Source organism: Sus scrofa, chromosome 17 (genome assembly GCF_054392235.1).
Source record: "Sus scrofa isolate SSC_HxYL_T2T_F1_AM1 chromosome 17, Sscrofa_HxYL_maternal_Yorkshire_Landrace_v2.0, whole genome shotgun sequence".
In the NCBI taxonomy this organism is placed as follows: domain Eukaryota; kingdom Metazoa; phylum Chordata; class Mammalia; order Artiodactyla; family Suidae; genus Sus; species Sus scrofa.
Window position 1 is genome coordinate 22501152 of NC_139399.1, and position 144179 is coordinate 22645330.

The window sequence follows — 144179 nt, forward strand, 5'->3', positions numbered from 1 at the left end:
GCATGCTTGATTTGTCAATCTCTTATGATGTGAAAGGCTTCCACTTTGTGGTGTGCCAATTGTTCTTCATCTTTTCAACATATTGGTTTCATGTTTCAAAATGATGTCTTTACTTAAGAATTCATGGATATTTTATCTCCTTGATAATTTTATTAGCATTTAGCTTTATCATTCCCAATTAATGTTACTTTTGCCATTGATTTTATTTTGTTGGCTATTTAATTTGCTTGATGTATTTTTTTGTTTGGTTTGGTTTTCCTGGCTGCATTTTTGGCATGTGGAGGTTCCTGGAGCAGGGATTGAATCCTTGCTATAGCTGTAACCAGAGCCACAGCAGTGACAATGCTGGATTCATAACCCACTGAACCATGAGGGAACTCTTTTCTTGATATATGTTTGTTCATCACTTTCTTTTCCTATTTCCCTTCAATACATTAGGTATGTTGAAAGGATGAAAATGCAACCTAACCCTCCCAGAACCAGGAAGTTAATAAAAAGCTCTAAATGCCCCCGAATTCCAGACCCTGCTCGCTGCCAGTAAATAGGTAGAAGGTCACACTTCTTATTGTTCCAGGGCCTGCTATCCTGGCCTAAGTAAGATAACAGGAAATGAATTGACTAATCGCTTATCTGGATTCTGTAAAACTGACTGGCACCATAGAAGAATTGATTACACATTGAAAGCCCTAGTGACCTATCTCAACTGCAATCTGTCACTCTGCCCAGGAGCCCACGCAGATGCGGACCTCCGGAACTGTTTTAAAATGATTGGTCCACAGAACGCGGGCTCTCGATATTTTAAAATGATTGGTCCACAGAACGCGGGCTCTCGATATTTTAAAATGATTGGTCCACGGAGCGCGAGCTCTCGATATTTTAAAATGATTGGTTTGCGACGCACAGGCTTTGTTGTGAACCCCATAAAACCTGTCCCGATTCCGAACTAGGGGCCGCAGTCCTCTACCCCTGCGTGGCGTAGGACTGTGAGCCCCAGCGCGCTTGGAATAAAAATCCTCTTGCTGTTTGCATCAAGACCGCTTCTCGTGAGTGATTTGGGGTGTCACCTCTTCCAAGCCCGGACGAGGGGGATTGTTCTTTTACTGGCCTTTCAATGTCTCATAAGAGCTTATAGTAGGTAGATATTCCATGGTTTTGTTAGTTTTGAATCTCATTTGTAAGTCTCTATTTTTAACAGCAGAAATTAGCTATTCATATTCATTGTAATTTTTGAAACATTCAAAGTGCCATGTTATTTTGCATTTACTAGATTTAAATTTTTATAGTTTCATTCTTCCCCGACTCTTTATAGGACTGCAAACATTTTTTTTTTGCTCATTCTTTTTTAAACCATTAGTTATTTTTTGGAAATAATACATCTGAAACAGCTTAAAAATCTGTCTTCAAGTTCTGTGACATTTTTGCAGTAAGATGTAGAGTCTGAATCCTCTTCTCTTGAATATGAGCCAGCCGTTAATGATGAACTTAGAGCAAATAGAGTGTGGTGAAGTGATATAGGCATTGTAGCTTCTGTCTGGTGAGCGCTCTCTCTCTTTCAGCTTCCCTCTTTCTCTCAGGATGATTGCCATTGGAACCCAGATACCACACTACGAGGAAGCTCAATGTGCATGGTGCGGCCACTTGCAGGTAATGGCAGGCGTTTTGAGTAATAATAGCTCCAGCTGAGGTCCCAGCAGAGACTCAGCTTCAACTGACACATGTGTGGGTGGGGAACCTTCATGCCTAGTTGTGCTCAGTCATCCCCCAAACCATGAGGGAGAGAAAAAGAAATGATTATTATTGTTTTAAGTCAGAGATGCTGAAACAGTGATAGAGAACTAAAGAAGCATCTTATTTTTATGTTTCTATTTGTTAGTTTTACATTTATACTGATGAGTAGAAGATCAAGGACTAATTTGTATTTATAACTTAGCACCTGAATGAGGCAAGATCTTTAGCAAATTTATTCTTAATATGTTCCTCCCTTTTGGTTTATTGGAAATAAATCTGAGATTGTTTCATGTCTTACATTATGTCTTTGCTATTTAAGATATTTTATTATCAATACTATTTTGGGTGCCTTATGCGTATTACTAGAAGTTATTTAGATTCAATTGTCAGTTTCACGGTTTTCTTGTGTATCTTACTATTTTGGATGTTCCATGTCTTTCTCTTTCTTGGATTCATTTTCTTCATTTCATTGGGATATATCCTTGAGTAATTTGTCAGAGAGGATACATTATTTTGATTCCTTATGTTTTTAAAGCCTTAATTTTGTCCTCACACATGATTGATTTTTTGGTTGGGAATAGAATTCTCAGTTCTAAAAGATTTTCCTTCAGAAATCTGAAAACAATGCTCCATTGTTTACTAGCACTCACTGTTGATGAGAAATCAGATGCCAATTTAGTATTTGTTTTTTGTTTGTAAGGTACATTTTTGCTTTGGGGATTTTCCATTTATCCTTTTTTTTTTCAAATTTATTTTGTATTCATTTATACCAGAAAATCTTATTGGCTATCATGATGGTCCCCCATATGCAAAAGACAGTAAAAGGCATGTAAAATAATTATATACATAAATTATACATATATTGCCGAGACCAGCTTAGCAGGATGGGGCTGAAGAACGGGTGCTATGGAACTTAAGGAAAAAAATTAACATAAAACAAGACACAGAGACATTTATCTTAAGTAAAGGTGGGAACCAGGAGACTCAAGGTCTCAGGGACCAAGAGCCCTGCCTCAAGAAATCACACTGCTTTTATTGTGCTCTTGAGGATTACATCAAGCGAAAAGGGGGTTGTGGGTGCAGGATAGAGGTTTTTTTTAATTATCTTAAAAGTCACTTAGCTGGTAAATGGTTAAACTTTTTACTCTAAACTATAGGCATTTAAGAATCATTAGCATTTGAGTTAGCTATCTATGCATAGCATTTCAGAGAATCCTCACTGTGCTTCTGCAAGTGGCATGCCTGTTTGTGGCAACCCTGTGTGCCTAGGTTTGCACCTTGGTTCTCTTTTCTAATGCATATTCTGTTAACGACCACTCCTAAACCACTTGGTCCTGAGGTTCCTCTTTCTCTTATTCTTTAGAGGACATATCATGCTTGTGCAAATGGCGTGCCAATCTGCACAGGTCAGCGCGCCTAGACCAATGTATTATGTCCTCATTCAGCTGACCCTGGGAATAACCCATGCCCTTAGGTCTTTGTTCTTAAGCTTAAGTCATTTACCGTCACCGTGACTGCTTCTTAAGCAGGAAGACGGGACAAAGTAAGGAAGGATAAGATGGAGTTTTCAGCAAAGAGGCTAAGAAAATATTATAAAAACATGTCTTGCAACAATATATAAATTAATTTGTAAAATATTCTCCTCTGTGGGATTTTTTTTTGCCTGTTCGCCTCCTTTATTTTTATTTTTTGTAATACTTTTATTTTTCTATTATAGTTGATTCACAATGTTTTGTGAATTTCTGCTGTACAACAAAGTGACCCAGTCACACGCACACACATATATACATATACATATACATATATATATATACACACATTCTTTTTCTTTTGTTATCTTCCATCATGTTCCATCACACCATTTATCTTTAAATGTAGATGTTTTACCAATCTGTACCTCTACATATGACTTAAAATTATTTCTGCTTATTCTTCGATGGCCCACTTCGGCCAACTGACTCAAGTCAGTTGATTTTTTTTCCCTCTCTTATTATTTCTTTCCTTTTTCTTTCTTTCTTCCTTTCTCTCTTTCTTTCTTTCTTTTTGGCCATACCCATGGCATATATGGAAATTCCCAGACTAGGGTTTGAATCGGATCTGCAGATGCTGGCTTTCACCCCAGCCACAGCAACGCAGGATCCGACGAGCTGAGTTTGTGACCTACACCACAGCTCGAGGCAATGCTGGATCCTTAACCCACTGAGCGAGGCCAGGGATCAAACCCACATCCCCATGGATACTAGTTGGATTCATTTCTGCTGCACCACAATGGGAACTCCTCTCATTATTTCTTTGATTATTCCTTCTCTTCCCCATTCTGGTTCTTCTTTCTTGAATTCCTTCCTTCTTTTTATTTCTTTGTCTTTCTGTCTCTTTCTTTTTGTGCTATATCAAGAGATTTATCATCTAGCACACTACTTTAGCCATATCCATTCTATCATTTAGCCCTTCTGTTCCATCTATTATTTTGGAAATCATTTTTTTCTTTCTTTTTTTCCTTTTTAGGGCCACACCTGTGGCATATGGAAGTTGCTGGGCCAGGGGTTGAATCAGAGCCACGGTTGCTGGCCTACACCACAGCCAGGGCAACGTCAGATCTGACCTTCATCTGTGACCTACACTGTAGCTCATGGCAACGCTGGATCCTTAACCCACTGAGTGAGGCCAGGGATCAAACACACATCCTCATGGACACTAGGTCAGCTTCTTAGCATACTGAGCCACAACAGGAATTCCTGGAAAACATGTTTTTAATGTTAAAGAGCTCTTTTTTTCTCTCTCTCTCTTTTTTTTCCTGTTTCTCTTTCTTAGTAGCTTGTTTTTAGGTTATGGGCTCATTACCTTCCCATAATTAGAACTTAAAAAAATTCTCATCCATTTCTTGTATTATTGATTTCTGCTTATATAATTTGTACTTTCATATCTTCAAATATGTTGGTGATTATGACCATATATTCATAAAAAGAGGACTAGATTGTTTCTTAAAGGGGCACAGGTTCCATCTGGAGGCCTCTTTACACAATAGGCACATTTCTTTCTTTCCTTCCTTCCTTCCTTCTTTCTTTTCTTTTCTTTTTAGGGCCACACCCATGGCATATGGAAGTTCTTAGAGCTAGAGGTCGAATCGAAGCTGCAGCTGCCAGCCTATGCCATGGCCACAGAAATACCAGATCCGAGCTGCATCTGTGAGCTTCGCTGCACCTTGGGGCAACACCAGATCCTTAACCCACTGAAAGAGTCCAGGGATCAAACCAGTATCCTCATGGGTTCTTTTTTTTGTTGTTGTTGTTGTTGTTGTTGCTATTTCTTGGGCCGCTCCCGCGGCATATGGAGGTTCCCAGGCTAGGGGTTGAATCGGAGCTGTAGCCACCGGCCTACGCCAGAGCCACAGCAACGTGGGATCCAAGCCGAGTCTGCAACCTACACCACAGCTCACGGCAACGCCGGATCCTTAACCCACTGAGTAAGGGCAGGAACCGAACCCGCAACCTCATGGTTCCTAGTCGGATTTGTTAACCACTGCGCCACGACGGGAACTCCCCTCATGGGTTCTTAACCTGGTGAGCCACAATAGGAACTCCTGGCACATTTCTCTTTTAACTTCCATGAACAGGAAGCAGTTGTGAGAGAGAAATCTGGATGGACTTTGCATCTAATTTCCTTTTGATAGTTTAGCAAAGAGCTGACTCAGCATGTCCGACTTAGCTCAGCAGGCTGTTAGTAGGCACTCAACTTCTGAGACCATGCACCCCTACCAAGGCCTCTTCCCTGGCCAGAAGTTTCTAAAGTAACATATTCTCTTAGCCATTCCCTTTTCCTGGCCCTATAAAAATGTAGACTATTATGGGTTAGAGTCCCATGCAATTGGAATGTTGGCCAAGTTCAAATAATTTATACATGCATGGCCTAAATATGGGTTAATGAGAGATTCTGAGATTGTATGCAGTCTACTGTTTCTCTGCTTATAATTGTTTTTTCACTTGATAAACTATTTGGAATCTGTACAGCATGGTATATTGTGGATCTATGACTCATTTGTATGGCAAGCAGACTTGGGGAGCCCTAAGTTATCCGAAGCTGAGATGGCTTTGCTGTAGGCATGGATGATGTTTTTAGTTTCTCTGCATTGCTGCCCGTTGCTTTTCTCTTCACATATGTTGTGGAGTTATGGACTTCTCTCTTTGGACCCAGTTTCTACATTGAAGCCTTCCCCCCCATACTTTGTTGAGAAGACATTTATTGTGACTAACTTAGAGGAAAAAGCAATAGCAAGCAATTTTGCACACAGGAGGTCAGGATATATGTACATTTTTAAAAATCTTTTTAGGGCTGCACCTGTTGCATACAGAAGTTCCTGGGCTAGGGGTCGAATAGGAGCTGCAGTTTCAGGCCTCTGTCACAGCCACAGCAACACTGGATCTGAGCTGCATCTGTGACCTACATCATAGCTTGTGGCAATGCCGGATCCTTAACCTTACATTGAGCGAGGCCAGGGATGGAACCCACATCCTCACAGAGACAACATTGAGCCTTCAACCCGTGGATTCATCACGGGAACTCCTGTACAACGTACACTCTTTTTTTGGCTTTTTAGGGCCACACCCGTGGCATATGGAGGTTCCCAGGCTAGGGGTCAAATCGAAGCTATAGCTGCCGGCCTACACTACAGCTCACGGCAATGTTGGATCCTTAACCCACTGATCAAGGTCAGGGATCGAAACTGCAACCTCAGGGTTCCTAGATGGATTCGTTTCTGCTGTGCCATGGTGGGAAATCCACAAATGTACACTCTTAATGTATGTCACAAACCATCTGGTGTTCAAGTGAAGAGCTAGTCTCCGTGGTGATTGAAGATACTTTCAAGGCAATAATGACTCCAGGCAATTTCTGCCTTACACAATGACCTTAAATCAACCTCCTTGAGGGCCTGACCAACCCACATGGACTGGGCTTGATTTAAACCCTAGGAAGATAGTTCTATAACCAGTTCACACATCCTGCTGTGTTATCTCAGAGTTTGGTGATTCTTTGGGACTCTATCAGAAAGACATTATTTAACCTATACACTCCTTTGCAGGTTCTATTTTAGGTTGGAATATTTCTTTGTTCACTTCTGTGACCTACACCACAGCTCACAGCAACGCCGGATCCTTAACCCACTGAGCAGGGCCAGGGATCGAACCCACAACCTCTTGGTTCCTAGTCGGATTTGTTAACCACTGCGCCACGACGGGAACTCCAAGCCACGAGTTTTTAAAAAATAAATTTTATTGGAATATAGTTGACTTAGAAAGTTGTGTTAGTTTCAGATGTACAGCATATACATATATGTTCATATACAGTTATACATATACATATATCCATTTCTTTTCAGATTCTTTCGCCATGTAGGTATTACATAGTATTGAGTAGGATACCCTGTGTTATACAGTAGGTTCTTGTTACCTATCTATTTTATATATAGTAGTGTGTATATGTCTATCCCAAACCCCTAATGTATCCCTCCTGCCCCACATTTCCTCTTTGGCAACCATAAATTTGGCTTCAAAATCTTTGAGTCTCTTTCTGTTTTGTAAGTTCATTTGTATCATTTTGGGGGGTTATATTCCACATATTAGCCATCTTATATGATATTTATCTTTCTCTGTGTGGCTTACTTAGCTTAATTTCTGGATCCATCCAAGTTGCTGCAAATGGTGTTAGTTCATTCTTTTTTATGGCTGAGTAATACTCCATTGCGTATATGTACCACATCTTCTTTATCCATTCCTCTGTCAATGGTCACTTAGGTTGCTTCCGTGCCTTGGCTATTGTGACTAGTGCTGCAAAGAACATTGGGGGGCATGCATGGTTTGGAATTATGATTTTCTCCAGATATATGCACAGGAGTGGGATTGCTGAATCATATGGTAGTTCTATTTTCAGTTTTTTAAGGAGCCTCCATACTGTTCTCCATAGTGGTTGCATGAGCCACTGAATTTTGGAGCAGCCTCTTATGCAGAAGAAGGTTAACTGGAATAGGCTGTCTTATGCAGCTGCTGGATGATGTGGTGTGGAGTTGGGTATAAGTGCCTTTACTTCTCAAGGTGGCCTCTCACTCCAGAGTGGGATCCAGCCCTCCTTTATGTGGCAGCTCAGGGCTCCAAAAGGGAGAGAGTGGAAAATTCCAGACCTTTTTAATGTCCCAAGTTGGAAGTCCCAGAGTGTCACTTCATCCACATTTCATTGGTCAAAGCAGGCATAGGAACAGTCCAAGTTTCTGGGAAGGAGACATACACCTCAACTGCTGATGAGAGGAACAGCAGTGCATACAAGAGAGGAGGGAATTGATGTTGTCATCTTTGGAACCAGCTGCCACACTGTCCCTCATTAGAATACTAGGTCCATACGGACCTTAGCTTTGACTTTCTTGTTTACCACTGGCTCCCCAGCACCAATTGTTGTATCTGGCACATGCAACCTATGAAAATGTTTGTTGCAAACAGGACAATAGTGCCAAGGCGAAGTGTGTGACTTTTGGATGAGACCATTTCCTTTGACCAGAACACTTCCTCCTCTTTTCCTGGCTGACTAACTCTCACGCCTCCTCAAACTCAGTTTAAGTGCTGTTTCCTCTGTGGCCCCAGGCAGGGTTGGTTACTCTCTCATCTCCCTTGGTCAATTGCTCATGTCTCACTCTTGTCTTGGGCACTTCTTGGTTTCCTTTTGGGAAGATCTCAGGGGTCAAAAACCATATCTTAGTCATATCTTTCAATGGCTTCCAGTGTCTGCCAGGTTGTATACTCAGAAGCAGAGCCATGGCTTAGAACAGACAAACGCTCAGAAACAGAACCAATTATCTCTAATTCTAGGATCCATCACTCAGCAGAGAAATACAAAATTCTGAAGTACATTTTAAGGGGAGGTCATGACTCAAGGCCTTGGGATGGGGGTGGGGCAAGCAAAGACAGAGATCAAGAAAAGGGAAGTTATTTCCAAAGAAAAACACAGACATTACTGAAAGGTTGAAAATAATGACATGAACTTTTGACAATAAGAATATCTAACCTTCTAGACTTCACCTGTACAGTGGGGGTAATAATCCCGACTTTCTTATAAAAATTTAAAGTGGATGTGAAGACTAAATGAAATAAAATATGCATGGGGCTTGGACCAGTGCCTGGAGCATAGTAAGTGTTCAATAAATACTAACTGTAGGGCTTCCTGTCGTGGTGCAGCAGAAACGAATCCCGACTAGGAACCATGAGGTTGCCGGTTTGATCCCTGGCCTCACTCAGTGGGTTAAGGATCTGACGTTGCTGTGAGCTGTGGTGTAGGTTGAAGATGCGGCTCGGATCTGGCGTTGCTGTGGCTGTGGTGTAAGCTGGCAGCTGTAGCTCCGATTGGATCCTCAACCTTGGGAACCTCCATATGCTGTGAATGTGGCCCTAAAAAGAAAAATACATACATAAATAAATACTAACTGTAGTAACAAAAACTCCAAAATATTTTCCATTTATTGGCTGACCACTTTGTGCCAGGAACTGATCACAGGAATAGTATGGATGCTAAACACTGGCTGCTCTTTACTGAAGTAACTCAAAATGACTCAAGAAAAGAAGGGTAGCCTTGCCAGAAACATCAACAAGATTGGGGCTCTTGAAGAAGCTCTTCCTTGTTGTTTTTCAGCAGCACTTTTAGTGGCTAGAATCTTCTCCAGTTCAGGAGGGAAGAGCAGGTGAGCCTGGGATTGGCAGTTTCTGCACCGTGGTGAACAGGTAGAACAGCCTGGTACAGGTGCTCCTCTCACTTAGAAGAAGAGAGAGAAATCTCTGGGCGTAAGTTTTCTAGCTGTTGGGAATTTGAAGCTTGTTTTATGTAGTAGTTCCTTTCCATCCAGTTACAGAGGAAAAAATAAGGCTGCTATATTAAAACTAGTCTTCCTATGAGAGTTATTCTGAATAGAGAAATGACACAGGTCTCACCCACCTGATGATGGACCCAGAGATGTTTCTGGGGCAGGCTCCCACGCATACAACTCAGCAACACCCCCAAGGTTTCTTGAAGAATCCATCATCAGCTGAAATTGCTTGTCTGATACCTTAAATGACCTGTTCAAGGGCAGACAGCCCAGACTGGGCTCTTTCTAGCCGCCAGCTAATTAATTTACTTCCAAAATGCAAAAGAAGGCCCACTTTTCTCATTGTTTTTTCCTCTTGTCTCTCACCACTGTTTTTTTTTTTTTTCTTTTTAAAAATAAGTCCTGTTTTTATCTTTGTTTACTCACACCAGTCCAATGGCCTTAATTACAAACAAGTGAATTAACTTGTATGTAAAGGAGATGCAGATAATTAACTCCTTGTCTCTGAGTCATTCTTTGACATATGTCATCGTGGAGATTTACTGTCATCTTATATGCAGTCCCTTACAATATTAGTAAATTTTCTGTGCTGATTTCTTTTTCAATGTAAGTGCTACTTTTGGAGCCTGAGTTTATAATACAGAAATGAGATGCCTTATTGAAATAGGATGGTTCATTTTACAAATGGCCCTTGCACACTGATGGATCCAGACACCACAAATACTGAAAATACCTGGAGATATGTTGGTTGAAGATTAAATTAAGTGTTTTAACCAGAATTGTCCAGACAATATATAAGTGAAAGAAAGTTAATTATCTTCTGAGACCTCTAGGGCAGTGGTCTTCAGTTAGCAGATGGTTTTGCCCTCCAGGGAGCACTGTCTGAGACACTTTTGGTTGTCATGATGGGGGCGGCATGGTGGAGGGAGTAGAGTGCCCCTGGCACCTGGTGGGTAGAGGTCCTGGGGTGCTGCTAACTATCCTAAAATGCACAGCTCCTCACACAAGAATTGTCTGGCCGTGGAGTTCCCACTGTGGCTCAGTGGAAATGAATCTGACTAGTATCCATGAAGATGCAGGTTTAGTCCCTGGCCTCGCTCAGTGGGTTAAGGATCTGGCGTTGCAGTGAGCTGTGGTGTAGCTCAGATCCTGCTGTAGCTACAGCTTTGATTTGATCCCTGGCCTGGGAACCTCCATATGCTGCGGGTGTGGCCCTAAAAAAACAAACAACAAACAAACAAACAAAAAGGAATTGTCTGGCCCCCAGTGTCAACAGGGCCAAGGTTGGAAATCTTGCTCTAGGGCTACAGATCCCATTGACAGCCACGCTAGTTAGCACCCATTGAGTTAAACGTTCCTTTTCTTCCCTCCCCTACCCCTGCTTTTGCTGTTTTAGAGTCTAAGCCAATGTCAAACACGAGGCCCGGCATCTCTTGGACTCTCCAAACATTTCTTGTGACTTCCGTGACTTTGGTGAACATTTGCTAAATGAGTGAAGGGTGTAACCCTACCAGCTACCTGCAGTATTTGTGCTTTTCAAACATTATGTTGTGCTTTTCAAACATTATGAGCTTTCTGTTTTCTTACCTTAGACATTTTTCCTCTGTGTTCATCGGGACTCAGACTTGCAATTTCCCAAGATAGGAATTTTGCAGAGATTTGGAAAGCTTTTAAGGAAGCAGGGAAGATAATAATGAAGTAAGGTAACAGGGAGATAAATAACTAATCTTTCTCTGTTTTGATACTGAGATCACTAGGTCCTTTGGATAATGGTGAATTTACATTTATACATAAATTACATTTATTGAAAAAATACACAGGGGAGTTCCCTGGTGGCTCAGTGGGTTAAGGATCTGGCATTGTTGCTGCTGTTGTTCTGGTTACAGCTGTGGTGCAGGTTAGACCCTGGCCCAGGAACTTCTGAATGCCACGGGTGTGGCAAAAACAAAAACAAAATAAAAAAACTCACAGGAATTAACTAATCTCCACAATGTTACTGTAGCAGATTTTTAAAAAGTTAATCTTTATAGCCATGAATATTTATTAAGTGCCTTTTGCGTACCAAGACCTGATTCTTTCCCCAAACTTTGATGAGACCAAGAGAGTTGATATTATTAGCTGGTGAGTCTTTCCAAAAGTGTTGGCTTATTCATGACCAGAGAGTTCCATCTCTTTTGTGGCCTTGGCCAGATTTTATAAAGTGTAGCCTCTTGTTTATTTATAATGGACTTTGAGATCCTTGGACGAGATGTATTACATATGTGTGAAGGATTAGAGGGCAGTTTTAAATAACAACAGGAATAATGCTTCTTTGTACTGCTAAACTGTAGATCTTTTCTTCCAGATTTAAAGGCCATTATAGACATAATTTGATTGTTGCTCTATTGCAACAATGTTTTTCCTTCTCTCTCTGTCCAGTCAGATTTTTTCTTTATTAAAGATGGCACGAATACTTTCTCATGTTATGACCTCTTTGATAAACAGCTCAGGATGTTATAAAAGCAAAGCAGGAGATGTCTCAAATAATTAACGACAGAAGGCTTGCTGATGCTCTGGTGTTAATGTTGCCAGAAAACTCAGCTATTTGTGGGTTGCTCAATACGTTTTTGTACAGATGTGTGTGAGGTTGAGTTTCAGCCATACGCCTGTAACAGCATCAGGAAACATTTTGTCATGCTACTTCCTTGGGTGATCTTTTATGACCAAAAGAAAAAAAAAGTCATATTTCTGTCTTGTGAAATTGAGCTCGAATTCTGGGTAGTTTAGCAGCAATCAGTATATGCCTGAATCACAGCTTCACGGGATGGTTTGTATTATAGACCAATGGCAACTACTGCTCTAAATATGGAAATTAAATACTTTAGGTTCAAGCTGATTCAAATCTGTGGGTAGGAAACGTCTGATCTTTCCCAAGATAAGTTTAAAAGTGTATGGAGGTTTCTCTAGGGCTACAAATCCTGTTCACATTCACATGTATTTTTTGGGGGACAGTCCCTTGAGGTCTCTTGGCAGTCACCTTCTTTAATATGGGGGAGAGACTGAGGTCCATAGGAATGCCAAAAAAAAAAAAAAAAAAGGAAAAATCAAAATGTCTTCAGAAGATTACCAGAGTGTGGTTGATCTAGAAACCAAATCTGACAGTTCCAAGCCTCGAAAGATGAGTATCAAACAATACTTGGCTTCCCTCCCTCCACGCATGAGGCATCTGCTTTTACCCAGAATCAGTTCATAATTTGGAAGCTTCTTATGTTACTGACATTCTCAAGTCTTGCACGAAATTTTTCATCCACTTTCCTAATCATCAGTAGTTATGTACAGTATTATAGTTGTAGTCTCGATAGGTTTATTATCAGTCCAGAATTCTGGATGTATTTCTCATAGCCTCTGTGGTCATGGCACAATACTCTAATAAATGTGAGATGACCAGATGGGGCTCACCTAGTAAGCTTTCTTAACGTGGTTCAATTAGTTTATATTACAGCTCAACTTAAAATTTTTTTTTTTTCTTTTTACAGCTTCACCTGCAGCATATGGAAGTTCCTGGGCTAGGGGTTGAATTGGAGCTGCAGCCACGCCACAGCCACAGTAACACAGGATCCAAGCTGTGTCTATGACCTACGACACAGCTGGTGGCGATGCCAGTTCCTTAACCCACTGAGCAAGGCCAGAGATCAAACCTGAATCCTCAGAGAGATAGCTTCAGATTCCTAGCCCACTGAGACATGATGGGAATTCCTCACTTAAAATTTTAAGGGGTGAAATTGATGTGATATCTCAGATATTATTTACTATTGTCTTGCTAGATAGTCTGAATCTTTGACCGTTTAGATACCTGGCTGATTGTGCAGCACTCTGCCTTTATCCTCTCCACCCACCCTGAAGGTCACATGCAACTTTGTGGACACTTTCTGTCACACTAAAAACTTCTTATCTCAAGCACTTTTTTTTTTTTTTTTTTTTTTTTTTGCTGTGTATGGGGGGCTTTCCTCTGATCTTAGGGCTCACTCATCCTGGCTTGGGCAGGATTGATGATGAGAGTTGGTGGATATGAACCCAGGCTTCCTCTCCCCTCCTGCCATCAGTCCTGAGCTGTATCTGCATAGTATTTAAGAGGACACCTGTGAGATTGAGCCCTAGAGCGCCTATCAGTCTGCTACTCAGTAACACAATCCCTCCTAATTCCTTCTCTCATCTGGCCTAGTCCCTCCCTTGGGATTCCTGCTTTCACTTCCCAAATAAAGTATCTGCACCCAAATTCTGGCGTTGGGATCTGGGATCTGTCATTGAGGTAATCCAAACTAAGACAGCACCTAGTACAGAAACGCCCCAGCAAGCCCCCTCTTCTCCTCACCTTACATTCAGTGGGCCACTCAGTGCTTTGGATCTACTTCCTACATAACCCTTGAATCGCCTCCTTCTCTACTTTGTAGAATTTAGTTCAAATCCATCGTATCTCACTTAGTTGATTACAGTGGCATTCCACAGATTGTCTCCATTTTAATCTATCTGCCATACCCAGTCTCCACAGTGTGACAGAGAGAACTTTCCACGAGGCACACCTGGTCCTTTTAATTTCCAGCTTCAAACTTTCCAGTGACTCAGGCCATTCATCACCCAGCCCCTGCTTACCCTTCTTGCACCCCATACTGCTGCCCATGATCTGTGGCTGTAGTGTGAGGTCTGTACTCCACTCTGCTCCACCTGTGAACTTCAGCACAATTTAAGGAGAAAACAAACCTCACCTTTGCTTGGAACGGTCGTCTGCGGACTACCCTCAATGGCCTTCTTCATCCCATCTCTTTACCTTGTGCACATCTCCACGAGTGCCTTTATCTCTATTTATTGGTGTGTGAATATATCAGTCTTTACCACTCAACTGTGAGTTCCTCAAGAGAACTCACTATCTGTAATTCCCCGCTTCTGGCTTAGCACTGGGCAGGAAATCAATACTTGATCCTGACATGGACAAGTTGGCTGTTTAATTTGTCCTTTGGAAGTTTGCTTTGGAAAATATGGTAGGGCTGAAGGCTGGGAGAGGGCTCTCTATATTTTCCAAACCCATTAGAACTGCTTAATGAAGACTGATGAATTGATGATGATGGATGTGTATCCTAGTGCTTAAAATAATCACTAAGCACTTTATATCTGAAAAGTGCTGCTCTGGTGCTTCATTGTTAAACCTACTTATTTTTCCACATCTAATTTCTTTTTTCTTTCTTTTTCTTTTTACAGCCACACTTGCAATATATGGAAGTCCCTGGACCAGAGGTCAAATGGGAGCTGTGGTTGTGGCCTATGCCACAGCCACTGCAACCCCAGATCTGAGTTGCGTCTGCCAACTATACTGCGGCTTGCAGCAACACCATATCCTTAACCCACTGAGTGAGGCCAGGGATCCAACCTGCATCCTCACTGAGACAACATTGGGTCCTTAACAGGCTGAGGTCCTGCCATGTTTAATTTCTTTTCTTTTCTCCCTTCTTTTTCCTCCCTCCCTTTCTTTTTCTTTTCAGGGCTGCACCTGTGGCGTATGGAAGTCCCCAGGCTGGAGGTGAATCAGAGCTGCAGCTGCTGGCCTATGCCACAGCCACAGCAACACAGGATCCGAGCCATGTCTGTGACCTAAACTACAGCTCATGGCAACACTGGATCCTTAACCCACCAAGTGAGGCCAAGGATCGAACCCGTGTCCTCATGGATAATAGTCAGGTTTGTTACTGCTGAGCCACAAAAGGAACTCCTTTAATTTCTTTTCAATGGATACATTTCTTCACCCTGCTCCTTTGTTGAACATGTAGGAAGAAACAGAGGTAAATTTGCAGAAAACTCCAGTTCTCTGGGATTTATTTTGTCCCTATCCCCAGATTTGTTTAATTAAGACTTGGAGTCAATGAAGTCAAGTGGAAGAAAAATTATTAAGTAAAATAAAAATGTTTAGTTTTGCCTGATCTTGACTTGGAAGTTACCTGGATTTCTGTTGGTTAGTTGTACCTCTGTGGGGGAATATGATGGGGTCAGACAGTTTTGCCCAGTTCTGTTCTCTGATGGAGACCTTGCAGGACGGGTCCTATTTTCCTGGTGCTGTGCCTTGGAAACTGCCCTATGGAAACTTCTCCATTTTGGAAGCCTGATTCCCATCTACTGTTTTGGGGAAGGGGTGGAGCAGGCAAATTTCACCATAGTTTATACATGGTCAAGCCTAGGGGCTGATAGCAGTTTTTTGAAATTGTTCTCCTTAACTTCAGAACTTTCTAGCACTGGGGCAATGTGGTGGAATGGAGAAAGCATGACCCTCCATGGCTGTCTCCAGGGAGGCTCCAAGGGTGTCTATGAAAGCTGGGAAGGAGCAGAGTTGTTATGCAGGGTTGAGGTGGACTGAGCTCACCACAGCCACCTCCTAGCTGCATCAGAACACACAGCCACGCTCATGGTGGTGGCTGGGACGTGGCTCCTGGGCAGGATGGGAAGCTAGGTGTTCCCAGCCTGGCAAGGGGCTGGGAACTTCTTTTTAATTGGGTAGAGCCCTGAGGCCTGTGCAAAGGGATATAGGCGTACCCTGCAATACAAAGAAAGCCACAGGTGTGGGTCTACCCCGAGGAATGGAGACAGGAGACACTGGCCAAGAGCAAGCAGGGAGAAGGCTGGGAAGCTGCTGCCTGTGAGCAGGGTGCAGGGGTCCAGTTCCCACGCCCAGTGAGTGGCCTTGTCTCCTGCCTGAGTTCCTGGTACAGCAGCCCTCACCAACCCGGCCTGGGGTTTCGCTTTCTGGTTTTGGTTTCCTCACTCTTTCCATGGGGAGCCTGTTGTGCTGTGTTACCTGTGTTCTTTCTTACCCTGCCTGGGCCCATCTGAGCTTGAAAGGTGGTGACTCCTGAGTTCCAGGCCGAGGTCTTGCCCTCAACGTCTATGTTCTCTCTCTGCTCTCAAAGTCAGTATTTTAAAACACAAAAGCAAAGACTAAAAACAAACAAACAACAAAACAAAACAAACAAAATTCCATCAATGATATCAATACTCCTGGTTATTTTGTTCTATTTTGGAAAGTATCGAAGAATCAGATCTTTCCATTTTAACAAAAATAATTAGAAGAGTTTACATTTTTAGAATGTCTTCCATGTGCCTTGGTCCTATGTTAAGCACTTTGTTTCCATAGTTCTGTTAAATCTTCCTGACAGTTCTCTAAGGAACGTATCTGTGAACTCTATTTTATAGGCAAGGAAACAGAAGAACGGAGAAATTAAGTAACTTCCCCAAGGTCACATAGTAAAAGTGGAAAAGCTGGGTTGGCATTATTCACTCCATGCTTAATAAATGCAAGCCATACAGACTCAGGCTTCTGTAGCACTGGGGAGGTGGAATAAGCAGTGTTGCTGGGGTCACATTCTATTCCTTGCAAAGGGCAATGGACGCAGGTGTCCATATTTTTAATGGGCCACTTCCATTCTTATCCACGTTTGTCTCTCTCCCTGGGATGTTCTCATGCCCATTTTCTCCCACTTTATATTTCCAAGAAAATTGTTTTAACAACGATCTGCCTGCCCAGCTAAGCAGCTTGCTTTTCCTCCCACACTTCTACCGGTCCCCTATTTCCTTTCGCACATGACACCTTCTGTCATAATGACACTGCTACCTGTAAGGAATCCTTGGTTGTCTGTTCCATGGGAAAGAATACCCACACTTGGAGCTAATAAGCAATTACTCTCTTCTAAACCTGTAGTTCCCATCATGGCAGCCACCATGTGGCCGCTGAGACCGGAACTCAGGGGGAGTTGAAATTGAGATGGGCTGTGAGTGTATACTGCACACACCAGAATTTGAAGACTTAGCAGGGGGTGGGGTGGGGAGAAGAATGTAAGATATCTTGTCAGTAATTTGTCAAATATTGACTACAGGTTGAAATGATGGCTTAGGGAAAATACATTTCTAAACTTCATTTTGCTTGTTTCTTTTAATTCTTCTAATGAAGTTACTAGAAAATTGAAAATTGCCTCTGTAGCTTGCGTTACATTTTCAATTGGATTGCGCTGCTCTGGACGCTCGGCTCACTCTTCAGGGTGGAGAAGGGAGGGAGGTGCAGCCCCACCCTGAGGGATCCCGCAGGTGTGGGGTGTCTGGTGCTTATGAGGGATGCAGACCCTGTCTGTGGGTGCGGGGGCGGTGGGGTCCCTGTGATCAGCGTCTGCATTTTAATGGAAGGCAGAGCTTTAATTGATTTGGGGTGAGGGAAGTCCAGGTGTCAGCTGTCAGGTCCTGGATGGCAGAGGCCACGCTTTCTCGGCAGTTCCCCAGGCACAGCGCCCAGAGCGATCAGTAGTTGTTCAGTGATTAAAGGTTTTGGGGTCGGACAGGTTTCTGCCTGGTGTCTCGTGAACCTCCTCACATGGGCAGTTGCCTCCTCTGCTTGTTCCTGATGGACTCCTCTTTCCCTCTTGCCCCGGTTCGGTTACCAGGCCTGCCTGTCCAGCTCTTCCATCACTTTCAGGCACCCCGCCCATGTCCCTGTCTTAGCCAGACCTTCATCATCTTTCCCTTAAATCTTGTCCAGGCCCCCACCTCCAGGCTAGCACAAGGGTTCTCATATTCTAGTAGGAACTGGAGTCACCTGGAGGACCCCTTAACTACACAGCCCATGGGGCCCCATCCTCAGAGCTCTGACGCATCAGGACTGGGTTGGGGCCCAATAATGGGCATCTCTAACTCGTTTTGGGGCAACACAGGTGCTGATGGTGCCGAGGCCACAGTTAGAGGATTGCTAGCCTAGTCTAGTTGTCTTCCTAAAACATGAATCTGATCATGACATTCTTTTCTTTTTTTTTTCTTTTTTTTTTTTTTTTTTGTCTTTTTGCTATTTCTTGGGCCGCTCCTGCGGCATGTGGAGGTTCCCAGGCTAGGGATTGAATCGGAGCTGTAGCCACCGGCCTACGCCAGAGCCACAGCAACGCGGGATCCGAGCCACATCTGTGACCTACACCACAGCTCATGGCAACGGCGGATCCTTAACCCCGCTGAGCAAGGGCAGGGACCGAACCCGCAACCTCATGGTTCCTAGTCGGATTCGTTAACCACTGCGCCACGACGGGAACTCCATGACATTCTTTTCCTAAGAGCTGCCAACAGCTGTTCAGAGCTCTCTGGATAAATCCAAACTCCTTAGGGGCTCCATCCAAGGGCCTTCATTATCTGTTCTCTGGGTACCACCCCAGCTCTATTGAGGAAGGCTTTGCTTCCTTCATGGTGCCTCCTTTCTCCTGATGGACCAGGCTCTACCTCACCTCTCGTGCCCTCCCAGCACACCTCCCTCCTCTCCTTGCAGGTGGCCTTTTCCAGGCTCCTGTGACTGCCAGCTTCATGCTGGGTTGGGTCAATAGGAGGTACTAGAGGGAAGAAGGAAGAGGGAAGTTGGTGGAGGAGGTTTATGTCTCTCCTCTCTAAGCTTTGATCAGCATCTCCAGCAGTGGCTGTGTCTTCTCCATGGACTCAGCTGCTGCCAGGAGGGCCTGCTATGTTTTCGGCCTTGCCAGATCACTTGGTCATAGGGCACTAGAACACCACATGTTCCTGAGGTCCTTGGTGCATCTACCTGAGGACAGATGCAGCTACCTGCTGTCCCCAGTACTTGGGTGCTTCTCTGGCTCCGTTTGACTGTTAGCTCTTCTACGATCAGTATCCTGCGCAAAACTCTTCTATGCTAAAAGCATAAAAGTTATATACCACTGATGTCCAATAGAACTTTCTGTCATGATGGAAATGTTCTCCGTATATCTGCCTTGTTTAATATAGCAGCCATTAGCCACATGTGGCCACTCGGCACTTGGAATATGGCAAGTGCAATCGAGTAACTAAATTTTTAATTTAATTTTGTGCAAATTAAATTTAAATAGTCGTATATGATTAATGGCTACAGCATTGGACAGTACAAGGCTAGACCCTGCTTAATATATGGCTGTTAACATTTAGGAATAGATTTTGAAATTGGCCTAGAAAAGAATAAAGAAGTTCTCTGTGCTATAAAATACAGTCTTGCTCTCGGCATATCAGTTTCATTACTTTAAAAAACTTAGGTCACATTCTAAAATATAGATCTTTGGGGGCTGAGATTACAAAAATAAGAAAGAGTAATAGGGATTATGTTGAGTAAATTAAAGTAAGTTACAGAACAATGTATCTAGTACCATTTGATTTGGTAAAAATAAAAGTAAGTAGAAATATGAATCTTTACATGAAAATACTTAGAAAGATATACAAAACACTGTTAATGGCAAAAATAGGGGCAAGAAGGAGGTGGAAAAGCACTACCATTTTTCATTTAACACACTGTATATCTTTCTTTACCGTTTAGTGATCTATCATCTGTCTACATTTACCTGCTGTCTGTCTGTCTGTCTATCTATCTATCCATCTATCCATCTATCTGCCATGAGCATGTATCACTTTTACGATGAAAGCAGCAAAGCAACAAAATAAAACAAAACTGAAAGAATTGTTATTTCATTTCTGCGAGGAATGGATTATATACATTTGCGCTCTGTCATTTAGATTTAACAGAGCAGTGTTTAATCATTTTCTTGATGACAGGGTTGTCACTATGAATTTCATGTTGTGCACTATGATGTCGTATGGTTTTAAGAGTATCTGGGATTTGTTTTAATCAGATAAGGTAAGACGTGTAGAAATGGAAATGACTGTCACGAAAAAGTTTTTATACTCAACAGCTCCCTAGAAACAGGACTCAGGACATGCCATGCAGGGATCAGCAGTAATGAACTGGGCTAGTATCCATGAGGATGCGGGTTCGATCCCTGACCTTGCTCAGTGGGTTAAGGAACTGACATTGCCGTGAGCTGTGGTGTAGGTCACAGATGCACCTCAGATCCTGCATTGCTGTGGCTGTGGCTAGGCTGACAGCTCTAGCTCCAGGTGGACCCCTAGCCTGGGAACTTCTGTATGTTGCAGGCGCAGCCCTAAAACAAAAACAAAAACAAAAACAAAAACAAAAACAAAAACAAAATAAAACAAAAAACCCAAAAAACAAAAACAAGGTCATGTCCTCATCCTGGGGTCTGTGTCTTAAAGACTTGGCCATGTTGTTATACATCTACCTGCAGCTTCTCAGGATCCTGGAAGCCCATGTTTTCTCTTTGTTCCCTTATCTTAGCTGTGTACCGTAGTCTTGAGGCCATGCTTCTGGATAAATACAGTTGCTGTTTTAGAGAGCACCCATTTTTGCATGGTTTAGTGCTAAGAATGACATAAAACAAGCCAATGGACATAGCAGCATGATTCAGGTGGCTCCATAAGTTACTTGGGCAAGTTACTTAACCTCTCTGATTCTCTTTATTCAATTATAACATGGGAATAATAAAGGGACCTAGCTCTCAGGGTATCGATAAAGGTTAAATGATTGAATTCCTATAGTCAGTACATTTACAATTCAAGACGCACATGTAAATCTCAGTATGTGGGAGCTTGCTCTAAAGGAAGGAGTGACTTTAGTATAGGCTGTAAAGACTCATGTAGGATTTTGAGAATTTCCTTCACTGGAAAGTAAATCCCTTGTGTCGGGGTTGTCCCCTAGAGGCTCCTACCAGGATTTCATGTTGAACTGATGTGTATTAGAATCTCTGACTCTACTGCGAGCTGAGTCTGATGTCCCCATGCAGGAAGGCCCAAGCTTTGATCATCTATTCATTGTAGGTAAATGAACACAGAGAGCTGTTGATCCCATGCTGAGATCAAGTACATGAAAGAGCATTGGATGGAACACCTGCTCTGTGCCAGCCTTCCAGATCCCGCTTCCCTGACTCCTGGCTATCTGAAACTGCCTACTGACTCCAGCCTCCTCTCCCTTCCATAATTTAGCTTGCAGATTTATTGTCTCTGACATTATCCCCAGTGAATAGGTGTATTGTTTTCTCTTCTTTTCTTTTTTGGCCACACTGTGCAACAGCTTGGTGTTGGATCTCAGTTTCTAGACCAGCGTTTGAACCCCAGCTTCAGAGGTGAAAGTGCTGAGTCCTAACCACTAGACCACGAGGGAACTCCCAGATGGATTGCTTTCGTCTTATTCCCTTTTCATTCTTAATTAATTAATTAATTTCCTTCCTTCCTTCCTTCCTTCTTTCTCTTTCTTTCTTTCTTTCTTTCTTTCCTTCCTTCCTTGCTTCTTTCTTTCTTTCTTTCTTTCTTTCTTTCTTTCTTTCTTTCTTTCTTTCTTTCTTTCTTTCTTTCTTCCTCTTTTGTCTTTTGGTCTTTTTAGGGCTACACCCGTGGCATATGGATGTTCCCAGGCTAGGGGTCTAATCGGAGCTGTAGTTGCCGGCTTACACCACAGCCACAGCAACACCAGATCCTTAACCCACTGGGCGAGGCCAGGGATTGAATCTGCAACCGCATGGTTCCTAGTTGGATTCATTTCTGCTGCGCCATGACGGGAACTTCTGTATTGCTTTCTAACTGCACAATGGGAAAGGAGGAGTCATTATATAGACTTCCTTCCTCCCTTTTTTTCTTTCACACACACACACACACTTCTTTATTAGTACACTAAATAAGATCCAGTGTTTCTTTTTTTTTTTTTTTTTCTGTTTTTCTTTTTTTACTGCTGTGCCTGTGGTATATGGAAATTCCTGGCCTGGGGTGGAATCGGAGCTGCAGCTGCCAGCCTACGCCACAGCCACACAACGCCGGATGCAAGCTGCATCTGCAACTTATGCTGCAGCTTGTGAAGACACTGGATCCTTAACCCACTGAATGAGGCCAGGGATCAAACCCACATTCTTATAGACACTATGACCGGTTCTTAATCCGATGAGCCAAAATGGGAACTCCTATGTAGCCTTCCAAAGCTAAATATCAATCCTTCTAACATGGATATATAAGGAGATTCTTAGCAGAATTATTCATAACTGTCAAACCCTGGAAGAAACACAAATACCCATCAGTTGGAGAATGGAGAAAAATGGTGGTGAATCCATCCAGTGGAATACTAGTCCTCAATAAAAAGAGACAAACTAACATATGCAGTGCATGGATGAAGATTAAAAAACAAAAAACAAGCAAACCAAAAAACAACATCTTGGAGTTCTGACTGTGGTACAGTGGATTAAGGATATGGCATTGTCTCTGTGGTAGTATGGGTTCTATCTCTGGCTTGGCAGAGTGGGTTAGAGGGATGTGGTGTTGCTGCAGCTATGGTGTAGGTCACAGCTGTGGCTCGATTCGATTCCTGGCCTAGGAATTCCACATGCTGCAGGCATGGCCATAAAAACAAAACAAAACCCAAAAACTCCCCATCTTGTTGAATGAAAATAGCCAGCCAGAAAAGAGTAGGTACTGAATGATTCCATTTTTATGAAAACCTGTTTTAATGACAGAAATCAGGGACTGCCCAGAGTTCCCGTTGTGGCACAGTGGAAACAAATCTGACTAGTATCCATGAGGATGTGGGTTTGATCCCTGACCTTGATCAGGGGGTTAAGAATCTGGCATTGTCGTGAGCTGTGATGTAGGTCACAGACACAGCTTGGATGGATCTCTTGTTGCTGTGGCTGTGGCCTAGTTTGAGAGCCATAACTCTGATTCCACCCCTAGTTTGAGAATTTCCATATCCCATGGGCGGGGCCCTAAAGAAAAAAAAAAAGCTGCTTCCGTTGGGGGACGGTTTAAAGATAAGGGCAACTGGGGAACTTTCTGGGGTGCAAAAAAAGTGCTGTTTCTTGACCTGAGTGATATTGTGTGAATTAGATGATTGAGCTGCAGTGTGGAGGTTTGTGCACATGCTACTGCATATAAATCATGCCTCAGTAAAGTACTATTAGCAGATTAATAACTTTTATAATGGGAAAAAATGTTATGAGGAAAATGAGAAAGAATATTTAACAATGCTTTTTCAAATGAGAGGCCTTTAAGAGTGAGAATTCCTATATAACGTATCTGGCTGTATTGTTAACCAGAATTTATTTCAGGGGCTGATCAGCTAAGGACCTTTTGTTCCTTTCTCTTCCTGGTTTGGCTGCTGGTCTCTTGATTTCACTGCATTTTGGCACCTTAAGCAGAGCATTGGAGGAGAAATCAAAAGGGTGGAAATTTGCAATTGGAAGGCACTGCAGCATCCAGAAACGGATGGAGTTTTAGGTGGGTTTCCTAAAAGCAGAGCTGGAGTGGGGATTCTTTTTTTTTTTTTTAATAATGATTTTTATTTTTTCCATTATAGCTGGTCTACAGTGTTCTGTCAATTTTCTACTGTATAGCAAAGTGACCCAGTCACACATACATGTATACAATCTTTTTTCTCACATTATCATGCTCCATCATAAGTGACTAGACATAGTTCCCAGTGCTACACAGCAGGAACTCATTGCTTATCCATTCCAAAGGCAATAGTTTGCATCTATTAACCCCAGATTCCCAGTCTATCCCACTCCCTCCCCTCCCCCTTGGCAACCACAAGTCTATTCTCCAAGTCCATGAGTTTCTTCTCTGTGAAAAAGTTCATTTGTGCCATTTATTAGATTCCAGAGATAAGTGATATCATGTATGGCATTTGTCTTTCTCTTTTTGACTTCACTTAGTATAAGAGTCTCTAGTTCCATCCATGTTGCTGCAAATGGAATTATTTTATTCTTTTTTATTTCATTGTGTATATATACCACATCTTCTTAACCCATTCATCTGTTGAGGGATTGTTTCCATGTCTTGGCTAATGTGAATAGCACTGCATTGAACATACGGGTGCATGTGTCTTTTCTAAGGAAAGTTTTGTCTGGATATATACCAAAGAGTGGGATTGCTGGGTCATATGGTAATTCTATACTTACTTTTCTAAGGTATCTCCATACTGTTTTCCACAGTGGTTGTAGCAGTTTACATTCCCACCAAGAGTGTAGGAGGGTTCCCTTTTCTCCGCACCCTCTCCAACATTTGTTATTTGTGGACTTATTAACGATGGCCATTCTGACTGGTGTGAGGTGGTACCTCATAGTAGTTTTGATTTGCATTTCTCTAATAATGAGTGATGTTGAGGATTTTTTTCGTGTACTTGTTGGCCATCTGTATATCTTTGGAGAAATGTCTATTCAGGTCTTCTGCCTTTTTTTCCATTGGGTTGTTGGATTTTTTGCTGTTGAGTTGTATAAATTGTTTGTATATTTTAGAGATTAAGCCCTTGTCTGTTGCCTTTAATTCTTTTCTTATGTTTAAGTCCTTACGCCATTTTGAGTTTATTTGTGTGCATGGTGTAAGGATGTGTTCCAGTTTCATTGATTTACATGCAGCTGTCTAGTTTTCCCAGCACCATTTGCTGAAAGGACTGTCTTTTTCCCATTTTATATTGTTGCCTCCTTTATTGAAGATTAATTGTAGGTGTCTGTGTTTATTTCTGGGTTCTCTGTTCTGTTCCATTGATCTGTCTGTCTATTCTGATGCCAGTATCACACCATCTTGATTATTGTGGCTTTGTAATATTGCCACACTTTGAAGTCTGGGGGAGTTATGCCTCCTGATTGGTTTTTGTTCCTCAGGATTTCTTTGGCAATTCTGGATCTTTTGTGGTTCCATATAAGTTTTTGGATTGTTTGTTCTAGTACTGTGAAAAATGTCATGAGTAATTTGATAGGGATTGCATTGAATATGTAGATTGCTTTGGGTATTATGGTGGAATGGGGTTTCTTAAGGAAGTGATTTATTGAGGGAGAGGTCTTAGGTGAACCTGGGAGGGAGTGAGGGAAGCAGGATGGGGCCCAGGAAGACACTGGGCTGGGCTGGGATCTCCCCTCTGCCTGATCCTGCAGAATGCTCTGGAGCATGAATGGCACCCCAGAATTGTTTCACTGGAGGTAAGAAGCTTAGGCTTCAGCAGCCCTGTGTCTGTCAGTCATTAGGAGGCTGCCCATCTTCATGTGTACTTTCAGTTCATGTGGGGCAACCTCTAGGCATTACCTGGTGATGAAGAGCCCATCAGCTCAGAGTACTTTTCCTGAGGTGGAAAGTAGCCAACACTGACAGCAGCTGGGAGATGGGACACCTCGCTGATCTAGGGCACAGGTAGCTCCCATGGCAGTCACAGGCTTGGTGCAAAGGTGTTGAAGACAAGCTGGTAATGCCATTTCAGGTGATCACAAATCAAGGGGATTAGAGAACCCACATAGGAGGTCCACAGAGCCTCAGAGCGCTAGGAGAAGAGGGCATGGTCTTGCTTTGGAGAAAGTGGGATATGCTGGCACCTGTTTAGAATTTGAAAAGCAGACTTCCCATCATGGCTCAGTGGTTAACGAGTCCAACTAGGAACCATGAGATTGCGGGTTTGATCCCTGGCCTTGCTCAGTGGGTTAAGGATCCAGCATTGTCGTGAGCTGTGGTGTAGGTCATGGACGAGGCTTGGGATCTGCCGTTGCTGTGGCTTTGGCATAGGCCGGCGGCTACAGCTCTGATTAAACCCCTAGCCTGGGAGCTTCCATACACTGCAGGTCAGGCCCCAGAAAAAAAAAAAAAAAAGATAATTTGAAAAGCAACCTCTAAAGAGAAATTTGATTTCTGTATTCCAATTACAGATGTTAAAAATACCCTTTACTTTTTCTTCATTGTATTTATCATAGTTGCAGTGAATTTCTAATTATTTCTGTGCTTGTGTAATGTTATCCCCACAATACTGCAAAAGCCAGGAGGGGCTCACAAAACCGCACAAGCACCTCTGTATTTCTCATGCCTAGCACATAGGAAGTGCTCAATAAATATTGAGGAGGAGATGGGTGAGTGTGCTTAGGAAAACAGAAGGAAGGAGTTCCTAAGGGTGTCACCTTAGGTCAATTATTTTCCTTGCCTGAAATACCTTCTCTCCTGCCCACACCAGTCCAAGTCCATTCTTTAGTGCTGAGTTCATCACCTACCTTTGTAAGGTATGTTCTTCCCAACTTACCATACACAATGCCATTTAGGACTTTTGAATATGTGAAGCCTGGAAACTTTGCTTTTCCAAGTGATTTTCTGTCTTTATCTGTCATCTAACTCATTACAGAAAGGCTTTGGCTTTTGGTTTTTTTGATGGTCAAGTTCATGACTTGCCTTTGGTTTCTAGGGATGATGCTTTTTCTCTTCTGCCATTCCTGTTACCTGCAAAGCACTTCCCTGCACAATCATAACTGATAAAATCCTTTAAAGACCTAGTTACAGGCCATTCCTTTATTGATGGACCCAGTTGGAAATCATTTTTCTCTTTTCTCCTTTTTTTTTTAAGGGCCGCACCTGTGGCTTTTGGAAGTTCCCAGGCTAGGGGTCCAATCAGAGCTGCAGCTGAGGCCTATGCCACAGCCACATTAATGCCAGATCCTAGCCTCATCTGTGATCTACACCACAGCTTGTGGCAACGCCGGATCCTTAACCCACTGGGCGAGGCCAGGGATGGAACTCATATCCTCAGAGAGACAGTGGTGGATTCTTAACTCCCTGAGCCACAGTGGGAACTCCTCTTGCTCTTCTCAGAATTATACCCCTTCAAGGACACCAACTTTTGCCCAGTTGAGTGGTAGTTGTTCCTGTATATGTCATAGTTCCTCTCCAGGACTCTTGGCTCCACTGCAACAAGACCACACACCGAAACTTTTAGTGCTGTATGCACTGGAAATGTCTTTTATGCTGTTAACCTAAATGTAAAAATATTGGACAATAAATCAAAACTATAAGCTGACTTCCAATCATAAAGGTGGAAATTGGACAGGGGGGAAGATGAATTCTTTAATTTTTTTGGAAGTGACTCAGATTCAGTATTTAATCTTTGAAGAAGAGGCAGAGGAAGATGAGAGATGGCTACGGAGGAAGTGTGCTTGAACCATCTCAGACTGATCGGGATCAAGAGGACCCCAGCGAGGGATACAGTATGGCTTCTCCATGAGTTCCCTTTTCTTTTCTCATTTCTAGTGGGTGACATGTGCCAAACTTGGGTGATAGAGACCTTCCCCTGGAACATCACCAGTCCCACGTTTTAGAGCAGTTCTTCCCAGAACTGAGTCATGTGGTCTGTGGTCAGTGAGGCCCTGCCTGTTTTACTGGATTTGGCATGGATGTTGACGATTGCTCCTTCGGCTTCGAAACAAGGGTTTATGGTGCCAGCAATTCATATTAAACAAAGCCTGTTTCCTCTATAATGTGAGAGTGCTTTCCTGATCACCCTTTAATCAAAACAGATGTTTTTGAAATGGCTTAGGGCAGGATACAGAAAATTTGGCTAAATAATTCACTGGGGGTTCAAAGGGAGCTCCTTGATGGCTCTCTTTGAGCTGTGGGCAAAGTCTAAAAATAGCACATTGATATGGTACCTTTTTTTTTTTTTTTGGGCTTTTTAGGGCCACACCCATGGCATATGGAAATTCCCAGGCTAGGGGTTGAATCAGAGCTGCAGCTGCTGCAGCTGCCGGCCTGCACCACAACCACAGCAAAGGCTCAAACTCATGAGGCTAGGGATCGAACCCATGTCCTCATGGATACTAGTCGGGTTTGTTACTCCTGCGCCATGAGGGGAACTGTGATAAGACACCTTTTAAATGCAACTAACTGCTAGATATTGCTGCTGAATTCAGGCAGCAGGCATCTGATGTCATGAAGATGCTTGACATGTGGAGGGTGGTGGGGTGAGGTGTGGGCTTCTCCCTTGTGAGCCGGTTTTGTGCTGTGTTCTGCCAGATGTACCTTCCCTCTTTTAACCTCCCCATGAGATAGGAAGCTGAACCACTTCTTCAGTGTATAGTTCTAGGAACACAGACAGCTGGCATCTTACCTTGAACCTAGTTTATTATGGGAAACTTAATTCAGTGCTACAAATACTAATTAAATAGCTGTGCTCACTTGCTACTGTGCTGGATACAAATATATACAAATAAAGCAACATGGTTAAACAGGGAATTTATTAGTAGAATTATAGGGTTAGATGGGATTTTAGGAATTAGGTAGTACAAAACCCTCATTATAATGATGGTGGGGTGGGAAGGGAGGGAAAAGAAAATTGACATTTATTATGCGATGATTATGTGTCAGGCATGTCTGTTGTGTTATTTAATTTTCCCTAAAACTCTATGTGGGAGAAGGTGGGAAGAAATAAATGAAAAAAATTTTTTTAATGTGCACAATGGAGACATTATACCTTTGAGTAATTGAATTCTCACCAAATTTCTGTAAGAGAGATGATACATTTTCTATTTTAGAGAAGAAGAAAGTGAAAACTCAGAAACATTAAATGCCATTACTGGGAAGTGCCTGAGCTGGGATTTGAGCTGATCTGCTCCAAATCAAAGCCCTTGCTCTTTCCTGATCCCTGTATTTCAGATAAAGACACAAAGGTACAGAGGGATGACAGGTTTCAAACAAGCCTTCTGATCCATGGCTTAGCTGTTTTTCTCTTCATTCACATTAACGTGAATGTGCCCACGAGGGGGCAGGTGTCAACTGACCAAGAGCACTGGACCCCAGTTCAATTCTTCTTCCCAGATTATATGCTTTCAGCTGGCAAATTTAATCACAATTTTTCTATGGAAACAAATCCAAGAGGCCAAAAAACATTCTTTTTAAGGTGTTTCCAGAGGGGTGTGTGTGTGTGTGTGTGTGTGTGTGTGTGTGTGTGTGTGTGTTTAGGGCCTCACCCAGGCTAGGGGTTGAATCGGAGCTGTAGCCACCAGCCTATGCCACAACCAGGTCCAAGCTGTGCCTGTGACCTACACCACAGCTCAGGGCAATGCCAGATCCTCAACCCACTAAGTGGGACCAGGGATCGAACTCACATCCTCATGGATACTAGTTGGGTTCATTACCACTGAGCCACAATGGGAATGCCATGTTTCCAGACTTTTTGATGAAGATACTTGGAATATGCTTCTGTTTGCTGCTGTTGATTTTTTAAATTTTAATTCGTTCTTTTCTGAAGAGTTTGTTTTATCAGAAATATGTTTCCAGTCTCCCACTATGTGTCCCTGGTCTTTCTTCTTCTTGGTATCTACTTTGGGTCCCTCTGGTTTGAGTTTGAATAATTTCCTCACACTTTTTTTTCCAGAGATGGTGGAAAAGAGGCAACAGTTATTTTAATCACATGGCCCTTTGTCACTGCATGGGTCTCCTGCCTCTGAAGCTGGCCCCATGAGCAGAGGAGTTCTCACTTTATTTCCTTCTAGGTGTGCTGTAATCATAGCTGGAAAGACTGTTTAAAATGTATGAGATACCAAAAGACTTGTTTAAAATGTATGTCATACTAAGAGATAAATCAACTCCCAGGCTGACTGGGATCTTCCACCAGTTTCCTGGAGGAAAAGTGCTCAAGTCATACAGGAGGGCTGGAGTTTCTTATTTAGGCAGTTAAGAAAGAAGAGGACAAGATAATGGAAATTTTTTTTTGGCTGCACCCACAGTATATGAAAATTCTGGGGCCAGGAATCAAACCTCACCACTGTAGTGACCCAAGCCACAGCACTGACAACGCTGGATCCTTAACTTCTAGGCCACCAAGGAATTATTTAAAAATAGGGACTTAGGATAGGGTGATATAAAGTGGGGTTTATTTAATCTGGAGGAGGTAGTAGAGGAGGAGTTTATTATGGTATTTGTATTAGTCAGCAAAATCACAGCAATGCTGTGTGACAAACCAGACCATCCCCAAACTCAGTGATATATAACAGCCATTTATTCTCATGTACATGAGTCTGCAGAGGAGCGGGGTTTATTTGGGCTCAAGAGGGCTCAAGTGGGTTACTCTACTATGGTCCCAGATCTAGCTGAGTGTTGGGTTCAGGTCTGCTCTATGTATTTTTTGCTATTATTATTATTTATTTTATTAAAATATAATTCATTTAAAATGTTCCTTTAATTTCTGCTGTACAGAGAAGTGACCTAGTCATACGTGTGTGTAGGTCTGTGTGTGTATGCGTGTATTCTTTTTTTCATACTATCTGCCATCATATATATTCTATGTGTGTTTCTTTCTGAGGGCTCAGGCTAAAGAGGTGGTATCTACCCAGGGCATGATCTTTCCAAAGCTGGCCCAGGAGTGTAGGAGGCCAAGCCAAACTGGGAGCTCCCCGAAGGCTTCTATTTGTGTTGCATCTGTTCAATGGCCAAGGCAAGTTATAAGGCAGACTAATGTCAGTGGGGCAGGGGAGTAAACTTCGCATGCAGAGAAAGAAGAAAGGGATATTTGAATATTTGCTGGATAAGCCAGACTCTCACAGGGTTCAAGAATTTACATTGTTTTACACAGGCTCCTTGCTGTATAGTTACACTAAGTATAATACTCAAAGGAAGGGGTCATGGATGGCCTTGGTTAGTTATAAAATCCTTTCTGACTGGAAGGATTGCTGGTGGGTAGAGGGAGGGTGTTTCTGAAGATCTTCAAGGTAGGTTCATTCTTCATTTGTGGAGACTATTGGGGAAGGGCAAGGTGGGAGGTAAAAGGTATCATCTTTCCAGATTCCTTCAAGGTGCAGGACTATGTGGATTGAACTGTGGCCTCAAGTAGCAATGTCTCAGGATGAACGCTTCCCTCGGTTCTCAGTGAGGAGACACTTTCTTCCCGGCTCTCAGCGACTTGGAGTTTACTGTCTTCTTTCTTGTGGATCAAAAGAGAAGACTCGGAGTTCCCATCGTGGCTCAGTGGTTAACGAACAGGACTAGTATCCATGAAGATGTGGGATCAATCTCTGGCCTTGCTCAGTGGGTTAAGGAACCGGCATTGCCATGAGCTGTGGTGTAGGTCACAGACACGGCTGGGATCCTGTGTTGCTGTGGTTGTGGTGTAGGCCAGCAGCTGTTGACCCCTAGCCTGGAATCTTCCATATGCCATAGGTGTGGCCCTAAAAAGACAAAAGACAAAAAAAAAAAAAAAAAAAAAAAGAGTCTTTTTTTTTTTTTTTTTTTTTTTTTTTTTCCCCTCTCTTTTTACTGCTGTGCCTGTGGCATATGGAAGTTCTCAGGCTAGCGGTTGAATTGAACCTGCAGCTGCCGGCCTATACTGCAGCCATACCAACGTCAGATCTGAGCTGCATCTGGGACCTACACTGCAGCTTGTGGCAATGCTGGATCCTTAACCCACTGATTGAGACCAGGGATCAAACCCACACCCTCACAGAGACTATGTTGGATCCTTAACCCGATGAGCCACAATGGGAACTCTGAGAATACTCTATTTTTAATTTGATGGGTACATTTTCCCAATCAAATAATTCAATGTTATTTTTAAATGCAGTTTTTGTTTTGATTTGACAGTTTCTAGTTTTTGGAAGAATTTGCTTAATGGTTTGGAAGGATTTTTGTGGGGGGTGTATTTAACATTTTCCTTTCGGATTTAGTACCCACAAACTTCAGAATCAAGAAAAGTTGATTTTCTTTCAAATCAAGAATCAGTTTAGGTTTTTTCAAATTTGCATCTGGGTTGTAATTGACACTGCAGAAGGCTGAGATTGAAATAAAGTGGCTAAAGGTGGTGCACCAACTAGTTTATATTGGAAGGATGATGGCGTTAGAAAATCCCTATTTTGCAACCATTCAGGAAAAAAAAATCAATATATGCTAGAGGTTGATATTTGATGAGGAATAGGATATGTTCATAGTCTCAAAGAATCTCCCTGCAAATATTTACTACTTATGGAGAGAAAAAGTTGGAGAGCATCATTTCATACCACATGATCAAAGTTATTGCAAACATCATGTCTGCCTTTTTTTTTTTTTTTTTTTTTTGGCTTTTTTAGGGCCACACCCATGGCATATGGAGGTTCCCAGGCTAGGGTTCGAATCAGAGCTGTAGCTGCTGGCCTACACCACAGCTCACACCAATGCCCGATCCTTAACCCAGTGAGAGAGGCCAGGGATAGAACCTGTGTCCTCATGGCTCCTAGTCAGATTTGTTTCTGCTGTGCCACGATGGGAACTCCACCTTCATGTCTGTCTTAATGTGATGTACTAAGCAAACATCTGTCCTGTGATAGAAAGTAAAGGAGCCATAAACTTGAATGGGCAATGCTCTATAAAAGATCTGGCCCTGACTCTTTCAAAATGTCTGGGTTGTGAAAGATAAAGAAAGCCTAAAGAATTACTCCAAAGAAAGGAGACTGGAGTGAAAAGTAGGCATTTGTCTTGGATCTTGGACTGGGATAAAAGAGATAGCTGTAAAGACCTTATTGGCATAATTGGTGAAATTTGAATGTGGACTGTGGATTAGATAGTAAAATTACACCAATGCTAAATCTCCTAAATTTGGCAGTTGTACTGTGGTTATGTAAAAAATGTTCTTCTTTTAAGAAATACACCCTGTTGCATTTAGGAGTTAAAGGAGCATGACGTCTGCAGTGTACTTTCAAATGGTTTGGAAAAAAAAAATTATATACATGGATAGAATGAGAAAACTAATGGAACAGAGTTTTTGCAGTTTCCCCATTTTGGATCTGGGTAAAGGATACATGGGTGATACTGGTATTCTGGCAGATTTTCTGGAGGGTCAAAATTATATCAAATTAAAAGTTGTCAGAGTTCTTTGCTGGTTCGGTAAGTTAAGAATCCAGTGTTGTCACTGCTGTGGCTCGAGTTGCTGCAGTGGCATGGCCCAGGAAATTTTTGGTCTGTGGGTGCAACCAAAAAAAAAATTTGTCAAAAAAACCCCTCATGAAAAACAAAAAACCCACCTCACAATGTAAAGATGCAAAGTAGACATATATAATTACACCATAGTATAGTACCATGAAACCAAAGCTATACATACTTTTAAACAGCTAAGTCTGATTAATGAAAGCAAGAGGAAAAACCCTCTGGAAATAGAAAGAAAGAAGTTGTTCACCTGGACAGGATTGACTTGGTAGTTTCTGTGTTCTTCCCAGTTTTATGTCCTGGTTCAGTTATACCTCACATTCGAAAATGGAAAATGGGAACTGTGTATTTGTGTGTGTGTGTGTGTGTGTGTGTGTGTGTGTGTGTGTGTGTGTGTGTAGTAGAGAGAAATTGGCCTTTACCTGAAAAGCATCTGAGACTCAAAGGAAGAATAAAAGTGTAGAGAAGGAAAATGTGTTTCCTAGTTGGCATTTCTTAGTTCCATATGAGATAAGACTAGCATAATGTATTGTGCTTGAGCTTGTAGGAATTAGACAAGAAAGTCTGCTGTAATGTAGGGGCATTGATTTGGAGGATTGGGGAGCAGTGGAAAAAGTCAAAACAAAAGACTTGATTCCATCGGAAATTGTTTCTTGGATCAGGTTCTGTGGCGTGAGTCACGAGGAAGGATAAGGCAGCAGAGAGTTGGACCATTTCATCAGGAACATTCACTTAAAGACTTGGATTCTCCCAGTCTTCTGTCGATGGACATTTAGGTTGCTACCATGCCTTGGCTATTGTAAATGGTGCTGCAATGAACAATTGGCAGCAGAAATTAAGTCAACTATACTTCAATAAACATTAAAAAAAAAAAAAGAGAGAGACTGGAGTTCCCATCATGGCACAGTGGAAATGAATCCCACTAGGAACCATGAGGTTATGGGTATGATCTCTGGCCTCATTCAGTGGGTTAAGGATCTGGCATTGCCGTGAGCTGTGGTACAAAGACGAGGCTCGGTCGCAGATGAGGCTCAGATCTGGTGTTGCTGTGGCTGTGGTGTAGGCTGGTGGCTACAGGTCTGATTTGACCTCTAGCCTGGGAACCTCCATATGCTGTGGGTGTGGCCCCAAAAAAGACAAAAGGCAGGAAAAAAAAAAAAAAAAGACTTAGATTCTTCTGGCTTTGCTCTTGCCCTTGGATGCCATGTCACTTTTTCTTCAAATCCAGGCAAAACAAGATACAATGATACCACCAGGCCTCGTGTTTGCCATCATTTTGCCTGTGTTTTGAAGTCAATTCTACCCGCCCCACCCACACTCCAGTTGTATGTTCTCCAAGGACTTCTTGATCCATCTTGCTTCTCAGCAGATGTTGGCAACTTCGATAGATGTTTCAAAATACTCAATTTACTCCTCGCCTGCTTTCATTCCCCTTTGATTTTGCTTTTACTTGTCATACACAATGTGTAGGTTGTATATATTTGTTCTGTCAGTGATAGAAACATATTAACCAAATTTACTGAAAGCAGTTAAATAAGCGAGCTTGATTTCGAAGATAAAAGCTGTTTCACTGGACCTCGGTTTTTATTTTTTAGCGCTGAAACCCCAGTTGTCATCTTTGAGGAAGCAGTAGGTGGAGCTACAGGCTTTTTATCACGAGAGAATTTTTTCAGTAGCTGCCCATTGCCGGAATAACCTGAACAAGCACATATTTCCAAAAATAACAGAGGCATTTCCAAGTATTCCAGAAATATATGTAAGACTGTTTAGTCATTCATAATCACCGCTTTGCAAGTACTAGAGAGATTCTGTAGAAAATATTTCAGAAGCAGAAAAAAAGATTCATAGAATTCCTTATATTTTTAGAAAAGAGATTCTTTAAAAAAACGACTTCAAGAGGGAGGGAGAGATCCTTATTCTGCTCAATCATGTACCATTATTTTTTTTCCAGGTGGTGAAAGGGCCCAGAGGGGTAACCAGGAGCGGAAAAAAGTCTTTTCCATTTGCGTCAGAGCCCTGAGGAGCTCTTCACTCCCCACTCGATAAACTTTTTCGAGGCTCTAAACTGTGGTTTCGATTTTCTCTGAATCACAGAGGGGTGGCTTGGGTTAAGTGATTCTGAGGAGGCCAGAAGGCACTTGCAACAGGTCACTCTCAGGGGCCATTCGTTTCACTGGGTCCCCTGATATCCTTGACTGTTTCCCTGAGGTAGGAGTCAAAAAACAGTTTTCATCACTGGAAAAGGTAGATCCTTTTGATGTAAAAAGTCACAGTTTCTGAGAAGTGCTATAATGGGTTCATGTACGTATGTACACAGTAAGATATACGTGTGTATATATATGTTATATATGCTGTTGGTTCTCTATAAAATATCATATATATGATATATATATATATGTATGTAAAATTTGGGGGAATATCAGTTTGAGAAGCTGATGAAAGTAATGGATCCTAACCATAGAAAAAAAACACATAAACAAAAATTCACATATAATTTATATAAATGCATGTACACATATAAGTGTGTTTGTGTGTGTGTGTATATATACATATATGTATATATGGAGATGAGAGAGAGATTTATTTTAAGGAATTGGCTGCTGTGACTGTGGGGTTTGGCAAGTCCAAGATTCACAGGGCAGTCTGGCTGGCTGAAAATTCTGGCATGATTTCTATGTTACAGTCTTGGGGCAGAATTTCTTCTTCTCTGGGAAAGTCTTTACTCTTTAGGTCTTCAGTTGATTGGATGAGACCCATCCTCATGATGAAGGGTCATCGACTTTACTTAAAGATTGCAAATGTTGGCATTCCCATTGTGGCGCAGTGGAAATGAATCTGACTAGTATCCATGAAGATGTGGGTTCAATCCCTGGCCTTGCTCAATAGGTTAAGGATCCGGCGTTGCTGTGAGCTGTGGTGTAAGCCGGCAGCTGTAGCTCCAATTTGACCCTAGCCTGGGAACTTCTATGAGCTTCAGGTGAGGCCTTAAAAAGGAAAAAAAAAAAAAAAAGATTGCAAATGTTAGTCACATGTACAAAACACCTTCACAACAATATCTAGACTAGTGTTTGACCAAACAATTGGGTACCATAGCCTGGTCATATAGACAGATGAAAAGTCCCATTGCTATGATCTGGTCTCAGGAGCTCCACCAAGAAGTGACGAAAACTACTTTCAAGCACACCGGTGACCTGGTTGTGGTGTGAAGAGACGGCCATAGGATGCTTGTGATGGAAGCACAAAGCCTCGCCGCCCTGGCTGCTTGCTCCCTCCACTCCCTGGGGTCAGGAAATTATGACACAAAGGAGTGATGAGACAAAAAGTGAGACATTGCTAGGGCTTGATGGGGAAAGTTTGCACACACAAGGCTTTTCTGCATTCAGCCCTTACAGCTGCTGCTGGTGATGCTGACTTGAAGTGGGGGGAAGAGTAGCCATCATGCCTGCCGATAGCAATCTGGGGCAGAATTAGTGACTGTGGAAGCCAGCTGCTTCCTTTACGTGTATTCTTCACAACAAACATGGCAAACCTCTGACTTATAGATGAGGACAAAAGCCCACAATGGTTCATTGATTCACTCAGTGCTGAGCAGCTGCGGTATGCTGGGCAGTACTCTGGGTGCTGGAAATACACACAAGTGTGATTGAAACACATACATTTCTCTTATGTAGCTAATATTCTTATGAAGGGTGACAGAAAATAAAACAAATAAGTAGACAAAAAGGGTAAGTCGTGGCAAATGATGGGAAGGAAATGAATAAGCTGGCTGATGGCATTTCCTGGGGAGATGGTGGGAAACATACTTTGGGTGTTTCATAAGGAAGCCTTCTACGGGGAGGGGGAGAGCACAGGGGTGGTGATGACATGTAATCTGGGACTTAAATAAAGCTAATGGATTGGCTAAACCCTCCACTGATAAGTTAGGGCTAAAGCTGGGATGCATACCCAGGTTTTTTTTTTGGGACTCCAATCTATTAATCTTTATCTTAGTTTAGAAGTTGTGTCAGCCAATAGTGAACAGACTTGTGTTTACCAAGGGGGAGGGGAGAGGGAAGGAGTGGATGGACAGGGAGTTTGGGGTTCGTAAATGCAAGCCATTACATTTACAATGGGTAGGTAATGGGGTCCTACTCTTCAGCACTGGGGATTATATCCAGTCTTTTGGGACAGACAATGATGGAAAGTAATATAAGTAAAGGAGTGTGTGTGTGTGTGTGTGTGTGTGTGTGTGTGTGTACATGCATATATATATATATGAATGACTGGGTCACTTTGCTGTACAGCAGAAATTGGCACAACATTGTACATCAATTATACTGTAATAAAAAATGTTAAAAAAAGTTGTATCAGCCAAAAAAGATCTGGTATTCCTTCTCAAAACCGAGGGATAATTGTGTACGTATACTCAAGGACAGGTATGCACATGCAAATGCATTTATGTTTCTGAATCCCTCAAAGGAAAAGCTAGGTTATCTTAAGCAACCCCAGCTAGAGTGCTTCCCTCTCTCCCATCAGGCTGTGCTCCCTCTTGGTAGCCAGAGTTTTTCACGCTGCACCTGATGTCTTCTTTCTTGTGCTTTGTTCCTGGATCACGTGGACAAACACTCAGGTTATCGCCTCTTGTAAGAGATGCTTGTTGTGCTTTCACTTGGATTAACAGAGCAAATTTCTCTAATTAAGCCTATCCTTATGGATTTTGTTCTCTGTTTCTTTAATTATCTTCCAGGCTCTACCTAGGTTGTGTGAATTGTCCTTGAGACAACCCCAGAGGGTGCCATTCACATGCAGACAATACAGATTGCTATGACCACCAGGACAATATATTGGCAGGTGGTAGCAGAGAGTCTGAGGGGCCTAGGTGATGCTTTCTCTACTTTGCACAAAGCAACCTTACCAGCAAGAGGGGGCTGCCTGTCGTCTTACTCCTCAATCTTATCCTTTGTTTCTAATCCAAAGACACTTAGGAAGATGAAAAGTGAGTTTATGAATCTTTTTTCTCCCCTTGTCCCTGTGAAGGTACAGGAAGTATATCTTACAGAATGGCATTGCCCATTTTCCTTCTTTTGACTGCTAATGCCACTTTTTTTTTAATTTGGTATCCAGTAACCTCCTGAAATTATATATGAAATATTGTTGATAGTAGTTTAGTAGTTATTTGTATTACCCATTGCAGGCAGTAAGCTTACTTTAATTAATAATAATATGAACAGGAGTTCCCGTCGTGGCTCAGCTGTTAACGAATCTGACTGGCATCCATGAGAAGGCAGGTTCCATCACTGGCCTTGCTCAGTGGGTTAAGGATCTGGCATTGCCATGAGCTGTGGTGTAGGTCGCAGATGCAGCTCCAAATCCGGCATTGCTGTGGCTGTGGCATAGGCCAGCAGCTGTAGCTCCAATTCGACCCCTAGCCTGGGAACCTCCATATGCTGTGGGTAAAGCCCTAAAAAAGCAAAAAAAAAAAAAAAAAAATAATATGAACAAATAACATTTGGAAAGTACTCTCACCTGAGGGAGAGGTCAGTACCTTAAACCCAAAGAGGGATGTCTGGTCAGAGAGTCATTTTGGGGGAGAGAAGATATTGAACAGGTTGTGTTGTAGGTGCTTCTTAAATATTCAAATATTCGACCTTTTTGTACTGTCGAGAAAGCCAGGGACTTTGAAGTTCTTTGCTTTCTAGGCCAATGTCCTCATGGGCAGGAGTTCACTGATTTTTATTTACTCTCTAAAAGCCCAAGTAGAATTTTTTTTTAATTTTTTTTTTTTTTTTTTTTTTTTTTTAAGGGCTGCACCTGCAGCATGTGGAAGTTCCTGGGCTAGGGGTCGAAGTGGAACTACGGCTGCCAGCCTACACCACAGCCACAGCAACGTAGGATCCGAGCCGCTTCTGTGACCTACACCACAGCTCACAACAATGATGGATCCTTAACCCACTGAGCAAGGCCAGGGATGGAACCCGCATCCTCATGGTTCCTAGTCGGGTTCGTTAACCACTGAGCCACGAAGGGAACTCCCTAAATTGTATTTTTTTAAATTTACTTTTTCCTCCTCATTTTTGGCTGCCCTGTGGCATGTGGAGTTCCTGACCTATACCGCAGATGCAGTAAGACTGGATCTTTCAACACACTGTGCCAGGCCAGGATCGAGTCTGTGTCCTGGTGATACAGTGAAGCTGCCAACCTGTTGGACCACAGCAGGAACTCCCCCAAGTAGAAAATTTTAACTGAAGATATCATCTTAATCTGAGGATGAGATTATAAAGGACTGTCGATTCCTAGGAATGAGGTTTAGTCAATCACAGGTGTACTGTTTATTGGCTTTTTGACTTTGTACAAGTCATCAACCTCCTCAAGCCTCAGTGTCTTCATCTACAAAATGCAGATAATAATAGCTCTTATCTCATAAGGTTGTGGTAAGGATTAAATGAGGTAATTCACATAAAGCATTTAGAACATTACCTAGCGCTTAATAGCACCTGTTAACATTACATAATTCTATAATGGTATTTTTTATTCCAGAGGAGATGGTCTTGCATCTTGAAGTGCTCTTTATATTGAAGAGGAGATCATTCTGATTAGGTATTTAGAACAGTAAAGGTAGTAAACCTAAAAAAAAAAGGAGTTGTTTGTTTTTAACAAATCCAATAGATAAGTTTTGTGGTTGGTAAATTATACTGGGAACAGGTTTTTTTGTTTTGTTTTGTTTTATTTTTTTATTTTTTATTTTTTTTTTGGTGAAAACTTTAAATGAACTAATGGAATTTCAAAAGGCGAAGCTCCAAGTATATTTAGCGAGCCATGAACTGTCTCATTTGTTTAGAGCAAAACGCTTATTGGAAGAGTACTTGCGGATAAAGCTGGAACGGGAAGCTGAGCTGGAAGGGCTTTGCTTGCTTAAGTGGAGAAGTGTGAACCCTTATTGAGCCAATGGAGAGCCAGCAAAGGTTTTCTTTTTCTTTTTCTTTTTTTCTGTCTTTTTGTCTTTTCTAGGGCCGCACCCACAGCATATGGAGGTTCGCAGGCTAGGGGTCTAATTGGAGTTGTAGCTGCCGGCCTACGCCACAGCCGCAGCTGCAGCCACAGGCAGATCCAAGCCACATCTGTGACCTCCAGCACAGCTCACAGCAACGCTGGATCCTTAACCCACTGAGCAAGGCCAGGGATCGAACCCACACCCTCATGGTTCCTAGTCGCATTCGTTAACCACTGAGCCATGATGGGAACTCCTGGCAAAAGTTTTCAAGGAGGGTAATTCAAGCAGTGTGGGGATGCCTGCTCTCTCTGCCTGTATAAGTTGGGTGAGGTGCTATCAAAAGCAGGGGACAGTTGCAAGGGATGAGGCAAGAGGAAAACAGTTTGAGTGAGGAGCCTCTGAAAAGTTAGAGTGGACATTAACACTTGGGAAAACTTTGGATGGTGGTCAAAGGAGAGGGAAGCATGGAATTCGCTGCCATTATCAGAGTGAATTCTATCCAGGCGGGGAATGGCTTTGGAGACACCGTGTTTGTTTGGATGTGCTTGATGAAACACCCAGGTAGAGGCCTTTGATGGTTAGAAAGAGCTCAGAAAGGACATCAAAGCTGGTGATAGAGTTTGATGTCTTCAGAGAGGGGTTGGTTGAAGCCATAGGATGGAATGGATTTCCTGAAACTTTGGGAAATGCTGCTATTGGAGAGGGAGGAGGTGGACAAGGAACCAGTGGAGACTGAGGAGGAGCAGAGGGAGAAATAGGGCCCAGGAATGGGGAGGACCCACAGGCACTGAGGTAGGAGGGCAAATTGCTCTTCATAGCCAAGAGAGCAATTTTAGTGGCGAGGTTAGGGAATATGACAGCTGAAAAAAATAGAGTGCCCTGCTTCGCATGAGTGGATGCGAAGCAGGGCAGCCAGGAAGCAAGATGCCCAGTGATGCAGGGCATTAGAAAATTAAGCTCTAGGTGGGGCTGAATCAAAGAAATGCTGGGATTAGAGGAAAGGAAACACAAGAGCAAGAAGAGAGAATAATTAGTAGAACAATATTCCAGATTCTAAGGAGCCTGTAACTGCTAAATAATACTGCCTTTCTCAAGTGCTTGAGATCTAGTTCCTATTTTTCTTGCTATATTCTTCTGTCACTGCTTAACTTAAATTTACTGTCTTTTCACGCTAACCTATTACCATGTACTCCATGAAACCTCTTATAGCTATTTTCAATAGGTATTTAATATCTCGTGGTTTTTTTTTTTTTTTTCCTGAACATCTGTTGCATGAATCTCTACCTCTTGGTTTTCATTTACTTTCTCAATTTTGAGTGTTTCAGTTATGCTTTTTCAACCTCATTTTTACCTCCTTAAATATTAAAAGCATGTTTCTGATTGTCATCCACACTCATGGGCACACATCCATCATGCCTGTATTGAATGGCTAATTATTTAGAATGTTTACATCTTGACTGCTTCAAAATTTGGCGGGATGGTCAGGCATTTCAGTTTCACCATGTTCCTATTTTTAGAACTGACAACAGATTGACATTTCAATTATTTTTCCAATAAGCACGTCATTTCAAATAATACACAGCAATTAATTTTACCTTTCACAGACAGTTGGTGATCACTAAATGTCTGTTGATTGGTTAAGTGATCATTTTTGTTTAGGTGAATGGACTTGGTTTTCTAATATATGTCTTAAGTGCCTGGTCCATTACTGAAGTTAATCAGTTAAAAATAGTTTCATCTAAAAAAATCCTGAATTTATTCCTAAGTGTTTGGGGCAAGTTACCAAATTGAATTTTCTTGTTTTTTATTTAAATTTAAATTAAATTAGATTAAATTAAATTTTTTTAGGGCTGCACCCTCAGCATATGGAAGTTCCCAGGCTAGGGGTCAAATCAGAGCTATAGCTGCTGGCCTACACCACAGCTCACAGCAACACTGGATCATTAACCCACTGATCAAGGACAGGGATCAAACCGGCATCCTCGTGGATATTAGTGGGATTCATTTCCGCTACGCCACTACAGGAATTCCATAATTTTCTTGTTTTCTAAAGCAGGTCTATATAGTAGATGTTACGGGGGCTTGCTAACATCTGGATCTCCTTTCTTCGCTGGGCCTACAGTAGACTATGTTCCTAGCCCCTTGCAATTAGTTAGGGCGCTATGACTTGTTCTGGCCAATAAAATATGAGCATAAGTGAAATATACTGCTTTTAGACCTTCTGCAACTCTTCCATTTTTCTTTTCCTTTTTCTGACTATGGATACACCTTTGTGTTGTGATGACTTTACCTCTTAAATCAAAGCAGCAAGGATGACTGAGACACCACATGAAAGATGGTACCTGGCCATGAGACTTATTTTGTTTGAGTGATAAAGTTTTTAATATAAAAAGCCACTGAGTTTTTATTGTTGTTGTTGTTATTGCAGCATATCCTACCTTATCCTATTGCTACTAAAAACTAATGGTGTGTATAAAAGACTTGTGGGCAATGGGGAAGTGCCTGGGAATAAGTTGTTAAAGAGCAAGCAATGGCTTTATAAGTACAATCTCCCATCTCAAGGAGCTTTACCTCCCCCAGGAGAAATGAAATAAATACTGTAACTAAATGCAAATATGGAAGAATGAGATAAAATACACATAACCAACTCTAACAACCTAGAGGTCTAACTGTTGGGGATATGTGCTTATAAGTGCTTATTTAACACGTTAAGGTAAAGGGGTGAGAATGTTTTTGGAGATGCTTGAGTCAGGTTTTCTGGAAGGGCTTCCTGAAAAAATCTGCTCTAAATTGAGGGAAAGGGGTGGAACCTGAAGAAAATGATTTCATGTAATAGTTGTAAGGCAGTAGAAGACAAAATATGTACTATCTTTTTATCCGAAATATTAAGGCGAATATCAGGTAACTAGGATATTAAAAGAATGACTGGCGATAATTGGAGGGAGGGAGGAAATAAAGGTAGAAAAGTTGTCTAGCAGGAGTAAGAGAGATGAGCAGATTGTCTGGTGGCTGAGGCAAAGAGAGAAACATCATCACTTAGCAAGAATGACAGTGTCCATACGATAAGAAACAAGCCAGTTGTTTGGAAAAGCAGAGCCATTCCTGGCTAGGAGGTCTGATGGAAATTCCTAACGTGGATCTTCAAAATTAGGGGAGTGTGATTTAGGGACTATAAATAGGCAGAAAAAAAAATCTTGGCACTAGCCAGCTAGAAGAAGCTGAGAGCTACTCTCTAAACAAAAATAAAACATAAAAACTGAGAAATTATGTATATGCATTATTCTTTAATCACTATGTGAGGAGTCTCAGGATTTAATATTTCAAGTATATCAAGAAAAGGACAAAAAAATTTTGGGATAGTGGTTTGTAGATATTGCATTTGCTACACAACACTCCGTGGTGTTTTCTTTGGGAAAAGGTATTTGAGTTTTATTGCTGTTTCACTGTGTGTTTGCAGGAATATGTTGAGTAAGTTTTGGTAACTTTGAAAGATTTCTATTGCAATACCTGCTGTAGTTGCTTTAGAAACTCCTCTCCAACCTTAAGAAAGATATGCCAGTAGTAATCAAAGTGTTTATCTTTGAGGACTAATGGACAGAAGTGGTAGATATTCTCAAAGGATCGACAGTTCATGGAGATGGCGAGATAATTTTATAGTTGGACCAAATGGCCAGAGAGCTCTTTTATAGCTACTTAAATAAGTTAATATTGACTTTATGATGCTTTTTCTATTATTTTATAAGGGAAAGTAGTGAGAATATGAGGTGTTGGAGTCTGTTGCCCACTTTTATGAACTGGCCCCCTTGCTTTTTTTTTTTTTTTAATTTTTTTATTAACCATTTCCTGCTTTCCAAGGCGACTGGACAGACTGTTCCTGGGCTGAGCACTAGATCAGGAAACAAGTTTTGTTTTTTCTTTTTTTTCTTTTCTTTTCTTTTCTTTTCTTTCCTTTCTTCTTTCCTTTCCTTTCCTCCCTTTCTTTCTTTCTTTCTTTTTTTTTTGAAAAAAAGAGATAGAAACAAATCTAATGGACTTGGGGCCTTAGCATCTATTTTAGCATAATTTTGTCTTGAACTTGGATTATTTTATTTATCTGCTAACAGAGCCAGCCCTCCCAATGCTAATTGGGGTCTCTCAGGTGAGTCTCAAAGCATTTCTTTAAAACTGTTTTTGTCCCCACTATTGTACCCAGGACAGTGTCAGTTATTGCTCTTAGAATGTTGCCTAAGCATGTGACCCACAAAAAGAAAACCACGACTGTGGCCCACAGTTCTGTGTAATTCTCCTTTTATGCTTATCCTTGGGGGCCACTGTGACCCAACTTTGGCATTTAACTATCTTACTTCCGTAATTTTCCTAAGGTTCTCCTTTAAAAAAAAAAAAAAAAAAAAGCTTCTGCTATGGTTATACGGCTCCAGAAGGTAGGTTCCACTCCTCTGAAAATACAAGCCATTGTGTGCTTAGATTTGTGTATCCTAGATATTCAGTTTCCTCCCAATTTCAAGATCTTAAGCCATGGTTTCAGTTCATCTATATTTATACCATATTCTCTGACAAATGGTCTTGGCCTGGCAGATCTTTGAGTGAGCTGAGGGCAGGGTTCTGAAATGGAGGGTAAGTATCCTGTCCAGAAATTCACTGAATTCTAAGGAATTGAGCTTCAGTGAAGTTAGATGGATCCAGACAGCTTTGCTGTCTAAGACTGGGCCTTCCTAAGACATGTTTTCTTTTGCATTTCAGACTTGAATGTTCTTAAAAAAAATCATCTCTGGTGGGAAATTTTAGCTAAAGAATGTTTATTTTTAGGCTTTGCATTCAACATGTCTTTTTTGGCAAAGCAAATAACATTTCATCAGACAGGAGGGCACAGGGTTTACCCTACGATGTACAGTGATTGCATTTGCAAATGTAAGGCTGATGCCATGTGAGAGTTATTTCAGATGGAGGGATGGACTGTGGCATCTTGGTGTGAAATCAGCAGGCCTACCCTCCCCTAGCCTCCTTTGTGAGACTTAGGCCAGACTCTAGAAGGAGGCTCATGTACTCCATGTAGGAATATTTAAAAGTTAGAAATTGAGCTAACAAATCATTAGACATAATTTGGCTTCCTATCTTGACAAACGTTATCTTCATCTTTACTTAGAAGGCAAGATTTAAATTTAGAATTTTTTTTTTTTTTTTTTTTTTTTTTTTTTGGTTTTTAGGGCCACACCTGTGGCATATGGAAGTTCCCAGGCTAGAGGTTGATTTGCAGCTGTAGCTGCTGGCCTACACCACAGCCACAGCAATGCAGGGTCTGAGTTACATCTGTGACCTACACCACAGCTCACGGCAATGCTAGATCCTTAACCCAGTGAGCAGGGCCAGGGATTGAACCCACGTTTTCATGGATACTAGTCAGATTCATTTCCACTGTGCCATGATGGAAACTCCCTAAATTTAGAATTCTTAAAATCTGTGGATTTTCTGTTCAGTTGTGCTGACTGGGGAGAGCTGTCTTCAGCCCTGAGCCTTCAGCCTCAGCCTACAGCCCTTTCCTTCCTGTCTCCAGCTCCTGCACTGGCAGAGGCTTCTCACAGACAAGATGGTATATGTGACATAAACAGCTATTCCTTGACCACCTCTTGGGCTTACACATTCTGCCTACAGGAAGGAAGATGGATTTGGAGAAGTGGCCAATGAAAGCCCTGGGAGGGGACTCAGGATATTCTAGGGCCCTGGGTACTGGATGCAGTCTAGAAGTGGGTGTATCAGATTGCTAAGACTGCTCTAGCCAAGTACCACCAATTGGGAGGCCTAAGCAACAGAAATGCATTGTCTCACAGTTCCGGAAGCTGGAGGTCTGAGATCAAGGTCTCAGCAGTGTTGGCTGTTTTTTTTTTTTTTTGTCTTTTTGCCATTTATTGGTTTGCTCTCGTGGCATATGGAGTTCCCAGGCTAGGGGTCTAATCGGAGCTGTAGCCACCGGCCTACGCCAGAGCCACAGCAATGCAGGATCCAAGCCGCATCTGCAATCTATACCACAACTCACGGCAACATCGGCTCTTTAACCCTCTGAGCAAGGGCAGGGATCAAACCCGCAACCTCATGGTTCCTAGTCGCATTCGTTAACCACTGTGCCACGACGGGAACTCCAGGGTTGGCTGTTTTTGAGGCTTGCAGGGGAGAATCTATTCCCTTCCTCTCCCTTGGCTTCTAGGGGTTTGCTGGACATCTTTGGTATTTTTTTTAGCTTGTTGATGTTAATGTCTGCCTTCCTCTTCACATGGTATTATCCTTATGATCATGTCCAAATAGCCCCTTTTGACAAGAATACAAGTCTTATTTGATTAGGGTCCATCCTAATGACCTCATCCTAACTTAATTACATCTGCAAGAAAGCAATTTCCAACTAAGATCACATTCTGGGATGCTAGGGGTAAGAACTTCAACATACGATTTTTTTTTTGCTTTTTTTAGGGCCACACCTGAAGCATATGGAGGTTGCCAGGTTAGGTGTCAAATCAGAGCCGCAGCTTCTGGCCTAGACCACAGCCATAGCAACACAGGATCCGAGCTGCGTCTACGACCGACATCCCAGCTCATGGCAATGCCAGATCCTTAACCCACTGATTGAGGCCAGGGATCAAACCCACATCCTCATGGATACTAATTGGATTTGTTTCCACTGCACCACAGTGGGAACTCCTAACATATAAATTTTTGGAAGACCCTTTTAAACCAATGGCAGAGGGTAAGCATGGGCTCCTGTGTGCATATCCCTTTGGCCCCATAGATTCTATCTTGTTGAGAAGGTTGTTGCTGGACAAGATCTAGAGTGGGGCTTTCTAAAGCTTGGAGTCAGTGCAGGGAGGTGCTGGGCACACATTAATTCCTTATCACCAATATCTCTGTAGGCTTTGACATGGGAGATCCAATATTTTATTTGTTTAAATTTTTTTTCTTTTTATGGCTGCACTTGCAGCATACAGAAGTGTCCAGGCTAGGGGTAAAATTAAAGTTGCAGCTGTCGCCTAGGCCACAGCCACGGCAAAATCAGATCTAAGCCACATCTGTGATCTTCACTGCAGCTTGAGGCAACGCTGAATCCTTACCCACTTGGCGAGGCCAGGGATCAAACCTGCATTCTAATGGACACTTTGTAGAGTTCTTAACCCACTGGGCCACAACAAGAACTCCCCAGTAGTTTAAAAAGCAATAGAAAAGGCATAAACGTTTCTCTAAATTTTCCCAGTTGACCAAATTAATGAAACCTTTCCTGTAGCCTCTGAATAGTCTTTCCAATCTACTCTACTCTATCCTAGACTTCATTCCTTCTTCACCCCTAATTCCCATGACAGCTTCTCACTTAGGTTATTTTATAGATTATGAGTTTGTACTTTTTTTCAACCCAAAGTGTTGGTCATTAGCACAGTGTGGGAGTGTGGCAAGTCTTTAGTAAAAATGTGTCAGTTCCCTAGGCCTCTGCCCTTTGTTGATGGAACCCTTAATGCATTAGCTTTGATTCTGGACAGTATATTTCTAGTTATGAGGGCAGTCAGGCCTTCAGTGTTGTGCATGTGGGTTATTTCTGAGCCCGCATTTTAAAAATAATTCATGGCGGGAAGGAGGGGTATTCAATTCTGTGACTAAAAACAATCTCCTGGGAGCCAAAGAAACACACAGATAATGTTTATTCTCCATGCTAAAAATAGGTGGGCTGGTATTTTTAGTCATTCCCCAAAATATGGTGTCTGGACTCAAATTCAGCTGTGGGTGCCTGTCTTTATGGGATGGAATGAGATGGGTCATGTGGGGAGGAGCCGCTGGGGTCAGATGTTAGGAAAAAAACCATTTCTAGGAGAGAAGCCGGGCTTTGCCACCAATTTAAGGTTTCCAGCTAATGAGGGTGTAGTTCAATTTCAAACATTTTTAGAATTAAAAAAAAACAAAAACAAAAACAAAAACAAAGCAACCTCAAGGAATTATCGAGAGCATAAAGGCCAGCAGTTGTTATATCCCAGGCTGTAAAAATGAACTACTTCTTCCCCTCAGATGAGGGCAAAAAGTGGTCTGGAATCACAACAAAATTAATTTGTTTGCTCAGGTATAAATTTAAAACGACTTAACTGATTTTTTTCTTCTTCTGTAATTTGCCAGAGTTAATTCAGTCCCAATGGATTTGCTTTTACCACCTTACTATAAAATCTGATTCAGTTTCGTATAGTTTTTTCCCCCCACTAATCCCCAGCCTAAATGTATGCATTAAGAAAATACCAGGGTTATAGCTTGTGTTTTTGTCGTGTTTCTCATATAGACTTTCTGGGGCTCTAGGTGTGGGAGAAGGAAGGGGGTTTTTCATGGGCATTTAAATAGTTTAAGAAAAATTTCCTAATCATTATAGTGGTTCCTCCTCTCTTCTGAATAAACCAAATTTAATGGGAACTTCTGGGGCCTGGGATTGAACCCGTGCTTCAGCAGTGACCAGAGCCACTGCCGTGACAATGTTGGAGCCTTAACCTGCAATGCCACAGTGGGAACTCCTGGGATAATTTCTCTTTCTTTCTTTCTGGTTTTTTTTTGGCTTTTTTTGGTTTTAGGGCCGTACCTGTGGTGTATGGAAATTCCCAGGCTAGGGGTCTAACAGAGCTGTAGCTGCCGGCCTATGCCATAGCCACAGCAACAACAGATCCTAAGCCTCGTCTGCGACCTACACCACATCTCATGGCAACACTGGATCCTTAACCCACTGAACAAGGCCAGGGATTGAACCAGCTTCCTCATGGATACAGTCTGGTTCATTAACAACTGAGCTATGATGGGAACTCTTGGGATCATTTCTTTATCAGATCAAGTCTCTACCAAATTACTGCTGGGCTTGAGATCCGTTGTGGGGTTTGGAAAAGAGTGGAAAGAACCACGCCTAGTGACTGAGGGTTGGATGTGTCAAACTTAAAAATAAAAACAGAATTTGAGTTATTCTTGTATTGGACGACAAAGCCATCTCACTTGGCTCACCAGCCTGAGACCAGGAATAAAAAGGCTAGGGGCTGCCTCCAAATCATAGCCTGCATGTGGGATTTAGGTTAAACCCGCAGCAGAATCTTTTGGAAGATGTCAGATGTGACTTTGAAAGCAGCGTAACTTGAGCAGCATTGATTTCACTGTGTCCAAGAAGTTCAAGTGTCGTCATTGTGCCGGGTGGGCACGAGGGCACTGGGGTGTGACAGAAGATGTTTTCATTGCATATGTTGGATGGAGAAACACATCTCTGTGTCTTATTCCCAGGCTACTTGAAAGTTCTGTGACCATGAGTGAGTTTAATATCATGCTATAGGGAGTCCCCATTGTGGTGCATTGGAAACAAATCCAACTAGTATCCATGAGGATGCAGGTTCAATCCCTGGCCTTGCTCAGTGGGTTAGGAATCTGGTGTTGCTCTGAGCTGTGGTGTAGGTTGCAGATGCATCTTGGATTCCCCATTGCTGTGGCTGTGACTGTGGCTGGCAGATGTAGCTCCAATTTGACTCTTAGCCTAGGAACTTCCATAGGTCATGGGTGCAGCCCTAAAGAGAAAAAAAAAAAATTATCATGTTATATTCCTTACATAGAAATTAGAAAATCAAATCCTTGCTTATGTAAATCATGCCATCTTTTCATGTGTTATGGTTTGGTAACATTAAGGGGGTAGGGTGGGAATCTATGGCCAGGGGACTATATGGCTGGAAAAAAAAAAAAAAAAAAAGAAATACCACACGTGGCATAACACCTATGCTGTGTCATCTGCCAAACAGATGTGATTTTTTAGAGATTTTTAATGATTTTTAAAGTCCTCTAACTCCATCCTCAATTAATTCCCCTGTCTGTGTGAACCACTTCAGATCTCTTGTGATGGGAATTATGGGGATTTTGAGTGGCAGTTGTATTTTGCAGATTATTTTTTTAAAGGACCCTCTTCATAGTGTAACCATTCCGAGATTAATGACCGTACTTTGGGAGTCACTATTTTCTTTTAAAACTCAATGTGCAATTTCTTTTCTTTATGGTTTCATGAAAATAAGTGTCTCAGAATCACCAAACTCTGTGGAAAAGATGGGGACTCTGAAGACAGGTCACACAGGAAGTTAGCGACAAAGGTGGGAGCTTAACATTGTACAGTTATTTTTCAAGCTCTTCTGTGGACCCTGACAAGACATGATCTATTTCGCAGTTTTCTATCCCTTAGAATCAAACTATAAAGAGCTGAGAATTCCCTCTTCTTGATAGTCTCCACACAGTCTTCTGGGAGGAGCCTGAGGATTTTTCTGGACTCCTGGGGCTTGTCTGGCTACCTCTCCCGACAGACCTGGACACAGCCCTGTGTGTGTCTGTCGCACTCAGCAGGGCAGCACATGGCAGGGTCCTGCTGTGATTTCACAGTCCTGCCTTTCTTCTTGGGCATCCAGGCTGGGATATATATATACCATTACCACATCATTCACAGCTTCCTGTCAGCAAGCCAAGAATCACAGCACCTTATCCCACACTCACATTAGCACGAATAATTTAAATCAACATTTCTGTTGGGCTGCGTTGGGGGATAATGTTGTTTGGGAAATCGGGTGCATCCACAGGGCCGGCTGACACTGGTAGGTTTTTCTTACTCTTGGTGGGCTCAAGTGCTTGTCTAAATACAGCCCCTTAACACTGCCTTGTTGTCTCGACCCAGCAGGCAGCGATTCTGGCTCACTACATCACAGCCTCTCGTGTCAACAAAGCCTTGTCTTTGCAGTTTTCCTGGTGTTAGCCTGAGGGGTGAATGTCTCTGTCTGAGTGTGTTTGCTAAGAAAATTTTCCTCCCTGATGGAGGAAAGGGAGAACAGAAATAAGGCACAGAGTTCTCTAGAAATGCCCAGGACTCATTCCGAGTCAGTTGCGAGGGTCCATGTTCTTCCTCTTCCCTTAATCTCCTGAGACCTTAGGTTGGCATATTCTGATATATCACATACTCCAACGACCTCTAACTTGGACAACCAGCTAGAAGGCAGTGCAAATCTAAATACTCTTCCAGGCTCCTTGGCGCCTTTCAAGAAGAACAACGATGGCTGCACACTGAGTTTCTGTCCTGGGTGATGGGGATTGGATGGAGAGGACCGTCAGGACCCCTCCTCTCCTGGTGCTTCCATCTTTACATTCTTTCAAACTTCGGATGTGACTTTTAAAAAAAGACTGCGCCAAGTGCAATAATAGGCATATTGGTAATGTATGTGCGAGTCAGAGAATGAACATTTTGAGAAAAGCTACAGGGTGGAACAAAATAGAGAGACTTGATGTTAGAAAACTGCTTTCTGAAGATGAAGGTAGAATAAATAATGATCAGATGTGCAACTGACTGGCATTCTATACCTCCTGCCTCTATACAGCTCTGATTATTTAGGGTACTGCACAGGCTTATTGGTCTCTTTTTTTTTTTTTTTTTTTGCTTTTTTAAGGGCTGCATCTGCAGCATATGGAAGTCCCAGGCTTGGGGTCTAATTGGAGCTGCAGCAGCCAGCCTATGCTACAGCCACAGCAATGCTGGATCCAAGCCGCATCTTCGACCTACACCACAGCTCATGGCAATGCCGGATCCTTAAACCACTGAGTGAGGCCTGGGATTAAACCTGCGTCCTCCTGGACACTGGTCAGATTTGTTTCCACTGAGCCATGATGGGAATTACCTGGTCTCAATTCTTCAGTCCCTGGTGGTACTGCTTTATTTGACGGCCTTGCCATGGTCCCATGGCGGGCAGAGTGGATTATCCCATGCCTTGACTTTGCACATGCCATTTCACTTGTTTAGCCCAATGTGAAGCTTAAGCTGTGATCAGGCTGATGGATTTCCTTTGGCATTTCTGCCAAAGAACATCCCTATCTCTCTACCCCACAGTCTGCTGGTCCCAAGAGGATGAGAAATATGGAGTATACATAAAACAAACTTTAACCTGAAGCCAAGCCCAGCTGAGCCCAGCCTAGTTCAGCCAAACCCAAGCCAATCTGCAGACATATAGGCAAATTTAAACACCTACTATATATCACTAAGATTTTGTGTTTGCTCGTTATGCAGCAACAGCTGACTTTTATATAACATGACAAATATTACTACCAAATTTTACTTCGCAGCAATTCTATGAGATTTTGTGGTTGGCTGTTACATAGTAATAACTGACTGATACATGCCACTGCTAGTAACATTTCTAACTTCCACTTCATAACAACTCAATGAGACTGCTTTATAAAGAGAGAGGTTGTTGGTGATCCTGGTGCTCATCTAGTGTCTCTGTTCTGTTGCTGAGGAAATCTAGCCTCAGAGATTATCACTTGGCTGAAGTAACACAGTCTGAAAAGGTCAACAGCAATCCTTTGACTGAACTGGATGTGGTGTGGCCTATTTATTCTCAAGCTTCAGGTTAATAGGGTAGGGCAGTAGCTATGTTGTATGCAATTCTAAATCATGGTTGTTCCACCAAATATGTAGTTACCTTCTATTTACATGACAATAAAGCTCACTTATATTTGAAATCAGATGGGATGATAAAAATGTAGAATGAGAGGTTGCAGTCAATTTGTCTCATGTATAAGCATATTTCCAGACTCTGTCTGCATCCAGCAGTAACTTTGATGACAAATTGGAACAAGTGTAAATTAACCACAACCAAAGCTCTCAAGGAAAAATTAGGAGAAAAAAAAAGCAGAAGCAACTCACATATCCATCAATGGATGAGTGGATAAAAAAAATGTGGTATACATATACAATGGAATATTATTCAGCCTTAATAAGAAGGGAAATTCTCACACATGCTACAGTGGAACTTGATGACATCTGGGTAAGTGACATAAGCCAGACACAAAAAGACAAATAGTGTATCGTTCTGCCATATCAAGTGTAGAATTCATAGAAACAGAAAGAACAGTGGTTCCCAGGGAAATCTGGGAAGTGGAAACTGAGTTGTTATTTAATGACTATAGAGCTTAAATTTCACAGGATGAGAAAGTTTTAGAGATTGGGTGAACAGAAATATTAATATACTTAATAAACACCGCCCCCGCCCCTATAATGCCCCCATCCTCTTCTCAAGCTTCAACTCTCCTGCCAGCAGTCTGATGATCAGTAACCCCAATAGGTACCAGGATTAATTTCCTTGTTAAAATCCACATGGAGTTATTTTTTCTCTCTCTTTTTTCTAATTTCTCTCTCTTGTAGTTTTGTTTATTGACAATATGTACATGTTGTATATAAAATTAAATGTTCTCTTTCTTTGTTATTTTCTCTTCTAGTTCTGTTATTCTATGACTTTCTATTTTGGCTCATAGTGTGCTAAATTTTTTCCCACGTGGAATTCCTGCATTTGAGTGGGAAACCTTGGTTTTATTTCCATTTATTCACCAAGCATATGCTGAAGGCCCACTTTATATACTGATAAATAGTGATACTATTGATGATTATAGAATCATAAAATGCCTATGAAATGGGCAAAAATAGATTGTTACATTCAGTTTAGTTATAGTATTATATATACTTAATCACTGTCAATTAAAATAGACAAACCAAATGTATAGTCATTGTACTCTAAATATTTGACAGAAGTACAATTCTCCATTCATGCCAGAGACACTTTAAAAAAATCTAAGGGCAAAGGCAGCTATAGGTAAAAGCGGTCAGTGTCAATGCCAAATACACTCCCCCTTTCAATTCAACACAAATTATGAAACTTTATACACATCAGTGCAAGCTATAAGCACACCTTTTCCTAAGGCTTCCTCATCACAGACACAGCTGTTAAAAAGTTCTGAGCTCTCCCTTTGTCTCTGTGCCTTATCCTTATTACTTTGGTCATCCCATGAAGGCTGTACCTGTGCTAAGATCTTTCTATGTGTGTGTGTGTGTTTCTGTCCATGCCCCAATCCCTAAAAACTAACACAACTCCTTACTATCATTAAATATACAATACGCAATATTCTCACAATTGTTTTTATAGTTTTTTGAAACAAGATTTAAATAAGGACCATTATGATTTGCTCACATGTCACAAATTTCTGTTAATCTGAAAGTTTCTCCTCCTGTGCCTCTCCTTCTCCCTTAAATTTTATTTATAGAAGAAAACAAATTGTCTTGTGGAGTTCCTGACTGTTTGGATTTTGTTGATTGCAACTCATGGTGTGGTTTATCTTGTTCTTATGTCCTTGTAGTTCCTGAAATTGGTAGTTACATCTATAGGCTTAATCAATACCAGTTTGATTTTTTTCTTTTACCATGAAATTTTGTGGAAAATGTTGCTTCTCTTTGGTGGCGCAAAATATCTGGTTGTCTCCTCTTTTGTGGTATTAGCTGCCATTGATGCTCAAAGTCTAGGTTCATTAATTTATTGGGGCTTCCAAAACAATAATATCCTTTTTTTTCCCAGCTGCACCCATGACACATGGAAATTCCTGGGCCAAGGATTGAACCCGAGACTTGGCAGGGATTTAAGCTACTGCAGAGACAACACCGGATCCTTAACCTGTTGTGTTTGGGAACTCCCCAAAACAATAATATTCTATCATTCATTCTTCACTTGTTAACTTTAGCTGTTATTTGCTGCCACAATTCATATAGGAAAGGCAGGGTAAGTGCTTGTTTCATTTCCTTTATTTATTTCTATTTGTCTTTTCCTTCATTTAGCATTCTCCAGTGGTGGCCAGTTTGTGAAGTATTTTAAAAACTCACTTATTTAAACACTTGTCAAGGAGGAGGGGGAGGAAGTGGGGTGGATTAGGAGTTTGGGATTAATAGATGCAAACTATTGCCTTTGGAATGGATTAGCAATGATATCCTGCTGTGTAGCACTGGGAACTATGTCTAGTCACTTATGATGGAGCATGATAATGTGAGAAAAAAGAATGTATACATGTATGTGTAACTGGGTCACCATGCTGTACAGTAGAAAAAAAATTGCATTGGGGGAAATAACAATTAAAAAAAATACACATTTGTGTTTCAATCTCCTCTAGTTACTCCCCTCATTGCCACCTAAATTATTCCACTTGGTCAGCAAACATCTCTTCGGGTTGGCTCTTTAATAGACAACTGCTTTAGTTGTCTCTGGTGGTTCTTTCTTATTTTCTGGAATGATCTGCTTTCCTTTCAGCAGGGAATCCTGAACACTAAGAGCATAGAACACACTGAGTTTCTGAGACAACAGACCTGAATTGAAACTTCAGGCTGCCTCATCTCTTCTCTTCATTTATAGTTGAACAAATTGTGTGTTCAAGAAGATGTGAATCCAGGGAGTTCCCATGATGGCTCAGTGGTAACAAACTCAACTAGTGTCCAGGAGGACGTGGGTTCGATCCCTGGCCTTGCTTAGTGGATTAGGGATCTGACTTTGCTGTGAGCTGTGGCATAGGTCGCAGACTTGACTCGGACCTGGCATTTTTGTGGCTGTGGTGTAGGCCTATATCTGCATACCTCCAGGGTATGTCTTTCCTGATTCATCTCATGGTTCCAATTTTTTATTTACTTGGTCATTGCCCCTTTAGACTCTGAGATTCTGGAAGGCTGAGGCTGTGATTTTCTTTTCTTTTCTTGTGTCTTTTTGTCTTTTAGGGCCACACCAGCAGCATTTGGAGGTCCCAGGCTAGGGGTCGAATTAGAGCTGTAGCCGCTGGCCTATGCCAGAGCCACAGCAACATGGGATCTGAGCTGCATCTGGGACCTACACCACAGCTCACAGCAATGCCAGATCCTTAACCCACTGAGCAAGGCCAGGGATTGAAACCGTGTCCTCATAAATGCTAGTTGGGTTCATTAACTACTGAGATACTATTGGAACCCCAAAGAGTTTTTTTTTTTTTTTTGGTCTTTTTAGGGCTGCACCCACAGCATATGGAGGTTCTCAGGCTAGGGGTCCAATTGGAGCTGTAGCCACAGGCCTGTACCACAGCCAGAGCAATGTGGGATCTGAGGCTTATCTGTGACCTACAGCACAGCTCATGGCAACCCCAATTCCTTAACCCACTGAGTGGGGCCAGGGATTGAACCTGCATCCTCATGGATAGTAGTTGGGTTCCTTAACTATTGAGCCATGATTGGAACACCTGAGGCTGTGATTTTCGTTTCTCCATCTCAGTAATACAGTGCTTGGAGTATGTTAAGCACAGATAAAATTTGAATAATAGAATGCAATTTATATCTGTTTAGACAATACAGGATTACTAAAAAACAAATCATGGAATTTTTTATTAATTGACAGGATTCCCCTTCCAAAAGTGAATTGTTGAGTTAAGGAAATTTTGTAGGCCAAGTCTGTCTAATAGGAAGATAAAGTAAGCCACATATGTAATTAAAATTTTTCTACTAGCCACATTAACAAAATAAAATTAATTGGAACTATTATATTTCATTTAATTTAGTATGTCCCAAATATTCTCATTTCACAATGTAATAAATGTCAAAATTACTAATAAGATATTTTTCCTTCTCTTTGTCACTCTAAATCTATGAAATTAGTGTGAATTTTCCATGTAGAGTGTACTTCAATTTGGGCCCTAAATTTATATGTCATCTGCAGTTTGACTTTATAAACATGTATGGTTGAGCTCAACATCACTGATTATTAGAGAAATGCAAATCAAAACTACTCTGAGGTACCACCTCACACCAGTCAGAGGGCCATTATTAATAAGTCCACAAATAGCAAATGCTTGAAATAATGTGTAGAAAAGGGAACCCTCTTACACTGTTGATGGGAATGTACGCTGGTACAACCACTATGGAAAACAGTATGGAGCTACCTCAGAAAACTAAATATAGAATTACCATATGACCCAGCAATCCCACTCTTGGGCCTATATCCAGACAAAACTTTCCTTGTAAAAGATACATGCACCTGGATGTTCACTACAGCACTATTCACAATAGCCAAGACATAGTAACAACTAAATGTCCATTGACGGATGAATGGATTAAGAAGATATGGTATATATACACAATGGAATACTACTCAGCCATAAAAAAGAAGAAATAATGCCATTTGCAGCAACATGGATGGAACTAGAGACTCTGGTACTAAATGAAGTAAGTCAGAAAGAGAAAGACAAATGCCTTACATGATATCGCTTATCTCTGGAATCTAATATATGGCACAAATGGATCTTTCCACAGAAAAGAAACTCATGGACTTGGAGAACAGACTTGTGATTGCCAAGGGGGAGGGGGAGGGAGTGGGATAGACTGAGAATCTGGGGTTAAAAGATGCAAACTATTTGGAAGGGATAAGCAATGAGATCCTGCTGTATGGCGCTGGGAACTGCATCTAGTCACCTGTGATGTAGCATGATAATGTGAGAAAAAAGAATGTATATATGTATGTGTGACTGGGTCACTTTGCTATACAGTAGAAAATTGACAGAACACTGTAAACCAACCATCATGAAAAAAATAAAAATCATTTAAAAAAAGAAATTAAAAAAAGCCCATACCATAAAAAAATTATGGTTGAAAAAGTAGATTCACATAGCAAGTTGTCCTAAATATACTTAAAAGTATTTCAATAATTGAGTTGCTCATAAGTTTCAAATTGTTAATTTAAATAAATTAAAATGGACATAAATTTAAAAACTAGTTTCTCAGTCATACTGGTCATATTTCAAGGCTTAATAGCTGCATGTGTTGGATCATGGATTTCTAGGTAATGTGGATTCCAAGTCATGAGGTTTTTGGACAAAGATGGGTCCTTGCCGTAAAATTAATCAACGAGTTTTTTCTTTGCTTAGTGGTGTTGCTGTATTCGGGGAGTCACATTAATCACATTTGCCTATTAAACCTGCAGACATAGTCCATGCATAAATAAAAGTACATTTTTTTCTTTTCAGAAAAATTGACCAAATTCTTAATTTTGTTCCTGGGGCTGAATTTAGTCACTTTGCCTGCTACAAGTGATACTTTTTTTTTTTTTTAAAAGCTGTCCTGTGGGGACCTGAGTGTTTTCTTGGTTTGCAGCTGCACTATTGTTAGGTCAACAATTAGCCTAGTCTTCTGAGTTGCATAACAAATATATCAGCTCCCAGGAAACAATGGTGCCAGGACAAACTTAATGCCAACTTAGGTGGAATCTCATTTAATGCATCCTGCTATTTATTTGTGATAAGATAGGACTGTAATGTGGCACACTTAAATATCATATTTTTTTAAAAAAGTTTTTAAAGAAGAGAATAAGGGAATTGGAATTTTCCTCTTTCATATTTACTGAGAAAAGTTCCAAACTGGAAAACTAGAAACGTCTTAGGACTGAATCCTGTGAGTGTAATCAAATTTAAGCATTAATCAAAATATACCATTCTTCATAATTCCAGATGTCCACAAGTAGGATAAAGCAAGAAGGTCACAGATGATTTAAACTAAAGAGGCCAGTAAATGAAAAGCCTACAGCTAACATACTCAGTGGTGGAAAACTGAAAACATTACTACTAAGATCAGGAGTAAGACAAGGATGTCCACTCTTGCCACATCTATACAACATGGCACTGGAGGTACCAGCCAGAGCAATTAGGAAAGAAAAAGAAATAAAATAAAAAGCATTTGAATTGGAAAGAAAGAAGTAAATATCTCTGCTCACAAATGATACAGTCTTATATTTAGAAACACTAAATTTTCTCTAAAAAGAAAAGAAAAACTGCTAGAATTAATAAATGATTTAATAATAATTGCAGGATACCAAATCAGAATAAAAATACAAAAATCAGTTGAATTTTTATAACAATGAAATGTGAATTATCTGAAAAGGAAATTAAGAAAACAATACCATTTATAATAGTATCAAAAACAATGAAATACATAGAATATACTTAACAATGAAGGTGGAAGACTTGTACACAGAAAACTATAAAACAGTACTTGAAGAAACTAAAGAGGACACAAATAAATGAAAAGACACAAATAAATGAAAAGACCTAATACTGCTAACAAGTCCATACTACCCACAGTGATCTACAGATTGAATGCAATCCCTATCAAAATCAGAATTTTAAAAAACAGAAATAGAAAAAACAATCTTCAAATTCATATGGAATCACAAAGGACCTTGAATAACCAAAACAGCCTTGAAAAAGAAGAAAAAAATCCAGACACTTTTCTCTTCAAAACATTACAAAATTACATAATCAAAACTGTATGGTACTGGCATACAAACAAATGTCCACCTAGGTTCAAGGGAGGAGGAAGAATCTCCGCCTTTTAATGGAAACAAAAGCTTCTTTGGGAGTTCCCATCGTGGCTCAGTGGCTAATGAATCTGACTAGGAACCATGAGGTTGTGGGTTCGATCCCTGGTCTTGCTCAGTGGGTTAAGGATCTGGCATTGCCGTGAGCTGTGGTGTAGGTTGCAGTCGCAGCTCCTATCCTGAGTTGCTGTGGCTCTGGCGTAGGCTGGTGGCTACAGCTCCCATTAGACCCCTAGCCTGGGAACCTCCATATGCCGCGGCCCAAGAAATGGCAAAAAGACCAAAAAAAACCCCAGTACTTGAAGAAACTAAAGAAGACACAAATAAATGAAGACACAGCAGCTCATCACTTCCATAGTCTACCGGATAAAGCAGTCACAGGATACCCTCAGATTCCAGGGAATAAAAAAAAACAGATTCTGCTTCTAGGTGGGGAAAAGGCAAGGCCACATTTCAGAAGAGCATGTGGAATGGGAGGCAATGTTGCAGGCATTTTTGGAAAATAAAGATGCCATTATAGTCAGTAGAAAGGTCACAAAGTAGAAAATAAGAAAAACTGTGCCTTAAATACCTGGATCGTTGATTGAAAACTCTAAGTATTATTGCTTGCTTTACATAGAGCATTAAAGAAATTTGTTAATTAAATAAATTAGGGATTCTTAGATCTTATTGTGTACCTTTGGCTTATTTGTTGATTGGCATTTGTTATGTTTTGATGGAAAAATTCACTTTGTTTTTAGGGCTCCAAGTCCAGAATTGATTCAGTGGTTCACCTAAAATTGTGGCTCCCTTTGTTCGATTTTAATATGATGGGTTTCATCCATCCATCCATCCATTCACCCATTGATTCAATATTAATTTTAGTGTCTACTATGTACCACTGTTTTCAGTGGTGGAGTTAACAGCACTGAGCAACACAGACACAATTCCTGGGCTTGTGGAGTTTACATCCTCCATTATTTCTCAATTGGAAAGTAGTTCAGACCAAGGTAGAGGGACAGTTATGACTAATGAGAATTGGGAATAGAAAAAGAATGTCTGTAAGACTCTAATAGTATGGGAAGAAATACTTTCCTCTTAACCAGCACATAAACACATTGAGGAAAGCCTATTTCTTTCTGCACATATGGGGGAAATAAAACCTATTCGGTGAATGTTGAGGAAAACTCTTTTGGAAGCCTGGAATGACTTTAAATTTACCAGGAGGTTGTAAATGAAATTGACTGTTATGTTCATTGGGTCCAAAAAGAGAAAACTCAGACCAGGAAGTCCCAAGGAGCTATTATTGTCAGTCTCGGTGACCTTAGATCGTTTCCATTCTTCTGGCTGCTGGGAGGCTGTGAGTTGTGGGAATGCTTCTGCTTTATGCTCTACTAATTTCAGAAACTTCAGAAAAGCATAAAAGAGGGAGGTAAAAGGGGATTCATGATTTCACTATCGAAAGATTATCTTCACAAATATTTTGAAATATTTTCTCAGTTTCTTTCTAAATAGCCATACTGTACCCACAGCCAAAGCCATGTATCTAAGAAAATTGGGATCACACACTGTAAACGATTCTGCTCTTTTCATTTAACACATACAAATTGTGCTCTTTCCTATGTTACTAAATATCTCTGGAGTAGGGGTGAGTTTGGAATGGCTGTGTAAGATTATATTGTACCAATACTAATCCCTTTGGATATTTACATAGTTTCTTTTGTTATTAATACCATTGTAACAAACATCTGTGTGCATCGGTTTGTGTACATCTCTGATTTTTTTTCTTAGGATAAACTCTTAAAAGTGGAATATTTGGGTCAAAGATACAACATGTTTAGGGAGGACGAACAGCTCTGACTCCTCAAGGCAGATAAAAAAGGGAAATTTGAATTTCCACTCTATTAGGCCTGAAATGACATCTGATGGTCTTGTAGGTAAGAAAGAAGGTTCTCATGTTTTTTTTTTTTTTTCCCCCAGAGGCAGCATTATAATATCTTTCTTAATTTATTTTTGAGGCTGTCTGAGATTAGTTCAGGAGCGAAATCTTCAATGTGCAACCAGAGTGGTTTTGTTTTTTTTTTTGTTTTTTTTTTTTTTTTTGTGACTTACTTTTTAGTTCCCTAGTCAAAGCAAGACCAGCAGACATGTAAATTGCAGGTTGGATCCATCACTTACAGCTGAACCTGATAAAAGAGAAGCAGCTCCAAGTGCCTGCGTGCCAGCAGCTGCCTTCGTGACGCTATCTATCATCCATCCCTTCCCCTGTATCCTCTTGTTCAAAGTGCAGAGCCGAGAGGGCGTCTGGTCTCAAACCTGGATCTCAAAGCTCACCTTATCGCTTTGGCATTGCAGCCCACAGAAGACTGGGACGCAGTCTTCTCTGTTTCTTTCTCCTTTCCTCCCCCACCCCTACCCTCACTCTTTCAGCAGTTTATAACAAGTTGCTCTCTTGTATACAGAAAAAGCAGGCCCACGGCAGGATCTGACTCTGCTGTTTGGAACTGTTTACGGCTTGTTTTGGACTCTCCAGGCAGGGCCATAAATACACAGTTAATCTGCCTGATAGCAAGAATGGCCACCTAGGCCCCAAGAGATTAACCGCATGTGAAACACAGAAACCCCATCTTTCCTGCGCCAGCCAGCTGTGCGCAAGGCTGGTCCTCTGTAGATTGGATGGTGGGGGGACCAGCGGCAGAGGGAAGTGATGCACCAACTGCCCCTCTGGCTGTTTCCTTTCCCACACAGTCTTTTCTACACTTGGTGCCAGCCTTGGACCTTCCTGGACCTTGGAAGAAATCTGTTAGGTGCTTAAGCCTTGGTGGTTTCTTTTACTTTAACTTTGGAATTTATTCCCTATCAGTGTGACTTGAAAAGCCTTTGTCACCTCTTATTGGTCATTTAGGGTTGTTCAAATAAGGTAGTCACTAGCCACGTGTGCCTATTGAAACTTAGATAAATTAAAATGCACAAAAGTAAGAAACTCCGTTTTTCAGTCACACTGACCGCATGTCAAGTGGTCACTGTCTTCTAGTATTGGATGATGCAGATAGAGAACACTTTTGTTATCACAAAAGATTTTACTGGTCAGAACTGATTTAGGACACTTGCATTAGAAATGGCAGTGGTAGGAAAAATGGCTTTCTTACTCCATATTTTGGACTTGTTTTTTGCCAGCCTGAACATGGAAAGAAAAGTATTAAGAAGAGCTGAAATTTATTGAGCTTTAACTACATGCCAGGCAACATGCTTAGAGCCTTGTATACCCTACCTCATTAAAACATCAAAATAAACCTGTAAGGTAGAGACTATTATTATGCCCATTTTACAGATGGCAGTAAGAAAGGTTGAGGAATTCCTTTGAGAGCATTCAGCTGGATTTTTAGCCTGTTCTGCCTTCCTCCCGGCTAACCTGCTCTCTACCCCTGTGAAGGGCCTAATGGTTGTGCTGCCACCCATGGGCTCCAGGACAGTTTGGGAACTTCTGGATCTCTGGGCTCCCCTAGAGTGAGGGGTGAGGCTGAAAGGTAGCCTGGCCTCAAGCCATTTGCCATCAGTTGAACACTCCCTAGATCCAGATAGACCAGGAAGACTTCTAGAAACCCTGTGGTTTCAGTCTTCTGGTCCCATAAGGGGGTAGAATGTGGGCGATCAGAGGGTTATCTTGACTGGGGGGTTGCAAAATCTTCCTGAGTTTTTCCAGCTTAAGACAAAAAATGGTTTGGTGACTAAAGGTCCTCAGAAAGCACGATTTGGCCCATTTCAGCCGCCAAATACCCTCAAGTGTCAGGGATGTGCACTTGGTGTGTGTGGTCACACAGAGGGGACATAGGGGCAGTGAAAGGAAGGGAGGGACAAGGAGGCCCTAGGACAGTCTTACAGCAGATTCTGTACTGTGTCCACAGGACATTTCCCTAGAACAGGCTACTTTCTCATACAAGGTTCGGGAGCTGTCTCAGTGTCCCACCTCCTGCTCTGTCCCTTTTGCTTGTCTGTGGGCATGAAGTTTTCTCTTTATATTGGATGTGAGCCAGCACCCAAGCACTTTGTGAGTCGAGTGTCAGGACAAGGTGAGACTTGATGCTCCCAGAAACCCCCCTTGTCCTGGAGATAGCCTGGGGGGCCAGGGAGCTCTGAAGGACCAAAGTTCAATTCCCTCCACTCCCATCACACTCGAATCTCAGAAGGTGCAAGTTCCACATTTCCTGGTGCTGACAGATCAGAGCAGGACCAGACCTGACAGCACAGCTGTGGCTGGAGGGGCTGAGCGGTGGGCTGATTAGGCTAAGCTGCAATGGCCAGATCTGGCCTCCTGAAGGGAGCACCCCCATTCCCTCCTCTCCAGCCACAGAGCCTCTGGTGGAAGACAGAGCTCCCTACACTGTGTGCCTAAAGCCTTGACTGGTGGAAATCTCTATACTTCCCTGTGACTGTGGTTTGTATGCACGAGTGACTCCTTAATCAAACTGAGAGCTCCTACAGAGCAGAGAGTCCCTTAGTCTTTGTATTCATCAGGTACTGGGAAGGTACAACTTCACTCCTTAGCCATGATTAAAAAATAGAAAACTTGGAATTCCCGTCATGGCTCAGTGGTTAACAAACCCAACTAGCATTCATAAGGATGTGGGTTCAATCCCTGGCCTTGCTCAGTGGATTAAGGATCCAGCATGACCATGAGCTGTGGTGTAGGTCACAGGCGCAGCTTAGATCCTAGGTTGCTGTGGCGTAGGCTGGCAGCTACAGTGCCGATTTGACCCCTAGCCTGAGAAACTCCATATGCCACAGGTGCTGCCCTAAAGAAACAAAGACAAAAAACCAACAAAAAAAGAGAAGACTTTGAGAGTTCCCATTGTGGCTCAGTGGGTTAAGAACTTGCTATAGTCTCTGTGAGGATGTGGGTTTGATCCCTGGCTTTGCTCAGTGCATTATGGATCTGGGGTTGCTGCAAATGGCTGTGTAGGTGGCAGACACAGCTCTGATCTGGTTTTGCTGTGGCTGTGGTGTGGGCTGGCAGCTGCAGCTCCAATTCAGCCCCTAGTCTGGAAACTTCTATATGCCACAGGTGCAGCTGTAAAAAGAATAAAAATTAGAAGACTTACTGAGAACTATGTCTGGACACTTATGATGGAGCATGATAATGTGAGAAAAAAGAATGTATATATGTATGTGTAACTGGGTCACCTTGCTGTATAGTAGAAAATTGACAGAACACTGTAAACCAGCTATAATGGAAAAAAATAAAAATAAAAATATAAAAAAATTTAAAAAGTAAAAAAAATAATAAAAATAAAAATTAGAAGACTTTAGAGGGAGTCCATGGTGAGATAGTCACCACATTTTGTTCAATAAAAAAGAAACACATAAACTAGATTATATTGTTCCATCCACTTTTGAGGGAAAAAAAATCTCTATATAAGGACTGATTTGTGGGGATGCCAATGGGGAGGGATGGAGTGGAATTTGGGGATTAGTGGATACAAACTGTTATGTATAGAATGGATAAACAACAAATCCTACTCTATGGCACAGGGAACTACATTCAATATTCTATGATAAACCACAATGGAAAAGAATATGAAAAATAATGTATGAATATGTATAGGAGTACTTCTGAGGGACTTCACTCCCCAGAGATAGGAAAGGTGGCCTTAAGAGCTCACACACGACCTCATCAAGTGTATCCATGGAACGGCTCAATGACTCCTGCTGTGGTTGGTGTAACTGGATGAGAAAATTCCGGCATCCCTGCCATCTAGGGTTCTCCAACCCACCATCAGCCTGTATATGTAGAGGAAACAGGAAGGCCAGTTTGTTGAAAGTCAATTGAAACCAATCCCTAGATTACTGGGAAAAAAGTATAAGAAAAACATAGTTGTAACGTTGAACATAGTTTGCAACATATTCAAAAGTATGTCCAAGAATGTACTAAAGATTCCAGTCTTTCAGGACCTTACTATCTGGCCCATCTTTGGCCCAGAGTCTCTCTTTATCCCTAATCACCCAGCTACAGTAGTGGAGAGAGGAGCAGAGACAAATTGAATATTCTTAAATGACAACCTGGAGGCAAAATGGAGATTTGTCAAACACAACTAGGTATGTTTATATATATATATACATATATATAAAAGAGGCAAGGTGGGAGAATTGTTCATTTGGTGAACTAGCATTCAGGGAATTTACCTGTGATGAACTGAACTTCCATTTTGGGGTTCTTTCTACAGGTATGGGAATTTGAACAGAAGTCTTAAAATTTCCTCAGTATCAGAGTCTTACAATTTCCTCAGTCTCAGCAACATGCCAGACTTCAGAGCCGTCTCTGAGTATCTTACTCCTAGGGGAGGTGGGGGTTTTATGGGCACAGTATCCTTTCAGTTGCCCTGGATGTTCTGGGTGTTTCTGAGGGATCCTTCATTGCTGATCCAAACTGGAGTTGCTTTGGAAGGATTTGGGGGACAGTTTTACTCCAGTGAGGAGGAATCCTGAATCAGGCAGGGGATGTTCTGAACCATTCCTGGGGCTCATGTGTGGACCCTGTGCTGAGCCTCTTAGATCCTATATAGATGTTTCATTCCATATGGATGAAACGTTTATTCCCGCAGCTGCTGGAAGGGTAGCCTTTAGACAGTGATCGGCTGCCTGAATTCTTTCAGAATCACCTCAGCTGAAGGGAGCTGCTTTGTCCAAGGCTATACCCCTTCCCAGGTGACCTACATCCAAAAACTGAAATGGAGGTAGAAAGGCCCTATCCCCATGCTCCAACTTGACAACTTCAAATCTTAGCTCTGGTGCCCTCTGGTCCCTCCAGACTCTCCTGGTGGCTCTGAAATTCTTCTTGTTGGGTCATCTGCCTCACCTAGGATGTATTATAATGAATTATTACATATTGATGCACACATGCTATCCTTTTAAAATATTCCTGTAGTTCTTGTGGCTAGGAGCTGTGTCCACTATACATTTGTATGCATCCAAGTGGTTTGCACATAGTAGATGCTCAAGAAACATGGGTCAGTCATTCCATTATTGTTGATGTTGCTTAGCATTTTTTTGGTTGGCTTACTATATACCACTTACTGAGCAGAGAGCTTTGTGTATAGTATTTCAGTTAATCTCATGTATATTCATGGTGTATGTGATGTTATTATCACAGTTAAATTTTTTTTTTAGGAAAGTGAAGTATAGTTTATTTACAATGTTGTGTTAATTTCAGGTGTACAGCAAAGTGATATATAAAGTTATATATTCTTTTTTGGATTCTTTTCCCATATAGATTATTATAAAATATTGAGTATATTTCCCCATGTTATGCAGAAGGTCCTTGTTTATCTAGTTTATATGTAATAGTGTGTAAATATTATTAAAATTTTAGAGCTAAGAAAACTGAGACTTGGAGAAGTGCAGTAACATGACCGACATTGTAGATGGTAATTGGTGACTCTGGAATAATGACCCTATCTTCCTTATGTATAGTTAATTTTTTTTCAGGTCTCTTCAGTATTTAACTTTTCTCATACCTATGTAAGCAAACCATGTTACAGATGAGAAAATTGAGGTTAAAACCACCTAACCCCCTGCAAAATCACATAAGTTTTGGTGAGGGTTACAGCAGGGTGTGACGCCATGATCCTGGCTGATCTAGAATTTGGTGGCCTTTCCAATAACCACACTGACAGTGGAGGCTGGGCGTGGGTTCTTGTCCCTGTGCACACTCTGCTAGTGATTGGATGGACTTGCAATGCCCTGAGGAGTTTCATGGATCCAGGAAGGCTTTCAGGCTTCCAAATTCCTGGAGTGTCTTGTAGTTTCTAGGAAAACCCCAAACAATGTCACTCATATTGATGCGTCATCCAATGCATGGTGGAGAAAGGAAAAGGACTCCTGTGAGAAATAGTAATGATTCTGTAAAAATGAATGATTTTCTTGCTTATGACCAAGAAAAGACAAAAAAGACTTCCATTAGAACAACTGGAGATGTGGTTAGTAAAAATGAACAATAATCTTCATATTTGGCTCTGCTGAAGTTGGACAAGGACCACGGATCTGTCATTGGAACCTCTTACGCATTTTCACAAACTCACAAAACCATGCCACCCCCTAAAACACTATGCTTTTTCACTGTGTCTGAAATTTCGCATCAATACCCCACTGAAGATTTACAGAAGTTGTATCTGATTTCTTAGTAATTCTTCTAGAGGCTACATCATTACCCTCCAAGAATGTTTATTGCTTGAAAATAAATAGTGTAGACAGGAAACTGATGTGGGATAAACATGATCCTCATGTTTTACCCCAGCATTTCAGAAGAGTCAATATCCTAATGTGACTTCATGATGCACACTGCCAGGAGTTTAGTTTGGCTTTTCCTTCCTCTGCTTCTTGAAGCATAGTGGAAGTAGGATGGACAGAACATGGGTATTAAGTACCAGACTTTTGAACTTGATCAGTGACTGGCCAGCCTGCCTTGATAAACAAGGTACATTTTTGTCATCAAGAATCTGCATGAAACAGATGAGCTTATCTTCTCATTAGGGAAGTGTATACAATGTGAGGAAAAGGCCAGATTTTAGCAGCTGCCTGATTTTGCTTTGAGTTCTTGTCAACCAACTGGGACTTTCTTCCATTTCTTAATAAGGCAGAAGGTGTCCACATCACAGAAAGACCCATCAACTAACAAGGTCTTTCAAGGTCACATCTTCCTCTCACCACTAATTAGATGTTACTCATCTTGCTGGACAGCTGTTCATTATAATCATGCTTCAGTCATGCAGGATATTGACACTTAAGATGGCTCAGGTCATCATGAAAATAAATGTTCAAAACTATATATAGTTCTCTTGGTCTGAAAATGAGTATGTCCTTAACTATGATGGTTTATTTCTTTGTTCCTTCTGTGTCATCCTCCATCACCTATCTTCCTTTTGGTGTATCTTCTTTAGGTATGCCGGGCAGAATGATTCAAACACCATCTTTATGCTTGAGTAGCTCAGATTTGGTGGAGAGACTGGCAGTTCATCTCTCAGGGTCTCACCAGAAAATGTCTTGAGTACTTAAAAAGAGGGAATTAAGCGACACAAGGAATACAATAGTGGAGAACTGGAGTCACAGGTAATAGAAGAGCTATGAAGTCAAAGAAGGGCTAATCAAGCCACCAGAGATTAGCAACAGCAAGAATTCCTCACCATCTCTTGGCAGGAGGGAGATGGAGGAGGAGGGAGCATTAGCTTGGAGGGATCAATTCTTAGAAGCTAGAAATGGGTCTATTCAGTGGAAACACGAATCACGGGGGGACTTTGTTGTGATGGAGATACTACCCAAGGCAGAGCAGAAAGACTCTGGCCTCTCCCTTTGTCTGTATTTTAGTCTCCTGCCTCCCACTGAACAAATGCAATAAGGATTCTGTTGTGGATATTTCTTATCTGCTGTGATAGCTTTGGGCCTGTTTTCCTTCTGATCCATTGCTCAGCCCTCCTTTTCACTATTCTGAATTTCAGGAACTGACAGAGCCTTGGAAACAAAGCCTGAAAATGCCAGCTACTGAGATTTAGTCCAAAGAAGGGGAGAGCTGAAGAATGGATGGGTGGATGAAGAGGGTCAAGACCATCATAGCAGGTAATCAATACCCACATTAGAGTCTGTACTGCAGTGTTCTTTCTCTAATTCTCCATCCTGCTACTTCCTGATTGCCTTTAGAATCCAGTTCAGTGTTATAACTCTGGAAAGCTTTCTTTTGACCCTGATAGTCTGAGGTCTATCTCTTGTGCTCCCATTGTGTCCTGGGCACACTTTTATTAGGGCATGGATTATATTAAATTGTAATTGACAATGTACTGCTTTGTCTTTCTTCATTGGCCCCAAATCCCCTTGATGGCAGGGGCCATCTTTTATCTAGTCTTCTGTTTTCTCCAGCATGCCTCTTTAGTAGGTGAATAAGCAAAGGAAGAAATGCCTAAATCTCATTAACAGAGATGTATAAGACATCAACAGATATCTTCTCATGCTAGTCACTTGCTTGGTAAAATATGAAAATTGTACATGTGAAAAATGCTCTGATTAACTTTTGTCTTTGGTTTTATTTTTGAGCCAAATCTAAGCTCCATAGGTTGGGAGCTGGATGTGCTTTATCATTCCTTTTGGATGCTAAATGTGTGTCTTTGGCAGATAGAAACTGTTGACAGATTGCTGGAAAGGCAACCAGGGATGACAGAAGTGTGAAATAAATGGTCTTGGGAGCTGAAAATGGATCTTCTGAATGCTCCTTTCTCTTATACCGATGGTTATCTGCCAGAATAATATGTCAGTTTGTCATTTTGTCTTTTCCCCCTTCATTCCACTATATATGGAGCATTGCTACCAAAGACAAGACAAAAGAAAATAGTTTTTACTTAATCATTGCAATGAGATAGGGCAGGATCATCATGTTTGAGAAGAATAGACTCTATCCCACTGGTTCTTTTTATGTCTATCAATCATTCCCATTCTCTACTGAGTTTGATTTGATTACTTTTTCTGTAAGGCAAATGACACTCTGACCAAAGTATCTGGGCTCCCATCTTTGTCTCAGGTGCGTGGGGAATGGGTTGACGTAATTTATCAAAAAATTCCTTTCAAATCTTTGTGGAATTCATCTATTCATAAAGTAAGTAGAAATTTATGTCACAATTTTTTTTTTTTTTTGTCTTTTTGTTGTTGTTGTTGTTGCTATTTCTTGGGCCGCTCCCGTGGCATATGGAGGTTCCCAGGCTAGGGGTCCAATCGGAGCTGTAGCCACCGGCCTACGCCAGAGCCACAGCAATGCGGGATCCGAGCCGCGTCTGCAACCTACACCACAGCTCACGGCAACGCCGGATTGTTAACCCACTGAGCAAGGGCAGGGACCGAACCCGCAACCTCATGGTTCCTAGTCGGATTCGTTAACCACTGCGCCACGACGGGAACTCCCCTATGTCACAATTTTTTTAAATTTAATTAAAAAATTGAGGGAATACATATTGCATTCAAAGGTAGATTTTTTTTATTTTTTGCTTTTTAGGGCTGCATCTGTGGCTTATGGAGGTTCTAGGCTAGGGGTCTAATTGGAGCTGCAGCCACCGGCCTACACCATAGCCCCAGTGACTAGGGATCTGAGATGTGTCTGTGATCTACACCACAGCTCAGGGCAATGCCAGATCCCTAACCCACTGACTGAGGCCAGGGATTGAATCCACATCCTCATAGATACTAGTTGGGTTCTTAATCAGCTGAACTACAATAGGAACTCCAAAAGTAAGTTTTTAAGGCAAGAAAATTTTAAATTTCATTTTGGTATATACAATGAAACATGTAAATATATTTCACTGTACTTTAGATTTCAAGTATATTTTCATTCCATTTTATCTACCAGTCACCTAGTACCAATCATCAATCATTCTCCCAAATTATTTCTCATTCCTTGCATATATTTGTAGAGTTACTCTCTGCTCATAAGAGCAAAGTTTCCAACCCTCTACCTCACCCCCAATACACGCACACCATTTGGTGCAAATGGAGCATATTGAACCTGCTGTTTTACACTTTCCTCTTGCATTTTTTGCTTAACACTATATAACCCATAAATCATACTAGCATACCAGGGAATTTCCTCTTTTACCCAATTTTCCTAAATAGGCTTATTTCTGATGCCTGGAAATTACATTTCTATTGGATAATGGATTCTTTTTAAATTTTTCTTTAAATTTTTTTTTTTTTTTTGTCTTTTTAGGGCCACGTCTGCAACATACGGTAAGTTCCCAGGCTGGGGTCAAATCAGAGCTGCAGCTTCCAGCCTACACCACAGCCACAGCAGTGTGGTATCTGAGCCACGTCTGTGACCTACACCACAGCTCATGGCAATGCTGGATCCTTAACCCACTGACTGGGGCCAGGCATCAAACCTGTGTCCTCATATATACTAGTCGGTTTGGTTAGCTCTGAGCCACAATGGGAACACTGGATTTTTTGTTCAACATACAAAGTCTGCAACACTGAAGAGGCAACAACTTAAACTTACTTAAGCATTTAAAACAGTATGGATTAGTTAATTTAACTTTCTAATCTGCTAGGGATATTAGGGAGGGAGAGATTGGTGGGAACATAGGAGATTTGGGATCTGGGGGGAGAAAGATGGCTGGGACTCAGAAGAGAGGTACCGAGAGGAAACTTTTCCTGCTTCTTTAATTTGCAGCCTGCCTTTCTGAAATGCAAACAACTAGAGGAGGTTAAGTCATGAAAGGCAAAAGGCCAAGGAGAGCAATCCTTGAATTAATGTGGCAACAGCAAAGACAAACCTAATCTAACCCTGGGAGATAAGGCTTGTTTTATCAATGCTCTTAAGACTAGCTATGAAATATATTAATAGGGATGACTGCAAGGAATTTATTTAAAGGATTACAGATGTGGTCAACTACTCAGGTATAAAGATATTTGTTCATCACAACATTGTGATGAAATAGGGAACAAAATGTTAATGAAATTAATGTTTAAAAATAGGAAATAGTTTGCAAAAATGATATGTCCACAAAATGAATGCTCTAGTCAGATGATTACATGTAAAGTGTTTGCAACATGTTAGGTGGAAAAAAAAAATGAGCATTTATTTATTTTTTTGCCTTTTTGTATTTTTAGGGACACACTCACGGCATATGGAGGTTCCCAGGCTAGAGGTTGAATCGGAGCTGTAGCCACCAGCCTATGCCAGAGCCTCAGCAACATGAGATCTGAGCTGTGTCTGCAACATATACCACAGCTCACGGCAATGCCGGATCCTTAACTCTCTGAGCAAGGGCAGGGATCAAACCTGCGTCCTCATGGATTCTAGTCAGATTCATTAACCCCTGAGCCATGACTGGAACTCCAAAATGAGCATTTAGAATATTATTCAATTTTGGTCAAATATAGTCACTATCAATATATTAATGAGGATATGTAGTTACAAAAAATCATAGATTTATGTGAACTAAATCTAGGTTGTAGGATTATGGATGATTTTAATTTCCTTTTTTGCTTGGCTATAGCCAAAAATGTAAGAAGAATTAGCTGAGATGCACGCCAAGTGGTTTACGTTGTTAGTTTTGTCTTAATTCTACTTCTGTTTCGCTCTAGGTCCTGCTTAAAATTATTTATGTTAGTATAACATGAAATATGTAGAATTAGCCAAATGATAGGCATTGTAGGTGCTTTTGTGAAACAGTAATGAAACCCAATCTTCATTCTTGAAGTTCTTTTCTGAGAATTCTATTCAGCACCATACTTCCCCCGCCCCCCACCCTCTCATTTTTCCAATTTGGAAAATACTGTTTGTCTCACAGAAGGTATATGACATCTAAAATTGTGATCAGTATCTGTTATAAATAGAAAGTGATGTGATACTCACTGATTTTTGAAAATCACACTTGAAATCAGATAGCTTGATTCCATTTCTACTTTATTTCTTTGAGACTGAGCTCTTCTGTCAGAGCTTGGATGGTGGTATATGTGTTCTTTCGTGAGATATGAATATTTTCAAAAGAGGCTGCTTTTTACTGTTCCAAGGCATGTTTTGGGGGGGGGGGGTGGCAGAGTCCTTAAGTTTACGTTTGCTTTTGTTGATCCACATAACGAAGTCTGAACTTAGATAACAGAGGTGACTGTCCTGAAAACACGGTCCTTCAATTTAGATCTTCACATAACACAGTTAAGTGAGCAGGAAGAAAATTTGCTGGGCCACACCTACCAACAAACTAAATGCAAATGCATAAACCTTTCTTTAAAGCAGAGATCTTTCCGAACAAAGTGAAAACAAAAGTAGAAACAAAAAAAGTATATGTTTCATGAAAAAAGTGAATTTCCACCCAGAACAGCAAATGTTTTGGAAAAGTTTGCAGTAATTTACTGTCACTATAATGCTGCAAAACAAAAAGTAACCAAACTTTAGTACTGTACCATAATGAACATTTGTTTTCTGCTTGAGTCTGTGAGACAGCTGGGTAATTTTGTCTGGGTATGCCCATGCAGCTATTGTCAGTGGGAAGCTGACTTCTGCTCTGTGTGGTCTCTGATCCTCAGCAATTTAGTCTGGGCTTATTTTTATAGTGGAGGAAAGGGTCCAAGAGATAATAAAAGTGTGCAAGTTCTCTTGAGGCTGAGACTTGAAACCAACATAATGTAATTTTTGGTTTATTCTATTGGCTATAGCAAATCACAAGGCAAGTTCAAGTTCAAGGGGTGGGGGAATTGACTGCCTCTTGATGAAACTTGGTGCAAAGACATATTGAAAAGGGCCCAGATCAGGGAGATGTAGAGAATTGATATCATTTTTATCAATCAATGTGCACAGGGATTTTTAAAAATAAAGGTTGCTACCTGTTGATAACATTAATGAATTCAGGCTCATCTTTATTAATAGCTTGGCCATTGGGCTATAGGATTTTCATAGTTTTTTGCTTCGTATTTCACAAAGCTGAAGTCTACATCAATGAATTGTACTCATGATACATATTTGCAGTTCCTAAAAAGAATAAAAATAATTAAGAAGAATAGTTAATTTTCCAACTAGAACTGTGTGCTTTGGTTAAAAATTGTAGTGATGTTTGGAGTCAAAATGCTTTTTTTTTTTTTTTTTTTTTTTGTCTTTTTGCCATTTCTTTGGCTGCTCCCGCGGCATATGGAGGTTCCCAGGATAGGGGTCGAATTGGAGCTTTAGCTGCCAGCCTACGCCAGAGCCACAGCAACGCAGGATCCGAGCCACATCTGCAACCTACACCACAGCTCATGGCAATGCCGGATCTTTAACCCACTGAGCAAGGGCAGGGATTAAACCTGCAAACTCATCGTTCCTAGCTGGATTCATTAACCACGGCACCACAACGGGAACTCCTCAAAATGGCCTTATTGCTCTCTCTCTGTCTCATTTTTTTGAGAAATGTGTACAATCATAAAACTAAATCATGGGAAAGCATCTGAGATTCCAAATTGCCCAATTTTATCAATGAAGACACTATATTAGGACCCAGAGATAGAAGAGACTGTATCCATGACTTTATTTTTCAAAAATATGACATCCAAAAGCAGAAAGTAAAACCTCCCAAAAATCTTGAAAACAAGATTATGATGACATATTTACAGTTAAAATAAAACTACAAATGAGCAGATGTGCTCACAAATTAGAGATACAGAGATTCACTGGGAGATTATCTTTGTCCTCCAGGCAAGGGGCAATGGCATCTGGGGTCAAGATGAAAATAGTGGAGGTGCTAAAAGTGCTCAGATTTGGAATGCAGTCTGCAGGGATAGCTGACTGGATGTAAGGGGTGAAAAGAAAAGAGAGTAGTTTAGGTTGACTTTTGATTTTTGCCTGAGCACCTGGGTGACTGGTAGGACCATTTGCTGAACTTTGGAAGGGTAAAGGATATAGAGTTTAGTATGTGGCATGATACATGTGAGCGATCTATTAGACATCCAGCTAGAGATGTCCAGTAGACAATTCAATACAGGAGAGAGCCAGGGGCTAGATATCTATTTTTTTTTATGATGTTTTTCAATTATAGCTGGTTTACAGTGTTCTGTCAATTTTCTACTGTACAGCAAGGTGACCCAGTCACACATACATATACACATTCTTTTTTCTCACATTATCATGCTCCATCATAAGTAAGTAGATGTAGTTCCCAGTGCTATACAGCAGGATAGAGAGCTATGATTAGAACCCATCAGCATATAGCTAATTTGGGATTTAGTCAGAGCCGCAGCTGCTACCTGAGTCACAGCTGTGGCAATCCTGGATTACCAACCCACTGAGCTGAGCTGGGGATCAAACCCACACCTCTGCAGTTGGCTTCTTAGCCCAGTGCACAACAATGGGAACTCCCAGCACATAGCTAATTTTTAAATCTATGGACTTCATAAGATCACTTAACAAGCAAATGTTAAATAAGGTATTCTGATTTATTGATTGATTGGTTGATTTTTTCTTTTTGGGGCCACACCTGCAGCACATGGAGGTTCCTAGGCTAGGGGTCAAATCAGGGCTGCAGTGGCCAGCCTGCCACAACCACAGCAATTTGGGATCCAAACCCCATCTGCGACCTACACCACAGCTCCTTACTGCTGTGCCACAACAGGAGCTCCCATTCTTTTTTTTAAATAAGGCATTCTTAATGGGATTTATGGTTCCCCAAGGGGTTTGTGGATAGAATTCAGGGGGCCTGTGAATCTGGATGAAAAAACACATCTTTATTTTCATTAACCTCTGAAATTAACATTTCATTTCTTTATAAATGTAGGCTATAAAACCACAGCAATATTTGCAATACTTAAAATAAATAAATATTAAAAAAATAAAAAAGCTTGGAAACTATTTTATGATATATGACATGCTTCTATTGCATTAAATTATAAGATCATGGAGAAGGTTCAATAACCACTGTAGTCTTTTTTTTTTTTTTTTTTTTTGTCTTTTGTCTTTTGTTGTTGTTGTTGCTATCTCTTGGGCCGCTTCCGCGGCATATGGAGGTTCCCAGGCTAGGGGTTGAATCGGAGCTGTAGCCACCGGCCTACGCCAGAGCCACAGCAACGCGGGATCCGAGCCGCATCTGCAACCTACACCACAGCTCACGGCAACGCCGGATCATTAACCCACTGAGCAAGGGCAGGGACCGAAACCGCGACCTCATGGTTCCTAGTCGGATTTGTTAACCACTGAACCACTGTAGTCTTGAAGTAGTAATGAAAAATTGCAATACTTGTGACTTTGTCACCAGTGGAAGTCAGAGATGTTTTGATAGCATATTATAGTAGTTGTAGATATCCTAAAATATTTCTTCCTTGGAAAATTTTCATTACTACTTCAAGACTACAGTGGTTATTGAACCTTCTCCATGATTTTATAATTTAATGCAATAGAAGCATGTCATATATCATAAAATAGTTTTCAAGTTTTTTTATTTTTTTAATATTTATTTATTTATTTATTTTAAGGCCACACCTGCAATATAAGGAAGTTCCCAGGTTAGGGGTTGAATCAGAACTACAGCTGCCACCCTACACAACAGCCACAGTAATGTCAGATCCTTTAACCCACTGAGCAAGGCCAGGGATTAAACCTGCTTCCTCATGGATACTAGTCAGGTTATTAATCCACTGAACCACAAAAGGAACTCTTTAAGGTCTTTTGATGACTGTGTTTTGATGTGATTTTTTTCCCATTATGATTCTATGAATTTTATTTTATGCCTTCATTTATTTTGTATTTTTATTTATTTATTTATTTATTTTTGTCTTTTTTCTTTTTAGGGCTACACCTGTGGCATATGGAGGTTCCCAGGCTAGGGGTCCAGTCGGAGCTGTAGCTGCTGTCCTATGCCACAGCCACAACAATGCAGGATTGGAGCCTTGTCTGCAACCTACACCACAGCTCATGGCTACACTGGATCCTTAACCCACTGAGCAAGGCCAGGGATCAAACTCGTGGCCTCATGGACACTAGTTGGGTTCGTTAACCACTGAGCCACAATAGGAACTCCTATTTTATGCCTTTAAAAACATCATCTTTGGAAGGTGTCCAGAGTCTTTACCAGGCTGTCAAAGGCATCCATGGCACACAGGAGTTTAAGGATCTCTTGGGCCCTCCAACATTTAGTGGTTAAACAACTAAGGAGGAACCAGCAAAGAACACTCAAATGGTTGAGTTTACATGGATCCAACTGGGTTATATTTTCTGCCATTAGGAGGAATAAGTACTCAATATAGAGACTAACTTTAGATATAGATACAAACATTTTTAAATTTACATTTTCATATACCAGAGACTATTATCTATGAACTATTGGAACATACTATAATAGGATGCTTTGAAACCAAAGGAAGAAATATTTCAAGGAAAGAGTGGTCAACCATACTAAATACTGATGAAAACAGACAATTGTTTATGGCTAGATGGGAGTGGAGTTTCTCTTAGCTGAATAGGGGCAATTTCAATAGATTTTTGGAGACCAAAACCTGATCTGAATGGACAGAAAAGAAAATGGGAGGTGAGGAAATCAAGCAAGTAAAGATATCTTTTGGGGGAGTTTTGCTACAGAGAGGGACAGAGAAATTTGGAGGGGTTGAAAGGGGGCGTGGAGTCAAGAGAAGTTTAAAATTTTTAAAATATTGGTGATATTACACCAGACTGATGGAAATGGTGATGAAAATGATGATGCAAGAGAGAGATGGTCACTGAAGAAGAGATAGAGAATGGAATTTGAAGGAAGGTTTGGTTTTAGATTGAATAAGGAACAATTCATCCATTATGACAGGGAATCAGTCAGTACCATGAGTTAGGTTTGTGTACTTATTTATTTATTTTTCATTTTTTTGGGCCCCTCAGCATATGGAGCTCTTGGGCGAGGGGTCAGATCTGAGCCACAGTCACGACATAAACCACAGCTTAGCTGCCACACCAAATCCTTAAACCACCGTGTGAGGCTGGGGTTCAAACCAGTGTCCCAGCACTCCCAAGATGCCACTGACCCCACTGTGCCATAGTGGGAGCTCTAGGTTTGTGTATTTTGTGGCTTTCTGATTGTGTTTATCTTTTCAGTGAAATGAAAGATGATGCTGTCAACTGAGAGAGGGGTTTTGAGTGTTTAAGGAGAGAAGCTGCACTCCTGTGGTGAGGAGAATTGTAGTGGAAGTGCTGAGCAGTGCCAAAAGCCCAGTGATGACCAGTGAATACAAATTTCAAGTGAGATAAATGTGCACACTTGTGAGGTTTTCTTCAAAGGCAGCCATGGACTAGGCAGAGGTGAACTTGGAGTTTGATTTTTTCAGGGGCTACAGAGGGAAATAGAAAAGAGGAAATTGTTTTAATCAGTTCGGGCTGCTGTCATGAAGTACTGTAGACAGGCTAACTTATAAACAACAGAACTTTATTTCTCACATTTCTGGAGTCTGGAAGTCTGAGGCCAGGGTGCCAGCATTGTTGGGTCTGGTGAAGCCTCTCTTCTGGGTTGCAGACTTCTGACTTCTTCTTGTATCTTCCATGGTAGAAAGAGAGTTATTCTAGGGTCTCTTTTACAAGGGCACTAATCTCATTCATGAGGGCCCCACCCTCATGACCTAATCACGTTTTAAAGTTCCCCCTCTTAATAGCGTCACACTAGTGGTTAAACTTTCAATATGTGAATTTTAGGGGAACACAGACATTCAATCCATAATAGACACTGAGGGGAATGAGTCTATAAGGCTGTAATTATGATGATGGCATGGACTTTAATTTGGGTAGTAAGAAAATTGGAAACATGAAGTGGGGGATAGACTGTAACCAAATGGTAAGGTCAATGGGATTGAAGAACTAATGGAATGAAAGTATTACATGTAAGAAGATGGAAAGATAAGAAGCAGTTATCATTCTGGGATTTCATTCTAGAGATTTTTGTTTTGGAGGCAAAGCAAATATTGGTAGTGACAATTTTTTTTTTTTTTGTCTTTTTAGGGCCACACCCACAGCACATGGAAGTTCCCAGGCTAGGGGTCGAATTGGAGCTGCAACTGCCAGCCTACCCCACAGCCACAGCAATGCCAGATCTGAGCCTCATCTGTGACCTACACCAAAGCTCATGGCAATGCTGGATCCTTGGCCCACTGAATGAGGCCAGGGATCAAACCTGTGTCCTCATGGATACTAGTCTGATTCATTTCTACTGAGCCACAATGGGAACGCCAGTAGTGACAAATTTTTATGAAGTCTTAGTTGTCATAATGAAAGGTCTAAGTAACCAAGGGAGAGAAAAATATTACTGGAAGTGAGGTCATAACATAGAGATGCAGGACAGTGAATCACTCACTCACATAGATGGTGAAGCCCTTGAGAATAATGGAATGATAGTGGTAGAGGAAAAGAGGGTGTGGGAAGCTCTCAAATCTGTAAGGAGTGAACAGGGATGACTGGTAGGGTGTTCGGTGACAGGAAATGAGGATGGAGTATGGATGGAAAACTGCTGGCAAAGTCACAGGGTGTTTTAAGGAAAGAGGGGAACGTGTTTGGAGACAACAACCTAAGTGAGAAATGGCACAACAAAGTCAAACTATAAAGAGGAGGAAAAGCAAGTTAATGCAGATAAAAGCTGATATTAAGTAGAATGAGAGCAAAAATAGAATAGAAAAGATAAATCAAATAAAAATAGATTCTTCTATATAACTTCCAAAACAAATCAACCACTACCAAGCATTATTAAGGAAAAAGACAAAAAAGTACAAAAATTGGGATGAGAAACCAAATATACTCATGGATATAGAGTAGAGTAGTATGCGTAACTTTGTGGAAATAATTTTTTAAAATCTAGTGGAAATGCATGATGCAAAGTACCAACTAAAATTGACTGGAAAATAAATAGAAAACTTGAATCCATTAATTGTCATTTAAGTGTGTGTAAGATAATGATATACCATTAAAAAAAGGCAATGGGACCAAGTGGTTTTGTAGTAGATTTATATAACCCTTAAAGAAGAGTGGATTTCTTAATTGTTTAGATCATTCCAATTATCAAAAGAACACGAGAGTTCATTTTATAAAGTAAGCAACACCTTAACATCAACACTTGTTACAGATAGTTTTAGAAAAGAGAACTATGGGCACCTTACACTTATGAGCAAACATGAACAAATTTTAAGTAACCTGCTAGTGGGAATGGTATTTTAAGTGAGCAAGACTCATAACTGTGGAAAACAACTTACTCTTCCTCAACAGTGGTACTAGGATTTCTCCTGCCCTTTGAGAAATATACAGCAGGGCCCTTGATTTTATAGCTATTTTCACATAATAAAAAGTCCTTATACCACTTATGACTCTCAAGAGAAATCTAATTTCTGTAATTAAATTTTCCAAACTTGTGTAATAATCAAAATTCTAAACCCTCTTTGAAGTGAAGGCTACTCTTCTTCTCAAGCCTGGGCTACTCCAGGCATCTGTGATGGAGGACAGTGGTCGGGCAAGCACACAGCAGACTTCCAACTACTTTCTTGCCTCTGTTTCCCTCCTCTCCTCAGTCACCTCTGCTCTGTGGTCATAGGGCACGTCTGCCAGGTTCTTGCTCCCTTTGTTCTTCAGATGTGAGTCGAAGTCCGGCACACATATATCAAGCAATATAGGAATGCATTTGTCTTATGGTTGTAATTGCATATTCTAATAAAAAATTTACAACAATAGAGGCAATCATTAAAGGTCTTGTAATTATTTGTACCATGATCTCCATTAAGGCAAGAACTTTGGAGTTCCCTAGTGGCTCAGCGGATTAAGGCTCCAATGTTGTTACCATTGTGGCTTGGGTCACTGCTGTGGCATGGGTTCAATCCCTGGCCTGGGAACTTCCCCATGCTGCAGCTGTAGCCAAAAAAAAAAAAAAAGTAAGGCAAGAATTTGATTGCCTTCTTTATCACCGAACGAAAGATATACAAGGAAATGTGAAACTATTATGATCATCAGAGAATATCCAGTGAAAATGCACTATGTTTAGAGCAGAAACTATGTTACTCTATGGTAAACCAGATGAATTTAATCCCTGAGACATTTGTTCATGCTATACAAGCAGTCAAAAGAGTGGATAGAATATATAGTAGAAGTTAAGATCCATGCATAGTGCAGAATTATTCAATGGGTAGCCGAGTTGGTGAAGATAAATGGAGGATTGGCATTGGGAGCAACTGGAGGAAGGCAATGCAAGTAAGGCTTTTATTTTTAATGGTGTGAGTGATTTTGATTAAGATACAAAGTGTTCTATGTCTATCATACCAGGTATACATTAATGTTTATATTCAAAGTATTTGTTTTGGTTTGGGCCTGCAGATGGGCAATGAGGGTCTTCTTTCAAAGGGTAGCACATGTACACACCATGCGGTTTGACTGAACTATTGTAGTGCAATATAAAGCAGTACTTAGGTTGCCAGTAGATGGAACCATAGATTTTTGAAATTCAGACTGTTTCCTTCTTAGTAAACAATAGTAATATGACAGCTTTAAGAAAGCATTAATCTTAAAAAAAAAATGACACTTTTCTGGACACATGTCAACCAGACTAAAGTGGAGCAACCAAAGTGAATTTGTAACCAGGCAATTCAATTTTTGAGGTTACTTCTATTAAGGTAAGTCTTAGAAAAAAAAAACATTAATGTTTTTGTATCTATAGTGTAATGCAAATGCTCAGATCTAGAAAATAACTCTTTACATAGCCAGCAAATAATGTGAATGATGCAGGTAGTGAAGTTGGAGGGTAGTACTTATGAATTTAAATGCAACATTATTATGGGTCATTTTGCTTGTTTTTTTTAATTTCATTTTTAAAGTTTTATTAGAGTATAGTTGACTTGCAAAGTTGTGTTAATTTTAGGTGTACAGCAAAGTAAATCAGTTATACATATACATGTATTCATTCCTTTTGAAATTCTTTTCCCATATGGGTTATTACACACATACTGAGTAAAATTTCCTGTGCTATAAGTAGGTCTTTGTTACCTATATATTTTATATATAGTATATTGATACATATATCAATCCCAAACCCCTAATTTATCCCCCCCCATGTTTCCCTTTTGGGGAAATCTTTGAATCTGTTTCTGATTTGTAAGTTCTACTGTATCATTTCATTTGTAAGTTCATATTGTATCACATATTAGTGATGTCATATGATATTTGTCTTTGTCTTACTTCACTTAGCATGATAATCTTTATGTCTATACATGTTGATGCATTATTTCATGATTTTTATTGGCTCAGTAATATTACATCGTATATATGTAACATATCTTTATTCATTCCTCTGTCGGACACTTAGATTGCTTTCATGTATTAGCTATTAAAATAGAACTGCAATGAACATTGGAGTGCATGATTTTTTTCAAATTATGGTTTTCACTGAATATATGCCCAGGAGTGGGATTGCATTTCACTTTATAAGGAACCTCCATACTGTTCTCCATAGTGTTTTTTAGTTGTTTTTTTTTTTTTTTTTTGATATAAAGTTGTGTGAGATGTATATTTTGGAGATTAATACTTTGTTGGTTGCTACATTTACAAAGATTCTTCGGAGTTCCCGTCGTGGCTCAGTGGTTAATGAATCCGACTAGGAACCATGAGGTTGAGGGTTCGGTCCCTGGCCTTGCTCAGGGGGTTAAGGATCCGGCGTTGCCGTGAACTGTGGTGCAGGTCGCAGACGCGGCTCGGATCCCGTGTTGCTGTGGCTCTGGCATAGGCCGGCGGCTACAGCTCGGATTCGACCCCTAGCCTGGGAATCTCCATATGCCGCAGGAGCGGCTCAAGAAAAGGCAAAAAGACAAAAACAAAACAAAAACAAAAACAAAGATTTTCTCCCATTCTGTGGGTTGTCTTTTTGTTTTGCTTATGGTTTTATTTGCCATGCAAAAGTTTTAATTTAAGTTTTAAGTCCTGTTTGTTTACTTGTGTTTTTATTTTAATTATTTTGGAGGTGGATCAAAAAAGATATTGCTGTGATTTATGTCACAGAGTATTCTGCCTATGTTTTCCTCTAGGAGTTTTATAGTATCCTGTCTTACATTTAGGTCTTTAATCCATTTTGAGTTTATTTTTGTGTAGGGTGTTAGTGAATGTTCTAATTTCATTCTTTCACATTGCTTTTATTTATTTATTTAATTTATTGCTTTCTTAGGGTCACACCTGGAGCATATGGAGGTTCCCAGGCTAGGGGTCAAATCGGAGCTGTAGCTGCCAGGCTACGCCACAGCCACAGAAACGTAGTACCTGAGCCTCATCTTTGACCTACACCACAGCTCATGGCAATGCTGGATCTTTAACCCACTAAGCAAGATGACAGTTTGAACCCAGAACCTCATGGTTACTAGTTGGATTTTTTTCCCACTGTGCCACAATGGGAACTCACCACATTGCTTATTTTTTAAGTTTTTATTTAAATCCTTTTTGTTTGACTGGAAAGTAGGTCTATGGCTTATGAGTCTGGTATAGTTTTCATGCCTTATTTTGTATTATCTCAAGCCTTCCATGATTAATACAGACTAAAAGAAGTGAGTTATGGAAGAGGCTGGGATGTCAAACAATTTGGTATTCAATGGAGATTGTGTCTTTGAGTGTTTGAGGTTTTGAAAGATGCTGTGTGGGAGGGGCTGGTTGCCAACAAGTGTAGTCCATAAATAGCTGGTCAAGATTTGAGGGAAGCCGATTAAACTCAATATTGCTGACCATATGTTTCTAACTACAACATTGTCAATTGAGTTGCATGTTTCCCAACTGGTTTTTGAAGTATGCTTGGTTATTTAAAGTCATAACTTTTTTTTTTTTTTTTTGGTCTTTTTCCTTTTCTAGGGGCGCTCCCCATGGCATATGGAGGTTCCCAGGCTAGGGGTCTAATCGGAGCTGTAGCAGCTGGCCTACGCCAGAGCCACAGCAACAGGGGATCTGAGCCACATCTGCGACCTACACCACAGCTCATGGCAATGCTGGATCCTTAGCCCACTGAGCAAGGCCAGGGATCGAACCCACAACCTCATTGTTCCTAGTTGGATTCCTTAACCACTGAGCCACGACGGGAACTCCTAAAGTCATACTTTCTACTAGCTCTGTTATTCATCCTTTTTTCCTCTCTATTACCTGAGTATAATTCCTGGTCTTTTACCCTTCAAAAGCAGGTAGAGACATGCCATCTCTTACATTCTCTTTGCTCAAATGGTGATATGAAAATTCACCTAGAACCTGGCTCTTTTGGTTTCATGGGGGACCACATCCTTGAAAAATAACTGAATTAGTAACAACAGTAAGTAGGGTCCAATGGTTGTTCAGTCAAGTCACATGGCTTCAAAGCTTCTCTATCCATGCTGTATCCTGAACCTGATTTTCATTGTCTGGGTACTCTGATAGAAGAAAAGGGAATCAGGAATTTGGGGATTACTGAGGAAACCCCTAATAACCTTTTGACTTTAGTTCACTTATCCCTTTGCAGATTAAAATTCAGACTGTGCCCATTAAAAATTCAAATGGGTATGATATTGAGCAAAATTAATCATATGAGAATTAATTCATATATATACTATGAATTAATTCTGGGATAATTAAATTAAGGTCAAGTAAACCTGACTGAGAGGTGGCCCTTAGTAAGACAGGCAGGAATTGAGGGAACCCTCCAAGAAACTAACAGCCTAGAAGAGAGCATGCCAACTCCTACACCATGTCTTCCCTGGCTATTAATTCAACACAACAAAAGTGGAATTCCCTGGAAAAACTGTCTTATCAGGAGTTCTCGTTGTGGCACAGTGGAAACGAATCCAACTAGTATCCATGGGGATGTGGGTCCGAACCCTGGCAGTGCATTAAGCATCTGGCATTGCCGTGAGCTGTGAAGTAGTTTGCAGTCATGGCTTAGATCTGGTGTTGCTGAGGCTGTGGTATAGGCTGGCAGCTGTAGCTCTAATTTGACCCCTAGCCTGGGAACCTCCATATGCCGTGGACGTAGCCCTAAAAAGCAAACAAAACAAAACAGAAAAACTCCCTAATTTACCAAAGCTCAGGCAGTCTGTCTTGTAGCTTAACATTTCCTTGGATAAATGCCCCTTCTGGGATTTCCTTTCCAGTTTGGCAGCATTGACCTGCATGATATTTCTGTTTGAGTTGTATCCTTTTCTCTTTTTGTGGGGATCTCCCTCATTTGCCCTTGGCTATGGGCTTCTCAGTTTGGGATATAAATCCTGTTTCATCTTGTTTGGATCCTGGTAACCTCACTGGTTGGAATTTCTTTTCTGCTCTTTAGATAAAAACTCACTTTTTCTACGGAAGCCAATTTTTATAATTAGAACCTTATTAGTTCTTTTAATTTTTCCAAAGCCAGTCTCCCATTGGCATTATTCAGGAAATATATATATGGCATACATTTAAAACATGCTTCCTAAATTCTTCTAAAAGGAAATATTGAACGTTACGCATAAAGATGCAGTGCTGTGCCTCAGCAGCTCTTGTTCTGCCTGGGACAGTCCTGGTTTATGCCTGCTTTCCCAACACAATTATTTATAACACATCCTCTCACTTGTGAATGACGAATTACATAGTTATGTTACAGATAATACCAATGGAAGAAATAAAAAAAGGAAGTACTAATAAACTTGACATTTCCAAACCCTCCTAGACCAGGTTTACACATAATATCAATTGATGTTTGTATAATTGTTTGGAGTTTGTATAATTCTAAAATATAAAAATTATCTGTTTCTTTTAGAACCTCTTTGATTTTTATTTCTAAGACTAATAGTGTTCTAAGACTGATAGACCTCCTTCTAGTACTTGGTGGGTGACCTATTTTATGCTTTAAATATATTTTTAACTTCAAAAGTAATGTAAGTTTATTGCAGAAATTTTAGAAAATGCAAACAGTTAAAAGGAGAAAATAAAAACCACCTATCATCTTTTCACTTGGACATAATCACTGTTAACATTCATATCTTCCATGTTCTTTTCCTCTAGGAATCATATATCAGACATATTTTATCACATAAATGTTTTATCACATAAATATTTATCACATAAATATCTTATAATTAGAAAAAGAAATTTTTAACTTGCTTTTCTTCTAACATTATATTATAATTGTTTTTATGTGTTATTAAATGTTCTTCTACAATGGCAAATTGAACACAGTGTTGAATAGTATTAATTATTTGAGTTTACCATAATTTGTGTATCTAAGCAAAATAGACTTTTTGAGATCCTTCCTAAAAGAAGGTAGAACAGTGGGGCCATGGCTTAAATGAAAGCTGGTTGGACTTTGGATGGACGTAAGCAAGAGCTTGCATGTTGCAATTGTACTGGGGGACAGTCCTGGATAGTCGTAATGTTTACTTGTCTGAAAGTAAGGGACCTACTTAAATGATTTCTTGGGATTCATTTCCCTCCCTCATTGTTATTTCTCTGATGGTTTAAAATATAGAAAGGAAACTGATATTTAAGCTCCGTTCTACTATTGTGCTTTTTAACAGCACCAGTACATGGTTTTTGTGCATCTTTAATGATACAGGGCAAATTTAATTAAATGCTTCCTTTGTTAGCTATATAATGTCAAATTATGAAATTGTTGGAATTCACTAAGTGCTAGATTTTATAAATATCAGAATTAATTATTTTATTTATTTCATTTTAATGTTATTAAAATTATACAAAATAATGAACTTTAAAATTCCCTCTAATTAGTAAATAATACATCTGTATATTCGAACCTAGCTTCAACACCTATCAACTTTCCATGATGCTTGTTTCATCTAGCCTCTTTTATGACATGAATGTTTGAGGCTATTTTATTGAGGCACAATTTACAGGTAGTAAAATGTGCAAATCCTAGTGTGTATTTGGATGAATTTTGGCAGATGTAGCCACTATCACAATCAAGGTTTTAATATATTTCTAGAACCCCAGAAAGTTCCCTGTGCTCCTTCTCAGTTAATTTCTGCCCTGTCCACTCCCAATATCCCTAAACCATTCCCCCCCCCCCCAAAAAAAAACCAGGCAACAATTATTATGACTATAACCACTATATATATATTTTGGTTGGCTCTTTTTTTTGGTCTTCATTGTTTTATTATTATTTTTTTCTTTCTTTTTTTGTCTTTTTTTTTTGCTTTTTAGGGTTGAACCCATGGCATATGGAGATTCCCAGGCTACGGGTCGAATCAGAGTGTAGCTGCCAGCCTAGGTCACAGCCACAGCAACGTCAGATCCAAGCCACATCTACGACCTACACCACATCTTACAGCAACACCGGATCCTTAACCCACTGAGCGAGGCCAGGGATTGAGCCTGCATCCTCATGGATACTAGTCAGGTCCATGAGCCATGATGAGAACTCCTATTTTTTTTTGCTTTAAGGTATAGTTGATTTACAATGTTGTGCCAATTTCTGCTGTACAGCAAAGTGACTGAGGTATACATATATATACATTATTTTTCTCATATTATCTTCCATCATGTTCTATCCCAAGAGATTGGATATAATTCCCTGTGCTATACAGTAAGATCTCATTTTGGTTGTTTTTAAACTTCATATAAATAGAATCATATATGCAGTGTGTACTCTTTTGTGTCTTTCTTATCTTGCTTAGCATAAGTGGGTTTTTTGTCTGTCTACCTTTTTAAAAAGAAATATCCATGTAGCTGGGTCTATCAAAAGTCTGTTCATTTTTATTGCTGAGTAGTGTTCCATTGTGTGGCTGTGTCACAGCTGTGTGCCCATTGCTTGAGGGCTATTTGAGTTGTTTCTAGCATGGGGCTATAATGAACAAGCTGCTCTGAAGCATCTTGTACAGCTTCTTTTGTGGACTTGAGTTTCATCTCTCTCAGGCATCATCTCCTTTGTTGACTCTTTTTTTCTTATATGATTTCCTTCATTTGTGTTTAAGGAGACTCTAGGGAGTAGCTGGAAGGAAAAGTTTTGGCAGGCATACATTTACCAAAACAACTTACTTGAGTTACTTTTTATGTCAGAAAGCATTTTGTATTGTAATGATGGATTGACACTGACATGATATCATTCTAAGGTCAAAACTTAGGATTTTGTGTCAACAAATTATTGTTGGGGATTTATGAATGAAATTCCCACTGTGAGCATCTTCTTAGCTGAATTGTCCTTAATAGTTAAGGTATTAAACATGAGTATTGTTTTTAAAAAAAAGCCCTATCATTGTAAATTCTTTGTTCTTATTCTTTTCAATGGTGTGGAACCCATGATTTGAAAGTTTGAGGGAATCAGTATCATAAGTCAATCATGGGGCCAGTAGGTGCTCTTCTGAGGGTTTTCTTTTGCCAGTGATTTGTTCTGGGTTTCATTTCTCTAGACTAAAGATCTATCCTTTCTACATTCTGTAAATTTTTGTCTAAATGCATCTGTCTCAAGGAAAGGAGAAATAATTCAAGTAAAAAATGGGCCTGAGCTTTCTCTTTTGAAGTTTAAGAGGAATTATATACACTTCATCGTTTTCCTATTTTTAGACTTGACTGGATATGGAAACATGAGGCCACCATGGAAGGGTCAATAGTGACAGTTCTAGTTATGTTTAAAATTCCACAGTAATTTTTAATCAATTAGTGGTTAAAGTGCTATTTTTTCTTAAAACAGATTCCCCAAATTCATTAAAGGATGGGAAATTCTATGTAAGTACATAGAACATCTACTTGTGGATGAAAATTCAAAGCACCAACAAAGTTTAGTGTCAATTTATGTACAGAAACCAGTCTTTCTTACTCTTTTCTTACCCATGACTTTTTAAAAATTATATTTTTATTATAGTTGATTTACAGCATTGTATCAATTTCTGCTGTACGGCTTGGTGACCCAGTCATATATATATGTACATTCTTTTGAATTTTCTTATAGATTAGTGAACTTTCAAATAAGAATAGCTATCTTAAATATTTGAAAAATTGGTCACTTTATTATTATTATCTTTAATCAGGAAAAACTTGGTTGGTCCTTAAAGATATGTCACTATCATAACACCTAAAACTGAGGGTTTCAAAGTAGCTTTTAACTGTTCAGAGCTTTAAAAGATTTAATCATTTTAAAGCTACCCCTTGGCTTCTTTTCAAGGATCACACGGATTTTGCCTCTGAGATTTAAGATCTAAAATTCTTGCTTTGGCATTTATTTGTGTCTTTGATTAGCAACTAATGGGATGAATTCTTTCTGCCACCTTCCCCCCCGCCCCTTATTTTCGGCTGTGCTCATGGCATGTGGAAGCTCCCAGGCCAGAGACTGAACCCCCACCACAGCAGCAACATGAGCCACAACAAGGACAATGCTGGCTCCTTAACCCACTGCCATTTCAGCTCTTATTTTTGTTGAAAATAGGGCCTGTTATCCCTCTGTGATATCCATGAATATGAGCACCATCTATCTATGTAGTCTGTGTGTTCATCCCAGAGTTGTATTTTGAGAAATATGTTAAATAACCACAATTGTGGGGGCCTAAGTGGTTAGTCTCCTGGATTGGATGGAAATCATTAATAACAGTTGAAAGTCTGTTTCATTATTCTTTTGTATTTCCTTTGTGCAGTAAAAGCCTTCTAGTAGCCACTGGGGACATTAAAAGCTATTGTCACATGCTGACATGCTGGGAGAGGGATAAGTAGAGTATAACTCATATTGCAAAGTGGACAAAATTTTGCCCAAGAGCTTCCAGTTTCCAGTGAAAGTCTGACAGTAGATCTTGAGGAAAGTATCAGTTGAGAATGCACTTCTTCAGGAAGTCAATTAGATGATAGATTCTGAATCATATTTTCACAGCATGTGTCATGGACATGCTTAGTTCCTTGCAAGAACCACTGTGCCATTGGCTTAATGAATATTATATTACACAGTTATCAAATAAATCTGTCGCTAGAACCTGGAAGATCTTGAACAAATTTTGATCTGGGAAGCCTGTCTTTATTTTCTACTTTCCTTGTTCTTCTTCTTCCATGAAGGTTTCTTTCTCCATACACCACTCCCAAACTTTCCCTCTTTCCATCCTTTGCTAGGGTCCTTCATCAAAATTTGAATGTTAATTAGGAAAAGTTTAAATATCTCTCTCTGAGAAGTATATCTATTTCATCAGAGGTCAACCTTCTCAGCCCAAGGAAACCCAGGAAGGAAAACTGCAGGATGTTGTAGATGATTTGTTTAGCAAGTGTCCAGTAGACACTTAGCTAGTTTTAGTGTGTGAGAGTGTCACTGACAGGTTCTCCTTTGAAATCAGACCAAGTAGATGGCAGTTGTGACTACAAATTCTGCTAGACCTGCAAGCAGAGACCCAAATGTTAATCACTATTCTCGTTTTCATCATTACTTGTATACTACATTAAAAATGTGAATATGGGTAGAGGTCATCTTGTAGATATTAAAAATAAATAATAATAGATAAATATCTAATTTAAGAAGGCAGTGCTGTGAAGAAAATCAAATCAAGGATTAGGAGACAAAAAGTTTGAGATAGGGGAATCAGAGATCTCTCTGGGGAGATGGCATTGAGCCTCTGCTGATTGTGATGAGGGAGCAGGCTTGTAGAACTGAGTAGCATACTCTTCTGCAGCATGGGAGCCCTTGTGAATGCAGGATATATAGAGGCAGCACATCCAAGTGAAATGTGGGATTAAGCACTGCGAATTTTCCCTATAGGAATGAGCAAAAACAAAGGCTCTGAGATGAAAAAAGTTTTCAATATTTCTGGGTTTTGTTTAATTACTTCTAAAACACTTTCATGTCCTTATATGCCACATGCCTGTAATTATAGAAATACATGTTTTTTTTTTATCATCTGTTTTTGGTCATTTTTAGGGCCATACCTGTAGCATATGGAAGTTCCCAGGCTAGAGGTTGAATTGGAGCTCGTAGCCTATGCCACAGCCACAGCAACACAGGATCTGAGCCATGTCTGTGACCTACATCACAGCTCATGGCAACGCCGGATCCTTAACCCACGGAGCGAGACCAGGGATCAAACCTGCAACATCATGGTTCCTAGTTGGATTCATTTCCGCTGCGCCACGATGGGAACTACCTGTTTTGTGTGTGTGTGTGTGTGTGTGTGTGTGTGTGTGTGTGTGTTTTAACCATAAGAGGTTTTGCTATTGATTTTGTTCTGCAACTTGTTTGTTTTAATCAAACATATATCTTGTGGATTTTACCACATTAGGATTAATGCATAGAGATCCACCTCACTCTTTCATCTACTACATAATATTGACTAGATTAAGTGTACGATATTTATCCATCCCCTACTGAAAAACAATTAAGTTTGTATCAGTTACAAGGCTTGTAATAGATAATGAGTTGAAAAGTTTTCCAGATCAAAATATAGGATGCCCATTTAAATTGGAATTTACAGTAAACAAAGAATTTTTTAGTATGTCTTAAATATTTATTATAAATTAATACGAAATTCAAATTTAACTGGGCATCCTGCATTTCTGTTTGCAAATCCAGCAACTCTACCATTGGATTGTTACTGGCTTAAATAATAAAAGGACTTTTTTTTTTGCTTTTTAAGGCTGCATGTATGGCATACGGAAGTTCCCAGGCTAGGGGTTGAATTGGAGCTGCCATGGCTGGCTTATGCCACAGCTACAGAAGCACAGGATATGAGCCACACCTGTGATCTATACCACAGCTCGCGGCAACACCAGATACTTTACCCACTGAGCGAGGCCAGGGATTGAACCTGCATCCTCATGGATACTAGTCAGATTCGTTACCAGGGAACTCCAAGGAAAAAAAATTTTTGATTCTTAAAAATTGAAGTGTAGTTGATTTACAATATTTCAGGTGTATAGCAAAGTAGACTATATATATGAATATCATATATATTCTTTTTATGTATCATTTATATATCATATATTCTTATATAAGAATAGTATATATATGCTTTTTCAAATTCTTTTCCATTATGGGTTATTACAAGATATTGGATACTGTTCTCTGTGCTATTCAGTAGGCGCTTGTTGTTTACCTGCTTTACGTATAGTAGTGTGTACCTATTAATCCTCAATTCCTAATTTATCCGTCCCCCAATGTCCCTTTGGTAACTGTAAGTTTGTAAAAGGAAAATTTTAACTCACACAATTAAAAAGTGCTGAAGCAGGGCAAGCTTCAGCACAGTTTGACGAGAAACTCAGTTCCTTTCATTTGAAAATCTTTCAGCAATGCTATTTCCTATGTGTTGGCTATATTTTCAGGCTGAACTCTTGTGCTAGCAAAATAGTTTCAGTGGTTTCAAGCTCTGCATCTGAAAACCATGCCATTTAGAGGAAGAGAGGTTGTCTGTGTCCTAGAATTCCTGGAGAATGTCCTGAGATTATTCACTCCACTTAGATGGGGTTAGGCCACATGCCTACCTGTCAACTATACTGTGACTGGGGAGAATATTCTGAAGGGTTAGGTTAGGGTGTGCCTCCACACCTGGCACTGTGGGCAGAATGAACTTACCCTGAATCACATGAAACCCCAAAAGAAAGGGAGAGTTAAGGATTTGGCATAGGCAACCAAGAAGTTCTCACTGTAGTCTATCCCTTTGGTTACCCAGTATCTATTTGAATCCTTCTTCTTACATATAGTTTCAAAGTTTTTAAGACTACATAAAATGAGCTCTATGCATTACTGAAGTAAACAACAACACAAAATTGGTTCCAATGGACTGCATCATGCGCTAAACCAAGATCTCTAATTGATGAGCAGAGTTCAATATCAAGCTCACATGCAGTGTCTCGTGGTTTGGATAACTCATAATGAGCCATCCTTCCTAATGCAACCGGTGTCCCGTGGTTAGTGATGTAGTGAGACTAGTATAATTACAGTAAATCCCTCACTGCAAAAAAGAAGGATGGGCAACAAGGAAGTGGCATTGCATATATTCTCAGCTGCTCCTAAGGAATAGTATGGATTCCTTCTCTGGCACTGGGGTGAGTTCCATGGTCAGCCAATAAGGCAGGGCACAGTTCTCTCCAAAAAACTCTGGTGTCTTTTGCTCTTCTAGATATCTATCCTTGTCCTCTGGGAGGAAGTCTCTTAGCCACTATTATCCTCAACCATGGCTTCTTTGGACTTAAAGAACAATACCATCCTGGAGGCTGGAACATTTCAGTCTTTCTAACTTGGAATGTGAAATCTACATTACTCAGGAAACGCTAATGCATGTGCATAAATAAAGCTCACTCTTTATTTCTAATCAACTGGTCTTTGAAACTATAGACTATCTTCAACTTCCCAATTATCAGTCGTGAATCAGTTTCTGTATGATCTATGTCACTTCTTGGTGACTTTTTTTTATTTTTTGGCCTTTTTTTGAAAAAAAAAAAAGAAATGTTTCCATGAAACGTTAATCCAGATTTCCCAAGTGTTAACATACATAGCCACAGTACAATGATAAAAATCAGGTAATTAATATTGATACAGTGCTGTTATTCAAACTGTTGACCTTATTTAAATTTTTTTCTAATTGTTCCATGATGTCTTTGGGTTTGTGACTTTTTCCTCTTATTTTCTGCACTTCCCTATCTTGCGATTAGTCATCAGGAGGCCATATCTTATGTGGGTATCTGAATGTATCAACAAGCTCAGAACAGTGGTTAAAATTGTTCAGTTCAGGAGTTCCCGTCGTGGCGCAGTGGTTAACGAATCCGACTAGGAACCATGAGGTTGCGGGTTCGGTCCCTGCCCTTGCTCAGTGGGTTAACGATCCGGCGTTGCCGTGAGCTGTGGTGTAGGTTGCAGACGCGGCTCGGATCCTGCGTTGCTGTGGCTCTGGCGTAGGCCGGCGGCTACAGCTCCGATTCAACCCCTAGCCTGGGAACCTCCATATGCCGCGGGAGTGGCCCAAGAAATAGCAACAAAAACAACAACAACAACAACAACAACAACAACAAAAAAAGTTGTTCAGTTCAGAGATTCAGATCTAGATGATTACCTGAAAACTTGTCCAAATCTATCCGTTACTATTTGGCCTAATTTTGGAAGATAGGTTTTTTGTTTTCCCCCACCAAATGGTTATTTTTTAATTACTTAATGAATTTTATTACATTTATAGGTATACAACAATCATCACAACCAAATTTTACAGCATTTCCATCCCAAACCCTCAGTGCAGCCCCCCACCCTTCAGCCTGTCTCATTTGGAAACTATAAGTTTTTCAAAGTCTGGGAGTCACTATCTGTTCTGCAAAGAAGTTCATTGTGTCCTTTTCTTAGATTCCACATGTCAGTGAAAGCATTTGATGTTGGTGTCTCGTTGTCTGACTGACTTCACTTAGCATGATAATTTCTAGGTCCATCCATGTTGCTGTAAAGGCTGTTATTGCATCCCTTTTAATGGTTGAGTAATATTCCATTGTGTATATGTACCACATCTTCTTGATCCACTCCTCTGTTGATGGATATTTAGGTTGTTTCCATGTCTTGGTTATTGTACAGAGTGCTGCAATGAATATTGGAGTACACGTGTCTTTTCGAGTGATGGTTTTCTCTGGATAGATGCCCAGGACTGGGATTTCTAGATCAAATGGTAGTTCTGTTTTTAGTTTTCTGAGGAATCTCCATCAGTTTCCACAGTGGTTGCACCAATTTACATTCCCACCAACAGTGTAATAGGGTTCCTTTTGGAAGAGAAGTTTTATAACATTTCTTCTTTTTAGGTAGGAAATAATAATGAGAACAGCCTTGTTGAGGTATTTTCTTAACATTATAGCTATTTTGTTTAGTGATGAAGGAATTTAAGGGTATGTGGTCATTATTTATCTTCAAAATTCTTAATATGACATGCTGGCATGCAATATTACATGTAGTAGTTATAAAATGTAACCACATGTTATAACTGGAGGACTAAATATCAACTAATTAACAAATTACCTAGATGTTTCTTATGCAGACTCATGATCTTTATTTGGTTGTTTAATTATGCCTTTGATTTGATTTGAGATGGTTCTATACAGAAGATTTGGTAAGCTTGATTTTCTGCCAAACCAAAGAGATTCAAACTTACTTGAGATATATAAGCCAACTTTCATTTACTAAGTGTCTGTGATTAAGACAGAACCCTGCTTAAATCATAGCTTTAAGTGGGAATATAAACAGAAACATAACTCATGCATGTGCCCATTTTTTCTCCCCGTTCTGGACATCAGCCAGTTTTCAGTTTAGCATTATCAAATACAGAACATGCTATCATTAAAAATCCACTTAACACAGGGCTCATATTGGGTTAAGATTTATTTATTATCCTTAAAAAAATCTTTTGATATGGCTGCCATTATTAGTGAGAACTTGGAAAATATAGTGAAATTTAACTTTTTTGAGGTGAGGAAGGAAGCAAAAATCTATTAGGTTGAAAACTCTAATGGGGAAAAATCCTGTTTTCTACTGGATTGGTATTTTTGCATGTTTCCTTATAGAAATTATTGTTTTGAGCAAAAAAGTACCTTTGTCTTCATGTACACGTCTCACTTCCCACATGGCTTACAATTTAAAATCATTCTCTTTTACAAACTGGTTTTACATTAAAAATAATTAAATGTATATTGGTCTTTGAAAGATGAAGGCATTGAGCCTTTCATCTCTGGGGACTTTGGTTTAAACCTGGCTCAGTTTAAGCAGAAACATGTTTGATCTTGTCACCTGCATCTCCAAGCTTTTAGGGTGAGCAGTAATTATAACAACTGAAACCACTCCAAAATATTGTAGCATTTATTCTGCTCCATGTAGAATACGAATGAAACATTGTGCAGCCAAGGAAGATCAGTGCTTTTACAGAAAATCATTACATGGTAGCTTTCTTCAGAAGAAAAATGATGAACCACTGTAGTTTCTGTTACAAGCTATTTTGGAAAATGAAGTTGGAGTATTAAGGATGACGCTTGTTACAATATTGTGAAGGAAAGACCGATGCCTGGTGATCTCAGAGGTTGTTCTCCTCCTCCCTGGGAGAGCAGTTCTCTATCCCTCAGGTTCCAAATCCACAGGAAGTCTTTCTTTTTTACTTATCAAATTCTACTCTAGTAAGCTACTGACCTTCAGTCCCCTGGAGTTCCATATTGAAGACACTAGTTTAAGGTCACATCTAGCCTTAGATCTTTTATTTATTTATTTTCCTTCTTTTTATGGCTGCGCCTGTGGCATATGGAAGCTCCCTGGGGAGGGTCGAATCAGAGCTGCAGCTGCAGCCTATGCCACAGACCTGGAAACATGGGATCTGAGCAGCATCTGCTACCTACAACAGAACTTGTGGCAGTGCAGCATCCTTAACCTACTGAGCCAGGCCAGGGATTGAACCAGAATCCTCACAGAAACCATGGTTGGGTCCTTAACCTGCTGAGCCATAACAGGAACTCCATGAACAATTACTTTTTAATAGGATTCAGAGACTGAAGCTGAAGAATGAAGCCTGGGAGTGGGCAGTTTGGGTAGACAGGAGGAACGAGTCCCATTGTTCTCAGGGGAGGTTTTGAATCTTACTGAAATCCCTATTGGGACTTAGTATTTTGGAGTGTGGACAAAGAAAGTACTGAGGACAGCAAAGTGTCATTTCCGCTATCTCAACTCTTGCTCCTATCTTTCTCTTCAAAGGGCACAGAGCAACCTTTATAGCCTGGAGCAGCTTTGTAGTAACTTGCCGAATGATGGCTGTCCTGGTCTTGAGCTCAGGTCTCTGTCCCTCCTGGAGTGTCCTTAACCCACTTCTAACAAGATCCACAACGTTGTTGCCTGGGTACTTGAGGTATTCCAGTTGGCTTCCCGTTTCCTCTGTGTAACTATAGCAACTCTCCCTCAGGTGCTCTGCAGCCAATAGTCATCTGGCTTCATGAGGAAATTTTAGCTTCTTGATTGAAAGCCCGAGTAGTTCTCCTGCAAGAGCCACGGGTAAACTTTGAGAGTATGGAAGAAACATACATCAGTAATTTTATTTATTTTCATGATGGTGGGGAGTATGAATGTAGCAACTACTCTTCCACTTCAAGTCTCATGACCACAACATTATTTAAAAATATAACTGGTAAAACAAAAACAGAAATAAATAAAAAAATAAAAATATAGCTTGTGTGTTTTATTTACTTTAGGCTGGCAATAAATTTAAAAAAATAAGAGATTTGTTTTTTAGTGTAAAATAGCAATGCACTAAACTGGTCTCATTTAAAAAATTAATTAATTTTTCCAGTGGCCTCTAATTTTTGCGACTGATTAATTTAAATATATCAATTCAGGAAGTTCTCCTGTGGTACAGTGGGCTAAGGATCTGGCACTGCCACAGGTGTGGCAAGTTGCAACTGTGGCACAGGTTGATCCCTGGCCTGGGACCTTCCACATGCTATGGACGTGGCAAAAAAAAAAAAAAAAATGTAATTCAAAGGCCACTTTTCTCCTCCAGTCCTCGAGCTGGCCACCAAGACATTTTATTTTATGTTTTTGATAACGCAGAAAAGAAAGTAAAGACACTTCTATATTTTCTCCCATTTAATTAGTCCAGTGACATCACTGATTAAAATCTCCATTCTTTGAAGGAGAAATTTTGAATTACTACTAACTAGAGTAATTCATCTGTTGGAGAAATCGTTGAGGGGCCAACCTCCTTTTTAGATGATAGTTAGCTTGCTAGATAAAGTTGTCATTACATTTAACTTGGTCTTTAATTATAAGCAGATGGATGAATTATTTTAATCGCTGCTATATATCTTAACAGTAGTTCATACATTGACACAAAGCGAAGAACATCAAACAGAAATTAAATGCTAGGGCAGGAAAGCAGCCAGCCTTCAAGGGAAGCAATTGATCACAACCTGTCATCTTTAAAGGCCAGAAGAATGCAAAATAAACACTTGGGATTAGTGTACTAAATATGGTTCATCAGTCTTCAGCTCTGCCCTCTGATAATTCATCTATCTCATTTATTTTAATGCTTTATCATGTATCTCCCCAGCTCTGTAATTAGCCTTTCAGGTATTCTCTTTTTCTTCCTGCCTTTGAAATGGTGTGTGGTGAGATTCTACAAGGAGAGGATATTATTACCATCCCTTACAAAAGAAGCAACTCCTGCAATAATTCTCTTTTATAGCTTACGTGCTGGAATTCTTGCTGAAACTTAGAGGGTGTGTTAAAGTGGTTTAACGAAAAAGTCTTAGCAAATTTACCTGTTCTTTTAAATGGAGAGTTTAGTTTGGCTATAGATTAACTGTTTGATTTTATAGGAGGAGTCTGGATTTAGGCTCATTAAGCCCCAAATGCTGGTTTTGATTTTTTTAAAAACCTAATGTACCAAAGTTGGCTTCCGAATTAAAGTCATTAAAGACTCACATTTTATTGATTTGTTTCTGAGTGAAGAGTTAATTTTTACTTGCCTAAAAAGAATATCATTAATAACATATATTTTCTCCTATAGCAGTAAATGTGCTGCGATTATATACAAATTATGTTTGGGATTTTTACTCTGGTGAATCATTCCTTTCTCTCTCTCTCTCTCTCTCTCTCTCTCTCTCTCTCTCTCTTTTTCTTTCTTTGTCTTTTTAGGGCCACACTCATGACATATGGAGTTTCCCAGAGTAGGGGTTGAATCAGAGCTATAGCCACTGGCCTGTGCCACAGCCACAGCAACATGGGATCCAATCCATATCTGAGACCTACATCACAGCTCATGCCAACGCCAGATCCTTAACCCACTGATCAGGGCCAGGGATCAAACCTGCATCCCCATGGATGCTAGACAGATTTGTCTCTGCTGAGCCTCGATGGGAACTCCTGATTATTTATTTCTTATAAGTACTGTGTGCTAACTGATTGCACCACTGGAGCTATGCTTGATTACTTATTTCTAAGGACTGAAAACTTAAAACAGTGCAGGCAATCCAAATAGGTGGGCTGTTTTTTCACCTTGACCTTATAAATATGAGACGGCATCTAGTATTTGGGGTTGTGGACATAATGTCAAAATATGGAGTTATCATAACCTTCTTTACAAACAAACCCAGCAGTGCGGGATTTTCCATTTTTAGCTTCACTTTAAACTAAATGATTCATTTACTTTGTAGGTTATCTAAGGGAAAGCTTTAATCCTATCTGACTTCCTTTCGTAATGTCTCTAGACTACTTCCCTTTGTTGGCCATTGGAGAGTTCCTGTGAGATTGAACCTTTCTTGGAATTAACTGGAGACCAAGATCGTTTGGAATTTCCCATGACAAATCCATGTTCCAAAGTTAGAATGGATTTTTGTTTTAAAGATTCTCTGCCATCTTAATTTATTTATGCAGTTGCTTTTGTGTGTGTGTGTGTGTGTATGGTGAGGAATAATGACTTTGGGAGAAAATATTCCAAACGTGGTGCTATAAACAATGGTACGGGTTTTGGATCAACTGATTGGAGGATTTTTCACACCAATGTTGAGAAACATTTGTCAGCAAAAAAATCAGGTAAGCTCATAGAAAGTTTGTTTGCATAGGATCCTAAAGCAAAGAATTCCAGACTAAGAGTTTGATAAGACATGTCTACCTAGTTCATTTCCCGGATTTGCTTACCAATAAAAAGTATTAGCTGGAAATTACTAGTTTCTTCAGCAGTTACTACATCTCTACTATTAGTTTCTGTATAACACTCAGATAATCTGTTAATTTCTAGCAACCTCCATTTGCTCAGCTGTGGAATGAAAACTAAATAAGATAAAGTGCATGGGATAAAATAGGAGTGGGTCAACTTTACCCTCTACCTGCCTTCCTTCCTTCTTTTGACCTTTTCTATATGTGTATTGAGGAAGAGACCCTGAGAGCCTAGAGCTAGTCTTGGACCCACAATTAGGCCTTGGTATTTTCAAGCATCAATAATTTTACAGAACACGGACTTCAGACAAAGGCATGCTGGGATCCTGATGGAGCAAGTCAAATCAAAACCACTCTATACCATGCCAGAACACAGACAAAACCCACATCTCTAAGATGGCACAGCATGATCCTCTCCTCCTGATACCTGTGTCTGTGTGATTGCCTTCTGCAAGTGTCAGAGCTATTCCCTATGACATGGCAGCACATGGCAGAGATGATGGTGAGTGATTTTCATGGCTAGGTCATAAAAACTTTGAGGTTTTGGGAGTGCCCTGTCATGGTTCAGCAGTATCAAACCTAACTAGTATCCATGAGGACGCGGGTTCAATCCCTGGCGGTGCTCAGTAGTTAAGGATCTGGCATTGGTGTGAGCTGTGGTATAGGTCAAAAGTGTGGCTTGGATCCCGTGTTGCTGTGACTGTGGAGTAGGCTGGCAGCTGCAGCTCTAATTTACCTCCTAGCCTGGGAATTTCCATGTGCTGTTGGTGCTGCCCTTTAAAGACAAACAAACAAACAAACAAAAAAACAACTCCTCCCCACCAAAACCCTCCCCCCAAACAAACCAACCAAACCAAAAAGCAAAACAAAACAAAAGGTTTGTGGTTTCTGAGGTTTCTGTTCTGCTTTCTCAGATTGCTTGCTCTGGGGGGGACCTAGTTACCCTGTTGTCAGGGAGCTCAAGCAGTCCTGTGGATGCGCTCATGTGGGAAAGAACTGACATACTAACCATGGCACTAAGCTGACGGCTGTGTGAGTGGGCCCATCTGGGATGTAGATCCTATATGATAGGGACCTGGCAAGACTTCAAGACTTCTGATGACAGCAGCTCTGGTGGACTTTGGACTGCAACTTCATTAGCTACTTCAAGCCAGAACCACTCAGTCAAGCTGCCTCCAAATTTCTGACCCATAGAAATTGTTTCTTGTTTTAAGACACTAAAAAACTTTGTTCCACAGCAATAGGAAGATAATACTCCTTACAAGCAACTCACACCGTCCCAGAGACACAGAGCAGTCTGACATGGCTCTCCTAGGTTCAGTGGTCTTTTACATGAACAGTCAGTGCTGTGTTGGTAGATGTTTAATGATCAGCTCTTCCCCAGACAAACAAATGATGAACTGATTTTTAGTATTTTCCAGTTTCCACGATGTAAATATTCCCAACATGATCAATTTCAAGCTACCAATGGTGAGGTCATGAAACATGGAATTGGGAAGAGAAGCATAGGAGCATATAATTATATAGATTTCCCACTATTCAGATACAAGAGATGTCAATAACCTTAAGAGCATAGATAATAGTAAGATGCAGTAAGATAATTAGAGAATGGTGAGGTTTGAGTATTTATTGCTTTATTTTTAATGCAGTTTATTTTGCAAGCTTACATAATTTAAATTTCAAAGGTAGTTATATATAATAATTAGCTCACAAAATTTATGAAAATTTAACAATTGGCTGTTATGGGCTAGTGTGAGCTGCCAAACTGATTTTTTTGAGTTACAGTATTTACTTGGGTTCTTGTTCAGTTGAATAACTATTTGGGTATTCACATATGTATAAACTTCACATATGTAATAAATTGTATTTGCAGCTATAACAAATTGTGATTGGGACACCTTGATGGAATAATTTGAGGAGTTCATGAAACACAGTTGGTTGCAGTCATTACCCTAGAAGGAGCTGGACCTATTATTTAACTGAATTTTGAAGGAACCTACAATAGGCCAGCATGGCATGTGGCTGTTTGAACAGAAAACAACTGACTTTCATATTTTAGGGCACATAGGTTTTATGCTCCATAGGTTGGACATTCTTTTTTTACTCCACATATGCCTTGCTTTGTGGGGTCAGTATTGTCTTCCACTTTTTTGCTTTTAGATCGATCCTTAACTTCTAGAAGACTGCACAATTTAAGGATTATGAATATGGTTTTTAAAATTACAATTTTTTGGAGTTCCTGTTGTGGTGCAGCAGAAACGAATCTGTCTAGTATCCTCATGGGTGCGGATTTGATCTCTGGCCTTGCTCAGTGGATCAGGGATCTGGCTTTGCTGTGAGCTGTGGTGTAGGTTACAGATGCAGCTCTGATCCATGTTGCTGTGGCTGTGGTGTAGGCTGGCAGCTGCAGCTCCAATTCAACCCCTAGCCTGGGAAAATGACACATGTGCGGCCCTAAAAAGCAAACAAATAAACAAATAAATTACAATGGCTTCCAACTCCTCAAAGTAAAAGCTCTATAAGCTTGAACACATCACTTAGCCTTTCTGATATTCGACTTCTTTATCCATAAGTAGGATTGTTATGGGAACTCAATGAGATTGTATCTGACATGCTCAGCATAGTACCTGATGCACATACTCATACAATAGTATATATCAAAATAACAGTATTATATATTCAAATATATATATATTTTCTTTATTCATGCTTATATTGGTGGACATTTAGGTTGCTTCAATGTCTTGGCTATTGTAAATAATACTGCTATGAACATAGGGTGCACGTGTCTTTTTGAATTATAGTTTTCTCTGGATGTATACCCAGGAGTGGGATTGCTGGATCACATGGTAACTCTACTTTTAGATTTTAGTAACCTCCATACTGTTTTCCATAGTGACTGCACTTGTTTACATTCCTACCAACAGTGTAGGAGAGTTCCTTTTTTTGTTCTTTTTAGGGCCGCGCCTGCGGCATATGGAAGTTTCTAGGCTAGGGGTCAAATCAGGGCTGCAGCTGCCAGCCTAGGTGATAGCCACAGCAACGTGGGATCCAGGACACATCAATGACCTACACCACAGCTCACAGCAATGCTGGATTCTTAACCCACTAATCGAGACCAGGGATCAAACCTTCATCCTTATGGGTACTAGTCGGTCCATAACCCACTGAGCCACAATGGGAACTCCCTTGTATTTATCTTAACTACCATTAAAAGCAATACAATTCAAGCCAAGGACTGCAAGATCTTTTGTCTTTGTTAGAGCTTCCTCTTAACCCAGCTAGGGTGGTAGGTGTTTATTCTGGATTACGAGAGGCTCCTTGGTTTAGGAGATGCCTCACTAAGCCACACCCCTTGGTCTTACAGTGCTATCATGGAAAAGTGACTCCGTGTGATACTGATTATCCAAACTGTCTTCCATTCCCTCCCTTGAGTGACTCTGAGTTGGATCAAACACAGATTTGAATCTCTGCTCTACTCTTTACAAATCACTTAGCTTCTCGAAGGTTCTTTTTATTATTCTGTAAAATACTGATGGTGATGCTTAACTCAGGGTTGTCATGAAGATTGAACGACATGTAAAGTTCCTCCGTGTAAAGTACTTAATAAAACATGATATTTGCACAGATTTATCACACACAGGCAGGAAACACGTCTCAACATTGTTAAATCTTTTTCAGCTATTTTATATGTATTTCACCATTTGATTCAAATTTTAAGTTTACCCCTTTCCCCCAACCCTCTTCCCAATATAGGTTTTTAGTAACTTAACAGATTCCACTGTTTCCTGGAATATTCAGCTGAATTCTCTAGAGCCTCAAGCAGTGCCAAAAGCCAGCAGAATGCATTTTTTCAAACATGGGACTACAGGGGACAACGGTGTACCTTGCATTAGTCCAAGAAATTAAAAAAAAAAAAAAAAAAAAGGAAGAAAGAAAAGCACCATTCATGCTCCAGGAGGTGATGAAAGACAGAGGAGTGTGGTGACACAAAGCTGACGGCTGTGGCACACGTCTTCTGACGATGCCAGAAGAACTGACAAGCCGACTGGACAAGAGAGACACTCACAGGCTACCCGTCAGCTACTTGAATGTCTTGTTTCTTATCTGTCTCCTTGGAAGGGAAACTCAGAGTAAGCCTTTGACGATCTGATACCTGGGCTCAAACTAATCTTTGTCATGTTGGTGCCATGTCACAGCTCTGCCACCCTTGACCCTCCCACCCCATTTCATCCTAAAAATATAATTATTTCCACTGAATTTATTCCCTCCCTCTCCCCACATACCTTGATGCATCAATCAGTTGGTGGCTGTAGATACAAATCAGGCTTGCTAACTAACTGGAAACCTTCCAGGGACCTATCAGCCATGATGGTTTGGAAAAGCAATATGCCATGGAGTGTTATCATAAGGATAAGGTTTTTGTTTCATTTTGTTTTGTGTAGAAACTTGTTTTTTCTTTCTTTTTTTTTTTTTTTTTTTTTTGTCGTTTTGCCTTTCCTAGGGCCGCTCCTGCAGCATATGGAGGGTCCCAGGCTAGGGGTCTAATCTGAGCTGTAACCACTGGCCTATACCAGAGCCACAGCAATGCCAGATCTGAGCCACGTCTGTGACCCACACCACAGCTCACGGCAGGCAACGCCGGATCCTTAACCCACTGAGCAAGGCCGGGGATTGAACCCGCAACCTCATGGTTCCTAGTCAGATTCGTTAACCACTGAACCACAGTGGGAACTCCTTTTTTTTTTTTTTTTTTTAAAGGGCCACACCTGCTCATATGGAAGTTCCTGGGCTAGGGGTTCAGGTCAAATCAGAGCTGCAGCTGTAGGTCTACCTCACAGCCACAGAGCAATGCCAGATCTGAGTAGCATCTACAACCTACACTGAAGCTCATGGTAATGCCAGGTCCTTAACCCACTGAGTGAGCCCAGGGATCGAACCTGCATCCTCATGGAGACTATGTTGGGTTCTTCACCTGTTGAGCTGCAATAGAACTCCTTCCATTTGAAATGTCTCTGTAATTATAAAGACTGGCCCCATTAAGCTTTGTTAATTGCTTACCAGTAGATAAGTAACTTTCTTGAGCATCTCTGGAATTCTAGGGGGAACCAGAATGAGCATAAGGATAAAGAAAGCACAGTCCCTGTGGTTATAGGGCTCAAAAGAGGACAGAGCAGTAAACAGACTGGTTTAGGACTGTCTGCTGAGAAGCATGATCAAACTTTGCGGAAGGACTGTGGGTGTTCATGCGAGAGGGGAGTCAGGCACTGTTGCTGAGAGGTGCTGATTCCCAAGCTGGGTTTGGAAGAGTGACGTGTGGTTGTTACTCATTCCTTTCTCACTACTCCCCACACCCATCCTGCTCCCTTATTTGCCTAGGAAGTGACCCCTGCTGTGGTGGATACTGTGATATACTACCCAGATCCTTGCTTTAGGCATGAAGGACTTATTCCCTCTGCTGTTGACATCTTGGGGATTGTGTCTCCTGGAGAAAACTGCCTCCTGTGTCCAATGACTGATCATTCCTGGGATGCATGGACCAGCCAAGCCCACCCACCTTGCTCCAAGTTGAAAGAAACTTGAAGACTTCTCTGGGCTCCGGCATTCACCTGGGCTCACCTGTGTCTTTTGCTGGGAATGTATCACAGTGCACCTTCTCCTCTGCCCAGTCCTGTTTCCTTCCCATCCTTTGCACAGATGATCATACTAAGAATATTCCCTAATAAATGTCCTTAATACTCTTGATCTCTGGTGAACCTGACCCATGACACCTATGGGTGGTAGTGCACGGGCTTTTAGAGCTGGCTGGATTCTTGATGGCTTCAGCAGAGGCATATGATCAGAGATGGGGAGGAGAATGAGGTGTTAGGCAATGCTGTTCTCTGGCAGGGGCTGGTCCCTCGGGACTGTGGCTCCTGCTCGGGCAGGCCTTCCTCCCTGGTGATGGCGCTCAGCTTTTCTTCCCTTCGCTCCTTCAGGCCTAAGTGTGACCATGTTTCCCTCTGCTGCTAGTCTCTAGGACCTCAACATCTCTAGTTGGTTTGTTTAGTCCTACTTCTTAACCCACCTAGATCCTTTGGTTTAACCTTCAGGTGATGCTGGTAAATGCTTAACGACTGTGTCTCTGGGAAAAAAACAAAAAACAGCTCTGATTTGCAGCTTTTGACACTTTCCGTGGGGGTAAATAGGCTCACCATAGCCCAACAGGATGCTATTAAATACAGAACTGGAATAAAGATGCTGAATAGTTCCACTACACAGGAGTCCCTCCTTATTCAAGATTCAGTACTTGCTATGGTTACAGTTACCCTCAGTCAACTGTGGTGCAAAAAAAAAAAAAAAAAAAAAAAATTAAATGGAAAATTCCAGAAATCAACAATTCATAAGTTTTCAATTGGGTGCTGTTCCGAGTGGTGTGATGAAATCCCACACCCTTCTGCTCTGTCCTGCCTGGGAGGTGAATCATCCCTTCGTCCAGTGCCCCTACCCTTCAGCCACTTGGTAGCCTTTGAGGTTATCAAATCCACTGTCACGGTATTGCAGTGCCTGTGTTCAAGTAACCCTTATTTTACTTGATAGTGGCCCCAAAGTGCAAGAGAAGTGATGCTGGCAATTTGGATATGCCTAAGCGAAGCTGTAAAGCTCTTTTCCAGTGAAAAGGCAAATGTCTTTGACCTAATAAGGAAAGAAAAAAAAAGTCATATGCAGAGGTTGCTAACATCTATGGTAAGAAATTCTATACATTCTTCTACACATGAAATGGTGAAGGCAACAAGTTTCATGCTAGTTTTGCTTGTCCACCTCAAATGTAAAATTTATGGCTGCAGCACCTGATGAGTGCTTAGTTAAGATGGAAAAGGGCATTCTCTTGTGGCACAATGGATTGAGGATCTGGTGTCGTCGCTGCACTGGCTTGGGTTGCTGCTGTGATGAAACTTGGCCAAAGAACTTCTGCATGCTGTGGGTGCAGCCAAAAACAAAACAAAAAACCGAAAACAAAACAGACATAAAAGGCAGCTGTAAAAGAGGATATTTTAAGAGATAGAGAGAGACCCCATTCATAACTTTTATTATAGTATACTTTATAATTGTTCTCTTTAATAGTTGTTGTTTTAAATCTATTACTGTGTCTTTTTTTTTTTTTTTGAATTTTTATGCCCACACATGTGACATGTGGAAGTTCCCAGGCTAGAGGTAGAATTGGAGCTGCCCGCCTACATTACAGCCACAGCAACTTGGGATCCGAGCCTCATCTGCAACCCACACCACAGCTCATCACAATGCTGGATCCCCAACCCACTGAGCAAGGTCAGGGATTGAACCACATCCTCATGGATACTAGTTGGGTTTGTTACTGCTGAGCCATGCCTCCCTTACTGTGCCTCATTTTAATTCAACTTTATCATAGGTATATATGTGTAGGAAAAAAGCATATGATATGTAGGGTTCAGCACTACTGGAAGTTTCAAGTGTCTGCTGGAGGTCTTGGAATGTATCCCCCATGGAAAGCGGAGAGGGGGGAACAATTGTACAGATACAGTAGATGTAAATAGTCTCAAGATTATAATAGTCTCAAGATTTTTTTATTTACAAAAATAAAATGGAGTAAAATAATGAGGAAGGCACAGGTTTTGGATATTTATTGTCTTTGTTTTTAATATAGTACAAGTAATGGTAATTTAAGTTAAATTAAAGACTTTAACAACCAGCTTGCATGATTTCTGAAAATTGTTAATTTTCTCCTGTGAGTCAGTATAAATTGGCCCCAGCATACTACTCCAGCATACTGACTTGATGTACTTGAGTGGAATTTTGTGTTATGTTGGCAGCCTGCTTGAGACAGGTAAGCAGCAATTAACCAGGCAAGTTATAGGTGAGGCTGAGAAATGAATGGTAAGGAGTGAGGTTGAAGCTGAAGTGTGAGTAGGTGAAAGGGCAGTTAAGGACATATTCTAGACCAACTTATGAGTATGCTTCAAGGCGTGGCCACTCACCACTCTCTAAGTTTCCCAAACAGTGGGAACCACAAATTGTCATGTACCTCCTGTTTTTTTTTTTAACCACAGTATAGTTGATTTATAATGTTGCGTTACTTTATGCTATACTGAATATTAAATATATATTATATATATATTCTTTTAAACTGTTCTTTTCCTTTGTGGTTTATCATAGGACATTGAATATAGTTCTCTGTGCTATACAGTAAGACCTTGTTGTTTATCCCCTCTGTGTTCTGTGGGTTACATCTGCTGACCCCAACCTCCCACTGTGCCCCTCCCCCAACCCCCTCTTCCTTGGCAACCACTAGTATGTTCTCCTTGTCCCTGAGTCTCTTTCATAGACAGATTCATCCTCCTGCCTTTCATTACTTTTAGCTACTTAGCTACATCATAAAATCAGAAAGGAAAGGTAATCTGGAAATAGAATCTCACAGAGGGGATTTGGTTTTTCAAAGGAGCTATGCCCAATTTCCAGGGGTATGAGGCCAAGGGCTCCAGAGTGAGTTCTGTGTCTCAGGAGTGTAGGTGTGGCAGGGGAGGGGTGATTGCGTTGGAAAGAAGAGGATGGGATCCTGTTGGTTGGAAAAGGTCAAAAGACATTGAGCGAAAATGGGAAAACATTGAGCAGACAGGAATGAATTAGTAAATAAGATAGTTTTTTGTTTCCTTTTAAAGCAAGTTTTCTTCTAAGTTTTTATTACTATCCTTACCCTGAAACTATGGAAAGAATCATTAGTGTTTTGGAACATCTTATTTCCTAAAGGACCAGAGCAAAGGCTGCAGAAGTGAAGAGAGAATTGATTTGAAATGTTATTCCTGCCCACATATTCTGGTAGGGTTGAGATCACATTTTTTGACATGTATACTGGCTGTGTTTTGTCCTTCAGAAGATGTATTCACAGAGCATCTGTAGCTGTGTTCTAGATAATGAGGATGAGCCTCTTGAGGCTGCATGTTCCAACTCTGATGTCAATTAAGCCAATATTCTGAAGGAAACAAAACTTTTATACCCCTTCTGTGTTGAAAAGTTGTGTCGGTGGTTCTCAATCCATGACGTGTCTTCTTCCTTGTTGAGGAGAAATGTGGTTTCCCCTACCTGGTCAGGAAAGCCATTTCTTCAGGTGGAAAGAGCACTGGTCCCTGCCCCAAGCTGCCTGGGAGCAATAATCCTGGGTTGAATGAATGTAGCAGGTAATTCATTCCAAGGAACTAACTAGAAGCATTTTATTAACAGGTAAATTGTTGTGCCCACCATAATGATGGGTGAGTGTTAGGACCACGTTAAAAATTGTCATGTAAAAAGAGGAAAACCATTTCTATGATTCTCTTGTGAGGAAACCTGAATATCACTTTATTCCCTGGAGTCTACACAATTTTAAAAAGTTCTACTCTTTGCATCAGTTAAAACAATTCCTTTTGGGGGAGGCTTCTGCCTCACAAATCTGGCTGTGGGGAACCTTTGCGTTTTGAAGTCCTTCTTCCCTCCTAGGGAAGGAAAGATGGAGTGACAGTGGATGGAATTTCATTTGCTTTTTCTGATACATGTTTTTCACAATCAAGCACGTTTGATTATGTTTTATATTGTGTGTGGCACTGTATAACATTTCTTCTTTATGTTTTCCCCTCGATTTCCAATCCAACCTCTCAACAATACAAATAGCAGCAACTGCCATGATTTGTGTGGAATTTCACAACTTGTGTAGTCTTATACTTATATTATTTCAGTGAATTCTCACCATGACCTGGCAAAGTATTTCTCCTGGCTATCAAATTTTATGCTGAAGCCCCTGCATTAGAGAATTTTAGCACCTTGCTCAAGGCCAAATAGCTTGGAAGTGATTTAGGTGACTCTGCCTACACAGTACTCACAGTCCTACTTACATATCCTACCAGGCACAGAGGTATGGACTTCCATTCCTGCTCATCCAGTGGGACGGGCTGCCCACATCTGTGAGCTGATTTTCATGGAGGTGAAGCTCTGTATCTCATCTTTACTTCCATTTCCTTCCTTTCTTGCTTTCTTCCTTTTCTTTTCTTTCTTTCCTTCCTTTCTTTATTTCTTGCTTGCTTGCCTTCCTTCCTTCCTTCCTTCTTTGAGCAAGGGATTGAATCAGAGCCACCAGTTTCGACCTACGCCATAGCTGCAGCAACACTGGATCCCTTAACCCACTGTGCTGTGCATGGGATCACACTCGTGCCTCTGCAGCCACCCAAGCAGCTTCAGTTGGATTCTTAACCCACTGCACCACAGAAGGAACTCCTTTGCCTCCGTTTTCATGGTGAGGACATCAGTGCCTTATGACCAATAAAGATGCCTGAGATGCTGAGAGGAGGGAGAGACCTCTTTGCCTGAATGCAGTGCCATTTCAGGTCTCTGTCTCCATCTTTCTCAGTCACAGGAGCGAGATGGCCTTCTGTAAAAGTGTCTCCACAAACCATATCAGACAACCTTTTGTTATTTTCTTCCAGTCCTTGCAAACTCTTTTATAGGCAAGAGCTCATCTTAGGTTTAACTGTATTTCTGGCATGTGGCCCTGTGGCTGCTGTGTAGTGCCAGGCTGGGAAGGCACCAGGTTCTCCAGGGTGCTGGGAAGGGAAAAGTTGAGCTGATAAATTATCCACTGAGAGAAGCTGGGGAGCAGGAGGTCCTGGAGCAAACAGCAAGTAGGAGGAAGGAGGCTTATATTTTTTGAGCACTGTCTGAATACCAGGCACTATGGTGTTTTACTTAGTCAAAATTTAACACTCAAAATTATTTTTATGGAAAAATTGCTATCATGATCTTCATTTTGCGGGTAATGAAAGGGAGAATGGGAAGATTAATAAACTTGTCTAAAGCTGCATATCATAAATACTAGGGAAGGGGGAGCAAGGAGCTGAGGAGGAACAGGAAACATTGCAGCTGACTGTTCTTTGTAACTGATAATCTACTAGTTGCTACAGAGAAGGTTGGGGTTGAGAAGGGTTTTTGTTTAAACCCACCCACCTCACCAAAATTACAAAGGTATGCTGTCATCGTCCCTTCCAGAAGTTTCTGGTGCCATTCCTGAACTGTTACAACTTGTATTTCCAAGGCTGGTTCATATTTATATGGTATTCTCACCACACTACATTCTCTGTCCCTCAGGTTATAATCCAGGATAAAGAGATACAGTGTGAACCCCTAGCAGGCTCTCCGGGTCTTCCAAGGGATTTAGTTCAACCCTGCCCAGCCTTTCCATGTTTCCCCACTTCATTCACTGCTTTGCTACAGCCACAGGGGCAGCCGTATAGTTTATGGAACCCTGTGATCCACGGTACTCTCTTCCTTTGAGCCCACTTGTTCCACAGTCTCTCCTCTTCTCCATTCTCTTGGATAATCATGCCCAACCTCTGTGTCTCGGCTGCACCCTGGAAGCCTGCCACATCCTCCCAACCTGGACTAAGAGCTCTGGGCACCCAGAACATTTGTTTGTCCCCCAGCAGAGCACAGGCTAGAATTTGTACTCACCTCTTTTCTTTACTACAGGGTAAGCTTTTAAAAGCAAGGACTGTCTGCCTTGTTTGCTGTTGTATTTACAACATCCATTTTTAACATGAGTTGAAACATGTTCAGTAAAAGCCTTCTGGTCTTAGTATTACGCTGTTTCTCCTGCCTCACCTTCTCTTTCTCCAGTAAATTCTTTTTTTTTTTTTTTCTTTTCTTTTTGCTTTTTAGGGCTGTACCCAAAGCATATGGAGGTTCCCAAGCTAGGGGTCAAATCAGAGATACAGCTGCCGGCCCATGCCACAGCCACAGCAACTTGGGATCTGAGCTGTGTCTGCAGCCTACACCACAGCTCACAGCAATGCTGGACCCCTGACCCACTGGGTGAGGCCAGAGATTGAACCTACATCCTTATGAATTCTAGTCGGATTCATTTCTGCTGTGCCACAAAGGGAACTCCATCTCTGGTTAATTCTTATTTGCTTTGTATCTGTTAAATGTTTCCTTATTCTATTCCAAGCTGAGCTAGGTGCTCCTCTTAGGTGTTTTGTGGTGCCCAGTTCTCTCAATCTCATCATTTATCACATGTTGCCCTCACTGGATATCACTTACTTTGGACTGAAAACTCCTTAAGGTCAGAGTTTATAGTTAAAAGACCACAGTGTTCTCATTAAGTGATACAGTGCCTGGCACTGTGTAATTACAGTTTATAGGGTGAATAGATACATTATTTTGGACAAAATTAAATAAGGGACTGTGATACTAGCAAGACTCATTCATCTAACAAATTCTGATCATATTCCAACTCTGCCAGGCATATACCAGGTGTTGAAGGTACAATAATGAACCAAACAGACTTGTTCTCTGCTCTGGTAGGTCTGAGAACCCAATGGTGTTGGGTAGGGGGTTCCTGGGATGAAGGAATTCTAGCTGAAGTTAATGGTTATACAATTAGCTGCCTTTATAGAGAATTATCTAAAATAGCACACTTTCCTTCTTGGGTTAGTGTTGAGGACGATGGCAGGGCACACATTTTGTATCTTACAACACAGCAGATCCCCAATTTTTTTTCTTTTGGTTTCGTCAATAGCATATGGAAGTTCCTGGGCCAGAGATTGAATCCATCCAAGTGGGAGCTGCAACCTACACCACATTTGTGGCAACGTGAGATCCTTAACCCACTTCTCCAGGCTAGGAATTGAACAGATCCACAGAGAAAAGATGGATCATTAACCCACTGTGCCACACTGGGAACTCCCAGATCTCTTAGTTTTAATGTATCTTTCACTGTTGTGGTATAGTCCTCTCTAAGTAGGAGATATTTGCCTATTAACCTAAGCTGAAGTGCAGCATAATGCAACTCATTTTGCAGAAGGTTTCAAATGCTGTGTTTCATAGCAGGCTCCTTTTGGCGTGGTTGGTTTGGGTGTCACCATCTTGCCTGTCATGGAGATGGAAGTTATGACCTCTGGAAGTTCCCATCTACTCAGTGCTTTTTCTGATTATTCCAATTAAGCGTGAAGTTTGCCTTGTTTAAAGAACTAAGCAGAATGCTATGAGGAAAAGTATTAGCAAGGAATTCTCTTGTAGCACAGTGAGTTAAAGATCCAACATTGTCACTGAAGGGGCTTGGGTTGCTGCTGTGGAATGGATTCGATCTTGTGCCTGGGAAATTACAAAAGAAGTTTTTTTTTTATTATTACTGAATGAATTTATTACATTTATAGATGTACAATGATCATCACAATCCAATTTTACCAATTTTATAGGATTTCCATCCCGCAACCTCAGCATATGCCCCCACCCCCCAACCTCTCTCCTTTGGAAACCCCAAGTTTTTCAAAGCCTGTGAGTCAGTATCTGTTATGCAAAGAAATTCATTTTGTCCTTTTTTCAGATTCCACATGTCAGTGAAAGCATCTGATGTTGGTGTCTCATTGTATGGCTGATTTCACTTAGCATGATAGTTTCTAGGTCCATCCATGCTGCTAAGAATGCCGGTATTTCATTCTTTTTAATGGCTGAGTAATATTCCATTGTGTATATGCACCACCTCTTCTTGATCCACTCTTCTATTGATGGACATTTAGGTTGTTTCCATGTCTTGGCTATTGAAAAGAGTGCTGCAATGAACATCAGAGTACATGTGTCTTTGCAAGTCATGGTTTTCTCTGGATAGATGCTCAGGAGTGGGATTGCTGGATCAAATGGTAGTTCTATTTTTAGTTTTCTGAGGAATCTCCATACTGTTTTCCACAGTGGTTGCACCAATTTACAATTCCACTGACAGTGTACTAGGGTTCCTTTTTCTCCACACCCTCTCCAGCACTTATTGTTTGTAGATTTTTTGATGGTGGCCATTCTGGCTAGTGTAAGTGGGTACCTCAGAGTGGTTTTGATTTGCATCTCTCTAATAATGAGTGATGTTGAACATCTTTTCATGTGTTTTTTGGCCATCCATATGTCTTCTTTGGAGAACTGTCTGTTTAGATCTTCTGCCCATTTTTTTGATAGGGTTGTTTGTTTTTTTGGTATGGAGCTGAAGAAGGTGTTTATAAATTTTGGAGATTAATCCCTTGTCAGTTGAATCATTTGCAAAGATTTTCTCCCATTCTGTGGGTTGTCTTTTTGTTTTGTTTAGGGTTTCCTTTGCTGTGCAGAAACTTTTAAGTTTAATTAAGTCCTATTTGTTTATTTTTGTTTTTACTGTCATTACTCTAAGAGGTGGATCTGAGAAGACGTTGCTGTTGTTTATGTTCAGAGAGTGTTTGGCCTATGTTTTCCTCTAAGATTTTTATAGTATCTGGTCTTATATCTAGGACTTTAATCCATTTTGAGTTTATTTTTGTGTATGGTGTTATGGTGAAATTTCAAAAAAAAAAAAAAGAAAGAAAGAAAAAGAAAAGCATTAGCAGACCTATTTTGATTAAAGTGCTCACTAGAAAAGATGGGAATAATGCAGATTTTTATTGTAGGGACGGTACCAATGTTTGGGTCTTTAGGATTATGCAGAGAGCAAAGATGAGCTTGAAACAGGGCAAAGAAGAATGAGGAAAGGAGACTTGTTCAAGAAGACTTTAAAGGCTAACGTGGCAATTTAGGTGAAGGGGAGGAGGAAAAGAGTTGAGGATGACAGGAGGCAGAGAACTATTTGTATAAATAATAAATAGATGACAAAGACTGGCATTATAAAGGAGGGAGGGATACAGTTGAGGAGAAAGAGTGGGAGAGCTTTGGTGTGGTAACTGGACTGTGATCCTGGGTTTAGAATATAAACTCTCTGAGCTTCCTTTGTCTTATCTGTAAAAGTCTTCAGAATTCTAGTCACTTTCTATTGTGGAGTCTGCTTTATTTAGGGAAGAGAGTATTGTGCAGGTTAATGCAGGCCAACCATAGAGTAAAGCATTTGGGAAAGTCAAGACCTGGGATAGAACATAGTTTTATATTCATGTGCTAACTTGTATCACTTGGTGGTGGCTATGCTGCAAAGGATTCTGATGCCACGCTAAATATGAGAAAGGGCCATGCTTGATCAGTGATATCTGTGGTGGGTACAAAAGCAGGAAATAGTGACATGTGTGCCAGGTACTTGTTACACCTGCTTTAAACAAGATGGATGCTTTTGTTTAAGATTTAACTCTGAGACTGTATGAAAGAATCAGTGGGGTAGGCCTTTGCTTTCTTACAACTGCGGGGCTTCTATGCAGAGGTTTCTCGCCTTTGAGTGATTTCCAGGACGTAGAATAGTGATTGTCCTGAAAAGCAACAACAATTAAAATAATAATTTTGAATGTATAAAGTGTGTTGAATGATTTTCCATTTGAGATGGTCAAGATACTCCTGCATTAATGTGTATTATCTGGTATTTCTCACAGTTAGCTTTGGGTGGTGCTACATTTCCCATAATCTGGGAATAAATGACCACTAAGTAATTTCAAGTGCTCTAGAAATAGGACTACACACAGCAAATTAAACTGGACAACTCTAAGAATTATTGGTGTCCCGAGGCAATTCCTAGTTCCCAGAGGCAAAAATTGTTCTGTTTTCTATCATCATAGATTAGTTTTGCTTGCTCTTAAATTTCATATTAATGGAATCATACAGAATATATTCTTTTGACTCTGGCTTCTTTCACTCACCATAGTGTTTTAAGATTCATCCATGTTGCATTTTTCTATAGTTTTGTTTGTCCATCTTTGTGTTGATGGACATGTGATTATGAATAAAGCTGTTAAGGATATTCTTGTATAAGTCTTTTTTGTGGATAAACATTTTACTTTATCTTGGGTAAATATCTAGGAGTGAAATTGTGAATTTGCAGGATAGGTATTTGTTTAAGCTTATGAAAAGGTACACTTTTTCTTTTTTTACAGCAGCATCTGTGGCATATGGAAGTTCCTAGGTTAGGTGGAATTGGAGCTGCAGCTGAGGTCTACACCACAGCCACAGCAACACCAGATTGTGACCTATGCCACAGTTTATGGTCACACTGGATTTTAACCCACTGAGCAAGGCCAGGGATTGAACTCAGTTCCTCACAGAGACAATGTTGGGTCCTTAACCCACTGAACCACAATGGGAACTCCCACTTTTTCAAAGTCCTTGTATTGTTTTGCACTCCCTTGGGCAATGCATAATAGTTCCAGTTGCTCCATATTCTCATCAAAACATAATATTTTAAAAAAAACCTTATTCTTTCTAAAATGTGTGCAATGGTGCATCTGAGTGTGACTTTAATTTGAATTTCCTAGTAGTCATTCATATGTTATCTTTTGGTGCAGTGCCTTTTCGTGTTCATTTAAAAAGTTAGATAGTCTGCCATTTTATTATTAATTTGTAGGTGTTTTTAAATATATTCTCTGTACTAGTTCATTGCCAGATAAATGTAATTATTTTTTCTCAGTCTATGGTTTGCTTTTTCATTTTTCTTAATGGTGTCTTTAGATGAGCATAGGTTGTTAACTTTGAAATCCAATGGTCAAATTTTTCTAATTAAAGATTTGTGTGTCCTAAGGTATCTTTGTATTAAACTTAAGATATTCTCCAACATTGTCAATAGAGAAGATATTGTAATTATAATTTAAAATGTAGACTTATGATGCCTTTTGAATTAATTTTTGTGTATGGTATGACATAGGGATTGAAGTTCATATTTTTTTCACATATTTATCTAGTTGTTATGCACCATCAGTTGAAAGGCAATTCTTTTCCTCCATTGAATTGCTAATATGGCCATTTATTATTCACTCCTTGGACAAGTAATTTGCATTTAGCAGTATTTTTTTTTAAGAAGAATGCCTCAGTTTATCATTTTTTGTTTTCTAGATATTTGACAATCTTCATATGCCACCAATTTTGCATTTATATGGTAATCCCATGTATGAAATAAGGAAGTCATCTGGGGGCTCTTGTCCTTTGAGATTTAAATACAATTGCCTTGAGTCTTGGTTCCCAAGAGACATGAGAACTTCTACCGCCTACCACCATATATATTTCCCTACCCATCAGCTTTTGCATTAATTTCTTTCCAGGCACTCCTGTATTTATTATCCTTGCTCCTATCTGAGGCCAAACTCTTCACTTGAAACACCAAACTGCACTTCATTGCTCTTGAAAGTCTCCCAAGACTTTCCTGACACATCATTTTGCTGAATCATTTTCATCAGCATATAATTACACTATTTTTTTCCATCCTAAGAAAAAATATTCTCTAGTTTTCCCTTCCCTCACTGAATACTTTCTTTGTTCTTCTCTGCAGAACATTCTTTTAAGAGCTGTCTGCATTAGAAGCCTCCAATTCCTCTCCTCCTATTCTTTCTTAAATAGGCTCCCATCAGGTTGTCCACAAAAACTGCTCTTGTGAAGGTCACAAATGACAAGCAAGTTACCAATGACAATGATTGCTAAAAACCAATGGTTAAATTTTTAATCTTCATTTTATGAGACCTATCATATCAGCATCATTTGCCTCCCTTCTTCATTGTCAGAACACTCTGTTTTGATGCTTTATCTTCTACTTTGTTGTTCTCCTTCTCAGGCTCCTTTGCCGATTCTTCCTTATCTTCCTGAACTCTTAGGGTTGTAGTATCCTGGCCTTAGTCCTCATCTGTCTTCTCTATTTGCGTTCACTTCCTTGTGGATCATATGGTCATTTGACTTCAAATACTCCCTACATGTTGAAGATAAGATATGTTGAAAGTCCTCTTTCTGTCTTCTTCTTCTTTTTTTTTTGGCCATGCCCATGCCATATGGAAGTTCCTGGGCCACACCACAGATGCAATCAGAGCCACAGCAGTGACGATGCCAGATCCTTAACCTACTGAGCCACCAGGGAACTCCTATAAGTGCCTCTTTCAATGATACATTCGACTCTTCCTCACTCCCAAAATGAAAAACTTCCTTCACGTATCCATGTTTCTCTGTTTTCACCATTCACTTTGGACTTTATTGGAATTGAATATTTATATTCTCCTCAAATGCCTATGTTGAAGCCCTAATCCTCCAGTGTGCTAATATTCAGTGGTGGGGCCATTGGGAGGTAATAGGAAGAGGTCATGAGGCTGAGGCTCCATGATGGGATTAGCGTCCTTCTCAGAAAAGGAAGAAACCACAGCCCCCTCTCTTCTAGCCACATGAAGACACAGAGATATCACCCAGAAAGCGATCCCTCACCAAGAACCAAATCTGCTGGCACCTTGATCTTGGACTTCCCAGCCTCTAGAAATGTGAGGAATAAATGTCTGTTTAAGCCATTCAGTTTATGGTATCTAGTTATTGCAGCCTGAGCCAAGACAGACTTCCTGCAGATTTCAATTCTTCTGTCTTTATTAGGAAACTTGTTAGCTTTCTACTCATTGCTTACCATTGCTTGAGATTTTCATGTAATACTACCTCAGAAAGGCAGAGTCTGGCTTTTTGTTATATGAAAATGCTTCCTTCATCTGTAAACATATGGACCTGATAGCAGTCATTAGCGAAGTGTGGCTTAGCAAGTCTGAGCCCATTCTATCCTTGTGAATAATTTATGTAAATTAGCATTAAGGGAGGGGGTTAAATCATGAGATGTTCCTAAGTCTTGAGAAGTTTTGCATGTTGTTAATTTGTCAAATATCTCTGAGAATAGGAGAGAGTCTGCCTCTCAGTTCTCCTGGTGAAAAAGGAAGGCTGGCAATTAGATAGTAGAGCTGTCAATCTTCCTGAGTCAAACGGAGATAAACTATCTTGCAGGAAGGACTTTTAGTTTGGGTGCTTCCAGATACAGATCCTTAGGCGGGGAAAGTATCCCAGGAAGCACTATTATTGGACATTTAGGTTGTTTTTAAGCTTTTACAACCACTATTGATAATAAACTTACATGTGCCTTCACCTATGTGAGTATTGCAGTGAGATACATTTCTAGAAGTGGGCTTTGTTGGCTAAGTGTATGCACACTTAAAATTTTGAGAGAAGCCACAAAATTGTTTTCTAAAAAGGCTACACTCATTTATACTTACCTTAGAGGTGTTGGAGGGCCCTTTTCTTCCCTCCCAATTCAATATTTTATACTGATAAACCCTTAAATTTTTTTTTTTTTTGTAAGCAGTTAAAAAAAAAGTAATCTTGGAGTTCCTGTTGTGGCTCAGCCGTAATGAAATTGACTAGTATCCATAAGGACATGAGTTCAATCCCTGGCCTTGCTCAGTGGGTTAAGGATCTTGTGTTCCTGCAAGCTGCTATATAGGTCGCAGTTGCAACTTGGATCTGGCATTGCTGTAGCTGTGGTGTAGGCTGGCAGCTGCAGCTCCAATTCAACCCCTAGCATGGGAACTTTTATACCTCGGGTGTGGCCCTAAAAAGACAAAAAAAATCTTATTTTATGTTTTCCTACTGCAAGTGAAGCCCCCCCCCCCCCTTTTTTTGCCTCACCCATGGCATGTGGAAGTTCCCAGGCCAGGGATTGAATCTGCACCACAGCAGTGACCTGAGCCACAGCAGTGACGACACTGGATCCTTAACCTGCTGAGTCACCAGCAAAGTCCAGTGAACACATATTTTTAGGTTTATTGAGTACAGTTATATCTTCTTTTGGGAACTGCCTATTCACAGCCTTTGCTTGTTTTTTCTTTTACAAACTGGTATATAGAAATTGTTCATATATTCTGAATATGCATCCTTTGTCTTCTATATGAGTAATGGCATTTTATCCCTGAAGCCATCCTGCTTTATTCACTCTAAATTAAGCACCTAGATCACTGTCTCCCTCTCCACTATTACTCTTGTTATAAATCTTGGCAGCTCCAGTATTGATACAGGGGATTCCTTTGAACACTCCGCCTCCTCGATTCCTGGGTCTCTCTTGTACAATGGTCTTTTCCTTTATCCTGCCTCAGCTGCCCATCATTGTCATGACCTAGACTTGTCAACAACAGCAGCTTCAGCTCTTCTGAAATCTCAGCTTCAAATTTCCATATTCTGGGTACTGCTTTTATCTTTCATCTCACCTTTCCTTGGGGCTTCTTTTCTTTTTCTTTTTTCTTTTTCTTTTTGTCTTTTTGCCATTTCTTGGGCCACTCCCGCGGCATATGTGGAATATAAAATATGGCACAAGTGAACCTATCTTAAAAAAAAGGAAACAGATTCAGAGATACAGAACGCACTTGTGGTTGTCAAAGGGGAAGGGAGAGGGAGAGGGAGAGGGATGGACTGGGAGTTTGGGCTTAGAAGATGCAAACTATTACATTTAGAAAGGATAAGCAATATCCTTTGAGAGAAGTTATAGTATATAAAAGAATCAGCATGGTTGTGATCTGATAAAACTTTATCTGTAGAAATAGGTGATGTGGATTTCTGATCTAAAGAAGAGAAAAAAGGGCACATATATTAATTTCTTTTATGTGGTTAACCAAACCTTGACATTAAGTAGGAAACCAGACAAGAATAATTAAAAAAAGCCAGTTTCACTGATGATCCTAATGCTGAGAAAATTGACTATCCATTGAGAAAAATAAAAATAAAATTGCATCCCAATTGCACTGAATACCAAAATAAATCTCAGATAGATTATAGACCTAAATGTAAAAGACAAAATAAAAACATCTAGAAGAGAACATAAGAAAATATCTTTATGACCTCATACAGAGAATTCTTTCTTAAGATGTAAAAAATTCAGCTCATGACAGAAGTGTTGATATATTCAACTACAGTTATATCAAGAATTTTTATTCAACAAAAGTTACTATAGAGAGATGGAAAAAATAAGCCACAAATTGGGAAAAGACATTTGCAGCATGTACAATCAACAAAGTATTGTTTTCATAATATATAAAAGGTTTCTACAAATGAGTACAAGGTAAGGTAACTGAATAGAAAAATGACTCAACAAACCTTTCATAGGAAAGGAAATATGAATCCCATAAGAATAAAAAAGTTGATTGACTGTATCAATAATTAGAAAAATAAAAACTAAAAGAAAATTGAGACTCCATTTAAAACTCATAAGATAGGCAATATATATATATATTTTTTTTTTGTCTTTTTGCCTTTTCTAGGGCCGCTCCCGTGGCATATGGAAGTTCCAGGCTAGGGGTCCAATTGGAGCTGGCCTACATCAGAGCCACAGCAACGCAGGATCCAAGCTGTGTCTGCAGCCTACACCACAGCTCACGGCAATGCCAGATTGTTAACCCACTGAGCAAGGCCAGGGATCGAACCCGCAACCTCATGATTCCTAGTCAGATTTGTTAACCACTGAGCCATGACGGGAACTCCAAGATAGGCAATTAAAAAAAAAAAACAAAACATTTTTTGGAGTATATTTGATTTATAATAATGTGTTAGTTTCAAGTGTACAGCAAAGTAAATCAGCGGTGTATATATACATATCCAGTCTTTTTTCAGATTCTTTCCCCATCTAGGTAATTATAGAATATAGAGTAGAGCTCCCTGTACTATACAGTGGGTCTTTGTTAGTTATCTATTCTATATATAGTTGGGTGTATATGTCATTCCCAAACTCCCAATTTTTAAACGTGGAAAACACCAAGTACTGAAAAGTATGTGGAGCAAAAGAGAATCTCATAAACTGCTAGCCGAATGTAAATTCATAGAATCTCTTTGAAAAACAGTTTGTCATTACTTGGCAAAATTCAATATTTTATTCTCTGTGACCCAGTGTGTTGGTCAGGGTGAGTAATAACTTTGTAGTAAACTTGGTATAGTAAAGGTTAATGTTTGTTCATAACAGCCACATGAACAGAAAGGGGAGGGGGGTGGGTGATGGTAAAAAATCCACAGTCACTTGGGGTGAGAAAGTAGAAATTGCTGCCAGGAGATCTTTACCGGTCAGGCCTAGAAGTAGCAGACATCATTGGTTTACATGCATTAGCCAGAACGCAGTCAAAGTCTTTATCTAACTGCAAGAGAATGTGAAATAATGTAAGCTACATTGACAGAGAAAGACAAATATTATATATCACATATATATGAAATCAAAAACAAACGATGCAAATGGTGTTCTCTTATTCGCAGCAGTTGTTGTCACTGCAGTAGTTGGGTCACTGCTGTGGCATGGGTTGATCCTTGACCCAGAAGCTTCTGCATGACCTGGGCTCAGCAAAAAGCAAATTGATACAAATGAACTCATTTATAAAACAGAGCAAATTGATACAAATGAACTCATTTATAAAACAGAAACAGACTCACAGACAAAGAAAACAAATTTATGGTTACCAAATTGGAAAGTTTAGGGGGAGGGATGGATTGGGGCTTAGGATTGGCGTATGCACACTCTTCTATACGGAAAGGATGGTCAACAGGGACCTGCTCTACAGCACAGGGAACTCTACCTGATATTCTGTGATAGCTTACATGGGAATGGCTATGTGTATATGTATAACTGAATCACTTTGCTATACGGCAGAAATTAACATGACATTGTAAATCAACTATATTCAATAAAATTAAAAAAAAGAAAAAATAACACAGTCTGCATTCACCAGAAGAATCAAAAACAGATACAGGTCTCCCTGCCCATCCAAGTAGAGTGTTCCTATGAAGCATTGTAAGTCGAAGTGGCATAAGGTAGTTGCTTCTTCAATTACTTTAGAATACATCTTGCGAACAGACGCACAGAATGAATCAAGATAAAGCACAGATGCTCACAGACATGGTGCAAAACTGAGGTGGCTGAATGCTGAGATGCCATGGATAGTGCCTGTAGATGGATCTTGGCAGTGCCCCACTGGCTGCTCTGGATGTGGGCTGCCTCTGTAATGGCTCTGATGCAAAACAGACACTGAACCTGCTATTTTTGGTTTTCATCTTTTTTTTTTTTTCTTCTAAAATCGAAAATCCTCTTCAGATGTCTTTTGATGGACAAAACCAGGAGATTATGTAAGTATTTTATAAGGGTCAAACGGTATAAAGCAAACTTTTGAAATGCAAAGGGTGCCTGTATTGGTGGGCACAAGCAAATTCTGCTATCCCCAGCAGTTCCACTGCTAGCTATTTATCCTGCCTGACACATTTTGCATAAATGTGCATGTATATGTGTGTGTATATATATATTTCATAGTATCATTTTTCTTTATGGCAAAAAATTGGAAATTATACAAATGTCTACAAAAATAGAATTGGACAAACTATGTTTTTATTTTTTATTAAATTATGTTGATTTGCAATGCTGTGCCAAATTCTGCTATATATGTTTCTTCAGGATGTGAATATACATACATTCCCTTTCCTACATTATCTTCCTTCATGGTCTTTCCCAAGAGACTGGGTATAGCTTCCTGTGCTGTACCTCCTTCCTTATCCATTCTAAATGTAATAGTTTCCATCTACTAACCCCAAAGTCCTAGTCCATCCCTCTCCCTGCATTTCTCTAATAATTAGTGGCATTGAGCATCTTTTCATGTGTCTGCTGATCATCTCTCAGACTTCTTTGGAGAAAAGTCTATTTAAGTCCTCTCCTCATTTTTCGATTGGATAGTTTATTTGGTATGAATTGAGTTGTATGAATTGCTTGTATATTTTGGAGATTAATTTGGTCGCATCATTAGGAAATATTTTCTCCCATTCTGTAAGTTGTCTTTTCATTTTTTAAATGGGTTTTCTTTGCTGTGCAAAAGTTTGTAAGTTTGATGAGCTCCCATCTGTTATTTCTGTTTTTATTTCTATTGTTTTGGGAGACTGACCTAATAAAACATTTGTATGATTTATGTCAGGGAATGTTTTACCTATGTTCTCTTAGGATTTTTATAGCGTCATGTCTTATGTTTAAGTCTTTTTAAATAAATGCAAATTTATGTTTGTGCATGATGTCAGGGTGTGTTCTAGTTTCATTGACTTACTTGCAGCTGTCCAACTTCCTAGCACTTGTTGAAGAGACTTTTTCCCATTTTATGTTCTTCCTTCCTTTATCAAAGATTAATTGACTGTAAGTGTGTGGGTTTATTTCTGGGATTTCTATTCTGTTCAATTGGTCCATATGTCTGTTTTGGTACCAATACCACACTTTGAAACAGTAATTATTATTAATTATAATTAATTTGGAAACATTTAAACAGTAATAGTTACTTTTTTTGTAGCTATATCATTTCCTGAGGGAGTATATGAAAATATTTTACATTATGAAACACTTTACAATAATGGTGGACCTTTCATCTTTTCCTGGAGGTTCTACTGGCCCATCTTGCAGATTTTGGACTTGGCAGCATACATAATTGCCTATTTCATGTGCCAATTCCTTATCCTGTGCGCGCACACACACACACACACAGACACACACATTAGCTCCATGTTGGTTCCCTGGAGAACCTCACCCAATACACTCCTCAACTTTTGTGTTTGTATTTTACTTCTATTGCTGTTATTATTTACATTCTTTAAAATCTTCTTGTTAATGTCAGAGGGAAGGCAGACATGTATTCTCACTTCTACATAGATCCAATCCTTCGTTTATCTTTTGTTGTATTTATTGACAATATTTATTAGGTTTTATATTCATGTCTTGCTCAGGTGTGTAGTCATTTTATTTATACTACTTAGTGTATTTCTTATTTCATTAATTTGCTTCTGATTTTGCTTCTGAGAATGACTCCATATTCTTGTATGGGACCTTAGAATTGTGCTCACCTGGCTCCAAATTTTATGATTATTGGAAAGCATCTTGGCATAGAGAAGTTCCAGAGTCTACTGTAATTTATTTGTTTTAAAATTTGGTTAAGCCACTCAAATGCTCTAAGATATAGCTATTGCACAGCTTTAATTGTTCAATACTTATATTTTCTATAAATAACAAGGGTTTTGTATTTAAACTGTCCTGAATTTGAGTCATGCATGTGCCATTTTAAAAATGTGTGATATTATTTGATTGTGATGATCATTATACAACTACAGATGTGATAAATTTATTAAGTAATAAAAAATGTGTGATCTTGAACAAGATGCTTAATAGCTTTGAACCTCAATTTTCTCATTTTTGAAATGGAATGAACAAGAGTTTACAAGCCCAACAAAAGAAACAAATGAAGCAGTTGATTAGGCACCTAGTATAGTGGTTAGAACATAACGAGTTAAATAAATTATATCTAATATTGTTATTAGTATTACCATAATTATTTTCATTCATTTACTCATTCATCAATTCAATAGATGTTTATTGAAAACCTACTATGTATCAACCACTATCCTAAACATCACTGAAACAGATAAGAAACAGACAAGATCTGTGCTCTCACGGCCTTTATGGTCAAGTGGATTTATTGCTATGGGATGGGATTGTGCATGATAAGATACCTTGCAAGCTATTGTGTCAGTAACAAACCACCTAAAACCTGTGGCCCCGAATGAGACGCATTGTCTATAGAGGGGCTTGTTGGTTCTTCTGGGCTTGGTTGAACTTGCGCACATGTTGGGAGATTTGCAGGTTGTGTCTGATCTAAGATAGTCTCAACAGTGATGACAACTCACACCCTCTCTCTGCGTGTCACCCTCCATCTTAGCCCCAGAATGTTCTAGTAGCAACAGAGGAATAAGAGCCATTGTGAATACATTCAAGTGCTTTTTTTTTTTTTTTTTTTTTTTTTTTTGTCTTTTTGCCATTTCTTGGGCTGTTCCCATGGCATATGGAGATTCCCAGGCTAGGGGTCGAATCGGAGCTGTAGCCACCGGCCTACGCCAGAGCCACAGCAACGCGGGATCCGAGCCGCGTCTGCAACCTACACCACAGCTCACGGCAACACCGGATCGTTAACCCACTGAGCAAGGGCAGGGACCGAACCCGCAACCTCATGGTTCCTAGTCAGATTCGTTAACCACTGCGCCACGACGGGAACTCCTCAAGTGCTTTTTAAAACCTTTGCACCATGTCCTCCAACATCTCCTTGGCCACATCAAGACACTTGGCCAACCCAGCATCAGAGTGGGAGGGCACTGCAAGTTTACAAAGGGCATGGATATAGGAAAGGGTAAAGAATTGGGATCATTAATGCAACAAAAATACCCTACCTGTAAAACATAATTTGGTGTACTAACTATTTGTGGGTGTGGACACACATATAAGAAGTTATTTCCCAAGACTATTAGATGAAGTCATAAAGAACTAGCATATGGCACTTATTTCTACATGCATGGCAATTTTGCAGTAAGCCCAGTTTTGAAAACAAAATTTAAAAGAAATGTACTACCTCAATGTTATTCAATCCCATGCATCAATTTTGAGCCAGCTAGGGCACAAAAACATTGACTTAAAGAAAACTACGTAATTCTAAGGGCTTAGAAAACTTGGCAACAGGTAGAGTTTATGGGCTACTCAAATATTTGAAGTTGCAAGAACAAAGTATAGAAGATCAAAGGGCATAGGTTAGCTCAGGCAGCAGTAGGTTGGGCAGGCAAGTAGGAGCAAAGTAAGCACTCTTTCCAGAGGTCAGGGCCAAGTGATGGGTCAGGAAGTTCAAGATAGTCAAGAGAATCCAATACATGACCTTGATTGCCCAGAACTTGTGACATCACCTTGATAATGAAGCATGTCTCAGACCCAGACAGCAGCGTGGGATGTTTAGAACCTAAGCATGGGGTCAGGAAAACACTTGGCTGGAAAGAGGAACCATATTCATATGGTCCTGGATGCTGAGTGTAGATCCAGACATCTTTTGGTGGTGATTCCTTCATCTTTACACTCATACATGTAACCCTCAACTCACTCCTTTAATGACTGCCTTATGCATATATTATCTTCTGCCTCCTTATTTATCCACAGGTGATCCATGCATAATCTGCTGCCCACATTCCTAAAGTTTTATTGATGTTGTTGCCCTTCCCTGGCATTTATCTCCAGAATGGAGGATTTAATGGGGCACCTCTGCACAGGTGTGCCTCCTATGACTTCATTTGACCTTTGGATTAGTAGCCAGGAACAATATTGATTCATGTCCAGTCTCCTGTTCTCTTGATAACCAATATATTGAAATAAGAACCTACTCCTCTGTGGTGTCTCTCAAGATACAGAATTTTTCTTAATAACCATTGTATGTATCTCACAGCGAATGTTCAAACAAATACTTGGCCCACAAGCATTGCATATAGCTCATTCTTTCTGTTCCCCCACCTCCAAGAATGAAAAGTTCTTTTTGTGCATGGACATGATTCCTCTGCTGTCTGTCTACTAGGCAGTGGCCAAACCAAGATGGAAGTTACAAATGAGAGGAATCATTGCTTTGCATCCATGCTAGAGGGAGATTGCATGGAGGAGGGACGGTTTTGGGTCCTCATTTTGGAATTTCCATGGCTAAGTTAATTGTTATTGAGATTAAATATGGGGTTACTATTACACAAAGGGTCACACAAGGCTGGGCTGTAGGTAGAAGTAGGTAGGGCTGGAATAGCCCCAGACCTAGAAATCAAACTCTTAGGTGAACATGTTAATGGGATTACAAACCTACCTATTATGGTTCAAATTGTGTTTCCCTATAACCTAAATCCATACGTTGGAGTTCCAGTTTCTACTACCAGCTGAATGTGACCTTATATACAATTAGAGTTGTTGAAGATAGAATTAATAAAAATGAGGTCATGCTGGAGTAGAGTGGGCCCCCAATCCAATATGACTGATGTTCTTATTAAAAAAAAAGGAAGTTTGGAGATAGATGCATGCCAAGGGAGCATGATCTGGGAAAACTGGAGTGATGCTGCTGAAAGCCAAGAAACATTTGGGGATCCAGAGGCTGGACGAGGCAAGGGCAGGTCCTTCCCCTACTGGTTTCATGGGAGCATGGCCCTGCCGATACCTTCATCTGGGACTTCTAGCCTCCAGAGCTGTGAGACTACATATTCCTGCTGTCTAAGCCACTCAGTTTGCAGTACTTTGTTCTGGCAGCCTAGGAAACCAGCACATTCCTCAAAGCCGCTGCTTACATTTGAATAGCATATGCTCTGGTATTACCCAAACACAGGAGTGTTTGTCACTTGATGGACCAAGCCTGTGGATGGTGGATCCAGAATCCCTCTTGGAAATTCATTCTGTTCAGAGCAGCTGTTCTTTGCAGTTTGGAGATCCCCCAGGCATGCCAAAGTGAATATTGTTAGCACTCTGCCCAATCTTCTTTACTAGGTTGGAAACTATTTCCCAGCCACTGTGCATGGTGTTTGCTTCTTCAGAGGATTGCTCACAGCCAAACAGAAGCCCCTTTACCATGGAAGCTATGACCCCAGTCCCCTTTTGTTGGCAGCCATAACAGGCCTAACTTTGGGGTATCATTTATGCTATAGGTCTCCCCATGAGTTCAGAATGAGGTTGGACTCCACCTGAGCCTGTAGCCTTGCTCAGTTCCATGACCATGCTGCTTTCCTTCCTCCCTCTTCTGAGGACACATCTTTTCTAAATTCCTGTCACAGCTCTGCTCCTGGTGAACTTGACCTGAGACCTCATGCCCCATAGCCCTCTTTCCTGGATAAATTGGAAAGAGCAAAGCCAACCCACTTCACACAGGAGATTAAGGGGAAGGAAGACACAGTGCAAGGCAGGGCCTGGTTGCATGAGGCCAGGTTCTAAGGTGTGGCACCCCCAAGATTCGAGGTGGTGCAGTTAACATATGCACCAACTCCCTTTCACCTGCTGCTCTTATGTGTCATCAGTCAACAAGCTTCTCTATCTCTGTGGTCATTATGGGTATATTGACCTTATTCCCACAGACAATTTCTCACTGATACCATCTTGAACTTTCCAAACTAGGGCCAGGTGTGCGAGACTTGTGAAAGATGCCCTTTCCCAATTAGATGAGTGATGGAGCGGTCTGTCCAGGCTTTGCTCCTCAGAAGTGTCCTTGTCTGCCCTATTCTTTTGGCCTTGACACTCACCAGCAAGACCCATTCAACTTGACAAAGGAACCCTTGGTGATCACCTGACCTCAGGTGAACCCTCAGCAGAGAGAGTAGAGGTGATGGGACTTTGACTCAGACACCACTGTGTGCATAGGTTAGAAGAGAGATGGGCCATTTGGGATTGGTTAAAGGCAGTAAGAGATCCTAATTCAGAACATAAAAGAACAAAGAAATCTGAGGGAAAAAAAATCTGGGCAAGAACAATAAAGATGACATGTTTCTTGGGCATCTATTTTATTTTCAGAGATTCCTTTTAATCGCTTGTCTTACTTATCCACTGTTAAATGGGCCTGATTAAATGAAAGCTCATACATTTAACTTTAATTCTTAAAAAAGTGATGTGAGAATATAGCTCGAATTTCTGAGTTTAAAAGCATTTACATGGTGAAAAGTTAGTCTCATTTTTCTCTGTCCCCAGTCACTCAGTTCTTCTTCTTAGATGAAATTTCTCTTATAGTTTCATAAATATCCTTCCAGTGATAAGATGCTTCATACATGCACCCCCATGTTCATTGCAACACTATTTGCAATAGTCAAGACATGGAAGCAACTTAAATGTCCATCGACAGATGAATGGATTAAGATGTGGTACATATATATATAGTGGAAATATTACTCAAGAAAAAGGAATGAAATAATGCCATTTGCAGCAATATGGATGGACCTAGAAATTATCTTACTAAATGAAGTTAGACTGTGAAAGACAAATATCATACATTACTTATATGTGGAATCCTAAAAAGAAGGATACACATGAACTTATTTGCAGGACAGAAACAGACTCACAGACTTTGAAAACTATGGTTACCAAAGGGGACAGGTGGTGGGTTGGGAGGGATAGACTGAGGGTTTGGTATTGGCATATGCAAACTGAGGTATATGGAATAATTGGCCAACTGAGACCTGCTGTATAGCACAGGGAACTCTACGTAATATTCTGCGATAATCTTTGTGGGAAAAAAATCTGAAAGAGAATGGATGTGTATGTGCAACTGAATCACTTTTTGGTACAGCAGAAATTATCACAGCCTTGTAAATCAACTATACTTTGATAAAACAAAAAAATTAATCTGAAAAGGAACATATATATGTATATGTATAACTGATTTAATATGTTGTAAACCTGAAACTAACACAACATTCTAAGTCAGCTATACAGTATACTCCAATAAAACTTATTAAAAATATGTTTCATGCATTTGTAAATGTGCATGAGCGCTCATTCCCACCCACATGATAGCATCTTTTATGTCCTGTCCTGCATCTTACTCTTTTCACTTAACTTTATACATTGGAGTTCATTCTATTTTAGTGAGTGAGCCTTCCCTATTGGTTTTTATTATTTACTTTTAAAAAAAATTTTATGGCCGCACCTGTGGCATCTGGTAGTTCCCAGGCTAGGGGGCGAATTGGAGCTGTAGCTGCTGGCATACACGAAGCCACAGCCATAGCAATATAGGATCTGAGCTATATCTGTGACCTACACTGCAGCTTGCTGTAATACTGAATCCTTAACCACTGAGCAAAGCCAGGGATCAAACCCACATCCTCATGGAAACTACGTCAGGTTCTTGATCTGCTGAGCCAGGATGGGAATTCCCCTTCCTATTGTTTTCAACAGTTGAATACTATTCTGCAACATGGATAACTTTCAATTGTTCTCAATTCTGGCTGTATAATATCCACACACTTCACATATGTCTGATTATGCCACTGAAGAGCAGATTTAGAATTAGAATGGTTGGATCCAAAAAAACATGTGCTTTGGTGACATAAAATGCCACGATCCATGAAAGTGGTACCAACTAATAGTCCCATTGGCACTGTAAGTGCATGTTTATTTATCTACATGGTTATTTATCTACCTAAGGGTAGACAAGCTATGGATGCTTGCTTTTGTAAGTACAATTTTGTTGGAACACAACCATGACCATTGTCTATGGCTGTTTCCAAATCGCATAGCTGAGTAGATGCAACAGAGAACATATGGTCCCCAAGGTGAAAATATTCACTGTCTGTTTTTTACAGAAAGTTTTGCTATATCCTGTAACAAGAAGATAAGTTTTCTGATCCCTGTTAATCTTATGTAAAAAAAAGTTGTTTCATTATACATTTACATTACTCATTTTATGAGTGAGGTTGGAAATTTTTTCCTATCTTCTTTTTTTGCAAGCCTTGTAATTGTAATTTTTGCCCATTTTTTTTCTCTTGAGGAAATTAGTTCTTCTTCAGGGACATGAATAACAAATATATTCTATGGTTTGTTGCTTTTCTTTAGATTTTGATTATGTTGTCTATTTTTGGCATATGGAAATATTTGATTTTTTTTTTTTTTTTTTGTCTTTTTAGGGCTGCACCTGCGGCATATGGAAGTCCCAGGCTAGGGGTCTAATTGGAGCTGTAGTTGCTGGCCTATGGCACAGCTGCAACAACAACAGATCTGAGCTATGTCTGCAAACTACATCACTGTTCACAGCTACGCCAGATCCTTAACCCACTGAGCGAGGCCAGGGATTGAACCTGTGTCCTCATGGATTCAAGTCAGATTTGTTTCCACTGAGCCATGACAGAAACTCCAAGGAAATATTTATTTTTTTCTAAATTCAGAGATGAGGAGAAAACAGTTTTTTCTAACCTATCCATGTAAAGATAACTAGTAATATAAGGTAGTGACTGTCCTCTGAAAAGAGGGTAATGACAACATCTGTTCTTACATAGAATCCAGAAATCTCAGTGTTTTCACAGAAGTAACTAAAAGAATTGGTAATTTTATACAGATTTTATTTTGCTTGAACACCCTCTTTATTCAGCTAGTTTTCTATAAGGCTTTCACATTTTTAATTGAATTTTGTCATGTGTTTACTTTTCTCATGGCCATCGCTTGGATCAATATGGCTTTGGATGTTCAGGTTTATTGGCATCCAGCAAATGTTTTCAGAAAAAAGCGGGAACATCTCATTGAAGCCACAGTTTGCTGACAGGTGTCTGTGGAATGGTGCTCTCACATCTGCTTTGGCTTTTAATTATCTAGGGGTGATAGGTTCATTCAAATTACCTGCCTCTTCCATGAGCTCATCCTGGCAGTGCAAAGTGAGCCATCCCAGAGAGTCAACCACAGATTAATTGCCACGGGAACCTGAAGGCAACAATCTTGCTCCTGTGTGACAGAGCTCTGTTTTGATATGGCATTGGATTTTGTTCACTCACCGTGGACACACCCAAGACAGGTGGGTGCAGTCAACACTGCTCTGTGGTTGACATTGTCATTTTGGGGGGTTTGGCTGAAAATGCCTTTACAATGATAATACTTGGAGTGTTGACAGGGGTCCCCAAATGTTTTTCAATATCTGTGGTTAAGGGTGATCCAATATTTGTGTTTTCATGTGGGTTTAGGCAAGGGATGCTGAACTTTTCCCTCTTTCCTTCAAAATTTTTAAAATTTCAGGTATAGCAGATGTAGTATTTTGCCTCTAGAATTTTCATATTTAGACTCAAATGACACTGAGCTCTCACTAAGCATCCAGCTCTGGGCTAGGTGTTCTACGTTTGCATTCTCATTTAATCTTTATGAAAACTTTATGGTAAGATATTGATGTTTCCATTTTATTGATGAAAAAATAGACTTTAAAAAAGTTCAGTAACTTGCCCAAAGCCAAAGAGCTTGAGGTGAAGGGGAGTGAGGGGCTGAAGACCAAGTGTTCTCCAGGTGTTTCCTGTTCTTCCACATGACCTGAAGGAGGGAACTACTGGAGGCTAGTCATGGCTCACTCAGAGTTTTCCCACTTCCTTTTTTAGATTTTTACAAAGAAAAGCAATGTTCTTTTTGTTGGTTTGTGTTAACTTGAGGCCATGATGGAGTTAGTAGTAAAGTATTGAATTAATTTTTAGTGAAAAGGTTCAAGGCTCAAGATGTCCCAAGAAGAACCTTCTGCAATCGTTTGGTGAGATTTCTCTGCTTACTAATAATATGGCATCCTCACAATTCTTTGGAGATTTTTAAGTGATGAGACTTGCCTGCCATCTCATCTGTTCACTGGGACATTTATACTCCTTCCCCTTGACTAGTGCATCAAATCTGATTTCTTCCATCTAGAGTTGAAGGTCCTCTAAAACACAGTTTAACTATTTCTTCAATTCTATTTTTGGCCACTTCACAGTGGTTTCCCTCCATTTGGAACAGGTGTAATCCCTACTTTCTCGGAAGATCCTCTTCCCATGGCTTCCTTCATTCAAGTGCTCAGTATTCCTCTCTGCTGATCTATATCCTCTCCTTTCTTCCAGGTCCAACCCCAATCCTATTTGGTCTGGGGAGACTTACTCAGAGATGCTTCTTTCTCTGATACCTGGTTTTCCAATAATGGCTTTGACGTTTGAGACCTCTGGAGAATTCACCCCAGATATTGTGAAGGGGAGACACAGCGAGTCCTTGCCCTTCACTCTAGCTACTGCCAGAGCAGTTTTTCTTTCTCCTGTTTGATATACAGGGATACTGCTTCAAAAGAGCTTCGCCTTCTCCATTTTGAGAGTACTTAAGCACCAGGGGCAGTATTATCAATGGGGCTGGTTAGCGTCAGATTTGAGACTGCACTGCTGGCTCAGGTCAAAAACACCCTACAGGTGGCTGATTTATAAAAATCAGAATGCTTACTTACTAATTTAGCTTGGGAAACATAGCACCCAGTAGCCTGGAGTGCCTCAGCCTGTTTAGGGCATTCGCTGACTGAAAGTATGCTACCTACCTGGGAAGCTAACCTGAGTGTTTGGAGACCATGGAAACAGAACCAAAGTCATTTCATCCATCAGTGTTTCTTCTTCTTTTTTTTTTTTTTGTCTTTTGTCTTTTGTTGTTGTTGCTATCTCTTGGGCCGCTTCCGCGGCATATGGAGGTTCCCAGGCTAGGGGTCTAATCAGAGCTGTAGCCACCGGCCTAACGCCAGAGCCACAGCAACGCGAGATCCGAGCCGCATCTGCAACCTACACCACAGCTCACGGCAACGCTGGATCGTTAACCCACTGAGCAAGCGCAGGGACCGAACCCGCAACCTCATGGTTCCTAGTCGGATTCGTTAACCACTACGCCACGACGGGAACTCCCCATCAGTGTTTCTGAGCCAAGGTAAACAACACACCCCAAACTAAGAGTTCAAACTTCAGTGTGCATCAAAATTGCCTTGATTTGGGTTCCATCTCCCCTAGAGTTTCTGCATCTGTGTGTTTGAGAGAGAGAAAGAAAGAGAGAGAAAGAAAGAGAAAGGAAGAGGGAGAATTTGCATTTCTAACAGGTCCCCAGATGATGCTAATGCTGTGCATCTGGGGTCACAGTTTGAGAACCACTGTTTTTAATCATTACAGAAAATAACAGCACTAATTTGTACAAAACCAATGTCATACCCCTTCCTCTGGGCCTTTGTGATGAACCCTGATAGCTTTGTCTATTTTTTTCACATGGTCTAAAACTTACTGGTAATTCCATGGCCTTTCTCCAAACCTCCAAATGAGTCAATATAATGGATTCGTTTCTCTTGACTATGTTACAATGGCATCTTAGACATGTATCCTTAAAATTATTCCCAGTCCATCTATCTTCCTGAGGACTTGGTCTTTTCAAACCCTTTTGTCATACATTTACATCATTTTTTGTTGTTGTTGTTCTCTGATACTCTCTGCACAGAACTACATATACCTTGAGGGCTAAGTCATATATTGTGTGCAGATTTTAGTAGTTTTTGTGGGAAGCCATGTTTCTTGTGGAGGATAGAACTCCACATTGTTTTCCTTCACATTTTCTTTGATTGCATTTTCCCACCATATCCATTAAACTCGAAGAGCAGTACTCTTCTGTCTATTTTGGTCGTGAGGTAATAAAGTAAAAGACACTTGGTTGTAATTTAGCACCAATAGAGATTTCCTGCCTAAAAGTTCAACAAGAGCATGAGTCACAGTGTGTGGACATATGAAAAGAAGTTGTGACCAGTGTCTGGAGAGTAATTGGACCCAGGCTAATGAGGACCAATTGGCTGGTGTATACAGCCTAAGTGCCACGATTGATACTTTTTGCTTTTTCCTTATTATCTTTTGGGCTTCCTGGGGAACTGTCTCAGGACCATAGGGAATCCAGGAAGCCTTGAACCATGGGATCTATTATGGGAGTGGGGGGCATGGGGGACTGGAGTAGATCCTGCTGGTAATTATACTTGAAAATGAGATCAAGTGCTCAAAATATTACAGAAGGGTTTGTTTTTCATTTTAATGGTTTTGAATATCCTCCTCAGGCCCAAGGTAAAATATTTATCATTACTCTCCTGGCATGTGGTTTTGGATGACATTATGAAGGACTTTGGTCTCAGTAGAAATGCTAAGGCTAAGGCAGGTAACTAGGACCTCCAGACTTTCTATTTCCCACTGGATGTCCTTAGTTTAATAGGTGTTGTAATAATGGACTGGAAGGTGGAGTTTCATCAGTATCACAGCAGATGTTTAGTTAACATGTTTTGATGCACTGAGGTTTGTTCCAGTCTTGGGCAATTAACTAGCTGTGTTTATTCCATTACTCATTACTTCTTTGTGTCACATGATGTCAAATATGTTCTTGTTTTGTTCACCATAATTAGAGCGCTTTGCCCCCTAATTCTTATTTCCTTCCTTTATTCTTTTCCTCTTTCCTGTGACTGTTATATGGCAGAGAAGACAGGCAAGTGAAGCCAGCTGTGTGGGTGACAGGTGGATGCTGGAAAGCCAATCAAATTGGGGTGGATTTGTATTGTGCCATCTTAGCTTGGCTGGAACCACATTGCCCAGAATTCCCTTCGCTGCATAGTTCTGGGTTAAAATAGGCCACCATACATTCTATGAAAGATTTAGAAAGTGGGAGTGAAGCAACAGCTGTACTCTTTTTATACCTGGGAGGTCCACATATGGCACGAGGTAGTGCTGCTGCGCATGCATGCCATCATTTTCTGCAGACTCATACTGAGTGCTAATCTCACAGCTTCTAGTCCCTCTGCTGGACCCCCTCAGCTACTCTCCCTCCTACACAGGGAAGAGTCTGGTTTCATGGTAAATAATATCATCTCCTCCTGCAGGCCGCTCCGTTGTTGAAGGTGATAGACAGGGAGGTGTGAGAACAAAACGGATCCTCGAGCATTCCAGCCTGTTCTTGAAGGTTCCTGTTGTTCTTGTTTTCCCCACTTGATTTCCATGTTTCCCTTCTGACTTTTGACTTCGGACCTCTGCACCAAACGCAAAGGGCATAGCCTCCTACAGACTGTTTAACTAACTCCCACCATTGCAAGATGTCAAAACCCTGTCATAAATCCCTTCTTAGCTGTCTCCAGTCATTCTATTTCTGTGGTCAAATCCTGACTGATAAACACTTCAGTTCATGATTCTTAGTCAAGGGACTGCTTGTTGGAATTAATCCACAGGGAATCTGGCCAATGGCCATTGCTGGCAGCTGATTTAGGGCACTCACGTATTTGGATCTGAAGAAGCAGTCAGATTTTAGCAACTGATTGCATTGAGAGGCACTTTAACTTTTTGCAAACCAACCTTAGGAGTCCTCTGAAAACTGGCTTTAGACCCAGGAACTTTTTTTTTTTTTAATTATAGTTGGTTTACAATGTTCTTACAATGTCTGCTGTATAGCAAAGTGACCCAGTCATACATATATATACATTCTCTTTTTTAATTCAATGAATAGTATTATATTTATAGTTGTACAACCATCATCACAACCTAATTTTACAAGATTTCCATCCCAAACCCTCAGCCCATCTCTATTCACTCCCCGACCTGTCTCATTTGGAAACCATAAGTTTTTCAAAGTCTGTGAGTCAGTATCTGTTCTGCAAAGTTCATTGTGTCCTTTTTTTTTTTTTTTAAAGATTCCACATATAAGTGATAGCATATGATGTTTGTGTATCACAATCTGACTAACTTTACTTAGCATCATAATTTCTAGGTCCATCCATGTTGCTGCAAATGCCATTATTTCATTCCTTTTTATTGCTGAGTAATATTCCATTGTGTATATGTACTATATCTTTATCTATTCCTCTGTCAATGGACATTTAGGTTGCTTCCTTGTCTTGGCTGTTGTATACAGTGCTGCAGTGAACATTGGGGTACATGGTTTTCTATGGATAGATACCCAGGATTTGGATTGCTAGATCAGATGGTAATTCCAATTTTAGTTTTTCTAGGAGTCTCCATTCTGTTTTCCATAGTGGTTTCACCAATTTACATTCCCACCCATGGTATAAGAGGGTTTCCTTTTCTCCACACCTTATCCAGCATTTATTGTTTGTAAGCGTTTTGATGATGGCCATTCTGGCTGATGTAGGGTAGTTCCTCATAGTGGTTTTGATTTGCATTTCTCTGGTAATGGGTGATGTTGAACATCTTTTCATGTGTTTTTTGGCCACTGGTATGTCTTCTTTGGAGAATTGTCTGTTTAGATCTTCTGCCCATTTTTTTCAATGGGGTTGTTTGGTTTTTTTGGTGTTGAGCTTCAGGAGGAGTTTATATGTTTTGGAGATTAATCCCTTGTCAGTTGCTTCATTTGCAAACATTTTCTCCCATTCTTTTGTGCCACTCCCTTCTGGCCTGCAGCATTTCTGCTGAAAAATCAGCTGATAACCTTATTGAGGTTCCATTGTATGTTACTTGTTTCTGTTCCCTAGCTACTTTCAATATTTTCTCTTAATTATTAATTTTGGTCAGTGTGATTAATATTTTCTTGGGGTGTTCCTCTTTGGGTTTATTTTATATGGTACTTGTTGTGCTTCCTAGATTTAAGTGAGTGATTCCTTTCCCATGTTAGAGAAGTTTTTGGCTATTATCTCTTCAAATATTTTCTCTGGCTCTTTCTCCTTGCTTCTCCCTCTGGCACCCCTATAATATGGATGTTGGTGTGTTTAATATTGTACAAGAGATCTCTTAGACTGTCTTCATTTCTTTTTAATCTTTTTTCTCTTTCTGTTCTGAGTCAGTTACTTCTACCCGTTTGTCTTCCACCTCACTTCTTCATTCTTCTGCCTCCTGTATTCTGCTGTTGGTTCCTTCTAGTGAATTTTTAAATTTCAGTTGTTGTATTTTGCATCTCTGCTTGCTTAATCTTTTAGTATTCAATTTCTTTGCTCAATGTTTCTTACAATTTATCAATCTTTGCCTCCAGTTTATTTATGAGATCTTGAATCATCTTTACTCTGATCAGTATAAAGTCTTTTTCATGGAGGTTGGTAATCTCTAGATTACTTAGCTATTTTTCTGTTTTTTTTTCTTGTTCCCTTATCTGAGTCATAATTCTCAGCCTTTTCATTTTGTATAGATTTTTAGTGTGGTATCCTTTTTGCTGATGATGGGGTTGTAGCCTTTCTTGCTTTTGATGTCTGCCCCCCTTGTGGCTAAACTCAGTACAGAAACTTGCTGCAGGCTTCCTGATGAGAGGGACTGGTGCCTGCCCACTTGTAGGTGGAGCAAATTCTTATCCCTCTGGGACTTTGTCTCTGGGTATGTTTAGAAGCAATTGTGTGCCTGGGGCAGTCTTTTTGCTGAAGGATGGGGCTGTGTTCCCAGTTTGTTTTTTGTCCTGGGACTTCTCATCCCTGATGGGTGGGGCCAGATTTTTTTCCTATATGGCCACCTCTAAAGGAGTTTATGCTAATGATTATTCCTGAGACCTTTGCCTCCAATGTTCTTCCTCTACAATGAGCAACAGTCACCCCCTGTTTTCCCAGGAGATCTTTCAAGCAACACAGGCAGGATTTTTTTTTTTTTATTTTGTTTTGTTTTTTCTGCTTTTTAGTTCCCAGTCTAGGGGTCAAATTGGAGCTGCTGATGCTGGTCTACACCACAGCCATAGCAATATGGGATCCAAGCTACATCTGTGACATATACCGCAGCTCACAGCAAAGCCGGATCCCTGAACCACTGAATGAGGCCGGGACTCAAACTTGCAACCTCATGGATACTAGTCAGATTCATTTCTGCTGTGCCACAATGGGAACTCTCCACATGCAGGTTTGACCCAGATTCCAAAGGAGTTTCTGCTTTGCCCTGGGACCCAGTACACATGAAATCCTGTGCCTTTTAAGAGTGGAGTCTCTGTTTTCCTCAGTTCCATGGAACTCCTGCTCACAAGCCCCACCAGTCCTCAACTCCCTATGTTCTGGGAGCATCTCCTCCCAATGCAAAATCCCCTGGCATGGGAACCTGACATGGGGCTTGGCACTCTCACTCCTGTGGATGAGCCTCTGCAATATAGTTACTTCTCAGTCTGTAGGATGCCCATCTGGTGGGTATGGGTTGTTTATACCACATAATCGCCTCTCCTACCATCTCAGTGTGGCCTCCTTTTTGTCTTTTGGAGTAGGATATCTTTTTCGATGGTTTCCAGTCAATTTTGTTAAAGGTTGTTCAGAAGTTGGGTGATTTTGTTGTTTTCATGAGAGAAGATGGGTGCCAGTCCTCTACATTCTTTTTCTCATATTATCTTCCATTATGTTCTATCCCAAGAGATTGGATATAGTTCCCTGTGCTGTGCAGTAGGGCCTTGTTGCTTATCCATTTTAATAGTTTGCATCTATTAACACCAAACTCCCAGGTCATTCCGCTCTCTCCTTCCTCCCACCTTGCCAACCATAAGTATGTCCTCTATGTCTGTGATAGACTCAGAAACTTTTAAACAATAGAGGAATACAACTTCTTCAACATCTTGGGTCTGGAAATATCCAAAAGGAAGATGCTGTCTGCAAAGCTGTTTTGTAATTTTCTTCATGTGCTCTTCCTCTTTCCTTTTAGTTTTGTTGATATAAAGGAAGAGAAATGGAGGGAGAGAAATGGAGGGAATTTCCCCTATTACCTTTCTTCCTTACCTTTCTTCCTCTCTTTCTTCACAAAACCCATAAATAAATTCACAGTCCTGAATCACAGGAATGTGGCCATCTGATGGTATTATTTCAGTGTTAGGAAACTTGATAGCCTTGGAGAAAAGAATGCAACTCAATGTTTATGGAATTCCATCTTGTACCTGGGCAGTGGCTTTAGGACAACAATGTTTATGAGCTCCCCTTGGACCTCCTTTCTCTACTTAGTCTCATGCTTCTGGCTCTTTCTAAAGAAGCAACCAGGAAAAGGAAATTTTATTTTAAAGCCAACTTTCCCCTTTGTATTCCATGTTTGGGGAAAAAGGCATTTTTTGAGCCAGGTTTAGGATTAAATTATATGTCTTTAACCCACCTTTCATAATTCAGAAAAGCCCAATACAAAAAAGTCCCCAGAGTCTTCTATTCTAAGAGGAAATTTGGATTCTTAACAGAAGCTTGTTTTTAAATTTAGGTTATGACAAGTAACCTCAAATCATTGGAAAATGGTATGCAGCAAAAACACTGAAACCTGTGTTTAAATTATCTTGCTTCATGATTTCTTTTCTCAGAACTACTGCAGACAAAACCAAGAAGAAAGTATGGTATTTCTGGTTCTCTCTGCTTCTGGACCCCTCTTTAGGCAGGGAACCCATTGAATAGCTCAGTTAATTATTAATTTGTACTAAATTAACAAAGAGAGAGCACCACCTCTTTGGGTAGGAGGTAAGGGAGTAGTGGTGACTTGAATTTAAGAGTTTAGATTTTGTTTTGTTTTTTGCTTTTTTTTTTTTTTGGCTGCACGTAGCATATGGAAGTTTTGGGGCCAGGGATCAAATTGGAGCTGCAGCTACGACCCACCCCAAAGTTGTGGCAGTGCTAGATCCTTAACTCACTGCACAACAGTGGGAACTTCTAAGGTCTTAAATTTTAAGATGAGCACATTAAGTTTCACCTGAATGTTTTGGGAAAATATCTTTTTGGAGATTCAGGTCCTTTTTTTTCTACTACTAAAATCACTAACAGTGTCACTTAAGATCTCTTTTGCCTTCTTCTTCTTCTTCTTTTTTTTTTTTTTTTTTTTTTTTTTGCTTTTTAGGGCTGCACCCTTAGCATACAGAGGTTCCCAGGCTAGAGGTTGAATCAGAGCTGCAGCCTCCAGCCTACACCACAGCCAGAGCAACGTGAGATCTATTCCTTGTCTGTGACCTACACCACAGTGCATGGCAATGCCAGATCATTAACCCACTGAGTGAGGCCAGGAATCGAACCCATAACCTCATGGTTACTAGTCGGATTCATTTCTGCCATACCACGATGGAAACTCCTCTTCTGCCTTCTTAATTTTTCAGCTGCACAGGCCAAGAATCTCAATGTAGAATTAGGATAAACACCACCCCTGAGCTTGGGATCTCAGACTTGGGGGCAAAGAGACAGGATAGCTGTTGTGAATGAGGTACACATCCCAAATGTGGTCCAGAAGACATTTTCTCTTCCCTTTATGCAGCAGAATGAAATTTGCAAGTTCCTTGACATTTCTTTGGCATTAAAAGACATAATCTATTTCCACTCCCCTTGAATTTGGGTAGGCTTGTGATTTTAACCAAACGAGTGCTGAAGAAGTAATGGTATGTTACTTCTGAGGTCAGATCACAAAAGGCCCTAAAGTTTCCATTTTTTGGGGGGGGAATACTTTCTTGGAGTCCTGTTACCCTGAGGCCACCAAACTGTAAAGAAACTGAAATAACATGAATATGTATGTGTACGATGTTATTTAAACTACATCTGGGATGTAGTGACGATAGTGGAACCAGATTGTGAACTGAATTTTGGCACTTGCCATCAGCCTTTACAAGGAGTAAAACATGAGCCACTGCAGTGGCTGACCTGCAGAGCTCAGGGTGGAAACCAGGAGTGAGGTATTCTGTGCTCTGGGAAAACTGGAAGAACAGGTCTCCAGATATTTAGATTTTTTTAGGAGAAGATTTTATGAGCCCAATTCTTGCATCTCCTCATATCTAGAAAAACACTAAAATCCTTCTATGATGACTGGTATCTGTGACTAGTAGAGACAAGCAGCAAAATTCTGTAAAATGTGTGTATGGCTGCATGCACCTCCCCCTTCACCTTTACAATTTATATCTTAATAATCCCCCTATCCTTTTTGGGGCAATATTTCAGATAGCTCTGTAATAATGCCTCCTGGGCTGTAGTTAAGTGGACAAAACAAAATCATCTGTGAGAACAATCATTCTCAAGGGTGGGCCAGAGAGCCCTGAAGGAACTCAGGAAAGAAGCAAAGAAGACTGGCTCACAGCCGAGGTACATATCAAAAGGTGATTCCAGTAAGCTAAGCATAGACCTTTATGTCTTCTCATTGAAACTGGTTTTCTGTAAATCTTTTACTGTAAATCTAGTTATCTGTAAATACTTTTTCCTACTACCTTCTCTGTGTTGCAGAATTCACATATCCTCGCTTCCCCACTAGCCCTCTTGGAGAAGTTTCTCAGGGATCCCTGAGATGCAGTCTCCCAGACTTAAGTCCTAATTTCACTCCAAATAAATTAGCTTTCAACTTTCAGGTTGTGCATTTTTTAGTTGACAAGATCAGAGTACTGGCTAAAAACCCTTTTGAGTTAATTTCTTCACCTCTTTCATTGCTCAGAAATTTGAGGCCAAAATAAGAACAATTTTTTGAACTTGTGAAAAGGCCATTCTTCTCCATCGTTTAAAGAAAAGCATTTTGGAATTACTAGAGTAGGAGGGAATTCATTAGATTTAAGAAGCTATCTGGACAATATGGTGATAGTGGATTTGGGTTGGTTCTAATTTGAATTTGGGGAAAGAGGACCAGAGATAGGTTTTGGGCATTTTCTATATACCTTTTGGCCAAATAATGTTGTTTCAGCACTACATGCAGTAGCTCAGTTTGGGGAACTTCTTAAAATGAAAGACTTACTATGGGGTTTCCTTTGTCCCTGCTATTGAAGACTAAGTCATATGATGTATCGCTTCTACAAAGTCACCTTTCAATTATGCAATTGGAAAAATGAGGGTGAATGCTGCAGTGTTTCTCTGAACACCCTCAACCAAGTATCTGACTTGTTGGTGTGTTATGATTATTTATGAGAAGGAAGTTAGTTATAGCTTTAACTCAAGAAGTACAAATAACTCAAGTTTATCTTATCTGGGCATGGCCCTACCCCATAAGCTCTTGTGTCCTGAGAGGGTACTCATTTAAATGCCTGTCGAGATGGAAGAGTTTGAGAAACCCTGTGGCCTTTGAGTTACCTTCACCTACATTACACATTTTGGTCTTATTACTATCTTGTTGCTAACTCCAGATGTTTTGCATATAGTATTTAATGAAGCTAGAAGAGGGGAAGAAATATGCACCACACCCACTAATACCCTTCCTTCCAAGGGTAACCTAAATTTTATTCTTCCTTCACCATAGATTGGTTTTGCCTAGTTTTAAACTTAAGTGGAATCATTTAGTGCTTCTATGTCTGGCATTTTCCATTCAGTATAGTGTCTTTGAGATTCATCTATGGTGTTGTGTGTTTTAGTAGTCTACTATTCACTATATAACTAAATTTGAAATTGAATATAATGAGTTCCTTGAAAGCAGGGATCTTGCACTATGTTTTGTGGTTTGTCCTCCGAGTTCAAAACAAATGTTTCTTGAATGAATCAACACAGTATTTCTCTCTTAGTCTTTCCTCTTAACCTACATCTATGTCAATAACACAAAACAGCACATTTCTGCCTACCTGCACCATTCAAATTAATAGCTTGTTGACGTGGCTGCTAAAAGACAAATCAACTGGATTCTGGGAATCAGATAATTTTTTAGTGATTAAGCAGAAAGCTTTCTGACTTTAGCCTTGTTAATTTTTTTAAAGCAATAGTAAAATCAGCTGATTCACCTTGTTCTAAATACATTGTTCTAAGTAGAAGTTATGTTAATAATAACATAATACTTGAATTCTGAAAGTCTGATTTTGAAAACATCGGGTTTACCCTTACTTTCAGACCTAGTCCAGAGAAAGCCTTTTTCTACTATTTTGTCTGCTATTTAATACTATATTGTACTATTTATTTATTCATGTGCTTATTTATTTATATTTTTCCAGGTGTATTGAAATATAATTGACATATAACATTATGTTCGTTTAAGGGGTATGGCATACTGATTTGATATATGTGTGTATTGCTAAATGATTATCACAGTAAGGTTAGTTAACATTGATCACTTACATAGTTACAATTTTCTTCTGATGAAAACTTTTAGGATTTACTCTGAACAACTTTCAAATATGCAATACAGTATTGTTAATTATAGTCACATGTTGTGCATCATGTCCCAGAACTTTCTCATAACTAAAAGTTTATGTCTTTGACCATGTACGTCCATTTTCCCTATCTCCCACCTCCACCTCTGGTAATTACCAATCTGTTCTCTGTTTTTACAAGTTTTTTTTTAGATTCCACCTGTAAGTTAGATCATACAGGAATTGCCTTCTTTGTCTGACTCACCTCACTTAGCATAAATGGCCTCAAAATCCATCGATGTTGTTGAAAGTGGTAGGATGTCATTCTTTTTTTTCTTTAAGGCTGAATAATATCCTGATATATGTTTATATCTCCAAACTTCTTTATCTACTCATCTGTTAATGGACACCTAGGTTATTTCAATGTCTTGACTGCTGTTAAGACTGCTGATATTAATGTGGGGCTGCAGATTTTTCGTCAAGATAGTGACTTTGTTTCCTTTGGGTATGTATGCAGAAGTGGAGTTTCTGGATCATATGGTATCTCTATTTTCAATTTTTTGAGGAACATCCAAACTGTTTTTCCTAGTGGTTACACCAATTTATTTTTTATTTTTATTTTTTGTCTTTTTGTCTTTTGTTGTTGTTTTTGTTGCTATTTCTTGGGCCGCTCCCGCGGCATATGGAGGTTCCCAGGCTAGGGGTCCAATTGCAGCTGTAGCCGCTGGCCTACGCCAGAGCCACAGCAACGCAGGATCCGAGCCGCGTCTGCAACCTACACCACAGCTCACGGCAACGCTGGATCGTTAACCCACTGAGCAAGGGCAGGGACCGAACCCGTAACCTCATGGTTCCTAGTCGGATTCGTTAACCACTGCGCCACGACGGGAACTCCTGGTTACACCAATTTACATTTCTGCCTACATGC

The 144179-nt window shown here is 40.4% G+C and overlaps 2 long non-coding RNA genes across 3 annotated transcripts; one reads left to right on the forward strand and one right to left on the reverse strand.

The window, feature by feature from the left end:
• The first annotated feature begins 946 nt into the window (after nucleotides 1-946).
• Nucleotides 947-71857, forward strand: LOC146395174 (uncharacterized). Of its 2 annotated transcripts, none has more exons than XR_014832798.1 (3): nucleotides 947-1043; nucleotides 1557-1644; nucleotides 68749-71857. It is a non-coding gene; the product is annotated as an uncharacterized LOC146395174 (long non-coding RNA). The 2 variants fall into 2 exon arrangements; XR_014832799.1 differs by lacking the exon at nucleotides 68749-71857 and adding an exon at nucleotides 21263-22636.
• Nucleotides 18371-21834, reverse strand: LOC146395175 (uncharacterized). The gene is made up of 2 exons (XR_014832801.1): nucleotides 20492-21834; nucleotides 18371-20284 (listed from the first exon to the last, which is right to left on the reverse strand). It is a non-coding gene; the product is annotated as an uncharacterized LOC146395175 (long non-coding RNA).
• Nucleotides 71858-144179: the final 72322 nt, after the last annotated feature.